The sequence below is a fragment of the Centruroides vittatus genome, unplaced genomic scaffold (assembly GCF_030686945.1).
Source record: "Centruroides vittatus isolate TY-2023 unplaced genomic scaffold, ASM3068694v2 contig_549, whole genome shotgun sequence".
Classification (NCBI taxonomy): Eukaryota; Metazoa; Arthropoda; class Arachnida; order Scorpiones; family Buthidae; genus Centruroides; species Centruroides vittatus.
In genome coordinates this window covers 7,545,152-7,673,301 of record NW_027122325.1, presented here as the reverse complement: position 1 = coordinate 7,673,301, position 128,150 = coordinate 7,545,152, and the positions used below count along the sequence as shown (strand labels likewise).

General features: G+C 32.4%; 3 protein-coding genes across 3 annotated transcripts; 2 read left to right on the top strand and 1 right to left on the bottom strand.

Moving 5' to 3' along the window:
- Positions 1–6,660: 6,660 nt before the first annotated feature.
- On the top strand, positions 6,661–36,818 carry LOC136978627 (DNA-directed primase/polymerase protein-like). The gene is made up of 10 exons (XM_067274366.1): positions 6,661–6,756; positions 6,850–6,941; positions 9,785–9,858; positions 13,590–13,663; positions 15,128–15,274; positions 22,060–22,210; positions 28,189–28,280; positions 34,525–34,714; positions 34,794–34,876; positions 36,676–36,818. Exons 2-10 carry the CDS (start codon positions 6,921–6,923, stop codon positions 36,816–36,818), a joined length of 975 nt encoding a protein of 324 aa, XP_067130467.1. The 5' UTR covers positions 6,661–6,756; positions 6,850–6,920.
- A 5,847-nt stretch (positions 36,819–42,665) lies between these two features.
- On the top strand, positions 42,666–76,238 carry LOC136978776 (kelch domain-containing protein 4). Its single transcript, XM_067274609.1, has 9 exons — positions 42,666–42,861; positions 50,945–51,036; positions 56,073–56,151; positions 60,732–60,830; positions 62,135–62,364; positions 63,949–64,172; positions 69,244–69,596; positions 72,349–72,724; positions 76,155–76,238. Exons 1-9 carry the CDS (start codon positions 42,742–42,744, stop codon positions 76,169–76,171), a joined length of 1,590 nt encoding a protein of 529 aa, XP_067130710.1. The 5' UTR covers positions 42,666–42,741; the 3' UTR covers positions 76,172–76,238.
- A 568-nt stretch (positions 76,239–76,806) lies between these two features.
- On the bottom strand, positions 76,807–117,502 carry LOC136978767 (DNA-directed primase/polymerase protein-like). Its single transcript, XM_067274591.1, has 14 exons — positions 117,339–117,502; positions 117,022–117,081; positions 112,810–112,888; positions 98,001–98,098; positions 88,591–88,637; positions 87,020–87,111; positions 86,848–86,921; positions 84,541–84,614; positions 84,326–84,469; positions 84,079–84,241; positions 81,244–81,350; positions 77,520–77,718; positions 77,042–77,124; positions 76,807–76,968 (listed from the first exon to the last, which is right to left on the bottom strand). The coding sequence occupies exons 1-14, from the start codon at positions 117,422–117,424 to the stop codon at positions 76,808–76,810; spliced, it is 1,467 nt and encodes a 488-aa protein (XP_067130692.1). The 5' UTR covers positions 117,425–117,502; the 3' UTR covers position 76,807.
- Between the last annotated feature and the right edge of the window lie 10,648 nt (positions 117,503–128,150).

Genomic DNA, 128,150 nt, shown 5'->3' with positions numbered 1-128,150 from the left:
GTGGTAGTACACCAGTATTTATTTGTATATTTCTAATATATATGTATATATTTCTATACTTTCTTCCTTCTTTGTTCTCGATTCTTTTGTCTTTCAACTTCTAGAAGCTTCTTAATATGGGTGGTGAGTCACCTACTTCGAAAACAAAAGAAAGGTGGTAACCCTGAGGGTAAAAGTAAGAAAGGATAAGCTACTTTTGGCTGGGGCGTCGGAGGAAGAAGACGCAGTGTAGTGTTCTCCAGACTGTTTTAGCATCAGTTGGAGAGACATTAGTCAAGCTAAGACTGAATATTTTGATCTCAGGACTTCTGGAAAGTTATAGGAAAGTTTTTAATTGAAGATATTTACGTCGTTTTTCCTCAACCCTCAAGAAAGAAATATTTCGGCCACCACCACCACCAGAGTGTTCACCAATTTTGGGTACCCTTCTTGTCTCATTCTATCGATATACTCATCCTATTCTCTATCCTTTTCCTTCTTCTCTTTTTATTTGTTAGCATAAGTAGTTTTTAGTTTTTAGATATAAGACTTCTTTGTACCGCGGTAGATTTATATTGATCGTTTATCTTTATTTTTTTGTCGCGGGAATCGCGTCAACGAGTTCTGTCTGGGTTTAGTGTTAATTGATCGTACAAGAGTACGAACGGACTACGAGGAGCATCGGAATCTATAAGAATCCTGATTATTGTACAGACCACGGGTGTAAATAAAAAACGTTTTTATTGTATTTCTTGGTATCTCTTTGTTAGATCATAAATCACCACGTGCGTGTCTTAACAAAATGGCGTCCGCGACAGGATTCCGTCTATAAGTCTCCTCATCGGTACTATACCAGCAGAACGCTCGTTTTGTTCGAGTATTTTAATTTGTTTAAATTCGTAAGTTGGCCGCGAGTTTTTCTTTTATTATGGCTACTAACGATCATGTAGGAAGCACGATCCATGGTAACGGGGTCACTAGCAATCCCCCGTTAGTCGTAACGGGATTTTTAGGGATGATCCCCATGTTTTCTGGCACCCAAAGTGACTCCATTAATATTAAGCAGTTTTTTAAAACCATCGAAAACATCGCTACCCTAGCAGGATGGGACAATAGAGTAAAAATAGCGGTATTACAGGCCAGGCTAAAGGGGGAACCTCTTAATACCTTCTTTTGTTTACTAGAACAATATCCGTATTCGTACGAAGATATTAGACGGGACTTAACAAAGTGTTTTGAAAAAAGAGCTGGGGAAAAGAATGTATTGGATCAACTATTAAACTTAAGACAGGGCACGAGCGAATCTGTAACAGACTTCACTATACGGACCAAAACTCTATTGTCCCGTGCCGTAAAGGATCATTCTAAGATAGACGCATTACGCGACGATATAATTAGGGAAAGATTCGTTTTAGGATTAAACGGAAGAATAAGAGGGAATGTGTTAAGGCGGTCTCCAAAAACTTTGGAGGAGGCATTCGAATTTTCAGAAATTGAAGAGAGAATAGAATTAGATTGTAGCAACCTGAGCGAACGTAAAGGGGTTTATACTGTAACGGAGGAGGACGTAAAACCGATCAGTGGCGGACCGGATAGTATCTCTGTATCTAACATTGAGCGCGAAAATAGAATCGACAAGCTAGAAAAAAAAATTGAAGCCCTAACGGAGGCTGTTGAAAAGCTCGCCGGGTATAAGGATAGGGATCACAGAAATACTAATAGAAAATGCTATGTTTGCGGGCACCGGGGACATTTTGCTCGTGAGTGTTCATCCCGCGGAAGGGGGAATTTAAACTAATAGAGGGGTGTCATGATGGCCAACACAGCGCCCCTGAGTTGAGTTTATATTTGGCCACCCAAGTTTTCCAATCCGGAAAAGGCCTCCCACTTATAAAAGGTAGAATAGACAATGTAGATATTACACTCCTTATAGACACTGGAGCAGAAAGGTCTTTGATAAATTCAGGTATATTAAAGCAAATATCTAAAACTTCCGTACGTAAAGTAACCATAGATGAAGAAAAATTGGGTATTCGGGGAATAACTGGAGTAGTTACCGAGTGTAATAGAATTATCAGAGTCGGGGTGATATATAATGGTTGTAAACATACTAATATCATCGCGTGCATGCCGTTTCCCGATCATGTGGAATATGAAGCCATATTAGGGATGGACATAATTAATAGTACCCCAGAAGTTATTGACAGCATGAGAAGGGGTATAACAAGCGACAATAATCGTAACAGATACAAGGGATACATCTCACCCGTTAACTGTCTTGTTAATTCCCCCATTTTAGTTCAAGGACTTGACGGTTTAGGCATTCATGAAAAGGAAAGGGTTTACGATATCCTTAGTAAGTATCCAGGGTGTTTTGCTGACTCCATCGAAGAACTGAAAGGGATGATAGGGCCTTCCCACAAGCCAATATTTAAATCCTCGTACCCTATTAATAAGCGTCAATACCGTATCCCGGAATGTTATCTAAAAAAATTAAAATCATTAACTGATTCGTATCTAAGGGCGGGTATCATTGAGGAGAGTTCTTCTGAGTGGAACTCTCCTATTCACATTGTCGAAAAAGCCGATGGTGAACTACGTATGACATTAGATCTCAGACTTATTAATGAAATAACTCAACCACAGGAATTTCCATTAGCTAGAGTCGACGAAATCATGAGCAAATTTCATGGTAGCAAATTTTTCTCAATAATAGATCTAAAATCAGGTTATTTTCAAGTTAGTCTAGACCCTTCTGTTCGTCACGTATACGCCTTTTCGACTCCCTGGGGAAAATATCAGATGTGCCGTCTACCCCAGGGAGCGAAGAACAGTGGCCGTTTTTTTCAGAACGTGATGTCCAAAATCCTAGCGCCCTTTATCGGCATTGGGTGTTACGTATTCCAAGACGACATTGTCCTTTTTAGTAAGTCTTTCGAAGAGCACATGATACTGCTTGACAGAGTCGTAAGTGTTCTATATAATGCCAACTTAAAATTACACCCTAGGAAGAGTAGATTTGTCGTTAGGGAGTTAAAGTACTTGGGCCATATTGTTAGCCGTGAAGGTATCCGCCCGGACCCCGACAATGTGCGTGCCATTCGTGAACTACAACCACCACACAACGTTAAAGGCGTAAGGAGTTTCTTAGGGATGATAGGCTTCTTCCGTAATTTCATACCAAACTTCTCTGATATTGCCCTACCATTGACAGCATTAACAAAGAAGAAAGCCAAGTTCCATTGGGGCGACGACTGTCAAATTAGCTTTGACCGTTTTAAAATGTTACTCACTAACCCCCCTTTGCTGAGACATCCTGACTTTTCATCCCGTTTTCATCTGTTCACCGATGCATCTGATATTTGTGCTGGATCAGTGCTAGGTCAAGTAATTGATAATGATTTCGCCCCAGTGGGTTATTTTAGTAGAAAATTTAGTGGAGCAGAACTGAATTACTCCACCGTGGAGAAGGAATGTTTCGCAATTATATTGTCCCTTCGTCATTTTAGACCCATCGTATTGGGACACCCAGTTGAGATTCACTCCGACCATAAGCCCCTTTTATTCATAAAGAGCATGAAGAACCATAATAAAAGGTTGATGCGATGGTCGATAGAGCTAACGGATTACGATCTTAACATCAACCATATAAAAGGTAATAGGAATTTGATCGCTGATTTATTGTCAAGGCCCGAGAAGGTTAGGCCTAATTGTGACTTGCGCACTTGTAATGTCGCCTCTGTTAATTCCGAGTTATGGAAAAAGGTCATCAAGTCCCAAAAGGAGGACGATTTCTTTAAGAAATTAATACACAATTTTTCCAACCGTGACCCCAACCCGATATGCGCGGATAGTGATATCCCACCGGAATTTGCTTTAGAGGGTGGTGTATTAGTTCACAATAAACTAGGACGTTTTGGAATCCGCCACTGGAAACAAGTTTGTGTAGGGAAAGATGCAGTTAATGAATTAATATGGGCGTTTCATTGTTCCCCTTTGTCGGGTCACATCGGTTTAGATAAAACTTGTCATCTGATTGATCGCTACTATTACATAAAGAATCTCCGTGCTCACACGAAACACATCATCCGTAATTGTAAGATTTGCCAAAAACACAACCTCCATCGCGGTCGTGCTCCGTTTCAGGAGACCGAGGTTGCTAGTTTTCCCTTTCAGAAGCTTGCGATAGATATCATCGGCCCCCTACAAAGATCACAGAACGAAAATCGTTATATTTTCTCAATGATAGACGTTTATACTCGCTTTGCGGAAGCAGTACCGATCAAAGACCAGTCCGCCCAAAGCGTTGCTGATGTCATATTTAATCATATTGTTTGTAGATACGGTTGTCCTAGCATATTAATCTCCGACCGTGGGAGTAATTTCACTTCCAAAACATTCCAGGATGTTTGTAGTCTATTGAAAATAAAACACAACGTGACAACAGCTTATCGACCGTGCGCCAACTCCATTTGTGAGCGCTTCAACAAAACAATCACCAGTACCATAGCCCGCATTTCACAAGGTGACAACCGTAACTGGGACGATTTTTTGTCACCTGCGTTATTTGCTTATAATAATGCAACCCATACCTCTACCAACGAATCCCCAGCCTTCTTACTCTATGGGTTTGACCCTCATTTTCCTGTAGCCTTTCCTGTTGAATCGCCGGATGATGACGGGGGGGAGCGTTTCAACACGGACTTTAAAGACAGATTAAATGCTATACGTAAGGCTGCATACGAGCTAGGTAGGAAACGGAATTCCTATACCCGGGGATGTATTAACCAGAGAAGGAATCTTATTGATTGGAATGTAGGACAACGTGTATGGTTGTTGCGGAAGGGAAGAAATAAGAGTCACGGAAAATTTTCGGCCAAGTACTTAGGCCCATATAGAATAACGCGTAAGCTAGGTCCCGTTACCATGGAAATCAGCGACAATTGTAAAAAGAACACCTGGATCGTACACGTTGATCGGTTGAAACCGTGTCATTTCCCCATGTACGAAATTAGTAAGAGAAAAATGGACAAAGTTCCTGCTGTAGTAGAGGAAGAAGTGACAACTAGTGACCTGGGTGAAGATATATACGAATATATCAGGCCCACACTGAGAACGGCCCCCCACGAAGATCAAGTAAATGACCAACGGAACGAATACAGCGAGCATAGGACTACGGATAATAGAGAAATTGAACCAACTCCCTCATCACTTCAACGGTACGACTTACGGGGTCGTAGAGTGGATTACCGTAAGCTACACCACGGTAAATAATTCTTAAGGGGGGGCATATGTGGTAGTACACCAGTATTTATCTGTATATTTCTAATATATATGTATATATTTCTATACTTTCTTCCTTCTTTGTTCTCGATTCTTTTGTCTTTCAACTTCTAGAAGCTTCTTAATATGGGTGGTGAGTCACCTACTTAGAAAACAAAAGAAAGGTGGTAACCCTGAGGGTAAAAGTAAGACAGGATAAGCTACTTTTGGCTGGGGCGTCGGAGGAAGAAGACGCAGTGGAGTGTTCTCCAGACTGTTTTAGCATCAGTTGGAGGGACATTAGCCAAGCTAAGACTGAATATTTCGATCTCAGGACTTCTGGGAAGTTATAGGAAGTTTTTTTTTAATTGAAGACATTTTACGTCGTTTTTACTCAACCCTCAAGAAAGAAATATTTCGGCCACCACCACCACCAGAGTGTTCATCAATTTTGGGTACCCTTCTTGTCTCATCCTATTCTCTATCCTTCACCTTCTTCTCTTTTTGTTGGCTAGCATAAGTAGTTTAGTTTTAGATATAAGACTTCTTTGTACCGCGGTAAATTTATATTGATCGTTTATCTTTATTTTTGTCGCGGGGATCGCGTCAACGAGTTCTGTCTGGGTTTAGTGTTAATTGATCGTACAAGAGTACGAACGGATTACGAGGAGCATCGGAATATATAAGAATCCTGATTATTGTACAGACCACGGGTGTAAATAAAAAACGTTTTTATTTATTTCCTGGTATCTCTTTGTTAGATCATAAATCACCACGTGCGTGTCATAACACCGTTACGTGTTAAATAAGGACAAGGAGAGTGAAGGTGTTGTACACGTGCTAATCGTACTCTAGACATGTGAGGTTGCAAGGGAATTCGTGTATGAGTTTTTATGTTTCTGTGTTGGTGTTAGATACAAATAAATACATTTTCTGTAAGCCGACGCCTTTTCTTTTTTTGTAGACCAGTAGACCTCGGCCTAACCTTAGGGTCTTAACAAGTTAACAAGTTTAATCTTCTAAATTAAAGAATGGAGTACTCTGTTTATCCTATATTTAGCATATATAGAAAACCAGTTTTAGCACATTCTTGTATCAACATTTTCATTTTCTACTTGGGTAATGATTTCTAAAATTAGTAAAAATATTTTGTAAGAATACATATATTTTGTTCTTTATCCCTAACTGTATTTAAGAAGGCTAATAAATGATAAAAATAGTTTTATTTTATTGGAAAAATCTGGTATATACAATATTTTCAACATTTCCTTAATTGTTTCACTAATGAGTTTACCATTTATATAGGAACCACACCTAGAAAGCTAACTACTTGAACAGACATTATATGTGTCAGTATTGTAAAAATAAAGTAATGCACTAAAACATTATTATAAAAATGAAATTTTATGGCATTATAGAAATATTAATAGATATTATGCATTTACATGTTATTTATATTTTCATAAAGGAGTAAACCAAAAGTTAAACGAAATTCCCATGAATTGATTCGTGAAGGTAAGAAAAAAAATTGTGTAAGTTTTATAACTTTTTAAAAAGAAATCATAAATGAAATTTCACATTCTAAATAATTTAAAATTATATTTATAGGGACACCTTGCAAAATTTATTTTGACTTGGAATTTAAACAAAAATATAATCCTAATGCTGATGGAAATAAAATGGTGAAAATATTTATTCAGGTATATTTATATATTTTAATTAATTGGGAGATGATAAAGTTAACAAAAATTAATAATAATGTAATAATAAACAGATTAGTCATAACTGAAATTTATTCTCTGAGAATAAATTAAAGTGTAGTTTCTGTTTCTACTAGCTTTACCATGCTGATATTTTGTTCTTGTATTATCATCATGATCTATTATTACTCATGATGATAACATTATCCAATTAACATATACTGAACTAATCTTTACCAAAGGCACCGGTACATTGTTAATTTATGATGTCATCAGCAGACAGCATATGATTCTTAGTAAGATTGTGACATACAACCATTCAGAAACAATTGAAGATGCTATTTCCATTCCACAATGCATGCCATATTTTGATAAACATGAATGGTAGTCATAATATTAAGATATTCTGATTGAAGAATTAATTAAACTTGATTCGATTTACCTGGTAATCATAATTAAAGTTTTCCTATTTAGAGGACTCTATCTCTAACCAATAAGCTGATTGACACCAAACTTTATGTACACACTATTCAAAGCATATGGAAAAGGATTTTGCAAAGAAAAATTTTAGTTTCAAAATTATCTGCTCCAGGGTAAATGGCACAAAATAAAATAACAGAAACATAATGAAGAAGCCTTTATTCATTCATTTAGGACCATACTAGTACATGCTGTACAGATTGCTGTGATGCAGGGAATATTTTGCATCTAAACAATAGGGAACACATTGTTTAAGTGTGAAATTTGAAGACTCATCCCTTTCCAGGTTGAACTTCTAAAGATCCAGTTGTCTCAAATCACGCTACCATTATCCTGACAGCCTAAGAAGACTGGTCTGAAGCATAAGTTCATACAACGGTGATATTTGCGAACAGTAGCCATAGCTTACCCTGACTTTCACAATTAATGCATTGCTCTGGTAGAGTGATGGCCATCATAGCTATAACTGATAAAATGGCATGCACTAATTGTAAGCATTTTTATACCCAGTCTTGGCTGCATTCCATGTGGTTATATCTAACTTTTTTGCTTGCAACACCATTTATCCTATAGCACAGGGGTGGCCAACTTTTGTATACATAAGATCTACTTTTTATCTTAAAAATGCGTCGCGATCGACTTGTTGTCATAGGCATAGTGTAAGTGGGGAGGGGGAGATGTGAAATACATACTATGTTTATACACTGTGTTTCAGTACGTGGTGCACTGCTTGTGAGTCGAGTCATAACTGCATGCATACTGTTGTGTTCGGTTACAAATATAATACATTAAATCAGGTCATCACGAGTGATCGACCAAAATTGGCTTGGCGATTGACCGGTCGATCGCCATCGACTTGTTGGCCACCCCTGCTATAGCAGACAAAATGCATGCATGGCAATCACCATGTCCTGCCATTAATATCTAACATTGCTTCATTTATGACAGAGACTGGACTGTTACAGACTGGCAGTGTATTGTCTTTAGTGATGAATCCTGGTTCTGTTTAGAAATGGATGTGTTAGTATGGAGGACTGCTGGTGAGTGCTTCAATCTTGCCTTTACAGTTGAGCAGCACACTATGCCTACTACTAGTATGCTGATCTGGAGAACCATTATGTATGACAGCCAGCCACTTCTTGTACAAAGGACATTGATGACAAAGCAATATATTCAGGAAATCCTGTGTTTGCTGTTATGTCAGGCAACATATTTTTCGGTAAGGTAATGTTTGGCTAAACACAGCAGAAAACATTCCTAGGAATGTCTGTCACATTGCCACATTTCCTTGGTTTGGTCAGTTTCCAAATTTGTCACCCATTAAGCATTTGTGGGAGCAGATGGGATTCCAGTTTTGGCCATAAAAGACAGGGGTCACCAAACTTTTTTCACAGTGGGTCAGATAACTGAGAGAATGATGAGTATGGGCCACATAACCATTTTGTTCAATACAGTATACTGAACACACAAAAAATAAAGGAAACTAACATGTTTATTACCAATACACAAACATGATCACTGCAGCAAGTTTGTAATCGCTTTTCTTAGAAACTTCATTGCAGGTATGTACACAAAAAGCACTCTGATATTCAAAGTCACAAAAAGTAGCCAAATTTTTCATTTCACTGATTTTCCTAAAAATTATATTACTGTCAAATGCAAATATCAGATTGGACCAATTTTGGCATTATTACTTACACTTATTTTAATTTTTCTACATAGTAAGTTCATCTACAATCTATGATGTTTCCATATAAATAATTGTTTTAGCTCATTTGTGATACAGTTGGCAGCGGGTTGGATCTGGTCCATGGGCCGTAATTTGGTGACCCCTGATATAAGAGTATAAAAAAGTTGGAATGGTAAGTACATCATCTATGGAGAAATCTGTCACAAGTTAGCATACAGTATCTGTATGCCTCCATGTCCAACCATATTGCTCCATGTGTCCATGCAAAAAGAGATCCTACAAGGTGTGTTTTTATTTATATTATTGTTGCACAGAAAATTCTCCCTTTTCTATGATATGATATTTTAATTATGTATTACAATCATCATTATATTTGCACTAATAAAGTTTCATTTGATTCCAATGCCTACTCCTTGGTGCATAACTTTTTTGTCAATGACTGTAAATTAAATCAAATGATAATTAGAATGGCATGATTTTTTTGAACTGTTTTTGTTAATTTGATATGAATTTGTCAATTAAAGTAATTAATTTTGAAATTGTATTAAATAATATTTAATATAATTATTTGTATTGTATTAGTTTTTTTTATTAAATGTTATATTGTAGTTAAAAAATTACATTTATTGATTAACAATTTAACATATATTATTTTTTAAAACATGATTTTTAGTTTGTTTGTTGGGCATTGAAGAGTGTGCATAATATATCATGTGACATTTCGAATGTTTTGTGGCTTTCTTCAAGGTAAGTTTTTTTATTAACTCTGCTTTACATTATAAAATCAATGAAACAAAATTTTAATATTCACTAATTCTGAGAAGTATAAATGATTACATTATGACATTGAAACGATATGTAATTTTTAAAAATTTATCAACTATTTTAAAATTGTGACTTGGTTGAGCCCTGTTTTTCTTTTTGTTTCTCTTTCTTCCACCATTTTTCTTTCATAAACTTCACTTCCAGCTTTTGTTCTCTTGACCTCACTGTGATTGGTTGACCCAATGGTCTAATGTGTCTCTAGGGAAATGGGTGACACCAGATTGGTCAAATGGGACTGGCACGAGAGGATAGAGAGAGGAAAATCATCACTCTTTGGAGAGAGGAGCTGGGAAGGTGAGGATCTATATGTCAGCGAGTAATGGAAAGAAGACCCTTCTGGAATAACAGACTTGAGGTTTATTTATGCCAGTCACCCCCTTTTGACCATTTTCTTTTCCTGTCTAAATCAAAATCTTCTAATTTTTATCTCAACTCCATCTTGATCCAGGGCCCTTTATTTTGTAAAATTAGTTAAGATATAATTAAGCTAGACATAAATTAGATTAAGTCCTTTGTTTGTCGGCACATGGGACTCAATTGGTAGTTTTGTCAAGGTTGGTCCTGAGTATTTTTGTATTTCCCTAGTTTGTAAGTTGTGTACAATTGTTTCTTCGGAAACTATTGTTACTAATTGTCAATATTAAACTTTTAATTTATCAATGCTGAGCAATTCTTCGGACTCAGTTATTTGCTCTCAGCTACAAGATAAATATCTAAAGCATTGTCAAAATTTTTGAATTCATACTTTTAATTGGTTTTAAAACAAAGTAAGATAATAAAATAATTATTATACTGTAGAAGTTTGTTAATTCAAAGTTGATGTTGGAAGATGGCAATTACTTCAAGCACAAACTTTGAAAAGATAAAAATGCTACTAAGCATGTAAAGTATTAATTAAAGCTTTATGCCATTTACTTACTATACTTAATGTAAATCAAATGTACAGTATATAATTACCAAATAAAACCTTATATTTTGTGTTTGGGCCAGTTTTATGTGCTCCACCTTGTACTTATGCCAGTTTATTTTTGATGGTAACTCCAAAATTTGTTTTATTTTGCACTATATAAAACAAATACACAATAATTGAGTATTTGCTTTATGTACTACAGTGTTAATTATTCAGAATTATTTGATTGAGAATGAATCATAAAACTATGATCTCAGAAGAGAAACTCTTCTAAAGACAAATCTTTCAATGACACCAAATCTATCACTACAATTTAAATATAAATAAACAACAACAACTAACCCATTATATATAAAGACCAACAACTGCCGAATTATCGGGCTAGCAAATGGCTATAATAATATTAATAATTTAAGTTAATTTGGTACTAGAGTTAGGCGTTAGGCGCCATCTCTTGCTAAATTTAATAATTAGAATTTTAATTAAATAATTTAAATAAATTTAGGCCTAACTGGAAGAAAAGAATTGGCCCGAAGCGGGACTTGAACCCGCAACTTCTGCTATCCGTGCAGACACGTTACCAGTTACACTACCCGGACCTTTGGTCCGATCTCCCCTTCCAGTTGATATAAGATTACCGTACTACCATCGACGGTCATATTTAAATTATTTAATTAAAATTCTAATTATTAAATTTAGCAAGAGATGGCGCCTAACGCCTAACTCTAGTACCAAATTAACTTAAATTATTAATATTACTATAGCCATTTGCTAGCCCGATAATTCGGCAGTTGTTGGTCTCTACAATTTAAAATATTTTTACCCAAAAATAGACACAAACACAAACAAATCAGTATATAATTCAGCTTAATACAGTCAAACCTTGGTTTCGAATGCCTCACTTTTCGAATAATTTGGTTTACAAACAAAATTTTGAATGCCATATTTGTCTTGGTTGCCAAACAAGCTACTTGGCAAGAGCCAGCAACAGATTAGAGAGACACAGATGATCAACTCCATATATTTCCTGTGTTAAAGAAAATCAATGGCCTGATCAATGATCAATGAGACTATCGATTCAGAAGTTAGCAGTGCTAAGATCATCTGGCATCATTAGACATCACAACACAAACTATTGATGACATTGTTATTCAAATTAGATTTCAAAGTGCATGTGGGTAAGATACTACTTCCATTTATTTGTATGCATCGTAATTGAATTTAAATCAAATTAACTAATAAAAACTACATTAATTGGCATTTGTGTAATATAAATGACATCCACAAATCTGTGTTTAACTCAAATTAAATAACAAAGATTTATTAATTCAGTATTATGTATTATAGTATTAATGTTTAATTTAATATTTATTAATACTGTGTAGCCAGTTAATTAAAACAAAAAATAATAAAATAATATTTAAAACTCCAGTTTTTACACTGAAACTGGAGCTAAAATTAATAATAAAATCAAAATTAATTAATTTAAATTTAAATCAAAGCAATTGAAACATAATATTTCAGAAAGTGTGGATAAAGTACTTTTTGTCTGTCATGATTGATTTGGTTATATTTCATCCAGGCTGAGTTGAGTCTCTCTAGCACTTTTTTGTAAAGTGATGGTTTCAGTTTCAGTTGGTGGTGATGGAACATTTTGCTTTTAATATATATATAGAATAAATATAGATGTAGATATTATATTATATCATATATAATATTATATTGCATTTGTAGGCATTTTTATGCATGAAATACAGCTAAAATGGTAAAAAAATAAAAAAAAGACTGTTTTGGAGTTGAAAATGGATTAATCCATTTTATATTCTTTCTTATGAGAAAATTTTTTTTAGTTTTCGAGCAACTTTTAGAAATGAATTAAGTTTGAAACCCAAGATTGTACAGTGATACTTCGGTTTTCGTCGATAATCTGTCCGAAAACAATCAGCGAAATCCGAAACCAATGAAAATCAAGGCAATTATTTTCACATGAATCAATGTAAACCCAATTAATTCATTCTAGACACTCCAAAATACATACCAAAACACATTTTGTAGAGAATTAATATAGCATTAAATACTAAAAGCAATAAGAAATTAATATAAAAGACTAATCTAAAGGAAAGAAATGGAATTGTTTGGCTAGACGTGTGGGGTAATGTCTTGTCTTGTAGAAGCTAATTGGACATAAGCTTCTAGCCTATATTGCCCCATGGTAAAGTGTGACATAATTGTCATTTAACAGTAGTTGTATGCATTTATGATGGTTGTATTGTGGGAAATAATGCCTTCTGGGAGGTCCATTTAAGGGTAACTGATTCAGGCGTTACAGACATGGAGAAAACCCGGAAAACTCCACATGACTAATTGTCCTGGCAAAGCGTGAACCCACGATCTCCCAGTGTTCAGGGAACGGAAATGTTGGCCAATGGTGGGCTGTCATGGGCTAACGCTCACACAATGAGAAATAACGTCACACCAAGCCAGAAAATGTGTGGGTTGCCCTTTGTTTTTGCAAAATTAGCAGCGAGGTCACTTGGGCACGCCAATGAAATCCAAGGCAATCAACGAAAACTGAGACAAATATTTTGCAAAAAAAATCGACAAAAACCAAAACTGATGATAACTGAAGTCAACGAAAACCAAGATATTACTGTACTGTATTAATGTTAATTTTATTATAATTTGCTTTTTAACTCATTTTACTGACTACAAAAGTTAATTCATTTTAAAATATATTTTCCAGCTCAAATGAAAAGTTTAGTGCTCATCTTATATTCCAATTAAATGAATTTGCATATGAAAATAATGTTCAATTAGGTAAATATGTTAATAATTTCAATTTATTTATTATTTGTTCATAACTTTTAACCTTCTTTCAATGTAAGGTAAAGAAAATTTAAATGTTCTAATTGTTAAATTAACATAGCAGGATTGTTGTTAAAGTTAATTTTTCTATATTATATTGAATTTTTTAAAATTTTAAATCAAATTCTGTTATTAGAAAAAGGCAATAATTTTTAATAAATTATTGGCTTGTTCAAACATTGGATTAAAATACACTACAAAATCTAGGGATATGTTATCATCTTGAGCAAGTACCATATATCTGTAAACTATATGTAAGAATTATTAATAACACTGTTAATATTTTATTCCAGAGACAATATTGATTTTGTTGAAAGATAAATTAGAATTTGGTGATATCTCTATTAAATGATATGCATTTTAAGTAAATGAAACTTGATTTTCTAAATATAGTGAACCTTGATCTATTTTTTTTTTTTTTGTGTATTGTTTTCCTGGAAATATTATTCAATTTCTAGGGTACCTAAACAAATCGTATCTTAATACATGGAAATTAAACACATCAATTGTTCATCAAATTTACCATTTTCTTGTATATATTAGTTAGACTTTTTTAATCCTGAAGAATGTTAATACCAGAGTCATTGTTTTTAAGAAAGAGCAACACCACACACAAACGTTAGTATGCATCAATACTAGTAACAATGGTTGATGTTTCTGGAACATGATGTAGTAGGTAGTGGTTTAGATGCTGTAAAATTAAATGTGTAAGCTTGCAAGTGTTTTATCTGTCAAATGATATACTGGAGTGATTGATGTGATGACAATGAAGAAGCCAAGCTCAAACCAGTGCCAAGTTTTATCAAAAAACTTTGAACAGTTATGTCTATGAGAGCATTTTTTATATGCTCACAACATCATTGAAAGAGACCAAGCATACATTGTGAATATTGAATGTTTAACTAATCAGTTTATCTATATGGAGTATCACATTCCCTGAATCATTATAAAAATTAAATTTTTGGTAGAATTATAAAATATGATGGTATCATCATTAATACAAAAACAACTTCAAGTTTTCTAAAAATATAACAAATAATAATTTGCTTTACTGGAGTTTACTTCGATAAATTATTAAAGTGAACTCTACTAAAGCAGATAAATCTTGATCAAGAAAATTTCTACACTATAAATTATTTACAGAAAGATATAATATTAAATATAATTGGAACTATTATAAAGTAAAATTGTCACATTTAGCATTGATTAGGGAACATAAAATACAAGTCATTTTAATTTTGCAATATCGACTTAAAATGAATTGCTTACTGCATTTTAAATGCAGAGAAGTACCTTTTTGTAATGATACATAATTAACACAATTTACAGAGTATCAAAAGTTTTATATTAATTTTTCTTGTAATAATTTCAGAATAGATAGACAATAATTTTTATTATCTACTTGTATTTTTTTAGGATATTTTGTGAATTACATTTGTAATGAACTAGAAAACCCAACACAACCTAATGAAATTGAAATGGTCAAGAAGCCTTCAAAAGAGGAATTGAATATGCTGTTTGTTAAAAATGAGAAAGAAAATATAACATTATTTTGTGATAAAGGTAATTTGTTAATATTAGCTTTTAATAACACTTTTTGATGTTACAAGTATATGATTCTTCAGTGTTAAGATTGATTGAAAAACCTGTGTGAAAGTATAAAACATGAGAACAATTTGACACGTAGAACTTCAGTGATTTCTTTGAAGGGACAAATTTAGAACAAGCGTGCTTGATAGAGCAGACGCTTAGCAGGAAGAATCCACTGATCTCAGTGGGGACTAGCAGTGTACCTCTTCCTTTTCTTCACACTGGGAAGAAAACAGTTCAAAATTCAAAATCTCCACACTGGTTGCATAGTCTTTTTTTTTTTCATTTTCTGACCATTTTCCCACGCACTTTCACACACCACCACTACTTTGCTTCTTCCCCATCCTCTCTCCACTTTCGTTCTGACCTCTCCTTGAGACACTCTCCAATAAAACTCCCACCCTCGGTTAAACACCCAGAATTACACAACTCCTCTCCACCGAGTTGGACCCACCATGTGGTGAAGGGGGGACAGGAAAAGATGTAAGGCACACCTGCATCAATGAACACATGACTTATTGTAAATATTGATTTTGTGCATTAAATGTGAAAATAATAATGATTTTCCAGACATGTTACAGTATACATAAGATTCACAAAAGATATACATACTCCAAGCAAGAACCTGTTTTTGCTGTTTGCATCAGCCTTTAAAAAAAAAATACTGTACGTCAGTCATGCATGTTATTGAACACAAAACACATTTGCTAGCTCTAACGAAACAATGGTTGTTCAGCACAATACAATGTAGACTATGTATAGTTCACTAAATTACACTGTCTAGGAGTTTGAGGTCCTTCTAACTATTTCGATTTGTGGAATGCTAGCATGCTGGATCATCACCAGACAATTCCAGATTATCAGTTATCAGAGACTTTTCAGATGCCAGATTACCAAACATTCCGAATTTCTGGGTGTTGAATTAAATTTCTACTACTACTGTATTATTAATATACCACTACATTTAAATATCAGTTTGATCTTTTTTAAAAATTCATTTTTATTAGTTCAAATGCCTATTAATATAATAATTTAACCAGTCTGCAAGTTAACAAATTCAATGCCATTATCTGTTTAAAAATTCTAGCAAGAACCATTATGATTCAATTTTTAATTAAATAATTTTAATATAATAATACTAAAGCAATTGCTCTTAACTGAAATTTCAGAAAATTTTCTAGTAAGTACTGTAAGCTCTTCAGAAAAATTTCTATATCATAATATAATTAATGTTAAGATATAAAAGAGTAAATAATTAGAAACCAATGATTCATTACTATAACTTATTACAAAACTATTTTATATTGTTAAATTGACCTCACTGCTTGACATGAAATGTTTAAATAGAAACAAATTTCTTACAGAAAAGCAAAATGATTGATTCACAGCTTCTGTGTAGCATAACAAACACACCAAACAATCTTAAAATGCAATAAAAGCTTTACTAACTAGAGCATGTTTGATCATTTTTAACGACCTTCCTCAAGTAGAATACATAACAGAATGCCAAACAAAAGTTTAAATGCTCACATTCTAGAATATAAAATTCAAACATGACAATCAAACTGTTAACAAATAATAAAAAAGAAATGAATGCGTAACTTTAAACTAATTCAAAAATAACAACATACAAGTAATTATTTATTGTGACGATGTCACAATGCTGGGGTGCAATTTTTAATCTATTTAGTTTAAAATATAAGCTCTTTATTTTAAATTAGTACTGTAGTGTCTTGTTCCTGTACATCATACTTTTTCTTTAACATAGAGTTGTGCCAATCATGTATTAACTGCTTTCAGGGGAAAAGTTTTGAATTGAAATAACATGACTTCTGGTTTGAATCAGAAGTTTGTTTATAGTTAATCAGATCCCCCTGCCCGTAAAGTTTCCATATCTGGTTTCAGATTTCATCCATCTAACTCCATTCTCAAGATTAAGGAAAGACAGATGGATGACAGTGGAAATTTATAATTTTACAATTTTTTCAAATTGCTGCCCAAAAAAGTAAAGTAAAATAAATACCAAGAATAAACAGATAAATACATAAATACAATAAATAAATTAAAAAATATAAATAGTTCATGCCATAGTCATCATAGAGGTATTCAAAAAGGGCATGCTATAGTCACTGGCGCAGTGGATATTCAAAAAAGGACTTCCACACTACTGAAAGAGAGTTACTGTCCCTGAAGTTGACAGATTGTCCTTAATACAAAGCTTTGAAAATATGAAAGACCAATATATGTCATATGTGTCATCAGTTCCCCATCTTTTGGATAGTTCTAGCTTGGTTCGTTCCACATTTGTATGCTTCTAAGGCAGTGGCCGGGTTAGATTTCCTGATGTCATCCTGGTGCTTTTTAAATACTGTTGAAGGGATCTTAAGTGTCTCAAATTGTCACTGGGAGATGAGGGAAGACCAAACAGAATGTGGAATAGAGGAGAGAAATGCTTTAAAAACTCGTATTTCAAGAACATAATGTTTTTTGCTCCAAAAATTTCTTCTTCCTCCAAGATCCACTGTTCATTCTTCAAGTTCTGTTATTCTATCTCCCAGATCTATTCTTTTGCCAAGATCTGTTTGATCCGAACTTACCAGTGTGCTCCATGGTCATTAATCCTGCAGAAGATCATCAACAAGGGACTGTGTGCAGAAATTGGAAACATACAGCAGCATGCACTGAAACAAAATATACAACAATGTCTGCAACATTTGAATCACATATAAGTTATTGAATTTTGAAAAATACAAAAATGTCTGGTAATATGATATGATTCTGGTTCCATAGATGCCAGATTACTGAATTTCCACTGTAATGTTTTTCATATATCTCTTTAACTATTATTAATTAAAAAATTGGAACTAATGTTCAATTTTTTATATGAGAGTTTATTGTAAATGTTATATAATGATTAAATTTGCAATTGCTTTTATTCCAAAATCATTAATGAATGATCAACATACTGAAATGAAATATTCAGTTTTATATCAAAAATGAATTAATAAATCAAATGAAACAGGAGGATTTATATACATTGTATATTAATTTTAAAAAATTTTTAGTTGAGACTTGTTAATTGCACAGTAGATTTTAGATGATGTATACCAGCGGTGGGCAAGCAAGAGTTCAGTGGGAGCCGAAATGTAGGTTTTGTAAAATGCATGGGAGCTGCAGTTCTGTACTGTCTTGGTGGATAGTATGATAAGGCACGTGATTTTATTATATAATATAAATATAATATAAAACAAATATTGAATTTTTTTAATAAACATATTTTCACAAAATTACAAAAATAAAATTGTAAGAAAAATAATAAAAAACAGAAATTAACACTTTCAGCAAGAGCCACATGTAACTCAAAAAGAGCCGCATGCGGCTCTTGGAGCTGCATTTACTCACATCTGATATATACACTGGTGGACAAAACCTAAGGACGAATGCTATTTTCAACAATTACAGTTAGAAAGTGAATCGCAGCAGCCTGTTGAAATATGTACAGTGGAACTCTGGTTAACGAACTTAATCCGTTCCATGAGTCCGTTTGTTAACTGAAGCAATTTTACCCATAGAAATTAATGCAAATACAATTAATTTGTTCTAGCCATAGGTATTTTTGTAATTTTATTTGTAAAATGGGTTTTCTTTGATGAAAATATAAGAAAATGTAGTATCTGCCATTACAGCAACAAATATGTAAACTTTATTTAATAAAGTAGCACTGTACATATCTTTGTTTCTACAGAGCTTAATGCTTGGAAGAGGAATCCCCCTCCATAAAAATATCAGGTAGCACTGCATTGGGAGATTCTTCGAGTTGAGGTCTCTTTTGATAAGGAACAAGAAAGTGGTCTAAAGTTGATTGTCTTACTCTCTTAATCAAAATTTTTCTAAAATGTGCTAGCATAGTGTCGTTCATTAAATTAATGACCCTATTAGCCACAACTTTGTTAGGATGGTGCTTCAAATAAATTCCTGCACATCATTCCATTTTCTGCAAATTTCCTTGATCTCAGCACTGGTGATTTCTTTCCTAGCCTCTTCCTCTGACAAATGCTCTTCTTGTAAGACTTTCATCTGTTCTTCCTGCATGGCAACCAGCTCTTCTGTCGTTAGTTTATTTTGATGGTCTTTCAGCAACTCCTCCACGTCTGCATCATTTACCTCTACTCTCAAACTCTTGCCAATGGACATGATTTCATGCACTACATCAGGAGAGCTCTCTTCTTCAAATTCCTGAAAATTTCACTCTGGGACACAAGTTGGCCAAAGTTTCCTCCAGGCCAATTGCAAAGTGTGGTGAGAGACCTCACTCCAGGCTTTGTCAGTAGTGTTGATACAATGCAGGATGTTAAAATGCTCCTTCCAAAAAGCTCTTAAGAGTTAAGTCAGTATCATTGGTAACCTGAAAACACCTGGTGAACAATGCCTTGGTATACAGCTTTTTAAAATCGGACTATCGTAGGACCAGCGATATACGCTGCTCCTCAGTGCCAGGGGAAAATACTGTAGATAAACCATTTCCAACCACCTCAAATATGTAAGCATCTTCCTGTTTTAATAAACGATTTTCACTGTAAAATTCTTGTCATCTTTGTCTCCACCACCACCACCACCACCACCAACATACAAATGGACCCTAGACCATCATTGACGCATGATTAACTGATTCCCCTAAAAGTTGGCAAGCTTACAAATTTGACACAAAAAGCCGTTAAGTTCGTTATCCAAATTTCGTTCATTACCAAGACAAAATTTTTGCAAAATAAAAGTTTGTTAACTAGTTTGGTTGTTAACTGAGGTTCAATTGGACTCTGTTATGTAAAACCTATGCAAATGTTTGAAGTCTGCACGTGTCAGTCACATGATAGCACATGAGATTTCAAGCAATCTGTGCATGCAGTCAGTTTTTGTTGGATGTGAAATTTGAACAGGAAGGAGTGAAGTTACAATAATAAAATTCTGGACATGTCTTCCAGGCATCATTTAGATGATTTTACTCGTGGAAGAATAATCAGAAAGCTGGAAGGAGGATGGAAAATAACGGATGTTGCACATGAATTTAACATTGCGCACAGTATTGTTTCTAGACTATGGGCAACATTTCAAAGTAGTGGAATGTGCAGCAGGCACAATGGGGAGGTCGTCATAGCAGTACAACATCCCAAGATCAGTATATTGTTCTTTCAGCGAAAAGGGACTGATGCAGCACAGCTGGTGAACTGGCAAGTCATTTACAGGCAGCCACAGGAACTAAGATATCTCGTAAAACTGTTGCAAGATGTTTTTGAAAGAATGGACTATATGCCCGAAGACCAGTTGTGTGTGTCCCACTCTCAAGAGTTCACCAAAAGCACCTGTTTGCAATGGTGCTGTCTGCATTGCAATTTGACTAATGATGACTGGGCTAACATGCTCTTCTCAGATGAGAGTAGATTTGTTCTATTGTGTGATTCTAGATGGCAGTTGATATGGCATGAGGTTAGCAGTGCTTATCGTCCCGTAAATATTCAGGAAAGGGATCGATATCTGACTTCCAACATATCATGATATCATGGTGTGGGCAGGCATCATAGTCAATGGCCATACAGACCTATATGTGGTTGACCAAGGGACCATGACTGGCCAACAGTATGTTGACGAAGTTCTTCTTCTACGTGTTCGATTTTTCCGAGGTTCTGTCAGTGAAAAGTTTCATTTTATGGATGATAACGTGCCTTGTCATCACACACAAGCTGTAAAGGAGTGTCTTGACAGCGAGGATGTTCATCACATAGTCTGGCCAGCCCGTTCTCCTGACCTGAATCCAATTGAAAATGTATGGGATGTCTTGGGGAGACATGTTGCTGGTTGACAATATCCACTGACAAACAAGGAGACCCTCATCCATGCAGTGAAAGAGGAATGGGACAACTTGCCTCAGCAGCTCCTGGATCATATTGTTCTGCGTATGCCACGTCGTGTACAAAGTTGCATTGCACTTCACGGTGGCCATATCCCTTCCTGACATGACGTTCAGGATTGTTTGCAGTAAATATTGTGCATTTTTTTGTACAACCATGTCTTCAGACAATATGCACCTTTTACAAAAACACCTTTTGACATCCTGGTACTTCCTTTAAACATAATTATTATATTAAATCATGTTGAACATGCTGTCAATACTATTGTTTTCTTCTTGGTCTACAACTACATGTAGTTTTTCATATACATGCCCATTTCTTCTTTGTCCTTAAGTTTTGTCCTCCAGTGTATGTTTTGCCATTTTTTTAATGTTAAAAATTTGCCTATATCCATTGTATAACTCCAAAGTAATAAGTTTAAATAAGTTATTAATTAGCAATGTACAGTATCTGCATAGTAAGTAGAAGTTGCAGTTTTGATCCCACTCCAAATTGATCTTTTTTCTAGAATAGTCTAAATTAATTAATTACTTTCTTGTTATTCATTCTGATTGTTAGTTATTAATAAGTGTTTATTGCTTTAATGATACTTTGTTAATTTTGATTAATTGTTACAAATTCATATCCTTTTCTTTGAATTAGCTTATATATGTGGAAGAGATGTAGAGACTTGTCTCTTCATTGTTTCCAGAGTTAACTGAATTTGTTTTGAATCTGTTTTGAATATTTATAATTTTTGTTCTGGTTTTGTTGTTCTTTTATGATTAACATTTTTATGCATTAAATTGACATTGTTATTGATATAAGTATATAACATTAATTAAGTATTTATATAATTTTTATTTTTAAATTTAGCTGTTTACTACAGAAATAAAAATTTTAGATTATTTTTGTCAACCAAATTTGGAGATGAAAGACCATTTTTATTATCAAAAGAAAATAAGTATTGCTTATTAAATAAAATGGAAGTTGATATATTTTTGGATTCTTTAATAACATATTTTGAGTAAGTAGAAATAAATGTATTTTTACAATTTATTGAAGTAATTTGAATATTTTATTCATTTGTTATTTAACTATTAAATTAAGTTGTACATTAAAAGTGACTAAAAACTTTTAAATTCCAGCACTTAAACCAAAAATTTAATCATGAAAATGTTTTCAACCATGGCATATGCAAATAGTCTGATGAGGTATCAGGCTATTTGAATAAAATCATTTTAAACAAATTGGAATACTTTTTTAAAAAATTTTGGAGTATATCCATGATTTGTCAATTTTAACATAATTTCAATCTTTATGTATGAGGTTTATTTAGAAACCACAGGAACATTTACAATGATACAATTGTAGATAATAATTAGCATAGATCAATGAAGAACATGTTGCATGTGTGAAAGGTATGATACACACAACAAGGAGACTAGACAAAAAAACCAGTCAATTATGCATTTATTATACAAATTTTGAGGGGGCAGATTACAGATTCCTGCTTGTTGGAAAGTACAAAATGTAGTTACAGCCACACTCCAATCCTTATTGAGTTTCTTCTGACAAGATGGTAAATGCATATGTACTAAAAACTAAACTATGAACTAATTACAAACTAAGATTGAGAAGAGAAGAATGATAAGAATAAGGATCAGAATGGGACGGTACTGGTATTTTAAATGTAGTTTATCGGGCAACTGTTGATGCTATGCTCAATTTCAAGGTGACCGGTCAGTTAGATTTGTCCAATCCGTTGTCATTGATGAGTATATGATATCTGTCTGGGAATTGACATTTCGGGAAGGCTTCTCACATGTGGGGAAAAGTTCTTTAATTCGTTTATCTGCCCTTATTAATCTTGTAGCTGGATTCCAATACTGTACATGTTCCCTTACACATGGTCACAAATTCAGTACACTTTAACTCAGAAGAAAGTCTGATTTTTCTTACTGGTTCCAGTATTTTACTAACTTGTAACTTCTTGTTACAGCCCTGTTCAGGCAGTTGTTCCTACTGCTACTTATAGACTTTAGTCAATAGCACTCCTCAATCATGATCCCATGTCTACACTCTTCAGTAACCAAAACCTAACTGACCCTCAAACACTCCTATGGGCTCCCTTGTGTGGGACCTGTTATTCACCCCTCTCTTCTTGTTGCCAATCAGGACCCACCAAAGGTAAGGACTGTGCCATGTGACAAGAAAGGCATTAAGTAGAAGTGAGAAGAAATAAAGGAAAGGGAAATGGAGCTCTTATACTATATACAATTACAGTAGAGTGTAGTGCTCCGCCACTATTGTTTTTTGTTTTTAATTAATATATATGTATTCATATTTGTGTGTAATAACCTTCCGTCATTAACGGAAATCGTGTCGGGATTTCTTTGTTCTCTTGTTACGCGAATCACATTTGTGGTCATCACAGCGGTGAAATTGATTGGCCTGGAGAGGATCACGTGTGTAGCAAGTACCCGGATGGCGGGAACTATAAAAGCACGTGTCACACTGGATAGAGACTTTTTTTTGTTCCTTCGAGAATAGAAGAGGATCGGAATAGACTTGGAAGCTCCCATTTGAACGACGAAGGGAGGTGAGGTAAGAATCGGATAGTAATGAATGAAGATTGAACCATTCTGTACGTAAAGGAAAATCCAACCGCATCGTCTAGGAATTGATCCCAACTGACGAATAATTTACGTAGAACTACACGTGAGGATTAGGCCTACTTACTGGGACAACTAGTTCACGCTCGGAGCTTTAATCATTTCGTTATTATTTCATTTTCCATCAAGTGTTGTCAACAAAGAACGCCAATTTTGTCAACTAAGCATATCGATAGAATACGACAACCTGATGTTTTGTATATTTGTAAGAATAGTGTTTTGTATATTTGTAAGAATAGTGGTTAAGTCTGCAAGACAACAAGTGTTTAGTATATTTGTAAGAATAGTGTTTAAGTCTGCAAGTTGTTTGTCATTTTAAAAGTTTTTTTTAATTAAATTTATTTCATTGTCCAACACGTGTCTTTAATTGTAAAGTCCTCAATCACATTACCCAACAAACAGACTGGCTACATTCGATATAGCTGTGGTCAACACAAGAGCATCGATCAACCAAAACATTGGTTGGTCGATGCTCTACTGTAATTGTATATAGTATAAGAGTTCCAGTCAGCAAATTCAAATTTCCGCTAGTGTTGTGGTGCTGCCATATTTGGCTATGTCTTGGGCTATTTGAATATTATTTTTGTTGGTGTGCATGTTTTAGCTGGCAGCACTGGCGCGAGCATGAGAGGGTACTTAAGGACATGCCAGTATTTGAACAAGGCTTTTCCCCCATTATGAGTGGTGAGTTTTGCTTGTTTTGTGTGGTGTTTTTCTGAGGACAGGAACTGTGTTGGGACGTGTGTTGTGCTGAATCAGAACGTTTTTGATACTAGATTAATTTAACTTCCGAAATATAATTTTTTTTTTGTTTTTATATTTTTCAATATATTTATTTTGTTTGTGCAAAATAAAGAAATTATTTTTAACAATACAATAGCCATCATTATTATTTTTAAAAAAATTTTCATTGGGCTTAACATCAACGAAAGTTCAACGTGAAGCGACATGCAATGGAGAAAAATTTCAACATTGGATAGGTTAATATATATTTTTGTACATGATCAGTTATCTGAACAACCCCAGTCCTGAATTGTTTTGGATAATCGATGTTATACTGCAGTGGTTCTCAATCCATGGTTCGCGGAACATGGGTGCTCTGTAAAGCCACTTCAAGTGTTCTGCGAAAAACAAATATACAATTGAAAATCGTTGCAAAAGAAAAATCAATACAATGTAAAATAATTTTTGTATGGGAATGTAAATAGCAAACACCAATGTCATCATCTACTAGACTGAGTGCACTTGATTTCAAAAAGGTTTGTCCCCCCTACTTTAAAGCTGATGTATAGTAAGTGTTCCATGGAAAACAAATGTCAAAGTTTAGTGTTCTGTGGAAAACAATGTGAAAGTTTAGTGTTCCCCAACTTCAAAAAGATTGAGAACCACTGCTCTACTGTATGTACAACAAAAATATATATGGCAGACAACCACACATGTTAGGATAGGGAATAAACAATTACACGTCTAAGATCTTACAAAATGCTCACTACATGCATGATATAGCATCATTGTTTTTTAGTTGATGGATTTGGCCTTTAAGGACAATTTATATATTTCTAACTTTTCTAGGTTCTTCAGGTCAGCCATCTCACGAGTTGTCTTAAGATTCTGGTCTCCCTCAGACTTCCATATCATCCTCATTCTTCATCTCCATTGCATAGGATGCTAATGTAGTAACAGGATTCTTCTATGTTTCTTAATTTTTGCCATACAGGAACATGAGGTGGTGCTAATTTATTCTAAGTCAATATTATAATTCTATGGTCTTTGATTGGAATACTATATACCCCAGAAGACATTGATGGTCTGGTGGATCCTCATCATTCCTATGGAAGCTGTAAATTGTAGGATTTATTCTGTAGCATAAACAGAAGCTATTGGTACTTTGGTACTAGTGATCTCTTTCTGTAATTTTTTTAATACTTGATTGTACCTAATCCTGAACTTCTTATCATTGTTCTGTTGTTTATTAGCATGGTGTGTACTACCAAACTTCTTGATTAAATTATTCCTATGGTATATTAGTTGTGCATTATTGTATGGTGATTGGTCAAAAAATGATTTCCAGATTTTTACATTTTTGGACTCAAGACACCTTGAAACATCAAGAATTGCAAAAAAATTGGGACATTTCTTTTTGTACATTGGATGTTAATGTGTGGGGGGCATTATTTTGTTCATTCTTTTTGAAGCTTAATAACTTCTGTGTTTTTTTGTAGAAAATTTTTTGAAATTCTGCAGGGAGGTTTGTTTATTAGGGGGATTGATGCTATTAAATTTTGGTGATTAAAGATCGAGGTGATGGAGAGATAAAGGGGATCATGTGTATCTCCAGTAGGGTCAAACTTAATGATGATTTTATTCATTATTAGTAGTGATGTAACGAATAGTATATTTGGCCTCAGCCGAATACCGAATATTCGGCCAGGAGCGTGACCGAATACCGAATATTCGGCAAGGAGCGTGGCCGAATGGCCGAATATTCGGCCAAACTATTCGGCTTGATTAACGCACATATAAAAATTAGCGCGCAAACCTCATTACGCAAGGATCGCGCACCCTGCTCTCTATTGGTCCGATGTCACTACGATTTTTTCTTCCAGTAGGTCTAAATTATTTAAATGTATTAATTAAATTATAATTATTAAAGTTAATATGAGATGGAGCCTAATGTCTACCTCTAGTGCCAAATTGATTTATAATTTATGTAATAGCCGTAAATAGCCCGATATGATTAGGCAGTTGTTGGTATTTAGATGTAAGTTATAACTTATAAGTTATTTTATTTGCAATCGATCATTTTAACTTTTTAATTAAGCAGTAAAATTTTATTTTTACTACGTATTTGTAGACTGGATAGTACCCTAAGGATATATACTTTAGTGGGGACATATGGTCTAGTTTCTCCCCAGATGTGAAACAGTTCAAGTATATTATTGGGGGATTTCTATTTGTGAAGTTTTGTGATATTTTGTTGCTGTTGTTTTTGTCAATATTTTTAAAATTAACATGATTTCAAATGTTATCTTTTGCATATAATAAGAAATGCTCATTCTTTGCTTTATATATAAAATAAATTATATAGTAGTTACTCATCTTCTAGAAATAAATAATTATTTCATTAAATACGATAAGTTTCAATAAAACGTTTCGTAAATCATTTTAAAATATCGTAAAAAATATTAAAATATACAAGAATACGAATATAACATAATTAACTAAACAATAACATTAATGCCCGATACGTTCTAACCTACACGCCATCAATGCCATAAGATATCAGGCTAGATAAAGGCTATAATATTATTTAATTACAAAATAATTTAATACTAGAGTTAGATGCTATTTCTTATTAACTTTAATAATTATAATTTAATGTTCAGCATTAATAAAAATAACCAAATGATTAATTTACTGTGTTTTTGTTATTTCTTACTCCTGTTTTCAGGTATTCGGTATTCGGCCGAATAGTGATTTAAATATTCGGTATTCGGCCGAATAGCAAAAAATAGGCCGAATACTGGGTAGTAACCGAATATTCGTTACATCACTAATTATTAGCATTTATAATTTTTTATAAAACCCAACCCTACCCTCAAAATTAAGTCTTTTGCCATTTTATAATAGTTAAAGGCATAAAAAGTTTTTTAATAAAACATCATAACAGACGATCACCAAATGTTGCCAAGAAAGTTAAGCAAATTATTGCTTGATTTTCATCAATAACCTCTCTCTTTATGGATTTTCATTAAGAACATTTTTATGTTTTTTAGCATAAGACATTAGTTGGCAACACTAGCTTAGTGTGCCAAGTTTGACTTGTATCACCAAGCACTTCTGTTTACTTTTGTGAGTAAATTTTTCATTTAAGAATAAATTATATAGGAATGCAACTACAATGGAAACACAGGCTTTTATTGGTTTCTGAGGATATGCATTAAGGACAACATGTCCCTCATCAGTCCTCTCTTAAATTTTACAGCAATCTGGTTACAATTTAAATTTTGTTAAAATATTATATGAGCACTTCACTGCTGTGTACTAATCAAATGTGAATGTAGTAACACAAATACAATAATAGTTTGACTTTAGTTTAATATATTATTTGAATTCTCATTTAATGTGTGTTAATTTTACATAGTTGTTAAAATATTTTTATATATAAAATCAATTATAGAAAATTCAGAATTTAAGCATTAATTTTTGTTAATAATGAAAAAATCTGAATGTATTAAAAATATTTCTTTATAAATTCTTAGATTGACTTTTATTGTAAATTATTTGATGATTGGGTAACAAGATTTTTTACATTTATCAATTTTTTTAGGAATACAAATATTCAATTATTAAAATTTAATAAAGAAAGTGAACATGTAAGGACAAAGAAGAAATCTATTACTAACTTTATTGGTTACAAAGGTCAGTCTAAATAATCAAATTTAAATCTATTATCATTACATTGTATATATAATTGTACAGGAAATTTTCTAATTAACAAATTTGAGGGAGATCAATACAGTGGAACCTCGCTTAACGAGCGATGTTTCGCATAACGAGTGATGAGGAGAGGGGAAATCCTGAATTGTATGCATGCAGCATGCTCCATCAGTCTGTGTTTAGCACTTGTTCCGCTAGCATCTTAGTGTCACTTGTGATCATACATTTTTCCAAACTTGTGTTCACACATATTACTTATAAACATCAACAACCAAAGCCCGTTATATAATAAACATGCCAAATGATATGCCAAATTCTTGGGTCATTAAATTTAATGACTGATTCCAAATTAAATTTTAGAAATGTCTGAATTAAAAATTAACTATTTATAATTATTAAATTTAATATGAGATGGAAACATAACTGCCTACCTCTAGTCAAATTAATTAATTTCTAATATTTAATTATAGCCTTTACATAACTCAAGAATTTGGCATATCGTATAGAGTGTTTATCAAACATATTAGCTGTAATTTTTTTGTTTTTTTTTTTGTTTCTGCAAATCAAATTCTCATTCCAGGATGGTTCATTCCATGCTACAAGAAAAGATAATGATGATTCACGCTCTTTAACAGTGTATATTGTCCAATTTTTTTTGAATAAATGTTATACATAAAACATTTGAGCATTTTTTTGGCGTGGAATGCATTATCATATTTTACATTAATTTCTATGAGAAAAATTGTTTCGCTTAATGAGTGTTTCGCATTATGAGTAAGACTCTGGAACGAATGTTTGATCTAAGGAGATCTAATTTGATTTTGAATGTTTGATCTAAGGAGAATTCCATATGTGGAGAATAACAAAAAATGATCAGTTAAAAAAGTTGTGACATTAAAATAAAAATGGCATCAAATTTTTTTTAAAAAAGTTATCCAATTGGCAATAAATTGCAGGATTTAGAAATTGCCCCATGTTTATTCAAAACCATCCATAATTGTTGAAGATAGTGATGCCCATAGTTGAAGTTGATGTTTTCAGCCTCTCTCCAAACAGATATTTTTGATAGTCTTCCACAACATGAATGGCAATTCAAAATTAAGGGAATTTTACCAGAATATTTTGAAAATTGTTTATATATGGTATTATAAACTTTGTAAGTTTGTGTAATGTATTTGCCAGAGATTGTCAGTTGTTCAATATACAGATAAGATTATTATAGGAAGAATTCACTATTAGGGAATTTCCTGTAGTTTTATTCAAATAAGTTTTTAATTTGATTATACAAATAATTTAATGCCCATTTAAAAAAATTAATAATTGACTATTTTAATTTATTTGTTGCTGGATATTAAGTTAAAATTTGCTAAGTAAAAAACTTGTTTGATAAAGAATACAGTATATGCTATCTGAAATATATAATTTGATATCACATGATCTATGAGAGAGAGTAAATTAAAAATGTATAATTATTATTTCATGAATTCTTATTGATGAGAAAATATGCCAAAAAACATTTCTATGTTTTTTGGCATATTTTCATGTTGAGTTAAACAAAGATAAGAAAATATATCATGCCATAAGTGGGTAAAAAATAGATATAATTGCAAGACTCCTCAATTATTAGATCAGTTTACATTGCATGTGTAAATGAAAATATAAAGTATCTACCAAATTTTGAATATATGGACACTTAAATACATTTTTGTTACAATTAATGTTGTCTTTTTTAATATAACCATTCATCTTTTATTGCAATGAAAATAGTATTACATATTTTTAAGATTAAATGTTCAGTTTATAAAAAAGATTTTCTCTGTTTTAAATTTCATTTGTCTTATAACCAATAGTGTAACCAGAACTGATATTTTAGGGGTTCAAATTATAATATAATAAAAATCACAAAAGTTTATTTAACAAAAGATAAATATTTATAAACTTAATATCTTCATTTAGTTTTATACATCAAATTCAAAAAGTTATAAATTTAAGTACCAGGTTGTTCAATAAGTTTTGTCGTTCGATAAAAAAAACACAATTTTATGGTTTGAAATACATTTTATTATTCAATATAATTTCCCTGAACTTCAATACACTTGTTCCAGTGATCTTCTAATTTATGGATTCCATCCCTGAAGTGAGAATCCGGAAGACTGTCGAAATACGCTTCCACGGCTGCTATTACCTCTTCGTTCGATGAAAATCGTTTCCCACGCATGAATTTTTTAAGATGTGAGAACAGCCAGAAGTCAGAGGGAGCTAAATCTGGCGAATAGGGAGGATGTTGCAACAATTCGTATTTTAATTCGCTGATTTTCGCGATGGTTTTTTGAGCTGTATGAGAGGGTGCGTTATCTTGATGAAAAATGATTTTTTTCTTCTGTAAACCAGGTCTTTTCTCACGAATTTTTACATCCAGCTGGTCCAAAAGATTACAATAATAGTCTGAGTTTATTGTTTTACCAGTTTGGAGATAATCCACAAACAAAATTCCTTTTGCATCCCAAAAAACTGATGCTAACACCTTCTTGGCCGATTTCTGGACCCTAACTCGCTTCGGAGCCGAAGTACCGGGTTCACACCACTCCTTAGCCTCTTGTTTTGATTCAGGATCATGATGGTAGACCCAAGTCTCATCCATAGTAATGAAACGACGCACAAAATCCTTTTTATTTTTTCTAAAACGCTCCAAATGTTGCTGAGAAAGTTGCATTCAAATGTATTTTTGCTCCATAGTTAGCGAATGCGGCACCCATTGTGCACACAGCTTTCTGTAACCCAAAACATCAGCCAAAATATTGCTCACACTGCCTAATGAGATCCCTAGGGCTTCTACTAAATCACTCTCAGTTAATCGACGATCTTCCAAAACCATATGCTGTATTTTTGCTATGATTTCTGGTGTTGATGCACTTTTTGGACGTCCTTCACGTGGATCGTCTTCAAGACTTGTACGGCCACATTTAAATTCAGCAACCCATCTTTCTACTGTTCTAATTGAAGGTGAAGAGTCCTTATACACTTTTACCAATCGTTCATGAATTTGTTTTGGTGCTACACCTTCCAAAAATAAGAACTTTATCACTGCACGATATTCAATTTTTTCCATTGTAAAAAAATACACTGACACGTCAACTTTGAACAGCTGCAAATATAGAAATGAGTTGACAGATCTACATGAAACTTCACACGTGTTTATAAAAAAGTAGTACTATTTTTAGAGTAATAAAACGACAAACCTAATAGCGCCATCTCTTATTGAACGACAAAACTTATTGAACAACCTGGTACAATTTTATCTGCACATCTTTAAAATCTTCACACTTATTTCTATGCATTCGTAAGATTAATCTTTAAAAGAAAATGGTAAACCACTAGGAAAAAGCCATCATCCATTAAAAGTTTTATTTAGTCTAACAAGTCTAACAATTCAAAAAATGTAGTGAAAAATTCAGTAACCATTAACCAAGCTATATTACTACTGACAAATGAGTTAGTTTTTTATTTTATTCAAACCTTCAATCACTTCTGTACTTTTAGATGTGTCACTAGGCTATGGTATGAAGAATAAACTCCTACAAATTGTACATGTATATATATATGTATTTTGCCATATTAAAAATTTTATCCTTTACTTATTTGACTGTATTTACAGTATTTATGCAGGTTAAGGAGGTGAGACCCAGGCCCCTGACTTTTCCTTTGTTACATTACTGCTTATGATCACTTGTTTTTATACACTTTTGACTGAACTTATTGTAATTGATATTTAAGACGGTGAAAAAATATTTTAAGATGAAAGTTGAGCATGTTTCTTTTGAAATTATAACTTAAAAATATTTATATCATTTTTCTTGATAAAACTTACTTTTTCATTTAATATTGGTTTCTATTACATTTTATAAAAGTGTTATAGGTACAATGCAAAAGGAAAAACACATACACGTGTTTACCAGTAAAAACAAATTTAATTTCACAATATATGCAGATATATATATACACAGATTCTTTTTGGATTCCCACTGTTTCTTTACTTGTTTACAATTATCCTCGGTGATGGTTTTGGCATTACAGGCAATCCAGGTAGTTGGTCTTATCCCAATTCCAAACTGACAATGATTCGTATCTAATAGTCTCTCACACAATTCTTAATCTAACTTAATCTAATAGAAGGTAGATAGAAGAAGGGGAAGTAAGAAGAGTAAAAAGGATAGGGGGTACCCAATTTTATCGGTGAGTAGTCCAAGTATTTCTCTGTCTCGACTTCTGAGTCTTGAACGTTTTATATTCTTGCAGATCGGCTGTCTGAGGGTTCTTCTCCTGATATATCAATATACTTCATTCTTGATCCGTTTTCTATGGTCTCCTCTCTTACAGTGCTTGTCGGATTCTATTCACGAGCTTTGCCGCCACACGTCAGTTAACTCTCGTGTCCAGCCCAAGAATGTCCACTCGAATCTCTTTTTTCCCCTCCAGCCTCGTCATTGTCCATTGTTCTCCCCTACCTCCTGGTGGGCTAGGGGGGAGTCCGAGTTCTCAGAAGTTCAAGACAGAGGAACAAAGAAAATTGGAAGGAAGGATAAATTTATAGAATTAGAATATAAATTAAACCTAAAACTATACAGAATAAAAAAAAGGCGTATAGCCACAAAAGTTTTATTTTTTCTATATTGAAATGCAATCTTAATAACCACCTATTTCTTTCATATCAATAATAGTGATATTTATTTATTTAGAAAATTGTATTTAAGAAAAAATTTTAATAAAACAATAGTCGTCAAGAAAAAAAATTGAAAAAATTTTTTAACTACTATTTTTCTCAAATACTGTATATTAAATGTCATTGTTGTTGAAATGAAAAGAATATATGGTTATTCAGATTAAATTTTAGTATAAAAAAAATAAAATTTACATTAAACAAACAGAATAAGTTTAATGAAAAAAATTATGTAAATATTTTTAAGTTTATAATTTCTGTAATATTTAAATATCAGAAGAACATGCTCCACTTTATCTTAAAATGCTTTAGCTTTGTCTTAAATATCAGTTACAATAAACAAATAATTGTTATGCTGTTTGAAGTTGATATTTAATATATCTACTAAAAAATAATGTGCATTTATTAATGTAATGTACTTTATTAAATTAAATATTCAATTTGTATTTTAATTTAACATTGTATGTTATTTATTAATAATTATCTAATGCAATATATGATTAACATTAATAATGAATTTGCATGTGTGGTATGTATGTATGTATATATGTGTGTGTGTGTCTGTCTGTCTGTTTGTCTGTACTACATATATTTTGCATAACAATTTTTCTGCTGTTTTTAAATTTCATAGATATATAGTTTAAGTTAAAAGAAATCAAGAAGCATTTATTTTGACAAAAAAAATTTCAGATATTCCAAAACTATAGTATTAAAAAAAAAGGGGTATACTATAGATTACCCCCTATGGAATTTCACGACTTTGATTATATATTGGAACTTGGGACCGAGACGAGTTCAACAGTATCCTATTTTTGGACCGGAGATGAAAAATAAAAAAGTCATCATACTTTTTAAGTTACCATACTTTTTCAATGCTCTCATGAAGACAGCACCATAGTTGCTAGTACTGCCATCTTGTGGTAAAATCTGCAAACCATGATGTCAGACTACGGTCATCTCCAGTAGGGTTAAACACGCGATACGAGAGCGGAGAGAGTGGCGTGACTTCCAATCATCGTGCGATCGCCATTTCAATTAATGTTACTTATGGCAGCGAACATGGCGATCATTCCCACTGTTCGTGCTCCTGACTGACCTCCCGGAGGGGAACCGCAGGCAGGCCGCCATGTGCTAAACATCACTAGTTATTGATTCCGGTAGTTCTTGAACAAAGTAATAGAAGGGGGGGAAACGTCTACTAAAGGCAATTTTAACGGCAAGCGACACAACTTCCGATCGCTATAGTGAGGCCGACTTAGCGGAGAGAGCGACGCGACTCCCTATCATCACGCAATCGCTGGAAAAAAGTATGATAACTTTTTTATTTTTCGTCTCTGGTTCAAAAGTAGGGTATCGTTGAACTCGTCTCGGTCTCCTCAGTTCAGACATATACTCAAAGTCCCGAAATTCCATAGATAGTAATCTATAGTATCCCCAAAAAATGTAATACATATTCTGATTACATTTGTTTTCATTTCTTATATTTACTTTATATTTATTACTTTACAGGACCTGTTTGCCATTACCAGCATTCAAATTATCCACAAATTGATCAGTTCATTAAAGATTTAATTTTTAATAATGGTAAAGGATATATATATAAAATTGATTTCTACCAAAATTCCATTCTTGAATATTCTACATGTAATTATAGGTACTGCAAAAATATTGGAAGGGAACATAAAAGTAATAATGTCATGTAAATATTCATCCTTAAATTATATTTTATTATTAGTTTATATTCAATATATAATTTTTAATTTTCATAATGTTTATAGAATAGTTGTATCTCTAAAGAAGAGAGTGTATTTTCAAAAATGTTATGATCCAGAATGCAGACAGAGTAATTACAAGTCTGAAGGTAATTGATAATTTAATGCTATATATTATCTGAAAGTATTTTGTAATTATATGTTGTTTAAAATAATTAAATATTACATGAAAAATATTAATTTAAATATTTATTAATTAATTTAGAAATAATTGAGTTGTTCCCAATCAGTGCCATGAGTAACTAGTATGGTTATATCTAAATTATTTCCCAGAATTTTCTAAAGTATTTAATAAATATTAATTTTATTATAATTATTGAATTTAATAAGAGATAGTGCCTAATGCCTACCTCTAGACCAAATTATTCTGTATTTAATTATTAATAGTGGCAGTAATATAGTCTGATTTAATCAGGCAATCATTTGACTTTAATGTAACTATTAAGCTTAGAGATATTCAAAAAGTAAAATTAATTTCTCTTTTAAATGGTTGTAAAGAGCTGTATTCAGGTGAAAAGTTTTAAAGTTATAGATATCATATAATAAAATTGTTAATTTTTTATGCTGTATTTATACTACTATGGCATTGATGATTCTAAGAATATATTTAGATAGAGTGATCATTTGTAACTTTAATAATTAAATTAGACTGGTTTTAATAATTTATAAATTTCTCAAAAAAATTTATTCAAGATTATGGATTTGGGCCTATAAGAAGAGTGGACACATTCTCATTTAATTTATTATATAATTACGCATTACGATATTAATATTATACAGGGTGATTCCAAAAGGACTTTATAACTTTGAAAAGCATGTAGAATTTTAATCAGAAGACTTACAGAATTAATTGAGACATTATAGCAAAATATATGGACAACTAGGGAATTTGTCATGGCAAACATAACAATCTGTCTTAAAAAATTTTGTTGCTAAGAATAAATTATAGATCTACTTGGAGGATCCCTACAATAGTATTTTGAAAAATTCCATTGAACTGTTGTCATGAATTTTATTTCCTCAAACTAAAACATAGCAAGCATATTCTGCACCAATAAAATAATCCATTTTAATTTGCAATACCTCAGTGATGGAATTGCATTTTAAAATGGATACAACCATACAGATTACCTGGACCTCTGTTCAAGTAACCTGTATGATTATATTTAAATTAATTAATTATCCAGACGCAAAGATCAGACAGAGGTTCAGGTATCATAATTGGCAATGCAACTGTACAGCAAACAGAAGTTGCAGATTTAAATCCCACTCAAGAAGATTCTTTTCTTCCAGAATATTCTAAATTGAAAATTAAAATTAATGTTTTTGTAAAGTTAGCTACTTATCTTTAATTCATTTTAAAATATTCTTTGCCTACTTGGGCCCTTTTGTTTTAAATCAGGACTTCTTACACTTATAGTATGGAAGTGTAAGAAGTCCTGATTTAAAAAAAAAAACCCAAATAAACAAAGAATATTTTAAAAATTAAAATTGATTCATTTCTAATATTAAATTTACCATGAGATGGCTCCCTCTAGCCAAATTGATTTATGTCTAATTATTTACTAGCCTAATAATAATTTGGCAGATCATTTGAAATCAGTTGTTTGATTTTTGATATTTGTGTGTGTAGCTGCATAGAAATAGCTTCACAACTGCCATTTGATTGCCCTGACTGCCATTTCAGAACTACTGGTCCAGGTGCTTGTATGACATAATTGGTAAAATAGTTATCTTGTTATTTCTCAAAAAGAAATCAGTGTAAATGAATTATTTTTTGTTATTAAAAAAGTATATTATTAAGCAGCACAAATGAATTAGCTTTAATAATTATTTGCATAATTTTTAAAATAAAAATATGTTAAAAAATAATAGATTTATTTTTCAGAACTGCCTTTACCATCTTATCTATTTGATGATGATTATCATTATCAAAGGATTTTAGATGAAAGTCTGTCAACAGATGAAGAAGAAATGCTTTTGGAAGAATTATTACGTATAGAAGAAAAATTGCAAATTTTGGAAATATAATAAATGAAGCATTTATTATCTATTAATATTTTGCATTTTTTTTTTATTCACAGATTTTAACAAACATGAAAAAGAAATAATTGTGAAATTTCTTATATCCATGATAGTGTTGTCACCTGTCCGGTTTTTAATTCATTGTCCAGGTTAACAATTAATTTTGTCTGGGATTTCATAGCAACCTGTCAACCTTTTTTCTTTTTGCTTCTCAGCTCCTTTAAATCTAAGTTATTTCATATCTTAATTTAAGTTCTTACACAAGTCCCTAACTGGTTTAGAACTGGTGTGTACATTATTCTTTGCATGGTAAAATAATATTGCACATGCGTCAGGGACTTCTGTTCGAATAAACCTGATCTGAAAAAAAAAAGTCATCAAAAGTCATCAAGTAAACAACGATCTATAAATAGCAACATCGGCGCACGAATGCGCATGTCCAAACCTGATCTGCCATCCGGGTCAGCAATTTTGAAAAGGTGGCAACACTAATCCATGACCTAATATATTCATGTTTGTTTTTTAATTCCAACGAAGAGTAATATACTCATACTCAGTAACAAAATTTGCAAACATTTATCTTATAAATTTTATGAAGTTATATGTTACCATTTGACTTGTGAATAAATAGCTATTAATTTTATTTTTAATTAAACTGATGATTTCCATTGTATAAAACATTCTTTTGATGCTGTGCTATTGTATTAGAAAATTACTTTGTATTCACTGTCATGTAATCAATCATAATTTCTACATAGACTTGAAACTTTAGTTTCATTATTACAGTAGACCCTTGACAGACTGATTGGGAAAGGAATACACTCTTTTGCCAAAAGTTTGTTGTGTGTAACTTAAAAACATATATTAATGTGTTTACAATATATACAATATTAATAAAATAATATTATGTACTGTACATTGAATAATTTATACTTTTTAGCATGTACTCTATTCATAAATAAACTATGTTTAAAATTTTTTGTTTAGGACCAAGTTTTTGTTCATTAAATTGAGGACTTACTGTGTTGTTGTTGTTGTTGTTGTTATTATTATTATTATTATTATTATTAAGTAATCTGAATAAAAATAAAGAAATTATTTTGAACTTTTTTACATTTTTCTTCTACAGTTAGCCAACTTAAGTTCAGAATTCAATATCAACTAATGTCAATAATTATTCTGTATAGTAAAACTTGTAAACCTGCTTAAAATGGAAATTTCTGAAAACCAGAAAATTGTAGATATTTCGGCATTACTATCAAATTTTTTCTCAAAAAATGTAGTGAATAAGGCAGAATCTGAAAGCTAGGATTCTAAGAGATCTTTTTTTCATGCCTATCATGGATTTGATCTCATGATGGATATGAAAACCTGGACAATCATCACTAGTGCTACCATTTCTAGGGTAATTTCTCTCTGGATAATGTTTAGGGTAGTCTTCTATTTAGGGTAAATCTAGGGTAAAAGTGCCCTGTGATCTGATGCTATTACTCGTTGTACCACAAGTTTTGGTGGAAAAAGTTTAGCCTACCATTCTATTTTCCTCCTCTATAACTGGAAGATTTTAGAATAGGACAACAGAAGCCAAGGAAATAAAGCTGATTGCTGCTAGGTACACAAGTTGTACACTGTATATTACACCCAAGTAGGATTTTGCTTTTCTTAACCTTCATACCATTGAGCCATTGGCACTTTCCATATCAGATGTAAATTATTACCTCTGATAAAGCCTAAAAATCCTAAGACATTGTAGTTATTAAAATTTTCAAAAACAATGAAATAAGAATTGGGATAATAAGAATAATAGTACAGGGATCTGTATCATAGAATTGTTTGTCTTATTTTTTTTTTAATCCGAGCATGAGCTCAAGCTTTGAGAGTTTTTTTCAATTTAGGGTAATCTAGGGTAAATGAAGGTACTATCAGGGTAGTTTCACCAGAAGCAGGCGGCAATCCTATCTCTCATCATCTAGTCACTATTGTGACTAGATGATGAGAGATAGGATTGCCATATCTGGGAAGGATTGCTCATGAAAAATTTCTAGGTTGCTCACCCAAATTCAATCCAGGACTCCCAGAACATAGGCTGACACCCGTATTGTCTTGGCTATCTGACTTATGCTACTTAGTGTTACAGAACACCAAAATGGCACTTTATATCTTTAATTAGTTGTGTTGTCTACAGACATACTACAGTTCAAGATCTTTTATTTATGAAAGAAAAGTCATATTATCAGATTTATTTGTGAATTATGTCTCAAATTGAAGTTGGTACACCCAAGACAGAATTGACAGATGGATACACAGTAGTAAAATTTAGTAGAGACAAAGGATAATTTTATGCATTGGTGTTTTCCTGGTCCAAATTCTCTGACAACTAGGTAGTCAAATTATAGAGCAAACTTTTCTCCAACAATCCAAGGTGGAAGTATCTAAAACACAGATTACCTAGAATTTCCTAATCTAAAAATACTTGTAGATTTATTAAAATTAGGGAATTATAAGTTTTATATTTGCAACATAATACATAATTTAAATTTTTAAATTAAGGTTTAATTTGAAAAAAAAAAAACAAAAGAGTCTAAAAGTTCTCCAGTGACAAGCTCAAAACAATTAAAAAACACAATATTTCCTTTTAATTGTTTTGGACTTGTCACCTGAGAACTTTTAAGACTGTTTTGCATGTTTTTGACAAGACTGTCTCGTCTTTAAAATCGCACTGATGTCAACAGCTGCACCCCTTAGAGCAGGGATCGCCAAAGTGGTCAATATCGACCCCAGGGGTTGATTATCAAGCTTAAGCTAAGGATCAAGCGTATCCATCTCACTGATTGTCAGTTACAAAAATTATTATTAACAAATGTACAATAAATGAAAAAAAATGCAAAATTAAAAGAAATGTATTGTAACTGACAAACAGAAATGTAATTTAAGTGCTTTTTTTGCTTGAATACAAACTTTTTGGTGTGGGTCGATGTGAGGTTTCAAAAACTTGTAGAGGGTCAACGATCGAAAAAGTTTGGTGACCTTTGCCTTAGAGGTACGAAGGAGTATTTGGCACAGAGCCTTTGGTATCCAAATCATGTGCACATAAAATAAACCAGACTTGTAGGTAGTTGGGACCGAGAACCGGGTCAAAAGAAAATACAAAATGCTGAGACTGTTTCTACAAACAGGCACGAGTGTGTGAGGTTCCTAAAATCGAGTCGAAATTATGATTAATTATAAAAACTCTAATTCCTAAGACAGAAAATTTCAGATGGCAAATCCGATCAAGAGCTCATAGACCAGACAGGAGAGAAAACTACATATTTATTTCAAAATAAACGCAACGCGATGATGAACGACAGAAGGAAATGTTGACTGAGAGAGAGAGGGTGCTTTGTCAAAACGCTCCTATACAAGTGTTGAGGTTTAAACAATTGAGAAAAAGGGGGGGTTAATGACCAAAAGGATATCTGTTAGGTCATGTAAGCTCTAAAATGTCAGGGGAAACAACCACAAGAACATCTGGTAAATCGTTTAAGTTCAAAACTGTCCAAGAAAAGACAATAACAGAGCAAAATATGAGTGCAGGCTTCAAAGTTCCATCAACACCTCTCAGTCCAAGTCAATGGAGGGTGCCAGGGGAAATCTCTCCGGTGCAGTCCTTTCCTGTGACCCGAATCAGTCTTGGTTTTTGCCTGGAGACAGAAGAATGACCAATCAGGGACAGGGAAAAGGGAAATCATATAAAAACTCCAAATCTCGAGGTTGGAGGGCAGTTCTCCAGCCAAGTGTGTGTTTGCCAGTGACCTGTCAGTCCATCCTCCTACATCAACCGCCGGAGTCTTCCCACCTGTTCAATGGACCTACAACCGCTAGTGCCCTGGGACTACTACAAGCATTGCATCCCTGTTCCACTTTTGACATCCAGAACCTGTCGATCTAGATTGAACTGTTATTTTGATATTATGTAAGTTGCTTTTGTGTTAAATGGTTTTTGTAAAACACTTATCATCTCCGTCTCCGCTGCCACTACCCATATACGAAAGAACCCATCTCTGAGGAAGAAGATCATCTCTGACGCTCAATTAACTTATTGCCCCTAAAAGTCGACTCCTTACAAGTGTGAGATTTGCTCATGCATTGCTCGCACTCTCCGAGACAGTCTCGTTCCAAAAATGGCTTTGCCGTTTTACTTGTGTGCTCTAAAGGAAGGTCTTCTCTGCAGTGGAAGATTGTTCCCCATGGCAAAAGTGAAGACATTTTGATCTTCCTATATATTTTTTACTAGTTGTATAAATTTGTCAGCCAATATTTTAAAAAGAGAAAATAAAATCTAAAACTACATTTCATTAATAAAGAAACATTTTATGTATTTCATTTACTAAAATAAAACAATGGCGAATGGGTCCCCCATACAAACTCTTGACATTCCTATCTGCATTATGTATTCTAGTTACAACTTGATCAAGAGAACTACATACATAAATAACGTCCACGTTGGAAGGGGGAGGAGAGGGGTTGAGCTTCAGTGGACGTCGGAAGAAGGGAGAGGGTTACGGAAACCTGGACAAAAACTGGATAATGGGGGGAGGGACAGTGAAAATTTCAAGAAAAATGCGGACACAATTTATATGGACAGTTCCTTATTGATGACTTGCTTGGCCCTTAACCTTCCATTCTTGAATAATCTATGTAATAAAAGAAGAGTTTTAGTACGAATCAGTACAATTGGCAAAGTTTCACTTAGGTCAGCGATTTCCTTTGTCTCTCCCACTTTAAGAAATGCACCCATTTTTATTTCTTTTGTATGTTTGTGTTCATAATTCTAACGGAAATTTTTCTCGCTTCTGCCTCTGAAAAATAGCCGAATATTTCCAAGTCGATAGAATATGGACTATGAGAATGGATGATCAATTTCAACAAATAAATTAATAAATAATACTTAGGCGTCATTATTAAATTGTAAATTAAATGGATTAATATTATCGTTATAATATTTTTTGAAGAACTGTATTTTAAAAATAAACTTTTTTCAATTTTTTATTTTATCGCCCGTGGTAAAGTGTGACGTAATTGTCATGTAATAGAAGTTGTAAGCGTTTATGATGGTCGTTACGCGAACGCGGTTATTCCGGGAGGTCTTTTAAGAGTAACTGGCTCCTATTCAGGCGTTATAGACGTGGAGAAAACTCGGAAAACTCCACGTGACCAGCCGTCCGGGCGAGACGCGAACCCACGACCGAACTCCCACTGTTTAGGACACGGAACCACTTGGCCACTAGTGGGCCTAGCACAGGGATTCTCAACCTTCTTAGCTCTGCGACCCCCCAATAGTAAATATAAATAAAATTAATATTTCGCGACCCCCACCCAAAGGAATAATAATCAATTAAGAAAACAATTTGCTTTTGTGTGTTTCTAACGTAGATCCACGTATAGAGAAAATTTTAAATGAGAAACGAATGCAACCATCACATTAATTTTTTTTCTTTACATGTGTACTTATTGTAAGTAAAATGTTTAAGTTTATAATAAATGATTTTTTCTCATAAAATGATTTCATTATTGTTTCGTGACTCCCCCTTTAATATCACCGCGACCCCAGGTTGAGAAACGCTGGCCTAGTAGACCTTGTTTACATTTCACCAGTGCACAAAATGCGGCGGCAGCCGTGGGACGGAGAGTTTAAGAAAAAAAAAAAAAGACAAAAAAGAGTAATAGTAATCCAAAAATTAAATATATTATTTAACTAAAATACTTTTATGGATTGTATTAATTTTATATTAATTTTATCCGTGTAAGAACTGGAAGGAAAAAATAATCTCATAAAATATTTAAAATGTGTAGAGAGAAATTTTTAGTTGCCGATAGAGGGCGTTTATTCCACGTGTTTGCCGAAAGTTGTTTTAGTTTCTGTGAAACTAAATATATAATTATTATTATGGGTAAAAAAGATAAAAAGAAGGATAAGAAAAAAGGAAAAGGAGCAGAAAAAACCGCAATTAAAACTGAAAAGAAAGCGGCTCTTAAGTTAAAGAAAGAACTTGCTCTAAAAGGAGAAGTATGAAAAAATACTATATATGGTCTATTAAATGTGATTATTTCTATATATTATGTATATAAATAAAATTATTAAGTTGGGTTGAAGTTTACCTTGGTAGTCCCAATGGCTGCGCTTCTGTTAGCTTAGGTAGGTTAACACCATTTTTAGTAGACGTTTCCTTTTTTTCTCTTTAGGTAGGCCTATATTCTTTTCTTCTGTCTACTAAAAATGTAGTTAAACTAACCTAACCAAACCAACCTAAGCTAATCGAAACGCGACCATTGGGACTACCAAGGTAAATTTCCACCTTAAGTTGTATACATTTAAGAAAACATAATGTAAAATTCAAATGTTTTCAGCTAATGATCATCAGATACAATTATTGGTAAAAATTTTATTGTTAGCCGAGTATATGAAATAACAAGACCCTGAGAGTCGCTCGGCTTTGATAGAATTAAAAAAAGAGGTTTATTAATTTCAGCGAACATAAATAATTTACAAAGAAACGATTACACACACTTACTAATTACTAATACAAATACATTTGGGACTGCGCGTAACAATGTCATCAATTAGTCCCCGCGTGCCGACAAGACAAAGAACTTATTCTAACTTATATCTAGCTTAACTAAGTACAGGGCCCTAGAGAAAGATAAGGTGGAAGAGAATTAAACAGAGATGATAAGACTGAAAATTGGTTCGAAGGGGTGACTGGCGGTAATAAATAAGAAAAAAAAAACCTCGGATCCGTTCCTTAATAACTTTCTTTGTTTCTGTTCGTCCCGTTTTTCTCTCTCTCCGAAAAATCTTCCTTCCTCTCGCTCCTGTCCTCCTATCTCCTCTGACGTAACCCCTCGACCCCTCGGTGTCACACCCTTTTTGTTTTTATTACCGTCCAGGCCACATGTGTCGACTAACTACCGCGTGGTTAAGTAAATAGAAAACGGAAGTAAAATTGTTACTACAGGAAGATAGTATAAGGAAAGTAAAGAAAAGAAAATAAATAAGGTTTAATAAAGCCACATACGTCCCCACCAAAAGACATATTAACAATTAACAGAAACATTAATATGGATATACACAACCATTAATGGATGATGAACTACAGTTCATCTTCCAAAGTGAAGCCGGCGATAGTCCACTTTCTGCCCCCGTAAGTTATACGGGTGGGAGATATTACCCCTCTGTTCCAGCATGGTCTCATTACCCGAATCCTTGCGGTCTCCTTGATGCTGCTGGTTATGTTGATTATACCTATTGTAGCTCGCCCGTTGCGCAGTGGGTAGGTGAGGGATGTCTTCTTCCTCTTCAATCTCCTCGATCTCTCCGGATTGTGATCCTTCGTGTCCAATTGGGATGTTACGCTTCCGTCTAGGCTCACGGAAGTTTGAGAAGCACGGTTTTAGTCTGTCTATGTGTACAACAAGTTTTTCCTTTTTATTACAATTTTCGATTTCCGCGTTAACAGGCCCCAGGAGGCGAGAGACACGGAAAGGACCTAAATATTTTGGAGAAAACTTGCCTTGCTTCTTCCCTTTCCTTAACATCCAAACTTTCTGCCCTACCTCAAAGCTCCTCACCTTCCTCCCTGTGTTGATGCGGTTACGGTTAAGTTTGTTACGGTTGCGACTTAATTCGTATGCCGATTCACGGATGCATCGTAGCTTATCCATAAGGAAATCACGATACTCCCGAATACCCGGGTAGTCATTTGTCTGTTCAACAGGGAACGCATGAGGGAATTTAGGATCAAATCCGTAAAGAAGAAATGAAGGTGACTCACTAGTAGAGGAGTGTGTAGCATTATTATAAGCGAACACAGCAGTCTGTAAGAAGGTATCCCAATTGTTGTTGCTGCCGCCTGATATTCTGGCCAAAAGGTTACTGATGGATTTGTTCACACGTTCACAAACTGAGTTCGAACAAGGGCGATATGATGTCGTAACATTGTGCTTGACGGTAAGGATGTTGCACATTTCATTAAAGATGGAGGACGTAAAATTCGTGCCCCGGTCAGAGATGATGATCTCGGGACTGCCATATCTGCAGACTATCCTTTCGAAAAACACATTGGCTACAGAGGCCGCAGATTGGTCCCTTAAAGGGACGGCTTCTGTGTATCGAGTAAACATGTCAATTATGGTGAGAATATAACGATTACCCTTATGTGTTTGATTTAAAGGGCCAATTATGTCGATTGACACCTTTTGAAACGGATAATTAGCGACTTCCGTTTCTTGAAAGGGGGCTCTTCCTTGATGTAAGTTATGTTGTTGGCAAACTTTGCAGAACTTCACGAATCTATCGACGAGTTTTTTCATCTTCTTGAAGTAGTAGTAACGGTTGATCAGGTCACACGTTTTTTCTTTGCCGTAGTGTCCGGCTAATGGTGATTCATGGAATGCTTTAATTACGTCATTAATTGCTGTTTCCCCTACACAAACACGCCTCCATTGACGTATTCCAAACCGTCCCGGTCGTACGTGGACTAATACATCACCATCTACTTGATACTCAGGAAGTATGCCACTACTCGGGTAATCATTGTAAGAGGGTGGGAATTTAATTAAATGATTTCTCATTGGACCAAAAATTCTGTCCCCAATCTGGGACCTCTTTACCTTTTTCCACAACTCTTCACTGATGCAATTAATGACATCGCTGTTTGAGGGGGCTTCTTCTCTACTACCATGTGGTCGAGACAATAAATCAGCCACTGGGTTACTCTTCCCTTGAACATGCGTAATGACCAAATCAAAATTAGATAATTCTACGGCCCATCTCATGAGGCGGTTATTGTGATTTTTCATATTTTTCACAAAGGTTAAAGGTTTGTGGTCGGAAAGCACAGTGACCTTCTGACCAAGAATAAGATGTTTAAAGTGGCGGAGGGCTAAGATTATTGAGTAGCATTCCTTCTCGATAGTGGAATATTTTAGTTCGGGCCCACGGAACTTCCTACTAAAGTAGCCAATGGGAATGAGTTTCCCTTCGCTTTCCTGTTCTAAGACCGCACCAGCCCAGGTATCTGAAGCGTCCGAGTGCATGAAAAAAGGTATTTTAAAGTCGGGATGAGATAGCACAGGGGGTTTAGATAATAGTTCTTTAAATTTTTCGAAGCTTGATTGGCACTGGTCGTCCCATAAGAACTTTACATATTTTTTAGTCAGATATGTAAGAGGAAGAGCAATCTCGGCAAAGTTTGGGATAAAGTTGCGGAAGAATCCCACCATTCCGAGGAAACTCCTGACGTCTTTCACATTACGCGGGGGTTGGACTTCTTTAATCGCATCCACGTTGCAGGGATCAGGTCGTATCCCCTTACTATCGATGATGTGTCCCAGATACCGCACTTCTTTCACCATGAATTTCGATTTTTTTGGGTGCAATTTCAAGTTGGCTTTGTCTAATATAGAGATTACCTCCCTTAGGAGTTTCACGTGATCTTCAAAGGATTGGGAGAACAACACAATATCGTCTTGAAAGACGAAACAATTGATATCTATGAATCTCCCCAACAGCCTAGACATGGCGTATTGAAAATACCTCCCGCTATTCTTTCCACCTTGCGGGAGGCGGCACATCTGGAATTTTCCCCAAGGAGTAGAGAAAGCAAAGAAATGACGTGTTGATTCATGTATGGGTATCTGGAAATATCCAGACTTTAGGTCGATTACCGAGAAGAATTTGCTTCCCTGAAACTTCGTTAAGATCTCATCCACACGGGCTAGAGGGAACTCCTGGGACTGGGTTACTTCGTTAATTCTTCGTAGATCGAGAGTAACCCTTAACTCGCCGGACTCCTTCGGGACAATGTGAAGGGGGGAATTCCATTCAGAAGTACTCTCCTCGCAAATCCCCGCCTTCAGATATGAAACTATCATTTTCTTTAGTTCACTCAAATAACATTGCGGTATTCTATATTGTTTTGTATTAATTATTTGGTTACTCTTAATGATAGGTGTATGAAGAAATTCCTTAGTACCGGTCAAATCTTCTATTTTCCGTGCGAAACATCCGGGGTGTTCATTAAAGATACGCTCCACTTCCTTTTTTTCGTAGTCTTTCAAATGGGATAAATTAACCTCCATCGTATTATCGGATTCCTCCCTTCTGAATCCACAACACTGATAAAAGTCATCAATTTCGGTTCTATTCCAAGATGTTACATTCTCACCTGTTTCAATTAATACTTCCGGGAACCTGTTTAACACATCCATACCCAATACTCCTTCGTATTCGACTTCGGATGGCAAGTGCATGCAAGTCATTTGAACATTTTGAGTTCTCCCTCCTCTTTCGATCTTGATATTAGACTCCCATTCGCATTCGATAACCTCCCCACCGATTCCTCGTAGTCGTTTCCAACTCCTGTGAAGTGCACCGTTCGGTCCCCTACTCCATATCTCGCTCTGAGCGATCTTCAGGCTTAGCACGGACCTTTCCGCACCCGTATCGACCAGAAACTTGATACTGGTACCATAAGCATCACCAAGAATGAGGGGAAGGCCCTTTTTAGAGAAGAACACATTAGGGGCCAGGGTTAGCTCGATGCATGGGACGTGATACTGGCTATCATCACGCCCCGTAATTAGTTTAAATCATTTATATTCCGTTGAGGGCACTGGCGGGCCAGGTGGCGAGGATTCCCACAAATGTAACACCTTTTTAGGACAGATCGGTTCGGGCTATCCTTATTTTTATCTAGATTTCCACCCAGTCTTTCGACCAAACCATTAACAGTACTACATAACGACCCCACCATTTTTTCCAACCTTTCAAGTCTATCGTCTTCCTTTGTTTTCACAATATTCATCACACCATTCGGATCCTCATTAGCGGTTGGGTTCTTTATTTCAATGGTGTGTACAAATTTATTTTCTCTACTAACGTTACACTCGAGTTCGACCCGTTCTTCCCTCTCCGCTTCCTTAATTGCCTGATCTAAGGTCTGGGGTTCTCTCCTTAATACGTATCCCTTTAGCTGGGGCCTTAGGCCCTTTATAAATCTCTCTCTAATAATGTCATCCCTCAAGGCACCAATTTTTTCGTTATTGGAAGCGGCCTTCGACAACAGTGTATTCATGCGGATGACATAGTCACATACCGTCTCATCATGGTTCTGCTTAATACTTAAGAGTTGGTCGAGTGCATTCTTTTCCTTAAGTTCTCGCTTTTCGTAACATTGAATTAATTTTTGCCTAATTCCCTCAAAAGTACAAGGATCTTGGTCAGCCAAGCTGAAGAACGTCGATAATGGCCCCCCTTTTAACCGAGCTTGTAAGACAGCCAATTTCACTTCACTGTTCCACCCAGCCAGGCGAGATATATTATCTATGGTCTTGAAGAATTGGCGGACATTAACCAAATCACTGCCACTATTAGAAAAAATGGGAACCATTCCTAGAAACCCTGTGACTACAGGAGGGATCCCCTCACCCTCGCCTCCTGAGGATGTAGCAAGATTGTTCTGGTTACAATCATCCATAATTAATGATATAAAAATAATACAATTGATTACAAATTGTAGGGCCTTAAATCTACAGGCACGATAATACAATGCTACGTTCTATACAATAAAAACCGTATCCCGTTACTAACAGAATCCTGTCGCGGACGCCATTGTTAGCCGAGTATATGAAATAACAAGACCCTGAGAGTCGCTCGGCTTTGATAGAATTAAAAAAAGAGGTTTATTAATTTCAGCGAACATAAATAATTTACAAAGAAACGATTACACACACTTACTAATTACTAATACAAATACATTTGGGACTGCGCGTAACAATGTCATCAATTAGTCCCCGCGTGCCGACAAGACAAAGAACTTATTCTAACTTATATCTAGCTTAACTAAGTACAGGGCCCTAGAGAAAGATAAGGTGGAAGAGAATTAAACAGAGATGATAAGACTGAAAATTGGTTCGAAGGGGTGACTGGCGGTAATAAATAAGAAAAAAAAAACCTCGGATCCGTTCCTTAATAACTTTCTTTGTTTCTGTTCGTCCCGTTTTTCTCTCTCTCCGAAAAATCTTCCTTCCTCTCGCTCCTGTCCTCCTATCTCCTCTGACGTAACCCCTCGACCCCTCGGTGTCACACCCTTTTTGTTTTTATTACCGTCCAGGCCACATGTGTCGACTAACTACCGCGTGGTTAAGTAAATAGAAAACGGAAGTAAAATTGTTACTACAGGAAGATAGTATAAGGAAAGTAAAGAAAAGAAAATAAATAAGGTTTAGGTAGGCCTATATTCTTTTCTTCTGTCTACTAAAAATGTAGTTAAACTAACCTAACCAAACCAACCTAAGCTAATCGAAACGCGACCATTGGGACTACCAAGGTAAATTTCCACCTTAAGTTGTATACATTTAAGAAAACATAATGTAAAATTCAAATGTTTTCAGCTAATGATCATCAGATACAATTATTGGTAAAAATTTACAATCGTAAATTATTACTTCTCTTGTTTAAACTATAAAAATTAAACATAAAATTGCCAATGTTTTTGTATTGAATACAATGGCATAACTATAATCAGCCTTTGTAGGAGACATCAAACTGATATAAACTTTTTTTAGCGTCCTTCCAATCTAAGAAACGTGAAAAATTGCATTTTTTTTCCAATAATTTTTATTATATTGTATCAAATACTGAATACAAAAAAAATACAATAAACAATTGCAATATTTAAATTTTTAATGTAGTTAAAGATAAAACGGTTCTTCCTCTTTTAATCACAGTTGATGACAGTACAATCTTTTTTACAGCCCTGTAGAAATATGGTAAATTCTCTTTGTGAAAATTGTCTTTTGTTTTTTGTCTGCAATATTAACAAAAATATTAAAATAATAATGAAAAAATAATCATTGAGACTCAAAATGAAAATTGTTTGAGAAAAAGAACAATTTCTATCTGGCATAGTATGAGCTAGGTATTTCTTGACTTTTGCCATTCACTATATAATATGTAATTTAGATTGAATTAGTTAGCCTAATAAATAGGGTTGTAATAAATTGGAGGATCTTATCACATCGGGGGCTGACTGGAATAAATAGACTAGAGTTCACTAAAAATAGCCTCAATCAAATTTTAGTAGAAATGCATTTTGGGTACCAAGCCTCATCAGCCTACATACGTACAGTGTAGTTTACATAATATAACTAATACCTTACAATATTCTAAAAACCAAAACAGTAGAAATGTGTTCGGGTCTTGGTACCCAAAATGCATTTCTACTAAAATTTGATTGAGTTTAATTAAAGGCTATTTTTAGTAAAATCTAGTCTATTTATTCCAGTCGCCCCTAATGTGATAAGCCCTCCAATTTATTACAACTCTATTTATTACGTTAACTAATTTAATCTAAATTAAAGTTGTAGGCTAGAAGCATTATTTAATATTATAGTATAATATGTAAACGATTTTATCATTATTATTTTATCAATCATTGTTCTCATATAAGTAATACATTTATGTGGAATCTTGTATTGTGGTAAAGAAAACTTATTGTATAGATAAAAAATAAATTTTGAAATGGATACAGAATTAAAAATTATTTAACATGGGAAGTATGTTAATGATTTATAGAACTTTCTGTATAAAATATATAAAATCAATTGTCATTAAAAAAATCTATAAAAATTTGGAAGGATATGTTTTGTTATTGCATAAATATTCACCAACCTAACAAATTTTGACTTATACAGTTAAAAATTTTCTTAAATTTAAAATTAACAATGATTTATGTGCATTTTATAAGAAAAACATTTTTTTCATTAAAAAAAATTCATCTGAATTATATTTCATAAATAATTTTTTACTCCCTGTATAATATAGTGGAAAAAATTAGAGGTGAAAATGACCACATAACTATAATCTTTTGGTTTCTTTATTTGATTTGGTGTAAATAAGCAATTTTGCAAGGCTTTTTTATTTTATGTGAACATGTAACATGCTATTTTAATGTTTATATAATAATAATTATTTATTATTATTATTATTATTACTACTACTTGTATTATAAAATTGCATACTATAAGTCAAAAATCCAAATTAGATTCGAAAAATATAACTAAATCTTTATCATTTAAATATTCAACAGGATGATATTGAGCAACTAATAGCAAAGTTTCAAGAAGAAGATAAAAAACATCAAGAAGTTGTAGAAGAAAAATGTGGTCCTCCTTCCTTGAGGTATTTATTTTTATTTATTTTATTTAAATTTATAGGAAATTGGAATTTTTATTTTTTACTTCACTGTATTTTGTTTGTCATTTTATGAATGAATGCTTGCTTACAGATTTAAAAAAGTTTAATTAATATCACTTATTTACAAATGTTTAAACAAACTTTACTAAATACAAAGATTAATCTATAAAAAGAAAACACAGTGACAGTCTTAAGGACTAAAGTCTAAAAGCAACAACAATGACATCTGGTTGATAGGAAAGTTAATGCAATTTTTTTCTTCCTTGTCCTATCAGTTTTCATTTAAGTAACTGATGAAAAGCACAAAACAATTTAAAGATTTCAATAATAATAATAATAATACTGTAATAATAATAATGATAAACTTAGAGTTCAAACAGTTAAGAGTTAAAATTTGGTACACATTAGGATACTTCATAAGAATTTTGAAAAATTCTTATGAAGTATCCTAATTGTGTACCAAAGTATCCTCATTTTTCAAAATTCCTCTCGTGGGGGAAGAGAGAGGGGGTTAAGGATTACCCTGAAGAACTCCATTTCTATCGTATTATTTTAGATGCAGTATTTTGCATTTTTGTGAAAAATCAAACATACTTTTAGACCCATCTAAAAAGTCTCTAATTAGTCTCAGAAGAGAGAGGACTTAATTCTTGCACCCAGTGAAAACGGGTAAAATCGGCTGTAATCTAAATATTTTAATCTTCGTTATCATTACTTTTTGCATGAGCAACATCTAGCTCATCTTCTAGTTTTTTTATTTTTTATTTTTTTATAAAACTCATCTCTACCCTCAAAATTAAGCTTGAGTTCTAATATGAGTACAGACAGAAAAGGAAATCTTACAAAATTTGAAGATGATATTTATTATGCACTGCAAAAAATAAATTACATTAGTAATTTCTTCGTCCAATGGTTCTTTTTTATTTTTTAATTTCTGAAGACAAATTCACCCAAATAGGGATCACCATTTATTACTTTTGCGTTCTAGACGATACATTTCCGGCGACCGATCTTCCTTTCTAGGCTACTAGCCGCCAAAAAGTTAAAAATGTCATTTAAAAACACAAAGATTTTCTAAAATCAGAACTGGTGTTATACGAACGTCTTTCTTGTTACCATCTGTACCTTCTCGGGGGTGTTTCGACCTTTTATCCACAGGGAAATAAGTGCTGGAAAATGTAGATTAAGAAGGTTCTCCCTGGTGACAATATTTTACAGTCATAATTCGTAATTTCTTCATCTGATGGTTCTTTTGTATTTTTTAATTTCTGAAGACAAATTCGCCCAAATAAATCACATTGATCACTCTTCAAGTTTGGATGTTAAAACGGCAATACTGCTCTATCCAGACATTATCCAAAATACAACATTGATTGTCATGGCATTGTCACCAACCAAGTTTTAGTAGAGCATTTATTTTCTGCTCTTAAAATTATTAAATATGATTTAACAGCTTCAGTGAATGCTGACTTAATAGAAGTGATTTTTTTTTGTAAGGAGTAATCAACATGGCAAAATAAGCAACCTCTTTTTTACCAGTCTAAATGTTATATTTCTCATTCTTGACTTAGTTTAATGTATCTGTATACTTATATATTACCCAATATACTCATATATTATGTACTGTACAACATATTTATTAAACTAATTTGTTTGTATAAGAATGTATTTACTATTTTTATTCACACATACTTACCAAATACCAATGCCATCATCAAACAAGTCAATAAATGTTAACTTATATATTCAGTAGATGTGTCAAATTTTAATGTTTAATTAATTTTTTAAAATCGTTTTATTTTGTATTTTTTAAAAAATAATCAGAATTGTCATCATTATTACTTTCCCGGCTGTTATACAGTATAGATCTATAACAAAGGAAAAGAATGACAATTGGTCAAAAAATGACTTTCTCAGATTTTTACTCTTTTGGACTCGGGAAGCCTTGAAACGTAGAGAAGTGCAAAAGCATTTGGGGTTTTTTCTGTTAGAATGTGTACCAACTAATTTAGTTCAACCATTTTCAAGCTTAATAATTCCTGTGTTAAATCATCCAACTCCGATTCAAAATAGTGCTTCCCATACAGTCTAACATTCATACATATAGAAAAAAAAACCAAATCTTTTTCATATCTCAACATTTCGAGGTGCCCTGAGTTCAAAAATGCAAAAATTTGGGGTGGGATCATTTTTTGACCAATTGCTACACTTTTCCTCTGTTATATATAACAACAGAAAAGTAAAAATTATTGTATTGACTCAGTACTTAGAGGAATATTTTAGCTTTGGAATAAAAAAGTTTCTATGTTCTATTTTTATTAGAACTATACTTATTGAAGCTAATATTCTGAGGTCACGTGATGATGTCAGAATTTTTGGGCCTTCTTTGTTAACAAGTTTGCCCCTGGTCGGAGTCGGAGTCGTGTAAAAATCTACTGACTCTACAGCCCTGTAGGTCCACTGTATATGAAAATATGTCAATAAAACTTTTTATTTATATAAAAGTCTATAAAAGTACAGTATAACCTCCAAATAGTGGTCACCATTGGGACCAAAAAGTTAATTAATTAGAGGTGTCTATTGGGAAGTACAGTACATGCTGGCCCTATACTGAATTTTAACACAGTCGTCATATAGTAAAGAATACAATGGGATTATGAAAACATCAAATTTGCATTAGGAATGTAACAATACTGAACAGTATATGTACGTGTATAATTAAAATATATACTATATATAAATATATAATTATAATATACTGTAGTGTATTATTATTCTTTTCAGCTTTACAGTTTGAATGTTGAGTTTTGAACATGATTTGCTAGTCATTTACAGGGGTGGGAAATGTGTTTGATATTCTTGCATTTATAATGTCATTTATGATCTAAAAATCGATATAGTGATTTGTCTGTTTTGTAATTATCAAGTAGTAGTGATTTTTTAAACATTTTTGCCTTTTTCGATAAATGTTTTATTAAAAATTTACTTTAGCACCACAAAGCTATTAAGATCATAAATGATGTCATGAATGCAAAAAAACCAAATATATTCCTACACTTTAAAGTGGTTGGCAAATCACCTTCATAATACAATCTTTGAAATTTTACCAAATATATGCTGTTGTCTTAACCTTAAAACTGTTTCTTTTTCATTACTACTGTACTATGATTCTTGTTGAATGAATTACTAACTCAGAAAAAGTTTATGGTTTCTTGCTGCCATAAGCTCAATTCCAACAATAAGACAGAAGTTTAATAACATTAATACAAAAAAATTAGACTCACTTTAACCCGTGTGTATTATGATTAAATCTGGTATATCAAACATTTTCTTATAATACACAGTGGTAAATGGTTCAAACGAGTCTAATTTTTTATATTCACCCAAGTGTGTGGTCAAGATTTGTATTAACATTAATACGTATGACGAAAAGTGATGATTGACAACTTAACCAGATTAGTCTTCTTTAACAGATAAAGAATATTGTCTAACAACCTGTTCCCCTCCCCTATTCTTATTTTTAGTCGGTCTTTATTCTACTTCTGTGGTGAAAATTTGTTGTCTGAAAGAGTATTTGAACCAATTCTTTGTTTTAATTGTTTCAGAATATTGAAGATAGGAATTTGTGATTTTGTAGGTAGGTTATTGATGACAGTGTTTGCTATTTAGAGGTAAATATTATAGATGTCCTATTTGAAGGGTCTGGCAATTGTAAAAATGTCTGTTAAACAGAGGTGTCTGCTATTTGGGAGTGTCCATTAATGAAGGTTTCACTGTATTTAATAACTAATTCAGGTAGAAAAAATATAAATATTAAAAATAGAAATCCTAGCTAATTAAAACTTATTACAATACATGCATGAGTTTCAAAATATAGCATAAATGTTCTGATTATTCTTTGATTATTTTTTTCCTGTAACAATAACAATTTTTAAATGCAAATATGCAAAATAAAGTTTTAGCTGTTGTTTAATCATATTTATGAATTATATTAATAAAAAATATTTAAAATGTAACAAAATCTTTAACAAACAAACTCAAGCTTTGTACTAAATGTCTGAAGATTTCATTTAGAAAAAGCTCATTTGTCTGATCTATATCATCCATATCTAAGTCATCTCATAATATTCTCTTCTTTCATTAAAGATGTATACAATCTAGTATCTATATCACAACATTTAATTTGTCTCCTTTCTCATAAATAGATAATGTCAACTGTAGAGACAAGAATTATCATACAGTAATCAAAATAATTATTGTAACATCCAACAATTTTGTTTTTTCTGAATATGAGGTTTTCATGCTTTTATGAAAACCTCATATTTTTTCAGGCCATTTGTGAAGTTAATAGGCATTAAATTTTAACTAATAATGGCAGTTTCTCAAAAATAGGAAGTATGTAGACAATATTCATATCTAACATCTTCACTTGTGTGTTTTTCAAATTTATTAATAACTTTTATTTGATGTTAATATGTGCTTCTTGTCCTTAATTACTTATATTATGTATATGTCCACTTTGGATATTCTTGTAAACTAGGACTTGTTATACTGAGAGAAGAGAAAAACATCATTTCCAATTAAGATATATTTAATGTAACAAGGTTATGTTACAATAAAGATATCTTAATTAATTGGAAATGGTGTTTCTCTTCCCTCAGTATAACAAGTCCTAGTTCATAAGAATATCCAAAGTGGACACAAACATAATATAAAACTTTTATTTGATATTTGAACAAACTTAATTATGTAATTTAAAAAGCATAAGGCCATAGTTTATTTAGAAACATTTAAATTATTAGATTTTAAAATAAGAAGCTGAATTTTTATTTGTATTTTGAATAATTTTATTGTGTTAATATAACTAAAGATTAAATTTATATTGATGACAAGATTACAGTTTATTCTTAGATCAAATTTTCTAGATGAATCAATCTTACGGTTCAACAATAACTTATTTAATTAGACATAATATAATTTTATGTAATTTATTTTTTATTCATAATTCCGTTTATTAACAGAAGCAGTTTATCTGTTCTCCCACATCCAGAAAAAGATGAATTATTATTTTTTGGTGGAGAATACTTCAATGGTAGCAAGGTAAAATATTTCAATGACAATAGAGAAATTTTAAAAATTGGAGCAAGGATCAAATTTTTGTTTTGCTCTTATTTTGGAGTTTAACAAATTTTGTTGTGGAGATTTATAAAAACAATATCAAATTAATCTTTGAATCACTTTTACAATATTAAATATAAAAACATAATTCAATAAATTTTTAAAAGTTATTACTATTATTATTATTCTAAGCTAGCAGATTCATTTGCCTGAAGCAAATAAATATAATGTGAGGACTGGAAGTGCCCCCTCTTTTCTCCCCCTTTTTAATTTCCTAAGGGTTACGGAAAGGTAAGGTTCTTGAAATTTAAAATCCTTAATAGAGACACAATGGTTTACAGGAGTGGGGTTTGGATTAGATAAAACCCATAGTCTCGTAAGGATTACAATTATTATTAAATTTTGTTAATTTTTTAACTTAACAACTATGCTGTTGGAGAAGGAAGTAACAACCTAAATTGATGTAATAACTGATAAAACATTTGATCATCGTTTCACCCCTCTTTAACGGTAAACTGTTACATTTAGTATAAAGATGTGATAAATTTAAAACATGTGCAGGTTAGCATGATGGACTAACTTATATGTTGTATTGGATCACTTCATAAGGAATTTAAACACTTTAAATTTCCTAGATTTAAGAAATGGATTGTTCACCCCCCTTTAGTTAGAAAGGAAGTTGATTTCCTTTCTGTAGACATTTTATCACAGTCTGAATCATCTAGATTCATGACACACAAACAGTTTTACTCCTTTGTTTATTCCCCTTATGATGTAAGATTGAAAGGATTTGATTGGGTAAACTGGAAGAATATTATTGAAAAGCGCGCCCAAATCGAAGAGTCCACTGGGAACCTCAGTAGAGAGAGGAGTAACAAGGTGTTCTCCATGAACTCATTTAGAGGAGTCTGTCATAAGTCTCAGCTGCAAAGACACAGCGAGAAGGGGTCTCCAAATATATAAAGGTGCTCTCCATGAAGCTTTAGGAGTTAGCCAGATGGGTACTCCAATAGATGTTCTCCACATAGATTAGATATGATACAAGTCCTGCTATTTACAAAAGTGCCTGATTGTTAAGTAGAAGAATAAAGACCTGTAATAATGTGCTTATCAAAGAAGTAAGAACTTTAAATAGAATACATTGGAAGACAACGAGTCTATCAATTTAAATGAGGTATTACGATCTCCAAGACAATTATGTAAACTCTCTCTCACATGGTTAGCATATAGATTTAAGATAGCTTAAAGTTGGATCGTTTGTTGTATTTCCATTTGAATTTCATTATATTTTATTTGTTATTGTTAAATGGATTCATCTCTGACTCAAATCCATCCAGCATCATTCCAAACTTACTCATGTCCCTCCCACTTGTTATTCCGTGCGGTCTAAAGTGTGTTAACCCACTAATTTTCCTAGGTTAACTGGTGTCAGGAGAAAACAACCTTCAGGGGTTTTTGCGAACATCTGAAATAAATAATAATCTTTATGAAGCCATCCTAACTCAGATAGACTGATCTAGGTCGGAGCCCGGTAAGCGGTGGACTGTTTTAATCATATAAACACGGTTACCACCCTGGCGGATCTCACAATAGCAACAAGTTGTAGTTAGGTTTTCCTACAAAAATTTAAGCAAATTCATTAGCTCAAGAATAAATTTTTATAGAAATTTTTATCTTTTTAGATTCAAACAATTTTTTCAATTTGTAAAATATCAACTTTCAAACTGCTGTATTAAATTTTTTTTTAATATTTGTTTCATTATTTGATTAAAGTGCATTAACTGTTTTTGATTTGGATGATTTAAATATTAAAAAAATAAAAATTGTTTTTAATGAATATGCAATGAAATATTTACTTATGGCCTGATCTCTTAAAATAAGAGGCCATTTTTATCTTTTTAGTTTTGAATAAAACTGTCTGTATTAAATTAAATTCATTTGTATATATTATATCAAAATTATATAAACTAAATAATTCTGCTATAAAATGATAATGATATTATTTATAATATTTTCTTATTACTTTTATTGCATAAAAAATTAATCCTTTTTTTATAACAAAAAAGAAATTAAAGATATTATTTAAGTAAAAAGTTGCATTTTGCTATTTTATAAATAGAAAACATCAAAACTTGTAAAAATTATTTTAATGAGAAGACATCTGAATCAAATTTAGGACTTTTATATCAAAAAAATTATAATCAGTGAAATTCATTTTAACAAAATTACAACATTTTTACATTAAAATATATACAGTAAGACCCTGCTTAATGCTGCCTTGCACTGATTCAATATAACGTGGTCTGCTTAATGCCTAAAAAATGCTCAAAATTTACATTGATTCAAATTAACGCGGTATTTCATTGATTTGTATATAATACGATTATTTCCAAACACAAACCAATCAGCAAAAGGTGGCAGTTTGTCGTAGCACTGTACTTCCCTTAAATCTATGTTTGTTTTGTGCAATTTTGGAAAAAATATAACATCTTGGAAGCCATAAGAAATATATCGACTTCGCTTGGCAAGAATTAACTAATAAATGCATGAAGAAATTATGGCTGAAGGTATTCAAGAATTCTCATCAAGGAGAGCCTATCACTGCATTGTTAGATTGACAAAATTGTCAACTTAATACAGGAGATGTAAACAAGCAGGATGGGGAGTTACTGCAGGTTTCTGGTAAGAGCCTTACCAACGACGACCTTCAAGAACTGGCAGAACAAGGAATTCGTGTAGAACTGGAAAATAGAGATTCTGAAGACGAAGAACTCAAAAAATTTCTCTACAGTTTTCCTTAGTAAAAGTTTGGTAACGATAACCGAAATCGTTGATCAAATTGTACCAAATGATCCAGAGTTTGATAGGAGTGCCAAAGCAAAACGAGGCATTTTGGATGCAATCTTCTGCTACCGACATTTGCTTAAAGAAAGAAAAAGAAAGTGACCAATGAAACTACACGACTTATTGCAAAAAAACAAGAATTTCAGAAGAGCCAGGGCCTTCGTCACAAAAAATTAACTTTACATTTCTGTGCGCATATGTTTATGTGTTATTTAACATATATTTAATTCATTAGCACGTATCTGTTTTATGTTAACATATATTATTATGCAAAAATTTATATAAAAATAACTTAAAATAATAGTAAAATTTGCTTATTTTTTGGTCGTGTGTTTCTCTATCCATATATACTCCATATTAAAATGGTCTCATTTAACACTGTTTCACTTAGCGCTTTGTCGTGTAGGAACGCATCCCCTGCATTAAGCGGGGTCTTACTGTATATAGTTTTCTGAATATGTTTGAATTTTGCTGTTTAATATTACTAGAATTTAATAATTATATTCCATTTAATGAAATTCAACTTGATTGGAAATCCTTACATTCTTATTAAAAATAAAATGTGAGAAGCCAGGGACCAAGGGAGTTCCCTATAGACCACTTATTCGGCAACGGGTTGGTAAGACCCGCTCAAGTGTCACTGGATGGCATAATTTATTAATGGTTGTAGGGATTGCAAGATCCTTTCAATGTCAGGACCTGACACCAGTTAGGATTAACTTTATTGTGTCCTAACTTGCAAATAGTAAACAAATGTTGAGTAGGAGGGCTAGTTCCATAGTTCAAGTGGGAGGGTTGTATGTAAGTTCGATAGGGTCTGTTCTCCAAGTCAAGACAGTTGACAGATCAGTTTATTAAACTTCTAAGATTGGATAAAGCAAAGAATACATTGAAGCAACTAAATCTATGTACAATGACCAGTATTGGCTTCAATAATACATTTCTAGATACTAATTGACTGAGAGAGAGAGAGAGTTTACAATTTTAAGTACAATACCTTGGAGCGAGTGATGATGTCTCATGATCCTGTCGATTCGTTCATTGTAAAATGGTTGTGGATTGGTCTAATGGAGCATTCCCAATGGACGATTGCCCCAAAGTTTGAGTGCTTCATCGTTATAACCTCTTTAGGCCTGGAAAATGATTAGGTGATCAGATGTTTTTAGAAATGAAGTTGCAGGTGTTGGGTTATAGGTGGACTGGCGAGGATGATAAGATGTCGTCTAAACGGGGTGGATAGTGTATTGTTTGGTTTGTGAAATGTTAGATTCATCCTGTTTACACGTTTGAATGTTGACATTCCCATCTTTTAACAATAGGTTGTTATAATTTCTTAGTGTTTGTTGATGAGAAGGGTGACATTCAATCCTTTTTTTGCATGGTGTTTTCTTAATGATTGCGATGGAGAAATTGGTTAAATTCTCCTTAAATTAGAGAAAAGTCAGGTCCTCGATCTCACAAAAACATTTTATAAAATGAAATTTAAGTTAATTTTACCCAATAAGAACGTAAATATTTAATGTTTTTTTTTTTCATTTCTAATAAAATTTTATACATTTTGTTTTAATTGCATAAAATTTAACTTTGAAGAAATTCAAATTTTTGATAATGTTTTGTAATTTCTTTAATTTTATTTAATTATACATTATTTTTCAATAAAAAGTTTTAACATGTTTAAAAAATAAATTATAAAAATAATAATAATCTTTTTATTATAGACATTCATGTATAATGAGTTTTATATTTATAATATAAAAAAGAACCAATGGAGTTTGTTGCATTGTCCAAATAGTCCTCCTCCTCGTTGTGCTCATCAGGTAATATAGATACAGCTTTATTAATCACAAACTATTTAATATAAAAGAAATTATTATTTTATGACTATATATTTTTTATTAAGTTGTTGTTATAAAAAATTTTATCACATTATGATGTAATTTTAGTATATTGAGAGAGACTTCATTTATTAATTATGGTAAATTAATTTGATTAGGAAAAATATTCAAAATTTGATGTCAGAAAATGTAACATTAAATTTCTTCTTTTAAATAAAGTTTATGCTTAATCTAAAATAATAACAATTATATCAATTAATGAACTTCAGACTGGAAATACACTATCAAAATATGGTGCTATAATATTTAGTAAATTAGTAATAATTTAGTTATAAAGTTGAATTTTGAGTACTATCTCTGATTTGACAGACAATACTGCTGATATATTTGCCATTAAATCAAATAGAAATCAAAACTACAGATTCAAATTCTATTGTAAAAGATATTTTTCAGATGTGTCAAAATTTGATAGAATTAAATAAATTTATCAAAAATTTATAATAATTATTTAATAGGTTTGATATATGAATTGGTTTGATATAATAATTATTTAATAGGTTTGGATTTATTAATGATTGAGATATATATATATATATATCTTCAGATATCATAAGATAAATTTTATGTATAAATATTACATGTTTTTATATTTTGTCAACTTTATATATTTGATGTATGTTATATAATATATTAATCTGGAATTTTATGCTTTAACTATATTTTTAATTACTTATTGAGAACTGAAATACTGTATACCATATCTAAGGGTTGTTCTGAAAATTTTTAAAAAGTTACCAACCATTTTGCCAGTTTCAACTTTTTTTCACCGCTTCAAATTATTTATCACTACCAGTTTTGCTTACTAATTAATGCAGATGCTGGTAGTCTTATCAGTTTGAAGTCTAGAAAGCAAAAGTAATATGTTAAGTTGTCATTTAGAAATAGGAATCATTTTTTAATGAATAATACAGATACATTTGATCACAGTGCTTAAACAGTATTTTTTTTTCAAATTTTTTGTCATGTTAAAATTTTTATGCTTTAGTCTACTGAACGAAGATTAAATATTTGAGGTTTCTTTTCTTCAGCATGGAATGCATTATCGTATTTTACATTAATTTATATGGGAAAAATTGTTTCGCTTAATGAGTGTTTCACATTATGAGTAAGATTCTGGATCGAACTATGCTCATTAAGTGAGGTTCCACTGTATTTTAAAATATAATTATTAAAATATTCTGCATATGATATACTTATTAAATGTGATAATTAAATATTTATTTTAGGCTGTAGTTGTATCTCATGGTGGTGGACAAATGTGGATATTTGGTGGAGAATTTGCAAGTCCAACTCGTTCACAGTTTTATCATTATCGAGATTTATGGGTTTATCATTTGTCTGAAAGACGATGGGAACAGATTAAAGCAACTCATAGTCCTTCATCTCGTAGTGGTCATCGGATGATTGCACATAAGAAGCAGCTAATTTTATTTGGTGGATTTCATGAAACTTATGGGTATTTTGTTAAATAAAATTTAAATTATAGAATATTGATTATATAACTTTTTATAAGTAAATTTTTATCTTTCAGAATAAATTATAGCCATATCCTGTTATATAAATCTATTGTATTCCTGAAAACAATTTAAATATTGGGAATTTTTCCACTAATTTTTTATGGGAAAAATTTTAATTCATTTCCAGTTCCTTCAAATAACTAAACCAATTTCCCAAATGACACTAAAACATTGTAAAACACTTAACTTTCAATATGATTTTATATGATTCTAATATGATTTTATACACTGAAAACTTCAATTATATTATCAATAAATACTTAATGAGGTCATTAAAAGATATTGCAAGTAATAACATAATAAATAAGTTTGTACTCTACCATATTAGGAAATGTAAATTAACTGTTTTCTTTAATATGAATAGACAGCAGTGAAAATGCAATCATTTCCACTGCTGTCTGATACTATACCTGAATATTTTATATTATAATGTTGTATAAAAACAGAATAACAATGAAAATAAACAAATAAGGTAGAAAATTTACTATAATGAACTATTAAGAGTAAGTTTGTAAGATTACACTTAAATTTTTCAATAAAAATAATTAAAATTCTCAACTACGTTATAACACAGAAACAAATAAAAACAGATGCTGGATATGGAATCACATTGTACTTTCCAAGAATTTTCACAGATATGGTTTAAATAAATTCATAATAATAGGATTATTCAATTCAGATATTGTAATGGATACTGATGTGAGAATTTGGATATCAGACATAGTTGTATTTTGTTAAATTTGTTTTATTATAGTGACATTTTTAACATATAAAAATAATTCTTGTATAAATAAATATATAAAATACAACGTTTAACAAATTACTTTGCTTCTGTTAGTTGTCCGTCGTTTGCTCCAATTGACAGTCCACAATTTCACAAACATGGAGGCAACCTTTCTTTATAGGCTGCTGCCTCCGCAATAAAATTCAAAAAAAGGTGAAGAACGTCCTCTGGTGCTATTGCCACTTTTCCATAAAATACAATTTAAGTAAATATAAAATACAAACATGGCCGACATTTTTCATGAGGACATTCTTCACCTTTTTTGCATTTTATTGCGGAGACAGCAGCCTATAAAGAAAGGTCACCTCTGTGTTTGTGAAATTGTGGACTGTCAACTGGAGCGAACGACGGACAACTAATGGAAGCAAAGTAATTTGTTAAATGTTGTATTTTATATATTTATACAAGAATTAAATGTATTACCGTTGGCCATGTTTGTATTTTATATTTATATAAAAATAATTTTATAAATACAGATAGGATATTGAAACATCTATGATTACTTTAAACAAATTTTAGTTTTTAATAAAAAAATAATAATCTTATTCATTGACATCATAGGTATGTGCAAATAACTATATTCCAGATAAAATTTATTTTTTTTATGCCATGTACTTTAATACATTAACAAAATCAAATAACATAAGAATTAAATTCTTCTTATTAGTATAAATACTATTTATAAAAACATGTTTTAATTTGACCATTGAAAATATAAAGGTTATATTTATTTTTTCAGGGATTGTAAATATTACAATGATGTATATGTGTTCAATATAGAAAATTATCAATGGAAAAAAATTGAACCAGTTGGAAATGCACCTAGTCCAAGATCTGGTTGTCAAATGGCAGTTACTTCTGAAGGCAAAGTGGTAATTTATGGTGGTTATAGCCGACAAAAAGTTAAAAAAGAACTAGAACAAGGAACTATTCATACTGATATGTTTATTTTACAAACTGAAGGTATTTTCAAATTTTATTAATATATTAAAATTATTGTTATTTTTAATGTGATAAATATAAATTTATAGATATATCTTTGAATAAATTCTTATCAAATTTATTCAAAGATTTATTTAAAATGTATTGCATTTTATTTTTAAAATTAATCATATATTTTATTTATTACTAAACATATTTATGTCAGTTTAAATTATGAGTAGATCATATTACTTATTTGCAAACAAAGCGAGCAATATAGTCTGTTCTTGATTTTCTTATACATGCTTACAAGAAACAAGAGCAAAAATAATGTTTCCAAATATAGTAAAAATCTTCCTAAGTTGAACTGCATTAACTCAAAGCTGTCTACAAGTTCCAGGCATAGTTTATAGGGTTTTCTATATAAGTATGGTCTGGTAAAGTCAAAATTGTCAGTACTTTTAACTCTCACCTATTTTTCCATGTATCCTCTATCCTTTGATAAGTCCAGGATCTTCATTTTCTCTTATATTTCAGATGACTACAGACAATTAATATAAACAAATACTACTGCTACATACTGAACGCAACACCATTACCATTTTGCATTGACATCCTTGTACTGATACAATGTTACTAGCATTCTGATTTGTACAAAAGAGGGCACTTTGACAATGTACTCAAGATTACCATAAACTGTATACAATTTTGTAATCATTCTGTGAGATTCTTGAGAAATGGATTGATAAGAAATTTATGATCACAGAAAAATTTGAGAAAATTGTATATTAAACTATACACCCAAACAAGATTTTTTTTTTGCCCTTTAAACTTCAACTTAACAAGGCTTTACAGTATATGATTTCACAATAAGTTTTAGATTATTTATCTGTTTATAATAAACTTTGTTTTTCATTATTTTGTGATGCTTTCTGCATCTGTATTGCATTTTATATATAATTAAATAGTTTTAGGTAATAAAAAATTTCATTAATAACAATTGATGGGAAGGCAAAACGAAAATGTAATTTAAATTTTGTTGTAAAATAATAGGTACAAACTATTTAAATAATAGGCAGATTGTGCATAAGTTAATTGACCACTTGGATGTTGAAGCATTCTGTGAACATCAAGGGCCGAACTGACACCTTGTAGGATGTAAAATGTTTTACTTTTTGGGATTTTTGATTCTTCTGCTAATTTGATGCCCTGTTTTGATAGTAGATTTCTTGTAGATATGAAAATATGTACATTTACTCAAATGTTTTATGTTGGCAATTCATATGTACAGTAGCTGTATTATAAAAGATGCATTGTTGCAAGTTTAACCATGGTTGTTTTTTTTATACTTAAAAAATTTTACAAGATGTTATTTAATATTTAAGATTTGTAAATTTATAGACTTGGAATATCATGAGAAAAATTAAGCTACATATAAATCATAATATTAGATTTATCAAGCAGATTTTAAAATTAGATAAACTGTTTTATTTACAATTACAGTAGAGCATCGATCATCGATTATCCGACCACCGATCAACCGTCACATCGGTTAACCGACCCGCGTTCTAGTCGGCAAATTCAAATGTCTGCTAGTGATGTGGTGCTACAATATTTAGCTATGGCTTGGCTACTTTAATATTATTTTTGTTAAATTTTTGCGTGTTTTAGCTGGCAACACTGGCTCGAGCATGAAAGGGAAGCTAGTATTTAAACCAGGCCTAATATACTATATCCACGGTGGCCAAACTGTGGCTCCTGAGCCACATGTGGCTCTTTTCTAGTATACTTGTGGCTCACTGCAAGATACTTAAATTTATACTAAATTTGTTTTTATTTTAATTTTGCTTTAATTTTTTTTTATGTATGATTCCTGGATAATATAAAATAAATAATATATTGTTTGAAATAAAAAAGTCAAAATATGGCAACATTATACATTATTTATTAAAAAATAAATGTAATATTTATTAAATAACATAATACGTAAAAACATTAATAGAAAAAATAATTATAATGCTAATTATCCAAGTCAACATTAAAAATGAATATATAATGAATAACAATTTCTATAATGTTAATAGTTTTGAAATTTATATTTCCTTATGACAATTGAAACTAGGAAACGTTTTAGCATTTTTTGGTTTTTAAATGTAGATTATGCTACTTAATACAGCAATTATAATTTATTTATTATTTAAAAAATTATATTGTATTATAAAACATAATATAAAATGAAATAATAGCTAAAGTGTTGTTTTTTTTTAATAAATATTTGAATGAATTGCATATAAGAATCGGGAAATGTTTATATTTGCTTTAAAAAGTTTCCGTTAAAATAGCATGTAAAATTTTTTTATTGTCATGCAAGTTAATTAATACATGTGATTTTTTCAAAATTGTATTAGTACTGTTTATTTTACTATATAAAAACTGACCAAATTTGTCTTCAGCTGTGGAAAAATATGTAGGCCTATATATGTATATGCGGCTCTTCAACGAATTCTGTTTTCAATATATGGCTCAAGTTCTAAAAAGCCTGGCCACCCCTGTACTATACTAATAATATATTTTTTCATACTTTTCGGTTATTCGACTTTACAGTTATCCGACCAACTCCATTCCCCAATTGAGTTGGATAATCGATGCTCTACTGTAGAATATTATAAAAGAAGTAAGACAAAAACCTTTCACATTTTGTTTCTAGCAGTTTAATCACTAAGTACAAACATTTTTAGCCATTTTGAATGGCTTTCTTCAGGTACAATAAGATCGGTTGGAATGTCGGTTAGCAGATATTTAAATGATGTCACTGTTTATAAAGGTTTCTTCTTACTAGTGATGTCGTTGCTAAGAAAGTTTAAACAATATCACCATTGTTAATTATCTTTTGAGTTTAACCAAGATGTGCAAATGACTATTGATGATAAGATAATTGTGGATAATAAGTGGAAAGTAAAAAATGAGATAAGTTTAGAAATTGCTTGAAAGATTGCAACGGACTCGATGAGGGTGGATTGGCCTATATAATTTAAGGGGTTATTAGGAGTGATTGCCATGCGGCGGAGAGCGAGTCTGCGTCTCTGCTGTTAATACAGCTATTTCTCTTTGAAGAATTTTGTAAAGATTTCTATTGTTTCAATTGCTCTAAGCTTGTTATAATCAAGCATAAGTATAATAATCTTAGCCTCTTCCCATTTGGCCATTATATTCGGTTCACTTGCAAACTGGACTAGGGTGGAATTAAACTTTTTGTTGTATGTGTCATATTTATGCTCAGCTATCCTTTTTGTAAGTGATCTGTTGATTGAACCTATGTATGTTAATTTTTTGTTTGGCTTAAATCTATTGTCCCCAAGCGGAACCGAGTAAATCCCCAGTTTTTTGGTTTCACTGCATTTATCCTTGGTATTAGCCAGAAGTTTATATATTGTAGGGTTGTGTTTGTATGTAAGATCAGCTTTGACCTTCTTGGTTATGATTTTAAATGCTTAGCTCATTCTAGGGTCAAAATCAACTACAATTCGTTTACATTGCTGTTTAAGAGGTCTGGAATTAATCGCTTCGTTTTTTAAGTAACTATGTATTTTTTGAGCTAGCCTATTTATAAATTTACCTTTGTAATCATGGGCTATGGTGATGTGTTTGATCTGTTGGATTTCATGAAGCGCATCATTGATGCTAGAGCAATGGGTAAAAGCTCTACAGATTAGAGCCCTGTAAGCGGATATTTTATAGGTAAATGGGTCGTTCGAGGTTGAGGGGATGAAGAAAGATTGAAGATTAGGCTTATGGTATACCTTAGTGGTTATAAAACTGTGATTCAAGGAAAATATTGAGGTCAAGGAAATGGGCCATCTTATCATCCTGTTAGTCTAACTTTAACTTAAGCCCAAACGAATTGTTATTGACAGTCTGCAGTACTCTATCAATGTCTGGCTTGGATCTCCAAATAATAAGAATATCATCAACATAATGCATGTAAAGTATGATTTCTGTGTTGAAGGATTCTAGGACTTGGCTATCTAATTTTCTAACAACTAATTCACAGAGGTCTCCAGATAGGGGGCTACCCATTGGGACCCCTCTTCTTTGAAGGTAGATTTGCTGGTTGAAGGTGAAAAAGGAGGTGTAGCACATAAGGTGGGCCAGCTCCAAAATCTGCTTGTGTTTAGGCCTGGGTGGAATGGCTTGGAAGAGGAAGTCTCTAAGGGCACAGAAGCACAGTTCCAATTTAATGGAAGGATACATAGCTTCAAAATCCAGAACTGTAATAAATTCTTGATCTGTTAAAGCAATATTTTGTAATTTAGCGACAAGTTCATGTGTGTTTGAGATGGTGCAGCTATATTCTTTCAAATTGTTTCTGAGGAGCTCATGTAAACCCTTCTCAATGGGTAGCGTTGGGGATCTTGATTTGTCCACGATCGGCCATAATTGTTTTGCCTGGTTTATGGGTTTTAGCATAGCCAAATAGCCTTGGTATTTCAGGTGATTGCATCGTGGCATTTCCTAGTTGGAGGTGTTTAGTTAGTGGTGTGAACTGGTAAATCTAGTAACCCTGTTATGGAGTTTGTCTAAATATCCTTCTATTTTGTGGCATTCCGTAGAGCCGATGTATTCTTCGAGCAGCTTAATGTATGCATGTTTCTTCATAAGAACTATGTTTCTGCTTTTATCTGTCTTAGTAAGGGTGACTTTGTTAGCCTGGAGCCATTTCTTACTTTTACTTACGTTTGTCCAAAATTCCTTGTCTCTGTCGTCAATTTCTTTAATTCTTTTGATGAGAGCTGTAGTCCACCTAAAGTAATTCTTATGTTGAGCCTATATGGGCCTAAAACGTTTGTACTTAGTGATTAAACTGCTAGAAACAAAGTGTGAAAGGTTTTTGTCTTAATTATTTTATTTTAAGTAGTTTTAGCTTTGAGTGTAGAGAAGTAATTAGAATATTACTTATTATATTTGTTTTTTTGCATTAAATAGATAACTTTGTTAAAATATGACACACTGATATATTTTAATAGAAAACAAATTAAAGTTAACTTTATGGTCTTTCTATTATTTTAATATCAAAGAATTTATAATTCTTAATGATTTGATATTATTTATGTAGTAAAGGATGGTTCCAATGAGAAATGGAAATGGATTCAAGTTAAGCAAAGTGGAATTAAACCTTCACCACGTTGTGGTTTTGCTTTTGCTTCTGCACCTGGAAATCGCTTATTTGCATTTGGAGGAGTGTATGATGAAGAAGAAAATGACGAAATGCTTGTAGGCAAGTTTTATAATGATTTATTTATGCTGGATTTGGAGAAAGGACGGTGGCTTCCAATAGAACTACATGGAAAGAAAGAATCTGAAAAGAAATCACGCCGTCGTCAAAAGGTTTCAGATGATGATGATGATACTGCAGATATTGAAAAAATTGAGAACTTAAATATTGAAGAAGAAAAATGTTCTGAAACAGTAAGTTTATTTTTGGTAAAAGCAATGACTTTTTTGGAAATTTGTGTCGTATTGTGACATGTTCTGATTTCTTGACAATATTAAACAGAAACAAACTAAATTTTAACAAATTAAGAAATCTTACTGTATTTTTGCAGAATGACCAGCATGCCAGTCTATCCATGGAGAACATGAAATCAGATGTTTCTGTATGGTAAAAACTGGCATGCTGGTTTAAGTGAGGTTATAGATCCCTCTCTAGAAGGCACTTTAAAAAAACGAATGAGATTTTATTCTAAAACTGTGAAATTTGTAGTTTTTGAAGTAGTGCTGACATTGTATGTTTAATTTCTTTATTTTGTCTTCTAACTACGTAAAATACTTTTGAAATTCCGAAAGTGCTTTTTTATGTGTATTTTATTATTCTGTGATTCAAAATCTCAAAAATAACACATTAAATTTAAGAAACTCACTGTAAATTATCTCAGCTACTACTACTGTCACAAAGTCATTAATTGTTTTATTGTCTTGCAAATGAAAATTTTCTTCCTGATTTTAAGTCAGTCATACTACGATGTTATTTTATTGTACTTGGAAGAATGTTTTCTTTAATGTTTAATTAACAACTAGTTTTTTTTAGATCTAATTAATTTTATATTTTAGTTAGTTTAACTGACATGCCAGTAACCCCAGGGTTTCCAGCATGCTGGTTCGCCCATTTATATTATGTGTCAGTAGGTACTGTATTTATTTCACATGAATGTTTTTAAGCTGAGATACTTCATCTTCTTGCTCTTGGATTGTAAATTCAAAAAACTATAAAGTTTTTAGTAGTCATCAAAATATATTATTTGGAATATGAAGGTTGCATAATTCAGTTATGTTCTTTTTATAAAATATCATAATTTGCACATATAATAAATCTTTGGCAGTATAGGGCATTTACATTTTTGAATAAGTGTTATAAAAATGTTCATCAAGAAGTCTATTGAAGACTTACAATAAGTAATAGAAGAAATGTATGCAACTGTAACTATTGTAGATTTTCAGCAAAAAAAATCATGCTTAAATTTGGAGGTTATTAAAGTGAGCATAATTTTTTGATATGTCCTGTACATTACATTTAAGCTATTTATAACTTATAAATAGTTGCTACAGCAGCTGCATTAAGTTTGATTATTATAGAATGGTTACTTTTAATCTAAGAATATTTTGAAAATGCTAATGTGAAATAAATAAAATGTATTAAAACAAAATAAAATAAACTTTAACCATCTAACTCTTCCCACCCTGAGTGCACTAAGAGTGCCTGCCATGTTTATTATGGGTTTGGCCAGATTTACAATAGAGATGGCTAGATGTCCTGATTGTCCAGAACAGACAGCCTCTGAAAAATTCCTAACATTCCTAACCTATACTTGGTCACAACTTAACCTACTATAATTGAGTCTATGAGCAGCTTCTCATTGGTGGCATCATTGTTACTATATCACTCTGCTGGTTTCTATGGAGATTGTGTTAAAGGCTTTTTCAACCACAGTGTTATAGTGTTCCATTATTTCTAAAACTTGTTTATCAATGAAACAACAAAACACCATACACATGTAGTTGAAAAAGCTATTAACACTAAATCTCCATGGGAACTGGTGGTGACAACATTGCCAGCAACAAGAAGGTGGTCATAGACTCCTTTGTGATAGGTGAAGTTGAGACCAAGTATAGATTCTTATCCAGACTGATGCCCTTTATGGTCTAAGCCTTTGTTTATTTTGTTTCTGTTATTGTAAAAGAGAAATAATTATTCCATATTTCTGTTGGTAAACTGTTATATAATTTAATAATGCCCAAACTACAGCACCTGAACATATTTGACACATCACTTATGAATGAAAGAAATGGGCCTAATTTATGTGTATAAAAAAGTTTTTTAATCTGCCTAAAAAGTTTGTTTGGGCACCACTGATATAATCTATGAAAAGGCATTCTCTCAGTTTAAATTTCTTAAAATATTACTATTAATCAGATGTTTCAGTCTTGTAGTTGGTCTGAGCATTATTCTTTTCTTTTTTAACTGACATTTTATAACAATAAATTACCAAGTATTGAAGTCCTTGAAACAAATATTTTCCTAAAATGACAGTTGTCTCAAATGTTTAAAATCAAATTATAATGAGAAAAATAAAACCTATTTTTATAAATAGGCATTTGCAAATATTTGTAATTTTTATTTCAGTTTTAAGTAATCAGTACTGTGGGAATGATTTTTTTGTGTTTTATGGTTGATCTGGCAATATAAAGAGCAGTGTATTGTGGCAGAATTTGCTATCTTGGCTTGCACTATTTCTTAAGTGTTCATTTTTTCACAATAAAATATTTTTTCTTTATACAGTATAATATATTTTACAATACAAAAAATATTTTATGTAAGAATTTTGTGAGTAGTTTTAAATTTTCACAAGTTAAAAAAGGTAGTGTCAAAAGATGTCAGAATCTTGTCTTTGGTCTTGAAAATTAAACAAGACCCTAACCTGAATAACTGTGTGTATAGTTTTTTTTTTATAAATTCTGAAGAATCTATGGTTTATTACCTGCAGAAAAATTTTTAAATTGAATAAGTTAAACTTATAATTGTTGGCATTAAGTGGATATACCATGGTTTTGTTCACTGATGTCTTGTTTATTCCTTAAATTTTTACAGAAGATAGTTTTATATATTTTTGTATTATGTTATGATGTTTTACAATCATTTGTAATCTTTTTTTTTTTTTATTAGCAAACTGTATCAGATGATGGTGTTTTTACTGTCACTATTGGTGCTGCTAGTACTTCAAAACCTAATGATGCTAAATTTGAGGAGGAAAATGAAGATTGTAAAAAACCATTTTTACCATTACCTCGAATGAATGCTTGCTTAGTAGTGAAACATGGCATACTATATTTATTTGGAGGAATGTATGAAAGTGGAGATAAAAGAATTACTCTTGCTGATTTATATTCATTAGATATTCATAAATTGGATGAATGGCATACAACTGTACCACCAAACTTAACTCAGGAATGGTTAGACTCTGAGTCTGAAGAATCAGAAAATGAAGGTGTTTGTGGTGGTGATGATGATGATGATGAAACTGGTGAATCAGAAGAATCAGGTAAAAAAATTTTAATACTGTAGTTATAACAAACTAATCAATTGGAGAATATTTCAGATAGTGTTAAGAATTCTGAATTTTGTTAATTTGAATTGAATTCTTTTGAAAGTATTTGATTTTCATAAATTTATAGTCCCAATATTAATTAAAAGTAACTTTAATGAAAACAAAAATAATATAATTTTTAAAGAACTTGTTTGAATATATCAATAGTCAACAAGAGTGAAATGAACAAACGATGTAATTTATTATTACAGTCGAGTCCGCATAAGTTGACATAAGTATAACTCGACACCGTTGGTTAAGTAGTCAGTTTTCTGTGGTCCCGACCGACTTACATAGGCATTAATTAATGTTAAAAAAACTCCGGTTTCCTCAACACCATTTAACTCGTCACCACTGGATAAGTCGACATACTTTTGCTGTCCCACACTTGTTTAGACGTCCGATAAATTGACTCCTCTCTTGAAAAAATGAGTTCACACTGCACTGTGCAGTGTAAACTCATTTTTTCAGGAGGGGAGTCGACTTATTTATTAATACAGTAGAGAGTCATTTATCCGAAACCCGGTTATCCGAATGCTTTCCAGTCGGACTGTGTTGTGCTGAATCGAACTTTTTTGATACTAGATTTACTTCTAAAGTATAATTGTTATGTTTTTATATTTTTCAATATATTTATTTTGTTTGTACAAAATAAAGAAATAATTTTTAGCGATATAATAGCCTTGAGTATTATTATAAAAATTTTCATTAGGCTTAAAATTGACGAAAATTCAACACGAAGCAACACGTAACGGAGAAAAATTTCAACATCAGACAGGTTAATATATTTTTTCCGTACATAATCGGTTATCCGAACAACACCAGCCCCCAATTGATTCGGATAAATGACTCTCTACTGTATATACATATTTACATAAAATTTTAAAGGCATTTTTTATTTTTTTATATATAAAATAATAACAGATAAACAAAAAGAAAATATACAATTTATATCAACGTCACAGCAGAATCTGATTTTGCATTTTCTCACATAGACATTATTTGTAGCATGTGTTTCACATTTCTGTTAGAAATGAGTGTCCAAAAGCTAACAATGCTTCCGCTAAAGGAAAAATATAAACTTGTTTCTGAATTTGAATGTAAGAAAACTTTGTTTTGCAAATTCGGCTTGCAAAGAAAACCTTCCAAAAACAACATTGGTGGGAATTCTTAAGAAAAAAGAGGAAATTATGAACTTTTTCTTGGATTTTTGTTGTGCTGTCTTGAAAATGCCAGAGAAAGTCGCCATACAAAGATGTCAAAGATTCTCTCGTATGTTGGTTAAGCAAATTCATTCAACGGATCTTCCTGTTTCGGGACCGATACTGAAACAAAAGGCGATGGAAATTGCTGGGGTATTTGGAGTAGAAACCAACTTTAGTGCCAGTGATGGATGGTCAGAGAGGTACAGTACATTGCACTACTGTATTTTCCTAATTGTAGTTTTGTGGTTTTTTTTTAACTTTGCTTTAGTCATCACATAGGATAACTTGATACATTTTCACTTCCCCTTGGGGTATTGACTTATTCTAAGAAATTTATATACAGTCGAGTCTGCATAAGAATGAAGCCAATGTGTTGGAACTTTAGCTAGGAAATTAAAAATTCAATCATCATAGCATATATCATAAGATATTTGAGATTGTTTATAAAGTTATTGGAAATTTCAACTAGATTAAAACAGTTTGAACATATATTATACATGCCAATATCTTATGGATAGATTTTAGGCTTATTTTTGACCCTAGAATCTATTTTGTTTTCGAGATATTTGGTAATATTTACATACCTTAGTCCATAAGTCCTGCTTGTAATAAATTTAAAAGTCTTATCCACTAAGATTTTGCATTATCCATCTATTTTATGGTGAAAAAAATGATTGGAAAGAGTGTTTTTTAATGTAAATTTACTTTTAATTTTGTAAATAATGAAATGCTATTTAACAGAATAGTTTACAAGAACTGTTCAAAATGTCTTCTGCAGATATGAACACATAATTGTATGCAATGATGAACCATCAACTAATGTGTATTCAGAAAAACAGTTTTCAACATATAAACTGAAGCTTTTTATTTTAAAAGGTGTTGGTAACATGAGTGGAAACCAGTGGTATTTTTTTGGCAGAAGGTTTAAAAATTGGTGTCTAATATGACTTTTTGGCAGACCATATCTCAAAAATGAATCAAATTTTGAAAAACCTTTATAAAGGATTTTAGGCTTATTTTTGACTATGGAATATATCATATTACACTCTGTATATAAAATTATAACATGATGTGAGAGACCGGTCTTGACAAAAAATGAATTTTCTTTCAAACATTTCATCTTGAAAAGGAAATTTATTTAAATCTCAGAAAAAAAGCAGTATTTTTATTACCGGAGGATGTGTGCATTTCTCTCCCCGCTGTCACTGGGAACTAAACTAAAAATTCACTGTTGGTGAAAAAAGACAATGTGACTTGGAAATATGAAAAGAAGAACTCAAGGAACAGAAGGTCGTTGAGAGTCCGCAAGCGTATCACTTAGTGCCCAAAAAGGTTTATCGTTTTCGTCCGTTCCTCCAGGAATATCCTGTGTTTCTCTTGGAATACCTTCGAAGCACATATAGATTATTATTTCCTCCGATAGACTTTAACCGCCATCCAAGGCAAAAGAGACATTTCCAAGCCTCCCCAACGACTCCACAGCCATCTTGAAACCCGCACACAGTGCCTCAGGTATTTATAGTGACACGCAATGTCATGTAAGCTCTCTCTCCCCAACTTAGATGTCATGAAGAAGCTTTAAGGTTTAAATGTGAGATGATAACCTTTTTGTAGAACTAGCTTAATAAACAAAATTTGTTATTGTTAGAATTGTGTTTGGTGCCATCCCTCGTATCAGATCCAACCGCTCACACGGGAAAAATCGAAATTAGCGACCACTTAGGTTTCTGTGTCTACCTTGAAGACACAGTGGTGTCAGTCCCGACGAAATTGTTATCACAAGCGTGGTGCCGAAGTATAGGGAGCACTTTGTGCATTGTCACATATACTCTATTTCATAATGAACATCAGCTCCTTTCTTATTCAGGAAACAAATAATATAAATTCATTCCCTACAGTGTGGAATAAACTGAAAAAATTATCAAATTTTGCTTAATATTTTATATTTTGGAAAAACAGCATTTAGATCTTACTTTCAAAGAATTTTATTTTATTTTGAATCCTTACTGTATTGTTCAAATTTAACTAATTGGTTTATGTTCATTCTAAAAACTTTTGATTAACAAGGAAATGGTAGTTACAATATTTGATCTCTATCAAAATAATTCAGTTCTTATAAAATATGTATCATGTAATCTTTCTAAGAAATTTAAATTTATAATTATTTTTTTTTATTATAGATATGGAGGTGTCTTAAGAAGATTTATTGAAGATTAGAAAGCATTATTGTATATATATGTATAATAAAATTCTCATCAACTTGACATATGTCCAAATATAAACTTATACAATGCAGACTACATAAGATTGTCAATAATTTTCTGAAAATTGTTCTCTGTTTTTATCCATTTAAAGAAAAGTCAATTCTTGAGAAAATTAGTTATCAATTTCCTTAATTTTAAAATTGTGATTATATCTTGTGTCAAAAAAGAAAGATACATAAATAGCTTGGATTATTTTAATTTTGAAATAGAAATGTAGGAGACCATGAGAAATATAAAATTTTAGTACTATGAAGATACTATTTATGATGAACCTTATACTGGATCAAGCGAAAAAAATTAACTCATCAGTAATGCTGAACAGCAGATATCCGTTTAAAAGATTTACAATTTTTTCACATGGATTATAGTTTTTGAAAACAATTTAATATTTTGTTTTTCAATAATTAAATGTAAATTTTTTAAAATTACTTCCCATTAATTTCAAAACACCAAAATAAATGTAATTAATGAAAAGTATTGTAAATATTTCAATGCAACAGTAATTTAAATAAATTTTTTAAATAAAAACATGGTTTACTTTTCAAATTATTACACATATAAGCCATACTTTAACCTGTGTCATTTAATATATTTTTGAATTCTGGAGATTTTTCCAATAATAATACAGCTTCCACTAATGCCTTTTCTTCAGCTTCTGGAATATCATCCAATTCTACAAAACTATCTTGAGCAAAAAATGCAGGTAATGTTTCAGGTGGTAATTTCCTAACTGGTAGAAAAAGATGATGTAAAAAATTAAAACAACAATAATCAATATTATTAAAAAAAGTTTTTGTTTTTACGTTTTGATCGAAACCTTTGACTTCTGCATTTGGGATCATAACATTTTTGATAGTATATGCCTTCTTTTAAACAGGCTATGAACCTAAATTAAGAAAAAAAAAATTATTGTAATATGAACAGTTTTCTTACATACATAATTTAAAATATTTACTTACACAGTTGCAATTAACTGATATGTACTTCAAATGATCCTATTTATATTCAGTTTGTTACTTCAATTGGTTGAAAAACGATAAAATGAAATCGTAAATTCAATCATCATAAACAGTAGTTTGAATGAATATATAAAAAAAATTAAATACTTTCATTAAATTGAATATAATATATTGAATATATATAGTAGTATTCTATGTAATTTGTATAAAATGTGAACTAGTTTTATTTTAACTTTTAAAATGAATCAAGATTTTTTAAATTTGTTAATTAGTTAATTGCAACTGTACAATTAATCATTGGCTCTAAATAATGTAAATATACATTATATGATTGCTCTTATGATGGCGTCCAATATTTTCACAATATCTGTAGTTTCCTATATCATAAAGTATTCTTTCACTTTCTGGAAAATAGGACCAATGACGAATATAGCCTGGTCTGGTTTCACTATTTTCTACAATGTTCTGAATGAAACTGTCGACTTCTGGATAAGGAGAACGTTGAAAGCCATGATGATGATCTAAAAGAAAATTTATAAATTAATTTATTATTGTGTTGGGCTAAGTACCTTCTATGATTATTTCCATTCCATTTTCTTAAAAAAATATATGATGTAAAATATGGTAAATGTGAATTATATAAGACAACTTTTGTCCACAAAAAAGGATAAAATTAAATAAGACAAAGGACATTTACAGTTGCAATTCCCCATGGACTAATATAAATGGACTAATATGAAAAGAAGAACTCAAGGATTGCTCTATGCTAGAAATGCACTCATCCTCCGGTAATAAAAATGCTGCTTTTTTTCTGAGATTTAAATAAATTTCCTTTTCAAGATGAAGTTTGATGTTGGTTGCTAAGGGACAATAAATATCTACACTGACAGCAGGGTAGTGCTGCACACACTTGAGAACAAAAAGGAGACCCACACGACTAGGAAGAGAACTAACCAGTGTGATGCATAGAACCATCCACTTCAGCTGGATTCTGCCCACAAAGGTTACGGAGGAAACGAAACAGTGGACTTGCTGGCCAAAAAGGCTTTGCTCACTCCCCCCACACCTACTCACACATACTGATGATGATGATCTGGGAGAAAATAAACTCATTTACAAACACCCTATGGCAGACTGAATGGGACTACTACACAACAGGAAGACTCTGTCATAGATTTATATCAACTCTAATGGCAAGGAAAAAAGCCCATCATTTTGAACCTGACCCAGACATGACCCAATGCTTAATGGGTCATGGAAAATTTCAGTCTTACCTTTACTGCTTTTAAAAAACACACGGACAATAAATGTGATAGTGAACTTAAAATGAAGGAGACGCCGAACACTTCATGTTTCACTGCCCTAAATTCCACCAGCATAGAGCAAAATTTTTTTGCCATCACAAGTGGACTAACACGGCCACTTCATCTGGCAGACATCTTTGCCAACAAACAGCTGTGATTCAGCCTACAAACATTCGTCAAGAAGACAAAAGAACTTAAACCAAACTAGCTCAAAAAATACAGCAACAGTCACCAAATGACAATAGTCCAATCAACCAAACAATGGAAAGCAAAACTGATGAAGAAGGCAAAATTTATAATTTGAATAAATACTACTTTAAATATAAAAATGTTTTATTTATATTTTATTTTTACATCACCATTCACCATCCAAGACCAATTCACCAAAGTTAAATTTGAAATTTTGCTATAATGCAGTTGTATAGTTATTTCACTTCGGGTTCATGGTCAGGTTTTTGCTATGAGAAGAGTCCGTGAGCATAATAAGTTTGGGAACCACTGCCATAAAACATGGTAAATTATGAAAGTATTCACAGTAAAAGTGAACAAAAATTATATGCATCGTATGTTTTTGTATAGTTGATATAATCTAATATATTTACATATACATACAAGATAGTTGGTGACATATATCTGATGATAGTGTGTAACTACAGGAAATTCTGATTAGTTTGAAATTCAGGGGATGAAATAATCATAATTTCAAATTATGTAAGATTTACATATTTCTGTATATGCCAAATGCAACATAACCAATGTAATTTATTAAGCAAATGGAATTTATCTACTTATACAGAATACTATTTTCATTAATTAAAAATAACAACAACAACATAAACAAACTGCAGGTAAACAGCATGTGTCTGGTGAGAAGCTTGCAGGTTGCCAGATGGGTTTTATAAAAAGTAAAGCAGAATTCCTCGAAATGCAGCCCAAAAAGTAATAAGTCTAGAGTTCTACAAATATCTAAATCTACTACTTGTAGTCCAATCTTGCAATCCCGAAAACCAGCTGTATTTTATGAAATAAGAGAAAAAAAGGGTAGTCCATGAGTAAGGTGACATTCAAAAATGTGTTGCTGTAAAAGCAGACACATATTGACCAGATTAAAGTTGTTCTTTGTCTATTGTTCTTTTATGGTAAAGAGGCACTTCAATCTAAACCAGTGGCTCTCAACCTTTTCCTACCCATGTACTCCTTTTACTCTTAATTTTTTTTGTGGACCTCGTAGACATTTCATAGAAAAAAAAACCTTATATTTTTCACTAATAAAAAAAGAAAGGAATTGTATCAAAAAAAAAAAAAAAAAAAAGGAAATAGTAAATACTGTATATACATATATTCTCTTTGACCGTTGTCAATGAGAGATATATGTCATATACATATTCAATATTTTAAATTATTTAAAATATTGAATATGTATGTTCTGAAGTAGAATTACCCTATAGACCACTAAAATATCACCGTGAACCCCAAATCAGTATTTTTTCTGTGGACCACATGGACCCCAATTGAGAACCACTGATCTAAACAAATAAGTAAACATATGTGTATCACAGTTTAGACAGAATTTTCACTTCAAATTTTAAAGTAGCCACATTTCAAACTAACCAAATTCTTTAAAATGTAAATCCTTGTATTAACATTTTAGAAAATAATGTAATTTTATCCACTTGGCCACTGGAAGACAAGTACAGAAAGGAGTCAGCAAACTAAATCTTTCAGAAATGGATGAACTTTACATGAAGAATACATTGAAAACTTCTGCATTGAATTATTTAAACCTATGGATATAACACTCAATTAGCTCTCAGCAAACTGAAAGAGTATTTATATCAATGAATAATTATTGCTGCTTTATCATCATATAATAAATTCTGCTTTTAATAATATTTTTTCCTAATAAATACTTGACATTTCTAAATAATTTTATTTAATAGCAAATGAATCAATTAGCAATAAACTGTTTGAGAAGATTTAGATATAGGCCTAGATATCAATATTCATTCTTACTACTATTAAAATCAAATTTAAAATGAATAAATAAAGTTATTAAAAATTTGGCTTATATTTTAGCACATTGTTTTAATCTTGAACATTGTTAAAAAAACAATTTCTCTTATCACCACATTTATTACTCATCACTTGATCATATTAATCAGGTATCCATTTAGCCATTTTCTAACAAGTACACAGTTATGGATAAAAAAAACCATACAAAAAATTATTCCATTTTTGTATGATTTTATCACATTTCTTTCTAGTGCCTTTTCCATACAAACATTCAGTACAAAATTATCAAAATTTATTGTTCTGCTTTTATAAGTAATAATGTAATTCTGTTACAAAAATCATTTAGATCATTTTTAACAATACGCATTTTAAATAACAACAAAAAAATCTGTCAGATTGTTATTTTGGTAAACACTGCCTGTAAAATTGGAGAATAATTTCCTATGTTTAGGAAATTGTAACTGATATTGAAGTTGTGGAGTTTTGAAAAAAATAAAGAATCAGTTTTTTGGTGTTAAATACATTAACTTAAATGTGTTTAAGTTAATCATTTAAGGGATATATAAACAATAGAAAGATGAAAAATCAGTTTTTTGATGTAAACACTAACTTCAATGTGTTTACATCAAAAAAACTGATTTTTCACCTTTCCATTGTTTATATATCCCTTAATCATTTTAAATAATAATTGATCTAATTAAATTTTTTAATAAAAAGTTATTTCTATACCTGAAGAAACGACCATTTTAAAATCATCCTCATAAAATTCTTTAATTTTATTGATACATTTTACTACAGATTCATCCCAACACAGCAATTCCATTTGTTCATTTAACCTAGCAAAAAAGTAATTTAATTAATTAATTAATTAATGTTAATTAATTTAATTGATATTGTAATATTATATATATATTATTTTATGAATGTATATAAATAAATTCAGAATAAGTTATGACAATATTTATAAAACACAACAGAATTCATAAACAGTTCATTAATCTAGCACCTACATCTTTTTAAGAAAAGGTAAGTTTGGTTTCAGAAAATGTAAATTAATTTTTAGATAAAGTTAACATCAATTTTAGCAACAATAATTTTTTAAACTGTAATTAATTAGCTTATGAATAAAGTGTGCAATTATTAGATAAAACTTAACTGTAGCATGTATGTAAACATACTGTAACATTCTAAAAGTAAAGAAACAAATTAACATTGCAAAAATTTCATTTTATTTAATTACAACAATGTCACTCCTGAAAATCTGTATCTCTTCTGACCGATCAGATCAAATTCAGGATTTTCTTTTAGAGATCAACAAATCTGAATCTAGATGACAGTATTAATTTTGTTTCTTGCAACATTTTTGGGGTAATTGAGATTGGCTTGTTTCTCTGAGAATCACTCCCATAGCCAGGAATAAATCATTGGGAAACTAGAGGGGAAAACTGAAAACATTATGACAACATTTTTATTTTTTCTTAGCAACACTAAGCTTATTAGCTAGAGTTTAAGTGTAAAAATAAGTAAGAGTAGCCCAAGTTTACATGATGAAATTGAAAATGCATATTATATATACTGCATATGGGCACTGCTGACTAAGCTGATGAGGCTAGGCATCTCATACCACTTGTAATTAGGACCCATTCAAAAGTTACTTGGCATGGGAAATATATTGAGGTCTTTGCTTACAGAAAGGAAAGCCTTTTGATGGTTCATCAAAGCCCGTGAAGATTTTGATACCAATATTTGTTAATCAATGACAAGCATTGGACATAGGAGTCAATGCTTGTCATTGATTAACAAATATTGACATCCTAATGATTGACAGTTCCTCAGTCAATATACTTAACAGTTTGAAATTCAGGCCTTTTCTGAGACTTAGTAGGGTGTTTTTTAAGATTCTTGGTGATTGCTCTGATTCTTCATCAGCAGCTTCAGGGTTAGACAAAAAGCTCTCTGGTGCTGGCATGCAGTCAATGGCTTCAGGGCTTAGTTGCACGCATACTGCATGGCTTCTAGATCTAGTAGCAGACATGCTATCTGCTGATTCACAATTGGTTGCTTCAGGCCTAATGGTAAGTCTGGTTTATAGATGGATTCAAAACTACTAATAGCATGAGGGCTGGCATTTGTGTGAGATTTTTAGGCAGGAACATCTTTGTCCCTATGGATAAGTTCTTCACTTTGTTTCAAGCTGAATTGCTAGCTGTTATTTGATCTATTGCACTACTTTACATAGATGTCTTCTTAATAATGCTATCTATCAATTCATTGTTGTTAACAGTCAAACTGCTTTGAAGACATTTTATTTTTGTAAGTTCACATCAACACTTGTCTGGGAGTGCTGTTTGCATCTTCAATGAATTGGCTTCCTGCAATAGAGTTTTTCTCATATGGGTGCTTTGACATGAGGGAATTGCTGGCAATATAAGTGCTATTCTACTGGCCAAGCAGAGAGCATCTTTCTCTTTAATGGGTCTAAAGTAGCTCTATGTATTTCTTACAGAACTTTCTCTAGAGCTGTGGAAGACAGGATATTTTCTGGTCATTTGAAGTTACTTAAGGCAAAAATGCTTTACTCTGCTTTAGACCAAGAGGACATATCTTAATCTAAACTTTGCTTTAGATTAGGATATGCCCTCTTGGTCTAAAGCAGAGTAAACCAGTTTTGCCTAGCTTGCTCTCTGTGCAAACTATGAATTTTCTAGGTTTTGGCAAGAATAATCTTTAGTTCTTGGTCAGCATTGTAACTGGTTTGATCACTTTTGTAAACATTATGCTGACTGAAATGTTCCTCCTCAGCCTTTTGCAGCTTCTGTGGCTCTAACTTCTCTGCATCTCATTTGTAAGTGTGCAGACCTTTATGTTCATGTAGACTTACTCATTTGGGGTCTTTCTTGTTGAGCTGTGGTGAAGTCCTACAGCTTTCCTTTAGAGGTCTGCTGTCTAAAAAGATCAGACTTCTGAAGTAATTTCTCATGTATCAGTCCACATCAGAATCTTTTAGGTCAGTGATTTGGCTTGCCCCACTTGTAGAATCTATAATTACAATTTACTATCTTACTAGTTTCAAATAGTTGATTTGTATGGAAAACTTATTTGAAAATTTTAAACTGCAGGATTGGATTTAAAGATATGATATTAAAGTTAATATATGGAGAAAATATCCTAAATTCTGTTAAAGTAAATTTTATTCTTTTTTTATTAAATTGACTTTTGGCCTTCAAGTGTACTGTACATTAAAATCAGCATATCCTCATCCTATATTAAAGCTTGTTGATGATGACATTAATTCAAAACAAAAAAATCTACTTTAAAATTACAGTATTTTACTACAAATACTGAAAAAATGAAAATGTAATTAAAAAAAATTCTTTCTTAAATTTTCTTATACTATTTTTTGTTTTTTTATAAAAAATTTTCAAACTTCTTTTCAAATATTTCTTTTATAAACAACAAAATGCTTTTTAAATTGTTACAGTTTCATTTTTCAATAATTGTTAGTAAACTCTCATCATCAATTATTACATACAGGTTAAATAAATGAAACTAATATTATCTAACCTGAAGTAAGTAATCAAAGAATCTAAGAAGATGTTTTCTTCAGTATCTCCTGTATCATTTTGAGAATTTTTATATTCGTTCTCTTCTGACAAAATTAATGGAGCATTTTTACGAAATTTTGTTGATAAATAAAGCCTAAAATTTCTATTTTTTGAATAAACACCTGAAAAAATTTTTGCATAAACAGTTTATGAAATAAATAATAATAATGATATTTTTAAAATTAGTATTAAAAATTTATACACACCTAAATCACAAAATAAAGAGTCTTTCCCATCTTTATCTTTTATTAAGAGTTTTAACAAATCAGGTGGTGATAAACTATTGTTAGAAGTACTCTCAGATGATATTTGATTCATTATATTTAAACAAACATAATTAACAAATTTACCTAAACAAAGATAATCATTTAAGTAGTTTTAAAATAAAATACTGTATTTTAAAATAAAGAATTTAACTTACCAGTTTCTATATTATTTTTAAAACAAAATCCATTTAAAACAAATATTAAATGACTGCTAAATTTGTTTTGTGTGCTGAAATATAAAATTATTATTATTATTACTACCACCACCACCAAAATATCTAAAATAGTACCATTACAATTCATGAAAATAATGTTATTAGTGATATTTTGTTAAAACATTTCTCCACACTAAGAGCTGGCTTCTGTTAGAACACTAGATGGTAGTCTTTCATAAATTTTTTTAATTTTTGTGATTTTGTTCATTTTTATAGCTTAATCAGGAAAAATTTTTCCCAGTTGGTAATATAGTCTATAAGTAACAAAACTCATTTTCAGTCTTAACAGTCTTTTCAGTTGCATTTTATTCCTAATCATATATCTGAAATTCATGGTAAAAATCATCAGATTTTTTATGATTGAAGTCAATTACACTAGTTTTCGAATTGTGATCTTACAAATGCAGAGACTTAATGTTAAAATACAGATATGTGGAGACTTAAAAGTTATAGGGCTGTTACTGGTACTTTAGTGTGGTTTTATTAAATATTGTTTTCTTTGTCTTTGGAATAGTAGAGCAACACAAAATCATTTAAAAGTAAAAGAATGGATTCAGAAAGATGAATTTGTTACAGGTCAAGCTAACGTAAAGAATACACCTGTAGTTGATCCCAAAAGGTCTTGTTACCTCCACTGCATGTAAAATTTGGATTAAAAATACCTTAGTCAAAGCACTGGCTACTGAAAGAGCACTTTCAAATACCTTAAATAGATTTTTTTTCAAAAGAAAGTGACATTAAGCTTAGTTTTTAAAGATGGAATATTTGTTGGACCTCAAATCAGAAAATTACTTCAGGATGCACAGTTAAAGGAGATATAATAGTTTTTGGGCAACAGAAAAACAGAAAACTACGTAAATTTTGTAGGAGAATTACTTGAAAATTACAATAAAATGAGTTGTAGAATGTCCCTTAAACTACACTTTTTACATTTGCATTTAAATTTTTTTCCAAAAAATCTTGGTGCCATCAGTGATGAGCAAGAGGAGAGATTCCACCAAGCTATCCTAAAAATGGAACAATAATATCAATGCAGGTGAGATCCTGGAATGATGGGAGACTGTTGCTGGTTCCTTATTAGAGAAAGTGTTATGGAATATAAATGAAAAACAACATTTGCAAAAAAGTTATCAACAGTAAATTGAGCATAAATGTAATGTCATATATATTTTTGTAAATAGAACAATTTTTCAGTTTGATATAAGTTTTACCTATATTTACAATAAACAATAATAAAAATGAGCAATTATTTATTGTGACATCGTCACAATGCCACGCTGCAATTTCTAATCATACTTTTAATTTATTTAATTTAAAATATATACTCTCCACCTCAAATTAGTAGTGTCTTACCCCTGTACATCATACTTTTCCTGCTAGCAAAACAGTCATGCTGGTCATCTATCTATTTCAGTCTCTTATGTATTTTTATTAGTTCAGAAATGTTCAGAACTGATGCAATACTGGTCTAATCTTAAATGACCAATGAAATAGCCATGTTAAGTTACCTGTAAAAGAATAAACATGGCTGACATGGAAGTAATTGCAAGTGTCTGAGTTGATAGTGAAAATGAAAACAACAGAAATCAAACGCATGGTAGAAAATAAACAAGAAATGAAGTTCCATTTAATGTCACTGAAATGGAACAAACTAATTTTATTAGTGCTATATGATTGGTTTAGCACTAATAAAATTCTGTATAAGAATGGTAAAACTACAGAATAATCTGTAGTTTTTGATGTATTTTACCATTCTTATACATTAAGGACTGATAAGGGGCAAATGGCCCAAAATGCATTTCCTTTTGTGAAAAATAGATTAAAAAAAAAGTATTTTTTCTGTCAAAAAAGTATTCCTGTGTGAGAAGTTCTCTATAGTGATTTTGTGCTTAATTCTAAAGAAATAAATATGATTTTTTACAGTTTTTTTTAAAGAGGTCACTTATTTTGCATTATTTTAAACAAGTTTCTCTTTGTTTTTAATGCGTTAAAAGCCCATGACTCATTAATGCTTTCATCCTTGTACTGTAATAAATCAAACCTAACCCTAGTATTGACATCAAGATAGCTCAATAGTGGATCTACAGAAGATTGCCAACAATTGTTAATACAACAACTTTATAATTTATGGAATTAGTATTCTGTAAAGTCAATTTTGGTTAATCAATTTTTTGGATAATCAAGGTTCTGCTGTTCTATGAACTATATAACTTATAACTTCATAATTAACTATTAAGAATTAAATACCTGGCATCCAACCATAAAACATTTGATTTATCACAATATATATTATATTTTTCTTTCAGACTCTTGCAGACATACTGAAAAATAAAAATAATTTCAATAAAACTTTTTATTTGACATTAATCATATATAATTACTTAAGAATAAGTAACTTTTAAAAAAATTTATTATATACCTCAATAAAAATATTGATCATTTCTGATCCATTTTTTCCAGGATTAATTGTTTTATTGAATTCTAAATCAAAATATAATTTACATGGAGAATCTGAAAATTAATTAAAAATTCTAATATGTCAATCTATAATCTCATACAATCATAGTATAATTAATTCATTCAAAAACTTTCCTTTACAAATTAATCTAATTAAAATTAATGTCTTATTTTCATTTATAATTAATGGCATCATATTTTCAGTAAATGTTTTAAAATTTGACATTATGAGTGAAAATAAAATCTCAAACTATTATTATTATTATTATTGACAAGACTATACCTTGTTTATAAAATCGTAGTGCTGTTATGTACTCCTTCATACCTCTAAAGTGTAAAGCCATGTCAGGAGTTGACATTTGGCACAGAGTATTAGGTGCCCAAATCAAGCACGCATAAAAAAAAAAAAACAGACTTATAGGTAGTCAGGGGACCGAGAACAGTCAAAATAAAATACAAATGGCGACACTCTTTCCACAAACAGGCACTAGTGTGAGATTTGTGCATGTGTTGGGAAGTTGGAAATGCAAATGTTGTGAAATCAAATTTTGACAAATGAATCTTTGAAACAACCTATTTACCTGTCCCAACATATCTCTGGTCACCACGTACTGACCTTGACTGGTTGATCTGAGATATCTCGTTTCAGCATTGGAACATTTTTGAAACTATATGGAATTAGTCGTTATAAAAATTTTATATTAAAACTAACTTCCAAAATATAATTTTTGTTTTCTTTTTACATTTATTACTATATATAGTTTGTGGAAAATAAAAAAATAACTTCAGACGATATGATAGCCACGATTATTTTTTCAAAAAACAGGAAATTTTCATTAGGCATGGACAAAAATTTAACCCAGGGCAATATGCAATTGAGAGAAATTTTGACATTGGATAGGTTAATTTCACCAAAAATGTATTGTGGATGACCTCATGGTCGTGGCTGTGGCCGAGGCCGGCAAAGTTTGAACAACTGCGCTCAAAACCAGAGATACCAAAGAAGATTGGAGAATGAGAATGAGATCGAGATCTGCCATGAGCGTGAAATGATCCCACTTAGTAGTGAGTCTCCAAGACAGTCTTGTTCCAAAAATGGCCTTATCGTTTTTCTTGTTGTTGTTATTATTTACTAATCATATGATTAGTAAGTTAAAATGCCACCTGTACCAAGTGATAAAGCTATAACTTGGTACAGGTGGTAAGAAAACCAGGAAAGAATAGAAGAATATGGAGATAAGAAGAAGAGGAGAAGGAAAGTTTCAGTATTTATATCTACAAAGTTTTAAAGCAAGTTTATCCTGATACTGGAATTTCTAGCAAAGCTATGTCTATAATGAATAGTTTTGTCAATGATATCTTTGAAAGAATTGCTGCAGAATCTTCTTGACTTGCATATTATTTTCTACATGTATAGATTTTAGTTCTAATGATATTCAATATCTAATCATTTTTATTTTATATTATGATGTTAAATTAAGATATTATGATGTTAAATTTAGATTAAATAAAAATTATTATTTGTAATATTACCTTTTACAATTACTTCATACGTACATCTTTCTTCTACTGGTCTCTTTCTATATTACAATGTAATAACATTTATCAGATTAATAGTAATGTAATTATAATAAGTTATTTTTATGTCAGAGATTAATTTAAATTAAATCATTCTTTAAAATAAAAATATATAATCAACATAAATACAAAAGTATATATTATTATTAATTTCTGATCACTTTAAATTCTTTTATCAGAGACATAGTTATAAATACAATATTGTTTTTAATGTGCAACATAAAATTATATTGTAATAGATTAAGAAAATAGAATGCCAAGAAATATATTTGAAACAAAAGATTCTTTATTTATTTATTTATTTTTAGTTATTCCTAATTTATTACTTTGCTGGAAACTAAAGGAATTGTTGTCTTAAGATAAAATAAAAACTTATTTAATATATTTACATAAAGAATTTCACTTCAATAAATAATACAATTAACTTGATAATATTGTCATTTATACCTGGCTTATACCTGGATTATACACTGGGGTTTAGCAGACATCTGTGCTTAGTGGACAAAATAGCTGGTCCTGACATAATAATAAGACTATTATGTATTTTTATCTTTACTATTCATTGTACATGTTAAATTTCTTTCCTGTCATTACCTATGTGTGTAGCAATGATTTGTATTATTGTTTTCTTATAAAAAATAAACGGCCATGACGTGACGCCTCAATTGAGCCCGCCACTTTTGGTCTGGTAAAACTTTGGAACGGACCAACGTAGTCGTGTATGATTTTTTAAACTTATTTGTAAGGTATCCTGCTCACTATCTGCGAACACATAACTTGCAACAGTGATACATTTAACAGGTTATGGGCCCAGACACAGGTATTTACTGAGTGAATAGTGAGACAGAGTTTTATTTTACGTAACGGGTTTATTTAGCGTACATGTACAAGAACGAAGACAAGATGGCCGACAGTGTGAAAACGGTTATCACGAAGTTGAACAGGAATAATTATCCGGCTTGGAGGTTTAAAATGGAGCTGCTACTTATTGACAGTGACTTACGGGATGTTGTATGCAATCCACCACCTAAGCCACAGACGAATGAATGGAAACTAAAAGATGGAAAAGCAAGAAGTAAAATCGGACTCATGGTAGAAGATTCGCAATTACAGCTCATCAAAAAGGCAAAAACTTCAAAGGAAATGTGGAAATCATTAGAAAAACATCATCGAAGATCAACACTTACACAAAAAGTAAGTCTGTATAAGAAATTATTTCACTTAAAGTATGAAAAGGGGCAGTATATGGAAAGAAATTTAAATAGTATAGAGGATTTAGTAGATGAGTTAACCGCTTCGGGAGAACAAATGAGTGACAGACTCATGGGAATTCTTATGTTGGGAAGTTTGCCTGATAACTATAATATATTAACGACTGCTCTTGAGGCAAGAGCAGATACGGACCTCACTCTTGGATTCGTAAAGATTAAGATCATGGAAGAGTATGAGAAGCAATCAAGAGGATCGATTGGACATACCATGCATACGGATGAAGCCACGGCTTTGAAAACAATGGTCCGTAAACAGAAAACCGGATGTTATTATTGTGGGGGTCCCCATTTGAAAAGGGATTGTCCTGAATTGGGCAGAGGAAAGAAAAAGAAAGAATACAAAGTAAAATTAACTGAAGTCCAGGAAGAGTATGATCCGTTGGACAATGATGAAACATACGAATGCCACTCTGCATGTGTGAGCGCACAAAATATGCCATTAGGTATGAAACAATGTCTTGCTGTGAAGACTACAAGGGATTGGTATGTTGATTCAGAGGCAAAAGCTGACATGACAAACAACAGGAACTTCTTCAGAAAATTGAACAACAACAACCGTGAAATTGTTCGTGTGGCTGATGGAAGAGAAGTGCCTGCAAGCGGAGTTGGACATGGTGAACTAATTTGTGATGAAGATAGTTCAAATGGCAAGTTAAAATTAGATAATGTATTATATGTACCACAATTAAATGGGAATTTATTGTCGGTCTTAAAAATGATGCAAAGAGGTTATGATGTGTATTTTGACAGCAAAACAATGCAGTGCTACATAAAACAAGATGGCAAGACATGCAAAGGCTGAGCTTCGGGGATCACTATTTGTGTTGAGCCAACACAATGCCTTACAAGTATTATCCATGCCCAAGAAACAGTGTGTACATCTGTGGCACTTGAGGTGTGGCCACCGTGATCCATCTGTAATGCGTTATAAGGCCCCCAAAAGTGTCGAGGGTGTGAAAATTAATGAGTGCGGGTGCACTGTGGGATGCGAAAGTTGCATGAAAAATAAAACGCCGCAGAGACCATTTCCAAAAGAATCGATGAATAGAAGTAGTACAAAGCTTGAGCTCTTGCACAGTGACTTGTGTGGACCCATGCAAGTGAGAACCCCTGGTGGAAATAGATATTACATAATGATTATAGATGATTATACTGGTTATACCAAAGTTTATCTGTTGAAGCACAAGTCTGAGGCTAATGTAAAAATAAAGGAATATGTAAATTATGTTGAAACACAAATGGGATGCAAGGTGAAAAAGTTCCGATCTGATAGAGGAACTGAGTACATGAATGAAGACCTGTGTAAATTTTTCAAAGAACATGGTATTAAAGTTCAGACCATAGCACCAGATTGCCCCCAACAGAATGGCAAGGCAGAACGGAAAAATCGCTCTCTTTGTAAGATGGTAAGAACAATGCTGCATGATGCAGAATTAGGAAAATGCTACTGGGGTGAGGCATTAATGACGGTAAATCATATCCAGAACAGATTACCATCAAAAAAGGACCCAATCACACCATATGAGAAATGGCAAGGTAAGAAGCCAAATATTGAGTACTTCCGCCGTTTTGGATGTATTGCTTACACAAGAGTTCCTTTTAGAGTAAGAAAGAAACTGGATGTAAAGGCAACTGAAACAAGATTTGTGGGATATGAAAGTGGCAGCAAGGCATATCGATTGCTGGATATCGTAACCAAGAAAATTAAGATAAGTCATGACGTTGTCTTCATAGAAGGAGATCCACACGACAACATGGGCTCGGCCAACAATTCATCCCTCCCACATTACCACAGTGAAGAAAGATGACAGCAAAAGCGAAGTAGAAGTTAACCTAAATGAAAGAGCCATTTTTAACAAGCAATCTGAGGACAATCTGCCACTCCGTCGCTCTACGAGAAACAACAAAGGTTGTCACCCAGACAGATTGATTGAAGCAATGCCAAGTACGGTTGTTTCTGAACCGAAAACCTACGATGAAGCCGTCAACGGAAAAGATGCAAATGAGTGGATAAAGGCAATGGATGCGGAAATTTGTGCACTCAAGAAAAATGGAACATGGTTGTTGGCCAATCCACCACCAGAAGCAAATGTTGTTAGAAGCAAATGGATATATAAAATTAAACGTGATCCACATGGTACCGACAAGATACAAAGCCCGTCTGGTGGCACAAGGCTTCAGTCAAAAATAAGGGGAGGATTATGACCAGGTATTTGCTCCAGTGGCAAAGCCAACAACCCTTAGGATCTTGCTCACTTTAGCAGCTAAACGTAAAATGCATGTGAATCACTATGACATTGAGACAGCTTTCTTGAATGGCGACCTTCACCGTACAGTGTACATGCAGCAACCTAAAGGCTATCACACAGAGGAACCGAGCAAAGTTTGCAAGCTTGTGAAAAACCTTTATGGATTGAAACAGGGAGCTACTGAGTGGAACAGAAAATTGCATGAAGTACTGACTGAATGCGGTTTTGCGCAGAGCATAAATGACCCGTCTGTACACCGGAAAAAGATGCTATGCAACAATGTACATCATTGCACATGTTGATGATGTAATTGCAGCATCAACCTCCAAAGAAGCGTTAGATTGGCTTGAAGTGGAAACTAACAAATATTTCCACATGAAAAACCTCGGAAATATCGATCATTACCTCGGAATCAAATTTGATCGAGATGGTGATGGAATATTCCATCTAAATCAAAAACATTTTATAACTGACAAACTAGTAGAATTTGGACTCCAAGGTGCAAAAACCAGCAAGATTCCCCTTGATCCTGGATATTTCAAAATTAAAGAGAGGGGACCAAGGATGGAAAGTAACAAACTGTACCTCAAGGGTATAGGTAGTTTACTGTACCTTGCAACTAACACACACCCAGATATATTGGCAGCAGTTTCCATCCTCGCCCAGTGTACTAAGGAACCAAGAGCAGTTGACTGGAATGAGGTGAAAAGGGTGTTTCGATATCTGAAGGGAACAGCTGATTGGAAACTGAAATTGGGTGAGAAGAGCAACACTAGAACCACACTAGAATGTTTCATCGACTCAGACTGGGCAGGTGATAACACAGATCGAAAGTCGCATACAGGGTATGTCTTTAAATATCAAGACAGTCCTGTATCCTGGTACAGTCCCGACCAAAATGATTGACTATCAGTCGATCGATTGCGCAGCTGTGGAAATTGATCACTTGTTACACCAGGACATTCTATCTCTTAGCAAAGGCGTTTCAGGTGGACTGATCCGATTTGAGCCGTAATAGGGGTGAGGAAATCGAGCCGGAGGGACTTAAGCGTGCAGTCAAGCGCTCTGCAGGTTGACAAGACTAATCGCTCATCGCTTGCCTAAAACTGCGTGTGTAGCATCGGCCTTTTTTCTTTTAAAATTGTAAATTTGCCGCCACTGATCATCAGAAATATGATTTTATCCGTTATCTTTATACTTTTCTTTCTGTATAATGTTTTATTTACGTTTATTTTCCTGTAATTTGAGACGATACAGCTTTAAAATAAACAGATCAGGTCTCACTTGCCAATAGATTATCTCAACTTTCACCGATTGTCGTCGGTTCCTTTGTAATCGGAGAGTAATAGGATCCTGTGTCAATTTTCACTGTTAAGTGTTAATTGTTTTTGCAGTAATCTGAGTAGAGGGGAGAAGTTACTTAATAAACCGCCAAGTGTTTTATTACTGTTTAAACAACTGCTCCCCAGTTGTTATTTTTAGTAATTGGAGAGGGGTAGATCGTGTTTCAAGGTCAGTGAAAGTTTATTACTTTCGCAACAGGATGTCATCTGAGCTGCCACCCACTCCCCGCTTAAATGACAACAACGTGCTAAGTGTTTTATTATTATATAAACAAAAACTCCTCTCCCTGTCAGAAGTGGGTCAAATGTCAAGGTTACTATTTAATAGTATTGAACAGAATGTTGTCCTTGATATTTAACTATCATTTTGTCAGAACTTTTTATTTTGAATACTTTTCTTATAATTTATTTCCGCTTCGGTTATAAAATTGTTTTTATCATGTTTTAAATCCGCGCGTTTTATAATACACTTGTATAAAGTTACGAATTAAAATTGCAGTGCACATTTTGTTGTTTTATAAAATATTTATTGATTATACAGAGTTTATGTTTGCAAAAATGTTTGCATATCTCTTCTTTGTCAATTTATAAAATATATATATATATAATGACAAAGAAGAGATAAAAACAATTTTATAACCGAAGCAGAAATAAATTATAAGAAAAGTATTCAAAATAAAAAGTTCTGACAAAATGATAGTTAAATATCAAGGACAACATTCTGTTCAATACTATTAAATAGTAACCTTGACATTTGACCCACTTCTGACAGGGAGAGGAGTTTTTGTTTATATAATAATAAAACACTTAGCACGTTGTTGTCATTTAAGCGGGGAGTGGGTGGCAGCTCAGATGACATCCTGTTGCGAAAGTAATAAACTTTCACTGACCTTGAAACACGATCTACCCCTCTCCAATTACTAAAAATAACAACTGGGGAGCAGTTGTTTAAACAGTAATAAAACACTTGGCGGTTTATTAAGTAACTTCTCCCCTCTACTCAGATTACTGCAAAAACAATTAACACTTAACAGTGAAAATTGACACAGGATCCTATTACTCTCCGATTACAAAGGAACCGACGACAATCGGTGAAAGTTGAGATAATCTATTGGCAAGTGAGACCTGATCTGTTTATTTTAAAGCTGTATCGTCTCAAATTACAGGAAAATAAACGTAAATAAAACATTATACAGAAAGAAAAGTATAAAGATAACGGATAAAATCATATTTCTGATGATCAGTGGCGGCAAATTTACAATTTTAAAAGAAAAAAGGCCGATGCTACACACGCAGTTTTAGGCAAGCGATGAGCGATTAGTCTTGTCAACCTGCAGAGCGCTTGACTGCACGCTTAAGTCCCTCCGGCTCGATTTCCTCACCCCTATTACGGCTCAAATCGGATCAGTCCACCTGAAACGCCTTTGCTAAGAGATAGAATGTCCTGGTGTAACAAGTGATCAATTTCCACAGCTGCGCAATTGATCGACTGATAGTCAATCATTTTGGTCGGGACTGTACAGTAAAAAGCAAAGTAATGTGACACTGTCCTCGACTGAAGCTGAGTACGTTGCACTTTGTGAAGCCGCTCAGGAGGCTGCTTGGCTGAAGCGAGTGTTTCTGGACCTTGGGGAAGCTGTCGATAAGAAAGTAACTATGTACGAGGATAACCAAAGTTGTATGAAAGTGGCAGAGAATGATAGTGTGAGTCAACGTACGAAGCATATTGATGTCAAATATCATTTTGTAAGAAATGAAGTGAAGAATGGGAATGTATGTATTATGTACTGCCCTACCAAGGAAATGGTAGCAGACATTTTAACAAAACCAGTGTGTACTGGAAAACACGTTAAATGTGCTAGACAACTTGGACTCGATGACTGTAAGCAAAAATGGGACAAATCATTGAGGAGTAGTGTTAAATTTCTTTCCTGTCATTACCTATGTGTGTAGCAATGATTTGTATTATATAACCTTTGTATTATTTTCTCTTATAAAAAAATAAACGGCCATGATGTGGCGCCTCAATCGAGCCCGCCACTTTTGGTCTGGTAAAACTTTGGAACGGACCAACATAGTCGTGTATGATTTTTTAAACTTATTTGTAAGGTATCCTGCTCACTATCTGCGAACACATAACTTGCAACAGTGATACATTTAACAGTACACAAACAATGGATAAGAATTTTCTTATTTTTCCTATTCTCCATAACTTCTACTAAGCAAGAGTACAATGGATTGCATACTTCCCATAAATATCAGTTTAAAATTTCCATCATCAGTCATCATTTCATAGAATTTCTTTTGTTTCCTTAAACTTGTCAAATGAGATTTTCACAGTTCCATTTTTAGATTATACGCTAATCATTTTTACATCAAACACTGATAAACTGATGCTGGCACTTCTTTGCATGATGGAAGGGTGGTATTAAAAAACTCAGGAAATTTTGAAGGTAGAAAGAGTAATAAAAATAGGATGAATAAAATGAATCATGTGTTGGAAAAATTGACAAATTTCTTGCTTGGAGTGTTTAGATGGCATAATTGGTAATGTCATCTGCCTGACTTATAATACTGTAGTTATGATTTGGTACCACTCCATGTCAGAATTTTTCTTCTAGATTTCTCTAAATTAATTAATCATTAAATTTACTACAAAATGGTGTTTAACTTTAGTGACAAATTGTAATTAATTAACCCCTTAACGTCCACTTAACCTTATCATGTAAAAATTATACTTTAATTTTAATAATTCATTAGTTATATCTGATTTCAATTCTTAGCACATATTCTTTTACAAAATAAAACTGTGAATCAATTATTTAATGGGTATTGTAAAATGTGATTATTTTTTAACAGCTACTTGATTTAGATAGAAAAACTAGTCCTGAGAAAAGTTTCACAGCCTAAGAATATCACTTATGCTAAAATATATAGAGAACTTGCATGAACGTCATCTCATGTGAACAAATCATCATTGTTCCATCTCCTGCACCATATTTGTGCTGTGCTGTTTGTGGAAATGTATATAGTTTAGTTTGCATCTGAACATTTATCGTGTGCAGAAGATAGCAAAACATGCATTTTACTTTCCCAGCTCTGTTATATATAATAGAGAAACTATGGGAACATTTTTACATTTTTGGACTCAGGGACTTTGAAACATCGAGAAATGAAAAAAATTTTTGAGGTTTTTCTGTATGTATGTTCTCTCTCTCTCTCTGTGTGTGTGTGTTTGTATATTAGGGAGATTGATGCTATTAAATTTTGATAATTAAAGGTCGAGGGGATCGTGGAGCATATCTGGAGTAGGGTCGGACTAGATGAAGATTTTATTCATTATCAATATTTATAATTTTTTATAAAATTCATCTCTATCCTCAAAATTGAGCCTTTTTCCATTTTATAACAACTAAAAATATAAGTTTTTTATAAATATATCACTCGTAAAACTAACACCAGCATATAACAAGAAAAAAGACAAATTTACGAACGTTTTTGTCCTATGTGAAATAGACATCCTCAGATATATACAATATCAAACAAACGGCTCAAATTTACGAACAAAGTGAATATTACAAAAACGTTCGTGATTTTTCTTTTTTCTTGTTATATGCTGGTGTTGGTTTTACAAGTGATATATTTATACAAAATCCAGTTATTGAGATACATTTAAGTTTTTTATAACAAAATCTCATAAATAACAGTGCCATACACAAATTTATGTTTAATAGTGTAAAATTTACATTTAATTAAGATCTCATAACAGCCAGGAAAGTTACACAACTCTTTGCTGGATTTTTTACTAGGTTATTTAACTCCTCTTACTAGTCAAGACACCAATTAGAATAGAAATAAAATTTTAATGTATAGTGGAGTTGATCCATACAAAGATGACTCAAATTCGTTTTTAGATGATCATTGTTCTTGACTGAAGAGAGAATATGGCAACACCTTGTCTTAATAATCCAATTTTTAACTCAACTACACAAAAGCATACAAATCACTTAAAACTGAAGTTTAGCAAGTGGATGGGTTAATCCAAAGAGTTTGGTAGAGAGTTCTTCACAACATATTTTTCCTAGCAAGAGAAGTTTAAGTACAATAAAACAAACTATAATACTTGGTTGTTGTATCATTATATTGACTAAAAATGTATGTTTTATGATAGAAGTGATGCTATGCAATGGTCAATAAAACTAAGTGCTGTGTGGTAACTTTTTTTTTTTTTTGTAATTGTTGAATTTGTTTTATTTTGTGTTAAAATTTATTTACACCATATCTGCTCATTAGGTAAACCAAAATTTATGCTTTTCTCATTTAAAGTTTGGTTACTCTGTCATGTATCAGGTGAAGTTAAAAGCTTAAAACAAAACAGAAATGTTACAAATATGGCACCAGGCAAAATGCATATGCACAACACATACATCCAGGTCTTTAGTACATCACATGCAAGTTGTCTATTATATCACGAAAACAAAGTGAAATATTGTCTTTCTTACTTATGAATTTGCCATAAATGTTTTGGGTGTGTAACTAAATAGGTACGTTTTCCTTTATTTCCTGGAATTCTCTGTTCAAAACCAAAAACTCTGGCATCCTATAAAAAAAATTCATTAAAATATTTATATTAACTTCAACACAATTATAATTTTAATCTTAAAGAATTTAATTATAATAAATTTTATTAAAATTAATGCAAACTATTATTACTTTAGTGTGATAGTCACACAAGTGTACAATAGTCCACGAGAGGCAGTACACAAAAAAAAAAATAACAACAATTATTTTTTTTTTACATGATTAGCAATATACAGGATTCTTTTGGATTCTAACTCTTAATGTTATACAATATCCCAAACTGGGGCGAGGAATCGAGCAAACACAGAACAAATAATGCACTCGCGACAAATAAGAAAAGATGGACTTGTAATCTTATGACTAACTTACACTAAATTATAAACTAAAAAGGAAAGGAAAGAATAACAACAAGTTTTAGTATGATAGAGGAGGTTATAAGGAATACCCGGGTTCTCTGTTTGGTATTGATGCTCTTCTGGTGGGGAACCACTCTAAATCATTTCTCACCAATATTTTTCGGATCTCTTCGAAGATTCTCCTTAAACAAGGGACATTGTCTCTCTCTCTCTCTTTACGTTAGCAGGGTCCTTTCTCTTTCTGTAGGACAACTTCATCACCCTTTGTCCTTCTAGACAACAAGTAGAAGCGTAACTTTCGCACGTCTACCTGCACCGAGAGTCTGACCCAAGAATGAACCTTCTTATTGTTCTAGTAGCCTCAGGGACTTCACTTCCCATTGTTAACGCAGTTTCGTGGAAAGGGTTACCCCACCCACAGGAAGGAATGTTAATAGAAAATTCAAGAAAACAAAAAGGAAGTACAAAGAAGAAACAAAACTTAAAACTAAACTTATATCTAATATATATATTAATATGGCATATTGCCACATTAGAAATAAATTTTTTTTGTGCTTTGAAATTTAGATCTTATAGTCTGCTCGTGCTTCATATTCAGAACTAAATTTATTGACTCTCACTTTAAAAATTCAATTACATTTTATCTATAATCAAAATTTTTATATTTTAATATGATCATATTCATTAAAATATTTTAAATTTATAATTTAATTTGAAAAATTAATTTTCAAATTAATAATAAATTCTAAATTTATAGTTCAATAAAAGTATACAGGTAACACCCGTATAACACGGCACTTTACTCACTCTAACACGGTTTGGGAATTAGCTAAAACACTCGTACAGTACAACATGAAATGCAATAAAAACTGTTACCAGTTGATGATGCTCATGCTGAGATCATCATATAGGATGAATAATCCTCTGGTAAAGTAGTTACTTAAATAATAAATAAGTATTTTACCCATGAAAAAAATCTACTATATAAAGCTGAAAAACCGGATTCTATCACTGTATCCCAAAAATGGCCACTAGGGGCCCCTGGCTACTATTTAAATTAATTTAAAATAACAATATAAATTATTTTATATTTATTTTATATTTTTACAGTATAATATTCAGTATATTATTATTTTTATTTGTAATTTTGTATGCCCCAATGACTGCCTGCATCCGGCCTTTCGACTTGTGAATAATAAATGCGATTTAAAGAAGGATTTAACAGCATGTTTTTTAATTTTTGGAACCTAACCCCCCTTTTCGCACTAGTTCTTTGTTTCGTATAACACGGATTCGCATAACACGGCAATTTTTTGGAACGTAACTCCCGTGTTATACGAGGGTTACCTGTATTTGTAAACTGTAACAGGAATATACAGTACTTCATTATACTAAAAGATTTAACTAAAACTATATTAATTTTTCTCTTAAATTTTAATGTATTTGTTGTTATATACCATATATAAGACAATAGTTGAATCATAAAAACAGGCCCCCAAAATCTGGGGTTGTTTTATAGTACAGATACAAAAACAAAATTAGATTGAAATTTATATAAATTAAAACCATTATAAAAAAAAACGGACAAACCATAATTATTTACTAGTAGAGAGTAGGGTATGTCCACAAAATAGAATAGCCCATAGGATGTTTTTGTGAATAGTCAAGGTCATTACCCGAATGCCCAAATCAGTGTGAATGTTTGCAAAAATTGCAAGGCAGTGCTGCCAGATGCAAGAAAATAAAATTTGTTCATTCGAAAAATTACAAATAGGACAATTCCATATACACTATACAGTATTATTATCCAGATGATGATCGCTGATCTAAACTAAATTCTTGGCCATTGATAATTTGGGAGTCATCTTATAGGACAGATATATGCTAAAACTATAAAACTTCGACGAAAATTTATACCTCATCTTATCTGGCGAAGAAATATATGGTATTTGTAATTATTCATGTTTTATTTTAATTCATGTTTGTTTATTATTTCTTCTTAATAAACATGTTTTAATTTTTTTAAGTTATCAGACTTACATCTTGAAAAGATTATTTTGTCTACTGTTAGTATCTTGCATTATTTCATTTGCATTTGCTTTTCCAGTGTTGAAAAAAAACAGTAATCTTTTTATATAATTCTTTTGTTTTACTATTTAATGCTATGTGGCAATATATTTAATGCTACAGACAATATACCTTAAATTACATACAAAGTAAAATCAATTGTTAAGTTAAAGTGTATATATATATATATGTCGGAACGAAGTGACAACTAATACTCGACTTCATGCATTCCTTGTCAACATTATAACTCTAGAAGGAGTTGTCCGATCTTGATGAAATTTTCTGTGACGACTCATCATCACTCAAGGATGAACTGATTAAAATTTCAACTCTCAAAAATAATCCATACTGAAAAGAAAATGCGATCTTCGTTTTGACCTTATCTCCAGTTCTACAAAAATAGATCATTTTTGAGAGTTGAAATTTTAATCAGTTCACGTGATGATGAGTCGTCCTAGAAAATTTCATCAAGATCGGACAACTCATTCTAGAGTTATAATGTTGACAAGGAATGCATGAAGTCAAGTGTTAGTCGCTTCCTGCACGCACGTGTAGAAGCGTCATCTAGTGGTCGGAAAATATGACAAGCATTAAAACGGTAATTTTGAAAAGGTAAATGTTATCGCTAACTAGATACACAACAAATATAAAGAATCTTTATAGAATAATAAGTTTAAAAAAGTTTTCTTTTTAAAACGTGGAGCAGCAGCGATCAATATTCATGGCTTTACGATCCATTCTCTCCTTCGTCTTCCTATCGTTAGTACGAAATTTCGATCTCTAAATGGAGAAGCTGCACAGAGATTCCAGATTGAGATGAAGTCGCTCAAATTAATCATCATCGATGAAATGTCAATGATTGGTGCAAGAATGCTTTACATGATCGAGAGAAGATTGAGGGAGATAAACCCCGAGAAAGATGAGCCGTTTGGTGGATTCTTTATCTATTTGTTTGGTGATTTTCGTCAGCTTCCTCCTGTTAAAGATACTCCTCTCTACTCGAGTGTTTTTTACAATGTAATGTCCCAACAAGGTAGGGACCCTGTTGGGACATTACATTACATTTGCATTTGATTCTTTTGAGAAGTTCATTGAACTTAGTAATTCTCATAGACAAAATAGCGCAGATAGTTCCTTCACAGATGTCTTACAACATCTAGCTTCGGGTGATTTCTCTGATACAGATCTGAACATTCTGACGACAAGAAATCGAGCCTATTTATCCAGAGATGAACTTGATCAGTTCCAAACGGCAGTAGAGCTATATCCAACAAACGAGCAAGTTAAACAAAGCAACGAAGACTACTTGCAGTCAACTGGATGCCCTCTTGCTTATATAGCATCTGAAAACACTCCAGATATTGCCCCTGCCTTCGTCCAAAGATGACTCAGCTCTTGGTCTCTCCAAGTATTTGAATCTCTCAGTTAATGCCAGAATCATGCTGAGAGTCAACTTATGGGTGCAAGGAGGTCTCGTCAATGGTTCACTAGGAACTATACGCTACATTATATATGCTCCTAATGCTCGCCCTCCAGCTCTTCCTCTGTTTATTTTAGTGGAATTCGATAGCTATCAGGGACCTTTCATCTATGGTAATCTGTTTCCAATAATCCCCATAACACGCTCTTCGAACGATGGCAGTATATTGCGATCTCGTAGACAGTTTCCCCTTACCTTAGCATACTCAATGACTATACATAAATCACAGGGATTAACTCTTCCAAAAGTCAAAATAGATATAGGGAAAAAGAGACAGCTATCGGTCTTACCTATGTTACATTGAGTAGAGTGAAAAAAATAACTGACTCAGTATTTTTAGAGTTACAATAAAGATCGCTACGAGTCAATCTGTAAGTCCAAGGCCTATAGTGATAGACAGAATTTCATGAGACGTTGCATAGCAATTAATTAATGGCTTATTCTAACCTTATATTTGTACCTTTAAATGATTCAATAGAAATCAAATATATTGTTGAGAACGAATGATTCTTTGTTTCTTTTTTCCCTCATAATCTAGAAAATAAAGGTGTGAGCAGCTTCGTTCCAACTACACGCTGATATAGCATTACTTAACTAGTTATATATATATGTTACATTCATTCATTAGATTTAATTAACATAACAGAGTTATATGCCCTGATTTCGCAAAGCATTATCAGGGTTACATACAAGGAACAAGGATATACAATATGTACAAAATAGAATGTTAGATCACGTAACAGATTTTCTTACAGTAATAAGAGGGGTAACGATGCTATTAATAGACAAGACGTATTAACAATTACAATATTAAAATATATAGCAGTTTAGAGAAGCTGCAATAAAATCTGTAGGAATAGAATATTTAGCGTACAATACAATAAAGCCCGACAATGTAGGTTTACATAAATTAGATACATCAATAAGTGAGAACAATTTCTAAATCAGATGATTTGCGGATAAATAAGAAGAGACAAAGTTATTAACCGTTGGTGACAATTGGTAACATCTGGTAACAATACGAAATTCAGATACGTATAACAACCGGGAAAAAGGTTACGGCATGAACCCATAAATTTGAAACATTTCGCGTAAGATACAGTAAAAACCCCTACAATGTGAGTTTGCCCAGATTGAACATTCCACCACTAGTATATCACAAACTGTAAGGTATTACAGATAACATAATTTCTGTACATAAAATACAATGATAATTTTAAATACGTAAGATATAGGAATAGCTACAAACATAATATATAGATTAATATTAACAAATACAATATTTTTCATAAGAGATATGCTATATACAAAAGTGTTAACAGTTATTTACACTACATATCCTTAGTATATAAGGTAACAAAATATAGTCTAATACTACAGTCAATTGCAGGTGTACTGTCCAGGAAAACGAGTACATTTCTTCTATACTGTTGAATATGCAGTCTATATCTGTATTGTGAGGTCACTTTGACCACAATAGAGTCATTTTATCAGCAGCAATATCACCAGGAAAAGAAGACATTTCCTCTATACCACTGAAGTCTTGCAAACACTAAGACGATAAATCAAAGAGGTACCTAAATTAGATGATTAAGAAAACGAAGTGTTTACAGAATGAGCAAACCGTATCAGTAGTAATGTCACTCTAACCACAGTAAAGTTCTGAGGATAGAAAAGAGAATCTCTTCTTAAGCTGCTAAAATCCAGCAGTTGAAATAAGGCGAAAACATTGCATGCAAAATACCTCCGAAGTAAAGTAATGAAGTCCATACACACAGAGGATGTCACATATGATGACGGTAGGTCAAGTGTAGTTGAGGAAGTCACGTCTAGCGCCACGAGGAATCGCATCAACACCGAAGTCCAACGGTCATGTTGAGGCGATTACATTGCACAAATTCCATTCTAAGTATATTATACACATATGATATCACAATCAATGAAAGTGGTTCAGGTTTAATATTCTCAGAAGTACGTGTGTCCAGAACAGACAAGTATTTTCAGCCAAACACAAAGTCCACGGTTTGACCAACAGAATCATGTCCGACACCACAAGTCCTGTGAATAGTTGGGACTGTGGCCAATTCAACGAATGATGAATCAAATAATACAACAAAGAAATAGACAATTAGGAAGGTAAAACTTTCCAATGAGTAAGACTCAGGAGATAGGTGTGACTATAAAATATTTTTCAAATAGTTGGTAAAGTAAATCATGAGTGTCCTTATCCATAGTTAGGTCTTGTATTTCACAGGGCCAAGAACGGTTTTTGTAGATTAGAAGAGCACGTAAATAGTGTCTTTCACATTCAGTCATAGGACACTCAAAAATATAATGTAAACTACCATCAATAACGTTACAAACGGGACAGAGGTTATTAGTGTGTGATGTGAAACGAGTAAGATAAGAATTGAAACGACCATGTCCGGTATAAAATTGTACAGAGTGGTGAGTAACAGCGATCCAGGTGTTGTGCAAAAATTTTTTGATGTCAGGAAAGAATTGTCTAGTTATTGATGTATTTAAATTCCAATCTCTTTGCCAATCCTCGATCATTTGATTCCATAGAACGGCTTTCAGCACTTTTGTGGAGACCTTGTTATAACTGATAATTATATTCTGATCCTCGGCAGCCATCTTGGCAAGTTCATCTGCCCGATCATTGCCCCAGTTGTTACAGTGAGAATGAGTCCATTGAAAGTAATATTCGTTATCTGTATCCACTAATAGTTGTTGTATATTGAATACTAAAGGATGAGCAGACTTTCTCCTAATCGCAGAGAGAGATGAGAGTGAATCAGTAATAACCGCAATTTTAGTATTATTGGCTACCCTTTCACACCACTTAATTGCTTGCAAAATTGCATAAAGTTCCGCTTGAAAAATATTACAGAGTGAACCGAGTCTAAATAAGTTGCAAAAGATTTCAGTCTCATTGCGGTACATTACAAAACTTGCCCCAACATGACTGTCACACTTCGAACCATCGGTATAAATAGTGATGACACAGTCAGTAGAAGAAACCTCATTAAATCTAAAGTTAGTATAAGGACTTATGGCATATTTATATGGAATGTTTTCCTCCCAAGACTCCCCATCGAAGAGGTCTGACACTGAAGCAGAAAAATTACCACATTTAATCGACCAGATTTTATGTAAATAGTTTATGTATTTGTCGACTGGCGGTTTGCGAGCAAGTACTTGCAAGCTTGCGTTGGAAGATGTTCTAAATGCCTTGGTAATCAACAGCAGAGCTCTACGTTGTGCAGAAATCAACTTTCTTTTTGGGTGTACTTTTTCAACAGCAGAGCCCCAGGTACCGCATCCGTAAGTTAGAACAGGTAGAAAAATGCTGTCATAAATTGTTTCCATAGCCTTGTAGCTAAGGCCCCAGGTCGTCCTAGCCACCTTGGCAAAAGCATGCATGATGTATCCAGTATGTCTGGTGATATAATCAATATGATTACTCCAAGACAACTTATGGTCTAGAATTATCCCCAGGTATTTAAGTTCTTTCACCACCTTTATATGTCTGCCATCCATCCGAAGAGTCGGAACACGTGCATAAAGATTCCTTTTTCTTGGTTTGCTAAACACAATAGCCTTGCTTTTTTCGGCATTGAAACAAAGTTTATTCATTATCCCCCAATTGTGTATTCTTTGCAATGCAAGATTCCCTTTAGTTTCCAAGTCAGCACGGGACTTTCCTCCAAAGAGAACAAAAGCGTCATCCGCATAGGCGATCAGAGCGTCTTGTCCGAAGTCCTGACAAAGAAATCGATCAAAAAGTACAATCCATAGTAAAGGCCCGCAAACTGAGCCTTGGGGGCATCCTCTCAAGACATTACGGTGAAAAGAAAGGTGACCAACAGTAAAGGTTACAATTCTATTATCAAGATAATCATTAAAGAGTTGGTAAATGTTACTTGGGCAATCAAAGGTCCTAAGCTGATGAAGGACCAAAGGCCACCATGCTGAGTCGAAAGCCTTACTTATATCCAAGCTCAGTCCAAGAACATAGGTGTTATTTTCTAATAGGCTCTGGATTTTTTGTACCACCGTTTCAATAGCGTTAGTTGTAGATTTCTGATGTCTGAAACCGTATTGAAAGTTGTTGAGTTTGCTTGAGGATTCTAGATGCCATGTGAGGCGATTAGTCATTAACTTTTCCAAAACTTTTCCCATGATAGGCAAGAGAGATATAGGCCTCAGATCTTGAGAAGAGGACGATTTAGGTATAGGGACAATTTGTGCCATTTTCCATAGCTCTGGAAAGACACCGTGGCGCAAGCACATATTATAAAGTTGAAACAGCTGTGTCGGAATAATTTTCCATAACATTTTTGCTATATCGACAGTCAAACCATCAGTACCAGGTGCTTTGCCTGTTTTTAACTCTCTGAAGGCTGAGTCTATCTCATTATGTGTAAAAAAGGGATCAATCTTAGAGGAAGAGAATGGAAGTGACCTAGCATCTCGCAAACGTTTATGCCATATAGAATCTTCATCTTCAGTGTCATCCACACAAAACTTGTCAAGTAAGGTCTCTACGGTATCTTCTAAGTTTGTAGTGTTATAATTTCCAGCGCAAATTGTCGTAAGAATAGTACTCTTTTTTAATTTACCAGTACACATTTTTGTTAGATAGCCCCAAGGGTTCTCTGAGGCACGAGAGCAGTAGTCTTTCCAAGATTGCAATTTGATGTTTATAATCCGATCTTTGTAAATACGTTGATGTTGCAAGTATTCAGAACGACACCTTTGTCTGACAGAAGGATTGCGACAGCGTTTGTATTTACGGCGTAAATGAGTATTAGTTCTGCGTAGTGCAGATAACTCTTCATTCCACCAGGGAACTAGTCTACGCTTGGGAATGGTCTTGGGGATAAAAGTATTACATGCTAAGTTGATATGCCCAATAACTTGATCTATAGCAAGTCTAGCCTCCTCTCTTACATCACAATCCGAAAAAATAATCTTAGATGAAAGATAATCAAAAATTTCAGACCATTTTGCACGTGAGGGATTAAACCGTGCCCTGCAAGCAAGGGGTGGACAAAAAGCTCTATTACAGATCTTGAAAACAATATATGCATGATCAGAAAAGTTGTGCTTTTCTAATACTTGCCAATCGGTAATAAATGTAAAGCAAGAACTGGAGCATGTGGTAACATCGACCCAAGAAAAATGCCGTTCATTATTAAAAGTAGGAGGAGAGCATGGATCATTAATGAGAAGCATGTTATTCAGAGCCAGGAACTCCTCAAAAGCCTTGCCCCTATCGTCAAGCATATCCCCACCCCAAGCTGGTGAATGAGAATTAATGTCTCCAGCAATAATAAAATTGCAAGATGGGTAAGATTCCACTATGTTTTGGAGATCTGAAAGAATGATATTAATATTCTGAGGCTTGGGACAATAAATATTAATTATAATGTATCTAATATCACCAATGAATATTTCGATGCACACCATATATTCAGTGCAGAAAGATGTCAGATGAAGTATAGGAATATTACTATGTGGAGCAATAATCACAGCCCACGGAGTATCAGTAGAACCTTTAATTATAGAACAATAGGCAGGAATAGAGGCAGGCTGATCACGAATACAGTATGGTTCTTGAACCAAGATTAAATCATATTTATGGATTTCACTGGCTAAAAGAGAGCTGGCGGCAATGCTCCTGTGTAAATTAACTTGCAATACATTTATACTGTGTCTATAATTCTGTCCCATAATCAGTCCGACTTATCAGACTTGTTTTAACACGTTGAAAAACTTTACATGCTGAATCTCTAGCATTATGCCTAAGGTCCTCGAAGCGATTGTGCCAACAGTTAATACATGTTGGTAACTCTTCAAAGTTGGGACAGTCTTTATATGCATGATTCCCGGCGCAGTGACTACAGATGATGTTGTTTTCAAAGCAATCTCTAGTGCTGTGTCCATATCGACAGCATTTAAAACACTGCAGGACTGGACAAAAGTCTACAGCCCTGCAGCATGACCAGCCAATATTTAATTTCCCTAAATGCAATATAAGTCTACGCATTGATGGGGATACCTCAACAACCCAGTTTTGAAAATCTCCTTGTCTTTTCGAAGTGGTAAACTTAAGACGAAATTCGTTAGTAAAGACCTCCTCAGAATACAAGGAGTGTAATGACTCGTTTTGATGGTACAAATTGCTAAGTAATTCTTCCTTAGTAGCATGTTTAGGGATGGAAAAAATCATCAGATGAGGTCTCTTCTTTTTAGGAAGTTTAGTGTTAACCTCTGGTATATGTTCTTTGATATACGTATCAAGAATATCAATGTCCTCGTTTTTCTCCAGTTCTACAGCGATTCCCCCATTGCCAATTCGACGAACTCTATCCACTCCAATTTTAATCTTTGAAGGATTAACACGATCCTTTACAAGTTTACATACGTTATCGCTGCTTTTGTCATCGCTGGCATCGTAAATCAAGAGAACATTACTCGTTGTAGGCGCTTTCTTCTGTTTAATAGAAACATAACTTTCGGACATGAGAGCCGTGCTGTACAGTTTAGGTGTATTATTAGTAATGACATTTTTATTTGCATCAAGAGCAGTTAAACGTTCAAGGACCTCGTCCTGCTTAACTAGTATACTGTCATTTTTTACAGAGTTGTCGCACATTTTGTCAATTTTACTTGAGATTTCATGTAACAGTTTGAGTGTAGAGCTTTGTTCATATATATTGATAACACGGTTGATACAGTCCAGAATGTAATCTGTATGTTTAGATGTCGAAAACTTAGCAGTTGAATTTTTTGTAATATATCCTTTGAGCTCTGAAATTACTTCAAGAGCCGCAGAACAGGTAGCTGAGACTATATATGTTACAGTAAAAACCCATTTTTAGTGAAAATGCATTTTAACTAGTTGAAACTAGTTTTTACTGGATGTCATTGTTAAAACTAGAATTTACTGCTAGCCAAAAATGAATTTGAGTTAAAACTAGTTTTAACTAGACAAAACGGGTTTTAACAAAATGGCTTAGTAAAAACTGTTTCGACCAAGGTCATTCAGCTAACACGTTCCTATAGTGTATGATGAATTTCGTATCGCTTTAACTCTTTTCCCCCCGACATCTTGTTTACGTTTATTTTGCGATCCCTCCTAAGGCAATATAGGTCAGTCAGGCGATATTATTTTAAAAGTTCACCAAAAATCAAATTATCATTATATCTATATGAAAAAAATCACTTACATTTATTAATATCTTTAGTTTTAAATACGATATTTTTCAATACATTTTATTAGAAAAATTTATAAGAAAAAAAATAATATATATCAGAACTGACACATAAACTTGATAATTTGTAACATTTTGTGAAAATTAACATTGTCTAGTTACTGTACATAGTTGTTTGCTGGCACTGAGCCAGAAAGACGTAGAATATTGTTTTGTACAATTCAATATAACACTTATGCATGTATGTTTATTCGTTGTGAAATTATCGCACATTATATCAAACATTTGTTTGAAATCAAAATTTTATACTGCTATCAACTAATATAATGAATTATTATACTTTATTCACTTCATATCGAACGAGATTATATCTGTTGTTAATAAATTTTACAAAAATCGATATTTACCAAAGTAACGATGAATCGGTACCCTCGAAGTTTTGCTTAAAAACCAGGGTACCAATCGATCGGTGCCTTCAGGGACAAAGGGTTAATTAATGTTAATAACACAGATGTGTGACCAATATTTTCAATAAATATCGTATTAAATAATACAAATGTTTTAATCCCAATCATCACTTTATTTATTTCCCCCAAACATATTTATGTAGCTAAAATTAGTTTTAACTAATGTTAAAAGTTAAAAAGTTAATGTTTGATTTTAGTTTTATCTAAAATCAAAACATGTACAGCAGTAAATTCTAGTTTTAACTAGACAAAATGGGTTATAACAATGACATCCAGTAAAAACTAGTTTCAACTAGTTAAAACGCGTTTTCACTAAAAACGGGTTTTTACTCTAACATATATATATTTTATTTTCCTTCCAAAAATTTTTATTTCTATTATACATAAAATTTATGTAATTATTACTATCAGTTCGTTTTTAATAGAATATAGAAAATTTACATTGTAGAGCAATCAATTGGGATGAAATGTATTAATGTAAAAGGAAAAAGTTGGAATTAGAGCTGTAAAATATTTCCTAATGTTTTAAATCCATGGTTGAATTCCAACAAAAATATTTACCTCACTAGAACCATCTCTAAAATTCTAATTTTGTTGTTTAAACCAAAATTAGAATGAAGTATTATTCAAATAGTTTACACACTTTTCTGTAATCTTTTTTAGTTTACTTAATTATATTGTCTGTAAAAAGTATAATAATGAGAAAATATATTTTAAAATTAACTAAAAAATTGAAATATATAAATAATGCAATTTTACTACCTTCTCTAAATATACTGCATAGAGAACTTGCATGATCAATATCTCATGTGACCAAATCATCATCACTTCACCTCCTGTGCCACATTTAACCTTTCAACAGTGGGATAGTCAGGTATGGTGCTATCCCAAAGTAGTGGAGAATAAACGTGGGAAATTTTTAAAGTATTTTTTCACACATTTTTTCTCATTACTGTTTTAGAAAAAGATTTTGTAAACAGTTATGTCTAGTAAAGAAAAGTCTTTTTTTATTGTTACATAATTCATTTTTTATGTGAATTTTTTTTTTGCGGTAGTTTTTGGCAATACCCCCAAAAGAATTTAACAGATATGTCCATCTCTCACCACTGCCACATGATCGCTCCTGACGGATATGTCTGTTGGTCACTGTAGAGTGATTAAGCTGTGCTGTTTATGGAGGTGTATATAGTTTGGCTTGCATCTGAACATTTAACATCTGGCAAAACATGTACAGGTAGGCCTTCTACAACGCGGTACTTTTACAACGCAGTTTAGGGTATTTAGAAACGAATTATCTTTCACATAACAGAAAAATTGCAATGGATCACATAAGTGCAGTGAAACTCGATGGAACAAGCTCAGATCTTGAAATAAGGCCAGTCAAACATTCTCGAACAACTATAACAAGTGACGATGAGGACTGAATTTGTGAGCATAACATTGTTTCTTTTTGATTTTGACTTGAAATCATAATCTTTTTAGTTTTTATATGATGTTGAATTTTATTTAAGCTTTTTATGTACATAAATTTAAAAAATGATGAAAATGTTACACCATAAAAGGCAGTTTTTCTCTTTTTAGAACTGAATCCCAGTTTTTGTATTAAGTTGGTGTTTCCTATAATGCAATTTCCCACAACGCGGTATTTTCAAGGAACGTATCTACCGCATTGTAGGAGGCCTACCTGTATTTTTATCAGATTATGTAACAATGTTTACTAGTCAAGACACTGACTGGTACAAAAGTAAAATTGTTATGTGTGGGAGAGTTGATCCATATGAAGAAGATGACTCAAATTCATTCGTAGAGGATCGTACTTCATGTCAAAGATAGAATATGGCAACATCTTGTCTTAATAACCCCAATTTTTAACTCTGAACAAGAAAGCATGCAAATCACTTGAGACTCACAATTTTGTGACAAGTGGCTGGGTTGATCCAAAGATTCTAGTAAAGAGTTCTTCAGATTATACCTTTTTTAGCAAGAGAATTTTAACTTTAAGTACATTAAAACAAATTATAGCTCTAGGTTATACTGACTAAAAATGTATGTTTTATGATAGTTTTATTGACTACTGCACAGCATCACTTCAAAGTGCTGTGTGGTAATTTTTCTTTGTAATTGTCAAATTTGTTTCATTCCTGTTTTAAAATTTATTTACACTATATTTCTTCCTTAGGTGAACTACTCAAGGGGGGGGTATGCCCACTCACAGTTGCCAGTTGACTGTGTCTCAGAGTTTATGCCTTCCCACTAAACTTTGATTACTCTGTCATGTATCAGGCGATGTTATAACAGAATGGAAACACCACAAATATGGCACTGGGCAAAATGCACACATGCAATCACATACACCCAGAACTCCAATACATCATATACAAGTTGTCTATGCTTTTAACTTTCAATAACAAATATATTTTATTAATGATTAGTTAATATATGATAAATAATGATACCTTTATTCTGCAGATTAACCGAAAATTTGATTAACAATTTTATTCAATAAAAAAAAATTTAACATTTGATTAATTATACCATCTAATTATATATAAAATTTATTTGTAACGAATTGAATAATGCCTGTTTTTTATATTTATTTTATATTTTTCATTTTATGAAAAATATTTTAGTTATTTTCAAGAACTATAGTTATTTTTGAATAGTTAATTTTATAGTTATTTTTGAATAGTTAATTTTACAAGAACTTTAGTTATTTTTATAGTTATCAAAAAACTCCCAGAATCAATTTTTAGAATTCCTTAGTCAGAATCCTACAACTGGATAAAATTTAAATTAGTCACCAGAGAGCAACTACAAAAACAAGATTGAAGCATGGCCATTTAATAGAAAATTTACACCACTTGGCTAGATCATGATCTTTTTTTACAATATTCTTAAATGAATTTAACATTTCTGTTATTATTTTTATTTATCAATAATTTAAAAGTAACATGTATAAAAATTTATATTTTTTACTAATATATTTCATTTTTTAAAGATTTATTAAACACATTAAAAAATTTTTAACTTGGTAATACTATTTATAAATTTTTTAAAATCATTATTATTATGTAATAAAAATAACAACATTATATATATATATATATATATAATGTATATAACAAATATATACTAACATTTGTTTGAGAATTCATATATTTTATTGCTTCTTCTTGTCTTTTAAAGATTTTCCATGATGAACTTGGACCATTTATTCTGAAAAAATTTAATAAAAATAATTTATATTAGAATAGTTAATTGTTATTATATGTCAGTCATGACAACTAAAAAAGTTGCCTTAACTGACATGTATAATACTTAATGATAGTCTTTACGGTAAAGTAAACCTTTTATTTGAGGCTACTGATCCATTTGGATACGTAAAAATGTCCTTGGTGACAGTACAATTATAAAAATATATTAATTAATAAATACCTGTTCTTGAGGTGTTGAAAAGAACAAAATATGAAAACATTTATTATCTCTTCTAATTGGTGAATATTTTTATATATTTTACAGGGGTCACACTGCATACTTACAAAATCACCACTTACTGATATTTTTATTAAAGTGGCAGTAAGAAATATAAATCTGGCAATAAAAGACCTAGTCACTTATTTTGAAATTCAATATGAAATTAAATCACAAAACACATTTCAGGAAATGCAACAGAATGTCTATCTCTCATGCAAGGGGAATCCTGTGCACCACACAACTAGAAATTTCATATCATCATGCAGCAAATTCGGAAAGAAAAGTAAGAAGTGATGTTGAGAACCAAAGGCAGTTTTTGTCCAATGATGCCCAGCATTTCCAAATTGGGAACTTTTTATCAGCTGACAGAAAATTTGGAAAATTTTTTGGGATGGCTTTTGTTAAATGTTCCCGTTTACACATTCTAAACAATACACAAATTCTTTAAAAACACAACAAAAAAAAATACTAGAAATTTATTTTCTAGTATTTTCTCCACAAGTGGGAAACACTCTGGCACCCAACAATTAATAAGCAGAGCACTGGTTCCTGACCAGCCAACACAGCTACACACCCTAGTCAGCACTGATTCTGACACACCAAAGGGAAGCGCACAATTTCTCCCTCTCTAGACGGGAAAATCTCACCTCACATTCTTAAGCATACGATTACATAAACACAACTGACACGTATGACAATTCTGTTTAGTTGCATATCGAGCTTTATTTCATTTTGATCTTTATTTCAGTAAACCAAAACAAAACTTTGACATGACAAAATATATGAAATACTGTAATAACACATTGTGATCAAATGTGACTAGATCATTTGGTGCAATATGACTAGATCATTTTTGCAGTTTATATTTTATATAAATATTATATTAATTTTAGAATAATAAAATATAAACTACAAAAATGATCTAGTCATATTGTGCCAAATAACACATTGTGATCAAATTTGTTACAGTAGACCCCCCTATAACACAGTAGATAAGTTCCGTGTTATACGAATCAGTGTTGTACGAGTCACTTAAATACATGAGCCAATCGCAGCACATGTGCCAGGCTGTGATTGGCTCATGTATTTAAGTGACTCGTACAACACGAATTCATATAACACAGAACTTATCTACTGTGTTATAGGGGGGGTCTACTGTATTTGGAATTATTCATTAAAAAATTATTCAAAAATGATTCGTATTGCTAAGTGGCAGCTTAACAATATGATAATGCAACCAGCACCTGCATTAATGAAAAAGTAAAACTGGTGGCAATAAATAATTTTAAGTGGAAAAAAAATTAAAACTGGCAAAACGATTGGTTATACTTCTAAATTTTCCAGAGCAACCCCCGATTTCATTATTGTCCTCACAATTGTATTTATTAATTAATATATTTTTATAATTGTGTCATCACTTTGGAATTTTTTTAATGTTTTTGCATATCAAAGCAAATGAGTAGTCTCAAATAAAAGGTTGACTTGCAATAAAGACTGTTGTATTCTTAAAGTCTTGAAAAGAACAAAATAAGCAAAAAAATAAAAAAGAGATTAAAATATTTGCCTAAATTATATTTTCATTCATTTTATTAATAACAGATTAAAAAGTAATTTAACAATATCATAGTTTAACATGTACTTAGTGTAGGAATAGGTTTTAGTAAATCCAAAATGTAAAATACCATATACATAAATAGAGTATATAGAAATAAGAGAAATATTTTATTCAATTATTATTGTTTTTTTTGGAGATCTAAAATTAACATTAAAGTAGGAAACATAGAACAAAGATAAATATTAATTTTAGAATAATAAAATATAAAATGCAAAAATGATCTAGTCATAGCTGATTCTTGATAATATTACATTGCAAAATATAAATTTATATTGCATAAAAATTAAAGACAGCAAATAAAGTTATCACTGTTTAACAGATGCACTACACTAAAAATTCTCTAAGATGAATTATCAATTTAAAATAAAAATACAATTTATGTGTTGTATTCATTGTTCTTAAAATAGTATGAGGTAGCAAGAGAAATTTTTATTTAGTTATATTTGGTTATTGTTGTTACTCTCTAATGTTGTTATTATGAAGTAACAAAATGTAGCAAATAAAATTACTTTGTCGTCATTAATCTTTAGATATTGGAATTTCTGGATGAAATACAGTAATAACTCAGTTTTTGTTGACTTCAGTTATTGTCGGGTTTTTCTGCAAAAAATTTGTCTCGGTTTTTGTCAGTTACCTCGGATTTTGTCGGCATGCCCACGTGATCTGCTAATTTTGCAAAAACGAAGGGCAACCCAAGAATTTTCCTACTCAGTGTGGCGTTGTTTCTTGTTGTGTGAGCATTATTACCCCCTTGCCTCTACCCATTGCTTTCCTTTCCTTTTTGCTCCATCATAGGACCAAAGAAAATTTCCAGAACCAGCAACCCTTTGAAGAAGATGGCCAGGAACATGATCAAAGTTGAAGAACAAAATCATTGAAAATTACAAGAGTAACATTAAGATTGCCGAAATTGACCACTTTTATATTTATTTTATAACAATTTCATATTGTTTTTAGGGCTGTTGTATAGATTACTCCCAGTAGAATTTTGGGACTGAGTATATATCTGAAATGAGGGAAATGAGACAAGTTCAATGGTACCCTACTTTTGGACCGGAGATGAAAAATAACAAAGTTATCATATTTACAATTTCTTGCCCTTCACAATGCATTCTACATCATTTTAGAGTTTTCCACAGTAATGTATTTAATCCAACCACACATGAACTTGCAGCCTTGAATATTGATTGAGCTGAAATAAAAAGTTTTCTATTAGCCTAACTAGGGACAGTCACTCCCGGAGGGGTAGGTTAAGTTTTTTGGACAAGCCATGAAAGTGGTGCGTAGTACTAGCTGACCGCAAGTGAGTTGGCGACTGAGGGGCCTTAGGCCCCGAGGTCAAGGAGCGTGGGGGCATGCGAAAAGAACGCACTTCAAATGCAGACGATCAGTGTGCCTGTGGATCAACATCTGCCTCTGTTGGCCTTTTACTTGGGCAGTTTTCTTTAGTCTTTGCCGATGTGTCTTTAGAATATATGGCAGACATGCCGGACTGCCTGTTAAACATGTGATAGGCTTAGCACAGAGAGCAGTGCAACTCCCGATTGCAATGTAAGTTGTTAAAGTTTGATTATCAATAAACATGATGAGATAATGAAATACTTTTTTAATAGGGACAATATGTATAAAGGATCAGAAAGTGCCACCTAGTGAAAAACTCTAAAATGGCATAGAATGCATTGTGAAAGGCAAGAAATCGTAAATATGATAACTTTGTTATTTTTTGTCTCCGGTCCAAAAGTAGGGTACTGTTGAACTCGTCTCGGTCCCCTCAGTTCAGATATATATACTCAAAGTCCCGATATTCCACGAGAGTAATCCATGCAACATCCTTTTTTATTATTAAACACTACATTTATTCTCTATAAAATGTTTTTTTGGTATGTATTTTGGAGTGTCTAGAACAAATTAATTGGATTTACATTAATTCTTACAGAAATAATTGCTTCGGTTTTCATCAGTTTTGGATTTTACCAATCGTTTTTGGACAAATTATCGACGAAAACAAAGGCATCACTGTACTCAACCCTAAATAGTATACAATTAGAGAACAACAACAATAAAAATATAGCATCTCTGATTCACAAAAATAAAAAGTTATATATAAATTTATTTTTCCTTTTCTTTCAGTTATTTTGAGTTTAGCAGGTTGGGTTGTTAATAAATTATGAAATCAAACAGGTCACATATTGTAAACTATAAAGCATATTATGTATAGAATTAAATATAACAGAATTAGAGAAACATTCATAATTCTTACCTTGATTTAAAATCATCTGGCAAAGGACATTTTTCCATCAGCTTAAGACGTTTTTCTAATCTTCAAAATACAAAATAATCAATTTTAATTTTAAATACCAAACATTAAGAAAATGATATACTACTTAAAATATCAAAATTAATCCAATTGCAAACAAGTATTAAAAATGCAATTGTATACAAAATTACGTATAGCCAAGGCAGAAATCTAGGTTAAACTGAAGCAAAATAATTTTTACATCTTTACTTATAAAACACTAGTAATTAACAATAAATTTACTTTCACTTGAATGTAACTGATAACATGTTTATACATACAATTTCTTAACTTTTAAATTCTGCCTTCCATAGAACTTTAGTTTTTTTATCGCACTGCAAGTTACAAATTCGTTCTCTTTATTCATTTTATAAGAAACAAAATTATTAAACGAGTTATGTCCTGTTTTGTTTTCAAACAAAGTTGAACACAAAGTTTGACACGCGCTAAGAAGTAGGAACGAATCATCGCGGTAATTGGCTGCAGATGTCACGTCATTTTGACGTCATGTCACCAACCTATAGTTAGTGTTTATAACCGCCATGTTTGAACTGTGAAAATCATCTTACAGATATTTTTAAACTTTAGGAAGATAAAGGACTGATCTTTCAATATAGGATAACTTAAATGACCTATAATTTTTCGCCGAGTAATTTAAATTATTATAAATATTTCCGATTACTTTGCGTCATTAACTCTGCCGTTAGATGTAAATTTTAATAAGAGAAATAAAATATTTACATGTTTAATTAATTTAAGTGACTGAATTGCAATTAATTAATAACAGTTTACAATATATAATTAATATAAAAATGAAACATTTTCTTTACAAAAGATACTTCAAAAACTGCACTATTTTAGATGAACTGTTTAATTTTGTTGAAAATTAAATTATTAGATATGACAAAATAATTAAAGAATTGAATGTCTAGATAATCATGATTATATTAGAAATGTCAGTTGTTTTAAATGAAATCAAAAGATACAATGGACACACTTATTCTGGCAATATGATTATATATTTTTTTAAAAGTTATTATTAACAGCTTTGTTTTATATTATTTTTCATATTACATATACAGATTCTATCTGCACACATTACTGTTCACTGTTCAGATTAAAAAGTAATTTAGCAATATAGTTTAACATTTACTTAGTGTAGGAATAGGTTTTAGTAAATCCAAAAAGTAAAATACAGTACTGTATACATAAATAGAGTACAGTATATAGAAATAATTACAAAAACATTGTAAAATTGTCTATGAAATTATAATCAATAATTATGTGAAACTTCAAAATGACACATCTAAAAATCATTCTCAATGTATTTATTTTATTGATTTATATTTCTTTTATCATTTTATCTCTGACTTTCAAAGGTCTTATTCGTATTTCTGTCAATTAAACATTGACAGAAATACAAATGTAAAAATGCAAAAAAAAATAAAACATCTGTATAAAAAACGTTTGTATAATACTTGTGTCTGCAAATTGTTTTTAGTACGAGGGTTATTTTTTTCAACTTCTACCGACCCAGAATAAAAAAAAAAAAAAAAAAAAAAAAAAAATGAAAAGCAAAAACACTTTATTTGTAGAAGATAGTTACGGTCGTCACCTATTTTTCCACTTAATTGCCTTCTCAAGTCAGGCGGACAACATACGTGACACCAGATTTTGTATACCCATGTCAAAGAATGTTGCTGCCAGGCAATTCAGCCAACCTTAAACATTGTCAGTCAGCGGTATACAGTGTGGACCTTGAAATTTGAGGAAACTTTTCATTGAGCTCAGAAATCGTAAACCGACGCCTTTCTCGCACCAATTGATCCACTTTGTCCACCAGATCGGTCATCACACACTCCCTCCTTTGACCACCTTCACAAACATCCTTGTTTGAATTTCCTGCACCATTCACGCACACATCCATAGCTCATGAGGTTTTCACCATACACATTACACATTCTTCGATAAATTTCACCTCTATTCAGCCCTTCGGTCTGTAGAAATCGAATTACTGCTCGTACTTCACAGTTGGCGGGAGACTGGATTGGCGACATCATTCCGTGTTTACTGTAGAGTAGCAAATGTCTAAAATAGTTTGGCACAACGCTAAGTGATGAGGAAATAGTATACTACTTACTAGGTGTTCACCCTATCCCTGTCTCACATGCTTCCAATTTTTTTTTTTTTTCATGAGTTAGTGGATGTTGAAAAAAATAATCAGTATTTTAATTTTCTGTACTAAGATGTTTTAATATATTGGGTTGTTCGGAAAGTAATTTCGTTTTTTCCATAGAAAAATAAACGCAATATTCTTATAATAAATAAATATTTTATTGAATTATATATTGACCATTTTGGTCAAATACCTGTTGTCATTGTTTCTGGTAGTAGCATGATTTCACATTTATAAAAATTTTGATAGTTGTTTACAAAAAACTGATCCGAGTGATTTTTGACATTGTCATTTCAAGTAAATGTCTTACAGTTAAAAAAAAAAAAAAAAAAAAAAATTGTATAGACCGGAACAAGTAATAATCTGAGTGTGCCCGATCTGGCGAATATGGTTGGTGTGATAACACATCCCATCTAAGCTATAACAGTTTCTGACGAGTTACCAAACTTGTGTGAAATTTGGTATTATCATGGTAAAACGCTACACCAGTGGCGTGCCGTCATTGGAAGCGATGGAAGCGCCGATTCCACCTTCCAATGACCTTCCTTTGTATTTTATAAAATATAAATTTTCATATTTTAACGTACTTTGAATTAATTAAAATTAATATTTTATTATAACTGCATTATGTATCTTTTACAAATTTCTATACTACATGTGAAAAAAAACGATAACATTGCTATTGTATATTCAAATAATTCAGTGGCGGAAGGAATGTCGAAACTGGGTCAGTTTCCAATCAGCCAGATTATATAGGCATTAGCACATGCAGTTTGCAGTGCAGCAACCTCACCCGGTTTAGCTGGTAGAAGCAACACACGCGTAAAGCGTCCAATTTTATATCCCGGACCGGTTCTGAGCTGTTAGCCGCCTGCCTGTCAACTTCCAAGCAGCCTGATTATAGGCATTGGCGCATGCGCTTTACAGAGCACCAACGTCACGGTTTAGCAGGTAGAAGCGACACACACGTAAAGCGTCCAACTTTATATCCCGGAGCGGTTGTGGGCTGTTAGCCGCCTGATATTCGGCCACCCTCGCCCGATTATGTGAATCGTGAGCAGACTAGATCAACGGCGGGCAACCTCCGGCCCGCGGGCCAGCTATGGCTCGCGAAAAGTTTCTATGCGGCCCGCGAGATCTTTAATAGATTATTAAATTGAAAAAATAACTAATTAATAGTTATTTTTCCAATTCTTTGTAATTTTCGAAAACGATAAGAGAAATGAATGTAGTAATTAACTTTTTATTTATTTATTTCATATTTGCGGACTAAAAAAAATTACAAGTCACAAGAAGGCATCAATTAACTACTACGGCCCACGGAAAAAACGTAAAATTTATTTTGGCCCATGTTATAAAAAAGGTTGCCCACCCTAGACTAGATTTATAATTTAACCCAACCGATAGGAGTTTACTGGCATGTTTTTATGATAGTTCTGTATAGTTGACAGGAGTTTTAAAAAAATCCATTAAAATATTTGATATATTTATTCCGCGTTTATTCCGCTCTCCCATCTTATATTACTTACGGATTTCAATGTTAAACCGGTGATATTACGATTTAGTATGTCCTATCTGTAAGCGGGTGCAGATAAAACGTGTACAATTCTTGTACAATGTTAAAAAATTAACTGTTACTCTGGCATCATCATTTACAACCAAATTTAATGAATGAAACGCACAAGGTACAAAAAAGCTCTAGAATTTATTTTCCTTAAATTTACGATCTAAGTATCCGTTGTCATAAAAATTTGTCTTTCCAATGTTTTCCCAAGACTACAGATATTCAAGTTCAAAGTAACTGGTTTCGACTTATTTCTACTTAAGAAGTAATTAAATAATTAAGAGATCAGGGAATGGGGACATAAATAAAACCCTGTTGAAAGAGCCAGAATTTTACTTAAACAAAAGCTTGACCGAACCAATCACTCGCTCAGTACAGTGGAGAACTGATTTCCGTGTACACCTGGTATTAAAACGAATTAGTTAGAAAACAAATGACTATTAAGTTTAACATATTTAGATTTTTACAGCTATGGTGAGAAACGTTTAAAATTTACAACAGCTTTGTGGCGTCCTTTGAGATATACTAGTGATGCGACAAAAGAGGCATTTGACATTGACCGGTATCGGCACCTTCGGCATTTGGCACGCACACACTACATACCTAGCTGGACCGTCTCAGATTCCATCTATTTGCTACTCGTATCGAGCTATTTGACTAAGTAAATTGTTTTAAAATTTAAAAAGTAAAGAATATTTTATGTTATTTTTATGTACGTTTCTTTACAAAGCTATATTTTAATTATAATTTTTTTTAAAAGTATATTAATACAATTGAACAATATATTGTACCAGGTATGTATATCCATCGCACATTTTATTTCACCGAGTAAGTTTTTATAATTTATCTTTAATTTTAGCCCTTATATCGTGGCTAGCAATTCAGAATGTAATTGTGATATTAAAAATACTTTTAGAGAAGTCTACAGTTTTTACTGGCTTATCGAACAAATGAATACAAATGGACCCTAGACCAGTGATTCTTAACAGGGGGCCGCGGCCCCCTGGGGGTCCATAAGAAGTTTGCCGGGGAGCCGCCAAATTATGCAAAATTTCCTTCGGAATATAATAAAAAGAAAATTGATGTATAACCGAATATCGTATTGAAAAGTGAAATAAGAAAGATAAAGTTTTGCTATTTAGGTTTTTTTATTTGTTTTTTATTTCTTCCTACATACAACTTTGTAAGTACAGAAGAAATAAATGCAAATATGCTACTTATACCGCAGTATTTACTTCTTTTATTCCATAGTAATTCTAAAAAACTACTAAGGCTTGGAATTTTAAAAATAATTATGCAAAAATAGTAGGCTTAGTAGTAGGGTTAGAAAATTTAAATATTTTTGCAAAAGTTATGCAAAATCTTTACGACAAGTTGTGGGTGTTTTAGTTTACTTTTAGCATGGGCTTAGAATCTAATAATAGTGCATTTCTTTCTTATATTGTGTGTTTAGTTTTAATTATTTATAATTAACCCACAAAAATGAGCAAAAAACAGAAAGGAACATTAGAAAATTTTTTTAATGTTCCGGACCTTCAAAAAGAATATATACTGAAGAAAATACTAGTGAAAGTTCCGACGATGATACAGTGAAAAACGCAACGGAAATAAACCACAAGTCATTAGGTCAAAGGTATAAAATTAAGTAACATTAAAATTAGAAAATACGATCGTGATTATATCAAATATGGGTTCGTAAGAATAGAAGTTCAAGGAATTACAAAATCACAAGAAATCTCGTTAAATTATTTTCGAATATTTTTTGTTTTTTCTATGAATTTTTAATTGTTTATTTTATTTTTTGTTAAAAATAAATGAGTTTTTATGTTTAATTGTGAAGTTTGAATGTTATTTAAATAGAAAATGAAATAATAAAGTTATGATTTACATTTATTTTATAAAAAAATAAAGCAATAATAAAAAAATCAATTTATTATAGATAAATTATCAAATATAAATTACTATTTAAAAAAATAAGGGTCACAAAAAATTATGAAATATTTGGTGGGCTGCGAGTATAAAAAGGTCAAGAACCACTGCCCTAGACCATCACTGACGCGCAATTAACTGATTGCCCCTGGAAGTCGGCTTCTTACAGAAACACAGCTTCCCTGTCATCAAATGTCACGGCACGCCACTGCGCTACACTTTGTTGATCAATTCTGGCCTTTTCTATTTGATGATATTACTCAATTTGTTTACTCGATGGCAGTACACTTTCGAATCAATTGTTAAATTGTCTGGTAAAAGCTCAAAAAAAAAGTTTCTTTAAAATCCAACCATAGAGAGCATCTCTCGTTAATAACATGTGGAACCCATATATCGAGCTTTGAAACGAAACCAATTCGTTTTAATTAATAATAAACGGTTCAATTTAACAGATTTAATCTTTTAGTGATTTCACGTGTTGTTATACGGCAGATTGCTTCAATCAGTACCTTTGTTTTGTTTTCATTGGCTTCAAATGGCCATCCAGAATGTGGTGTATCTTCGATATTAAAATTGCTAGAACGCAATTTTGTAAACCAGTTTTGACACTGTCTTTCTCTCAACACATCTTCTCCAAACATGTACCACAATTTTCTTCTTGTTTGAACAGCATTTTGATTTTTTAGTTATAAAAAAGCAAAATATGCCGAAAATGATGCTTTCGATTTTCCATATTTGATGGGTCGCCGAAAATAAACAATTGTACAGAATCAAACGAAATTTTTTACAAATAAGCCTTAAAATGTCAGCTGTCAAAGTATACAATGAAAATGTGGTTTAAAATAAAATTGGCTGGTAAAAATACATCTAATTCCTCTAGTAATAAAAAAACGAAATTACTTTCCGAACAACCCAATAATTATGATGATTAATAATTTTAATACATTGATCTTAGTAAAAGCATTGAAAATTATGAACAAATTTACTAAGTACATAATGATCCTCTTGCTTATTATAGTATACAAATTTTCATAGATACGTATATTTGAGATCACAATAAATACATAATCCGGATTTTACGGCTGCTTTACAGTATATATGAATGCCGCAATTAAGTTCTTCTGTAGGGGGAAGAGCAAGAGTAAGGTTGAGAAAGACAGGCCAGGGTACAGAGAATTTGGAGAGGATCATGTAACCAAGTTAGTGCTATAGCATGGGTAACATGCTTGCTTCCGTATATAAACATTTATTATGTAATAGAGTTTAATTTAAAAAGTTACTTATGAAAATTCTGCTGAGTACTGTATAAATTTGATAATTATAGAAATAATGCAATATAAAATTTTCATTATGAAATATGTATTTTACATAGGAGCCATTGATTTTGAAAGTGGGGCAAGTCCACTTTGTGAAAAAAATAGTTAAAGCTGATTACTGTACTGTATGTTGTATTCAAATCAGTCTGTACTCTACCATACTCAGTACGTTGATTTTTTTCGAACTGTTTTTTTTTTCTTTTGTAGAATATATTAAAGTTATAGTTTATCATTATTATTATTTAATATTATTGTCGGAACGAAGTGACGACTAATACTTGACTTCATGCGTTCCTTGTCAACATTATAACTCTAGAAGGAGTTGTCCGATCTTGATGAAATTTTCTGTGACGACTCATCGTCACTCAACGATGAACTGATTAAAATTTCAACTCTAAAAAATGATCCATACTGAAAAAACGCGATCTTCGTTTTGACCCTTATCTCCAGTTCTACAAAAATGGATCATTTTTGAGAGTTGAAATTTTAATCAGTTCATCGTTGAGTGACGATGAGTCGTCACAGAAAATTTCATCAAGATCGGACAACTCCTTCTAGAGTTATAATGTTGACAAGGAATGCATGAAGTCAAGTGTTAGTCGCTTCCTGCACGCATGTGTAGAAACGTCATCTAGTGGTCGGAAAATATTGTAAGCATTAAAACGGTAATTTTGAAAAGGTAAATGTTATCGCTAACTAGATACACAACAAATATAAAGAATCTTTATATAATAATAAGTTTAAACAAGTTTTCTTTTTAAAACGTGGAGCAGCAGCGATCAATATTCATGGCTTTACGATCCACTCTCTCCTTCGTCTTTCTATCGTTAGTACGAAACTACGATTCACTTGTACGATAAATGGCCACTTCGTCATCTTCGTGGTAAAGTTGGGGAGGGAGGAGTATCTCCCTCCCAAATGTTCCTACAAAACACAAAGACAGTGAGAAAAGAAGAAGTTCATTCATTTATTATCTAAGGTCAATATTATTACCTTTATCAGCTAGTCTTTCTTCCCAACAGTGTCATAAGGAGAACGGAGGACCTGACCTAGTCTAGCCTAACCTAACCTAACCAGAAGCGCAATCCTCGTGTGAGGACCCGAACGGGGGTCGACTAGGAGGTCCGAATGGGAGATGTTAACAAGAGCTTAAAAATCTCCCTTTACAACACAAAGGGACGAAATTGGAGGTCTACATTGTTCAGTAGAAGTTTTTTAAAATATTTAAACAATGGAAAAGAACGAATTCGAGAAACACGCGACGAGAGAGGAATCAAATTCTGTCGCGACGATGACCTCTCCCGCGCCCTCCATCGGGTTTCGAATTGGCACCAGGTGACAATGAGAGACCAATGGAGAGGCGAATTGGGGGAGAAAAATTATAAAATCGTCGTTTCAAGGACATTTGGAGTTCTTGGTCTTTGGTTCAGAGTGCTCCGCTACTGGATTCTTGCTAAGGTTTAACAACGAAATCTGGATCGACGCTTCGAATTTGTCTTCGACCTCTGCTCCCGACGAGTTGCGCCCAGGTACATCCCGCCGTCGAAAAGCATCACTTCAAGCTGTGCTGTGAGCCCCGGGGCCGACGCCATCCACCTCAATCCATCGGAAGTGTAAACGATCGACTGGACTTTTGAACAGTTGCACGGACTGATCCATCCTTTAGTGTGGTCTTACGCCGAACTTATAGAGTTGTTGTAAGCTCCATTTTTATGTTTATTAAACGGTTGTTGATGAACACAGGTCTCAGTGAGTCATCCACCCCCACATGACCGTCTGACCGCTCGACCGCCGTAACATTCTTTCTCTCCCATCGGCTAACCTTACACTCGTAACAGCTGTTTGAGAAGAAAGGTCGGCCAAATGTCGCGTCCGGTGAGTAAACGTCTCACGTCCGAGTGGTCACAATCGGGAGTCAAATCCGTTGTCGTCTATCGAGTGTCACGTTCGGGAGTCAAATCCGTTGTCGTCTATCGAGTGTCACGTTCGGGAGACAAGTCCGTGGGTCACGTCCGGGTAGGAGACAGTCACATCCGGGAAAAGGTGTCGAGTCCGAGTGAAAAGTGTCGAATCCAGTCAGAATGTCGCATCCGGGTGCAAAGGACGAGTTGGGGAAAATCGAAGAGGATCACCGCCTAGGCCAAGGGAAATGCAGCCACCCGCAGCAACAAGACCGCGGTCCCTCGACTTCGGCGGCGCTCTCCTCCGATTCTTCCCCGTTCCGACTTCCGAAAGACGATGGCGACGACGAAGAGGCAGACATCGCGAAAATAGAAAGTAACAACGAAATCCAAGAAGAGGACTCGGAGGTGTTGTCACTCCTTACGTCTTCCACAACAAGGCCTGTGGCTGGCTGATCCCTGACGACCTTGGCCAAGTGGAATGGACTCAGAACTCTCCCGTCTCCGGGAGAGTGCCACGCCACACGCACTGGGGGAAGGTAGTCACCACCCGCTGCCTCTTGCTCGACGGTCTCCAATGACACCGAACATTCGGCAGAGACCAAGTCCACCACCAGGTCCTCGAACGTCTCATCGGAGCCGTCCGAGGAACCCCCTCCCTCCGGCGCCACTGCATTCTTCCGTCAAAACCTCCGGCGAAACCACTCCAACATCTTCATTCTGAAAGAAAAAAGAAAGAAAGTTTGCAATTAGTCGATTAAACCAAAGCTTAAATTAATGTCTAAATTAATTATTATGCCTTTTTTTAATGTCTAAATTCTTCCGAGAAAAGCAAAATGCTCACAGCAACTGCCTTTTTAAATCTAAAAGATTCGAATCCGACCATCGAACGACGTGCCGAGATGTCTTCTGGGACCGATTAACGCAGAAAAAGTCCAAGATTATACTCACAACGAATCGGAATTCGGATAGCTCGCGTTAGATCCTACCGGAAATTGCTAGAACGTTCCAACTGTATTTGCAGTAGAGACAACCGACCCGGAACGAAGAAACTTTCTTACGTGTAATTTGTATTTGTACGACCAGGGCCGGATTTACCAATCCAGGGGCCCTGGGCACAAATTCGGTGGGGTCCCCCCTTTAAGAGTTGGCAAATTTGATGATTTAGAAAATTTACACAAAATACTGTACTTTCAATTAGATTTGAACTAGGAAGTTGTAAATTTCATTTAAAAATAAGGTTATTGTAAACATACATATATTTTATTGTGTAAAACTAATTATTTTAATTTAACTGAAAAATACCTATGTAAAATTTTTTCCCGAAATTTTCCGATGTTTCCTAGGTTTTTTCCCGGGTTTGGTTTTCTCTGCCTGTTGCCCTCATGATTAGGCCACACTAGGCTGTCGCGGTAATAGAAAAAAAATTATGTTTAAACATAATTTTTTTTTTTTTTAGTTTTGTGGGGGCCCTGGGCACAGGCCCCAAATGCCCTTATGTAAATCCGGCCCTGTGTACGACAGTAAATTAAAGACACGCCGCACGTAGCTACGAGGAAAAGGCACTCGAGCCCGAGTCGTAACAAGTGTTTCCTTCTAGAGCAATTTACCCTAACGTGTACGTCACATAAACGCAACGACGGCATTTAAAAGAGTTTCGTGGAAAGAAATTGCCAACGAGTCGACCAAAACACAAGACAAACGTACGAAGAAGCGAAACGTGCCCACAGCCCAACTCGACATTCGGGACACGAACGTTTCAGTGGCACGAAGAATTGGCAGAGGGTTACGTAAGTATGGAAGATCGCCTGCACTCAGAAAAGACTACCTTGTGGAAAGACCCAAAGAGCCTAAGGAAAAGAATTCTTTGTGTCCATCCTGTATAGATAAGTGTTAAGTGTGTTAGTATTAGTGCAGACAATTTAATTCTGACAAAATAAGCCATTGAAAAGCGTTGTAACTAATACATAAATTGCATGGAAAAGTCGGAGATCAAAGGGCGAAATTTTTGACCTGTCCAAGGAACATCCCATGCTTCAGAATACGGTCTCCGTCCATCAGTGTTACCAGAGTATATTTTAGTTGAAATAACGATGAAATTCGTATTTAAAGTTAGCATTAAATAATTTTTAATTGAATTTCTATAAATAATCCTTATTCTTTGACCGTGTTAATAAAATATAAATGAATTAATTACGAAAATAAAC

Coding starts and splice junctions, on each gene's coding strand:
- LOC136978627 (XM_067274366.1), top strand. CDS start 6,921: ATGGTGAAAATATTTATTCAG. Junction 6,942..9,784: donor TGGTGAAAATATTTATTCAG/GTATATTTATAT, acceptor CATGATTTTTAG/TTTGTTTGTTGGGCATTGAA. Junction 34,877..36,675: donor GAGTAATTACAAGTCTGAAG/GTAATTGATAAT, acceptor TTTATTTTTCAG/AACTGCCTTTACCATCTTAT.
- LOC136978776 (XM_067274609.1), top strand. CDS start 42,742: ATGGGTAAAAAAGATAAAAAGAAGGATAAGAAAAAAGGAAAAGGAGCA. Junction 62,365..63,948: donor GGATTTCATGAAACTTATGG/GTATTTTGTTAA, acceptor TTATTTTTTCAG/GGATTGTAAATATTACAATG. Junction 64,173..69,243: donor GTTTATTTTACAAACTGAAG/GTATTTTCAAAT, acceptor TTATTTATGTAG/TAAAGGATGGTTCCAATGAG.
- LOC136978767 (XM_067274591.1), bottom strand. CDS start 117,424: ATGAATAAAGAGAACGAATTTGTAACTTGCAGTGCGATAAAAAAACTA. Junction 86,922..87,019: donor TGATCAATATTTTTATTGAG/GTATATAATAAA, acceptor TTTATTTTTCAG/TATGTCTGCAAGAGTCTGAA. Junction 84,470..84,540: donor TAAAAATAATATAGAAACTG/GTAAGTTAAATT, acceptor ATCTTTGTTTAG/GTAAATTTGTTAATTATGTT.